The sequence below is a fragment of the Indicator indicator genome, chromosome 2, assembly GCF_027791375.1.
Source record: "Indicator indicator isolate 239-I01 chromosome 2, UM_Iind_1.1, whole genome shotgun sequence".
Taxonomy (NCBI): domain Eukaryota; kingdom Metazoa; phylum Chordata; class Aves; order Piciformes; family Indicatoridae; genus Indicator; species Indicator indicator.
Genome location: NC_072011.1, coordinates 896,130 through 1,011,365, shown reverse-complemented (window position 1 = coordinate 1,011,365; position 115,236 = coordinate 896,130). Strand labels below are relative to the sequence as shown.

Below are 115,236 nucleotides of genomic sequence, written 5' to 3'. Positions count from 1 at the left end.
TCAAATGAGAGGTGGGGGGGGAAAAAAGCAGCCAAGTGGTAAAGGAGAAATGGCATGCAAAGAATTGTGCCCAAAATAGTCTTTTGATTTCCATAATGAGGTGAAGAGGTTTTGGTTGGGTTAGTTTGTTTTTTTGGTTTTTTTTTTTAGCTATTAAAAAACAATCCAGAATAGCTCTAGTTATCTAGAATCCTTTCTAATGCTTTTATTTTTGTCAGTGTTCTAAGGGATGCCTAAGAAAGTTCTGCACCAGGAGGGTGGTGGAACACTGGCACAGGTTGCCCAGGGAGGTGGTTGAGGCTCCATCCCTGGAGATGTGTTCAAGGTGAGGCTGGAGAGGGCTGTGGGCAAGCTGCTCTAGTTGGGGATGTCCCTGCTGAGTGCAGAGGCGTTGGGCTGGATGAGCTTTGCAGATCCCTTCCAACCCAGACCATTCTCTGATTGTATGAAATGCACACCTGATTTCACTCTTATTTCATGCACAAAGTTTAAATGTCTAAAAAACCATTCCCTGTTTCCTCAGCTCAGCTTCAAAACTGAGACAGAGCCATGAGGAAGTCAGAGGTACCCTTGTGACTGCCAGAATAGAACCAGACAATGGGCTGGGCTGGAAGGGACCTCCACAGCTCATCCAGTCCAACCCCTCTGCACTCAGCAGGGACATCCCCAACTAGAGCAGCTTGCCCACAGCCCTCTCCAGCCTCACCTGCAAGATCTCCAGGGATGGAGCCTCAACCACCTCCCTGGGCAACCTGTGCCAGTGTTCCACCACCCTCCTGCTGCACAACTTCTTCCTCACATCCAATCTCAAGCTGCTCTGCTCTCCTTTGAAGCCATTGTCCCTGCTCCTGTCCCTGCAGCCCTTTGCAAACAGTCTCTCTGCAGCCTTCTTGGAGCCCCTTCAGGTCCTGGCAGGCTGCTCTTAGGTGTCCCTGCAGCCTTCTCTTCTCCAGGCTGAACACCCCCAGCTCCCTCAGCCTGTCCTCCTGGCAGAGCTGCTCCAAGCCCCTGAGCATTTTCCTGGCCTCCTCTGGCCCCTCTCCATCCGCTCCATGTCCTTCCTGTGCTGAGGGCTCCAGAGCTGCACACAGCACTGCAGGGGAGGTCTGAGCAGAGCAGAGCAAAGTGTCAGAATCACCTCTCTGGCTCTGCTGGCAATGCTGCTTTGGATGCAGCCCAGGCTGCCCTTGGCCTTCTGTGCTGCAAGCTCACACTGCCTGCTCCTGCCCAGCCATGTGTGTCTGCTCTCTCTGCTGCAGGTGTGTTAAACAGGACTGAGTTTTATTCATGGGCAGTGCACCTCTGTGCTTTAAATCTAAGCAGCATGCAAGGGTGAACCAGAAATAGAAATCTGCTTGCCCTAAAATAACTTCCAGTTGGACTCTTCACTTTCTGTCTCTGCAAAGCAAGGCAGGCAGTTGTGGATTTTGGGGGTTTTTCTTTCTCTTCTTGTGTGTAGATTTTTGTCAACTTCTCAGTGTAAATGCAATAAAATAAGGCCAGTGTAGGGAATAGTGAGGAAAATCAGTTCTCAAGATGCCTTGTTTTTTACTCTGATAAAAGTAGAACAAAACAAGAACTTGTGCAATATCCTGGTGCTATTAGTCTGCTATCAACACAGAATTTGACACTCAAGCTCTTCCTTTGCACAACACACAATTAAGTTGGCAACTAAGGAGGTTCTTCTCCCCTCTGCTCTGCCCTGCTGAGACCACAGCTGCAATCCTGTGTCCAGTTTGGGGCTCCCCAGTTGAAGAGAGACAGAGAGCTGCTGGAGAGAGTCTAAGGGAGAGGCAGGAGGATGCTTAGGGGACTTGAGCATCTCCCCTGGGAAGAGAGCCTGAGAGCCCTGGGGCTGTTTAGTGTGGAGAAGAGAAGGCTGAGAGGGGATCTGATCAATGTCTCTCAAGAGCTGAGGGCTGGGGGTCAAGTGGAGGGGGCCAAGCTCTGCTGGGTGCTGCACAGCAAGAAGCCAAGGAGCACTGGAGACAAAGTGGAAGAGAGAAGGTTTCATCTCAAGAGGAGGAGAAACTTCTTTGGTGTGAGGGTGAGGGAGGCCTGGAGCAGGCTGCCCAGAGAGGTTGTGGAGTCTCCTTCTCTGGAGCCTTTCCAACCCCACCTGGATGCATTGCTGTGTGGCCTGCCCTGGGTGCTGCTGCTCTGGCAGGGGGGTTGGACTGGAGGAGCTCTGGAGGTCCCTTCCAACCTCCTATGTTCTGTGGTACTGTGAAATGCCACAGTTGGATCAAATGTTAGGAGCAATTGGCTGAGTAATGTAGTCACAAAGCAAAGGAAAATTCCTGTGCCAAGGATTCCTGAGTTGGAGCATTAAGGTAAAAAAAGGAAAATCCCTGGGCTCTGGGTTTTCCCTTTCCCACCAGCCCCAAAGGAAAGCCCAGCAGCAAAGCTACTCCAGTGGAGCCTACCTGCCTTCATTTCTAGGAAATGGCATTTGCCTCTGCTTCTTGGCCTTAAGAGCCATGGTTTTGTTTGACCTTCCTTGAAGTGTCACCTTCCCTGGTGGTGGAACTGTGTTTGCAGCTTGTGTTTGTCCTGCACTGTTTCCATAATAAGCAAATGTAAGGATTAACTCTGTAGGGGTTCAGTGGGAGTGTGTTAAAGCTGTGCTGTGTCTCCAGTGTGTCCACAATAAATGGGTTGAGGATTGACATCTGCACTCCCTGTTGTAAATTGTTATCTCCCTGAATCACAGAATCCATTGTCAGGGTTGGAAGGGACCTCTAGGACCATCCAGTTCCAACCCCCTGCCATGGGCAGGGACACCTCACACCACAGCAGGTTGCTCACAGCCACATCCAGCCTGGCTGCAAAAACCTCCAGGGATGAGGCTTCCACCACCTCCCTGGAGTCAGAACTACACTCCCAAAGAATGCTGAGCAAGGCTGGAGGCTGGATTTAAGGGATGGTTAAGATTCTCCTGGAAGATCATCTGCTTCAGGAGTTTGTCATCTGGCTTTAAAGGTGAGTAACATCTTCCACCTGCCACTGTGCTGAAAGGAATCATTTCTGCTTTGTGCTTAGTGAAAGTCAGACTCTTGCAGTGGCCTTGGTTGAAAAGCAGGGGGGGAAACGTTCCAAAGAGTGGGAAAAGGATGCTTAGGGGACTTGAGCATCTCCCCTGGGAAGAGAGTCTGAGAGCCCTGGGGCTGTTTAGTGTGGAGAAGAGAAGGCTGAGAGGGGATCTGATCAATGTCTCTCAAGAGCTGAGGGCTGGGGGTCAAGTGGAGGGGGCCAAGCTCTGCTGGGTGCTGCACAGCAAGAAGCCAAGGAGCACTGGAGACAAAGTGGAAGAGAGGTTTCAGCTCAAGAGGAGGAGAAACTTATTTGATGTGAGGGTGAAGGAGCCCTGGAGCAGGCTGCCCAGAGAGGTTGTGGAGTCTCCTTCTCTGGAGCCTTTCCAGCCCCACCTGGATGCATTGCTGTGTGGCCTGCCCTGGGTGCTGCTGCTCTGGCAGGGGGGTTGGACTGGAGGATCTCTGGAGGTCCCTTCCAACCTCTGATGTTCTGTGGTCTGTGATATAACAAACAAAGGAGGGAATCCCAAAATCCACCCAAGTTCTACCTTTCTGCATCATGCTCACAGAAAGGAAAGCCTGGGAAGAAGCTGTCAGAACGTTCCCTGCTCATCATGCTGCTGTTTGTTCCTGTCTGCACAGCTCTCTCAGCTCCATCTGGGCAGAAACATTTCTCATGCCCTCTAATTCCAGAAGTAGGAAGGGGGTTGAATGCCTCTTGTCTCAGTTCCCTGGGGTCACACTGGCAAAAATTGGGCAGGTTTTTTGTGCTGACTTTTCCTGAAGCAATATTTGATTTTTGGTTTTGTTTTGTTTTGCTGCATTTCCTTAACAGGTAGCCTGGAGTAGGAAGTGCTCTGTGCTCCAGCAAGAATCCTCTACCCCTGATGTCCACCTGGAATGAGGGAAGTAGGTTCAGAGCCAAGTTTCACCCAGTTCAGAGCATGAGCTGAAGCACAGCTTTGGGAGCATGGCTTGGTGTTGCCAGGTACTGTTAACTGCATTCTCCTCAACGTCTCCTTCTGCTTGCTCAGAGCTACATCCAGCCTGGCCTTCAAAACCTCCAGGGATGAGGCTTCCACCACCTCCCTGGAGTCAGAACACCATTCCCAAAGCATGCTGAGCAAGGCTGGTGGCTGGATCCCCTCTCAGCCTTCTCTTCTCCACACTAAACAGCCCCAGGGCTCTCAGTCTCTCTTCCCAGGGGAGATGCTCAAGTCCCCTAAGCATCCTCCTGCCTCTCCCTTGCACTCTCTCCAGCAGCTCTCTGTCTCTCTTGACCTGGGGAGCCCCAAACTGGACACAGGATTGCAGCTGTGGTCTCAGCAGGGCAGAGCACAGCAGAGGGGGAGCAGAACCTCCCTAGTCCCTGCTGGCCACACTTTGCTTGCTGCACCCCAGGACCCCATTGGCTCTCTTGGCCACCAGGGCACATTGCTGTCCCATGCAGAACTTGCTGCCCACCAGCACTCCAAGGTCTTTCTCTGTGGAGCTGCTCTCCAGCAGGGCAGCCTCTAACCTGTCCTGCTGCCTGCTGTTATTCCTCCCCAGATGCAGGACCCTGCACCTGTCCACAACAGTTCCTAATATTTCTGCAGTCCTCTGTGTACTGCACTGTGTGGTTGTAATGATGAAAAACAGTTGCAGAGAAGGTTCATTTGTGTACACTTTCTGTGATGGTCTGATGCAGAAGTCATTCTTGCTGTGTTTAATACAAGAGGGAACTGGGAGTGTGTAGTCTGGAGAAGAGGTGGCTGAGGGAAAACCTCATTGCTCTCTAAAGCTCCCTGAGAGGAGGTGGGAGTGAGGTGGGGGTTGGTCTCTTCTCTCTATTATCAGGTGCTAGAATGAGAGGAAATGACCTGAAATTGTGCTGGGCAGGGTTTGGTTTGGATATTAGGAAAAATTTCTTTGCTGCAAGAGTGGTCAGGGACTGGAGCAGGCTACCCAGGGAGGTGGTGGAGTCCCCACCCCGGAGGTGTTCAAGAAATGTGTGGCCATGGCACCTGGGGGCAGGGTTTGGTGGCCATGGTGGTTTTAGGTTGATGGTTGCACTCCATGATCTTAGAGGTCTTTTCCAACCAAAATAATTCTGTGATTCCTGAAAAACAATATTTATTGGAGAGAAAACAAGAGGAAATGGCCTCAAGTTGCATCACAGGAGGCTTAGACTGGAGAGTAGGAAAAATTATCAGGAACTGGAGCAGGCTGCCCAGAGAGGTTGTGGAGTTTCCTTCTCTGGAGCCTTTCCAATCCCACCTGGATGTGTTCCTGTGTGGAATCCCCTGGGTGATGCTGCTCTGGCCGTGGAGTTGGACTGGAGGATCTCTGGAGCTCCCTTCCATCCCTACCATTCCACGTTTCTTTCAGATTTAGAGATGTGCATAGTTTGGATCTACTTCCAGTGCACTTACTTCTGTTACTGTTTTCTCCTGTGAGAACAGCTGAAGCTTAGCTGCCCTTCTGTGGGGAGAAATCACACTGAAGCTATTTGGATTGTGCATACACAGTTTGCAGAGCTGCTAAGCATCTCTGCCTGGCTTTGCAAGCAGAGAGCTGGCAGCTGCAGGGTGTCCACAGCTACAGAGAGGGATCCTGCTGGGGAAGAACATTCACACAGGGGTAGCAGTGTGCATTTAACAGCTCTCTGTGGAGTCATGGTGCTGCCAGTGGCACTTGAAGAAGCTGTTGGGAGCTGAAGCATTTTGCTGTAATGTGCCCTAAAGCCAAATCTGCAAAGGACGTGGCAAAGCTGTGTTCTGTGGAAGAACATAGTGCCAGCAACAGAACCCACACTGCCTGCCACCACAGAATCACACAACTGCCAGGGCTGGGAGGGACTCCAAGGCTCATCCAGTCCCAACCCCCTGCCATGGGCAGGGACACCTCACACTGCAGCAGGTTGCTCACAGCCACCTCCAGCCTGGCTGCAAAAACCTCCAGGGATGAGGCTTCCACCACCTCCCTGGGCAACCTGTGCCAGTGTCTCACCACCCTCACGGGGAACAACTTCCTAACATCCAATCTGAATCTCCCCACTTCTACCAGCCTAAACTCCCCCTCCCATGGCAGAAGTGGGCTTGAATTCCTGCAGCCAGAGGGTGGAAATCAGCCTCCTTCCTCCTCTTCTGTCACAGATGGGGGTGAGGAATTCAATACTCAGCTCTCACTCTCTGTTTTAAGAGCAAACAGGCAATCTTCTCTTGTGTGTGTGTGTGTGTGTGCCCAGCCCACCTCCTCAGTCCTCTCATCCTGTGGAGCTGAGAACAAGGGCTGCAGGATGCCTGTGGGGCTGTGGAAGGTTGAGCAAGAGAATCATAGAAGGCCTTGGGTTGGAAGGGACCTCCACAGGTCATCCAGTCCAACCCCCCTGCACCCAACAGGGACAGATCCCTGCTTTTCCATGGGAAAGGGGTGGATAATCTGGTTTCAAACGTGGGCAACCTTCTTCCATCTCCACCTTGCAGGGCCAGGGTTAGGCCAAGAAGCCACACCTGATTTCCTTGGGGAGGCTTTGCTGATGTTGGGTTTGGTCAGCCCAGGCAGACCTTCTGGGGGCCTTTCAGAAAGCTGGGGACAGACTTTTGAGCAGGGCCTGTTGGGACAGGACAAGGGGAGATGGTTTGAACTCAAACTGTCAGATTCAGACTGGAGTGAAGGAAGAAATGTTTGACACTGAGGGTGGTAAGATCCTGGCCCAGGCTGCCCAGAGAACTAGGAGCTGCCCCATCCCTGGAACCATTTCATATAAGGTTGTTTGGGACTCTGATGTCCCTGCTGACTGCAGGAGGGTTGGACTGGGTGACCTTGGAGGGTCCCTTCCCATCCAAACCAGTCTGGGACTTTATGCTGAAGCAGGAGAAACATCTAGGAAAGGCACCAGACAAATTTCTGGTCCCTTGGTGTCCTCCTGTGTTTCTCTCCCATGCCCAGCTGGTGAAGCTGTCTTGGTGCCAGCCATGAGAGCAGCAGGCAGGCAGAACAGGGGGCACCAAGAAGCTGAGCATCAAAGTGTGTGCAAGCTGCCAGCACCTGGAGTGTAAGGAATTGGAGAGGTGTGGGGCTGGGCAGCAGCTGAGGCTGTGACTTCCTCAGACCAAGTGCAAACTGTGTTCCCTCAGGCTAGGTGTAACAGATACCCACAAGTGTGCATGCATGGCTGCACTCCTGGGGTTCAAACCCTCCCTCCTTACTGAAAGGGGCTGGGGGAAAAAGCATCAATCCACAGCAGCCTTCTTCAGGCAGGCTAAGGTCATACTACAGTCACTCAAGCTGTCCTCTGGAGAGTGCTGACTTGATGATCCTGGGCTGCAGCAAGAGAAGTGTGGCCAGCAGGGCCAGGGAGGGGATTCTCCCCCTCTGCTCCACTCTGCTGAGACCACACCTGGAGCTCTGTGTCCAGTGCTGGAGTCCCTAGTACAGGAAGGATCTGGAGGTGCTGGAAGGTGTCGAGAGAAGGGCCAGGAGGATGAGGAGAGGGCTGGAGCTGCTCTGCTATGAGGACAGGCTGAGAGAGTTGGGGTTGTGCAGTCTGGAGAAGAGAAGGCTCCTAGGAGACCTTCTTGTGGCCTTCCAGGATCTGAAGGGGGCTGCAAGAAAGCTGGGGAGGGACTTTTGAGGGTGTCAGGTAGGGTGTCTGGGGGGAATGGATCCAAGCTAGAGGAAGGGACATTTACATTAGACATCAGGAAGAAGTTTGCCTGTTTGCTCTTAAAACAGAGAGTGAGAGCTGAGTATTGAATTCCTCACCCCCATCTGTGACAGAAGAGGAGGAAGGAGGCTGATTTCCACCCTCTGCCTGCAAGAATTCAAGCCCACTTCTGCCATGAGAGGGGGAGTTTAGGCTGGTAGAAGTGGGGAGATTCAGATTGGATGTCAGGAAGGAGTTGTTCCCCATGAGGGTGGTGAGACACTGGCACAGGCTGCCCAGGGAGGTGGTGGAAGCCTCATCCCTGGAGGTTTTTGCAGCCAGGCTGGATGTGGCTGTGAGCAACCTGCTGTGGTGTGAGGTGTCCCTGCCCATGACAGGGGGTTGGGACTGGATGAGCCTTGAGGTCCCTTCCAGCCCTGACAGTTGTGTGATTCTATGATTATCTGAGAAGTCTTTTCCAGCCTCAGTAATTCTGTGATCCTGTGACTTTAAAGGTTGGTTTTGACCACTGAAATGCCAACTGTGTTAAACAAAAGCCAGCAGTCTGAATTGCTGGGATTGAATTGTAAGCAGCTGGCTTTGGCTTCTACATCAGGATCTAATAGTTCAAAAACAAAAAAAAAGAGAGAGAGAGACAAAAAAGCTACAGACCAAAACAAAATTCCAAACTAAATCCATCTGTCTGCCTCTGCTCAATGAGAGCTAACTCCCAAGGGTGTCCCTTTGAAGCCCAGATGGAAGTTTCCCCTGCTCAGAGGTTGTGCAACCTGTGCAAACACTTTGTAAAGGCAGATGCCTTCCTGGGGGAGTTACAAATAAACCTTCCTGCGAGCCTTCCTCCCCATTCTCCCTGCCTTCTTCCATTCCTCTGGGGCACAGACGGCGTGCTGAGGTCGCAGGGGAGCAGCTCCTGCTGCTCCCAGGAGGTTGCTGTCGTGCTCCGACTGCTTCTCAGCTGCGTCAGGCAGCGCAGCGATGTGGTTGTGCATCGCTTTGTCTGCCGGCGCCGCGCAAGGAGCTGCTGCTGCCTCTGGCCGCCAGTAGAGACAAAAGCAGGGACTGAGGCTGCGTGGCAGGGCACTGCAGAGCTGCTGAATGCTCCTGCCACCGAGCATGGCCATGCCAGGGCTCTGCTCCAGCCTGGCTGGCCTCAGACGGCCCCCGCCCTGCTGCCGGCCCCCCGTGCTGCCGGCCCCCCTCTGCTGCCTGCCCCCCCCCTGCTGCCTGCCCCCCTCTGCTGCCTGCCCCCCCTGCCTGCCCCCCCTGCTGCCTGCCCCCCCTCTGCTGCCGGCCCCCCCTGCTCCCGGCCTCCCCCCTGCTGCCTGCCCCCCCCCTGCTGCCTGCCCCCCCCCTGCTGCCTGCCCCCCCTCTGCTGCCTGCCCCCCCCCTGCTGCCTGCCCCCCCTCTGCTGCCGGCCCCCCTCTGCTGCCGCCCCCCCCCTGCTGCCGGCCCCCCTCTGCTGCCGGCCTCCCCCCTGCTGCCTGCCCCCCCCCCTGCTGCCTGCCCCCCCTCTGCTGCCTGCCCCCCCTCTGCTGCCGGCCCCCCCCCTGCTGCCTGCCCCCCTCTGCTGCCTGCCCCCCCCTGCTGCCTGCCCCCCCTCTGCTGCCTGCCCCCCCCTTGATGCCTGCCCCCCCCTTGATGCCTGCCCCCCCCCTTGATGCCTGCCCTCCTCTGCTGCCTGCCCCCCCTCTGCTGCCTGCCCCCCCTCTGCTGCCAGTCCCCCCCTGCTGCCAGTCCCCCCCTGCTGCCAGTCCCCCTCTGCTGCCTGCCCCTTTCTGCTGCCTGCCCCCCCTCTGCTGCCTGCCCCCCCTGCTGCCAGTCCCCAGCTCACAGGTGCAGGAAAAGGCAGGGAGGAAAACAGAATCAAGGCACTGTAAGGTTTTAAGGCAATCTCCTCCTGGTGGGCAGCAAGTTCTGCATGGGACAGCAATGTGCCCTGGTGGCCAAGAGAGCCAATGGGGTCCTGGGGTGCAGCAAGCAAAGTGTGGCCAGCAGGGCTAGGGAGGTTCTGCTCCCCCTCTGCTGTGCTCTGCCCTGCTGAGACCACAGCTGCAATCCTGTGTCCAGGTTGGGGCTCCCCAGTTCCAGAGAGACAGAGAGCTGCTGCAGAGAGTGCAAGGGAGAGGCAGGAGGATGCTTAGGGGACTTGAGCATCTCCCCTGGGAAGAGAGCCTGAGAGCCCTGGGGCTGTTTAGTGTGGAGAAGAGAAGGCTGAGAGGGGATCTGATCAATGTCTCTCAAGAGCTGAGGGCTGGGGGTCAAGTGGAGGGGGCCAAGCTCTGCTGGGTGCTGCACAGCAAGAAGCCAAGGAGCACTGGAGACAAAGTGGAAGAGAGAAGGTTTCAGCTCAAGAGGAGGAGAAACTTCTTTGGTGTGAGGGTGAGGGAGCCCTGGAGCAGGCTGCCCAGAGAGGTTGTGGAGTCTCCTTCTCTGGAGCCTTTCCAACCCCACTTGGACACATTGCTGTGTGGCCTGCCCTGGGTGCTGCTTCTCTGGCAGGGGGGTTGGACTGGAGGATCTCTGGAGCTCCCTTCCAACCTCTAACATTCTGTCACTCTGTGATCCTGTAGCCTCCAGTCTCAATCTGCCCTCCTGAGGCTCAGGTAGGTGCACTGGATTCAAGTGTGCTGCTTAACAAGAAGGAAGGAGTTCAAAGACAGGAGTTTGTGGCTGGTACACTGCAGCTGGCATTGCCCCTGGTAATTGCCAGGGCAGTTGTTTGTAGAGTTTCAGTGAGTGTGGGGCTCCTAGAGCTGAGGGATGAATTCATTCTGGTTCACTTGGCTTTGTTTCTGGCCAAACCTTCTACCACTTCATTGCAAGCAAAGCTATGGAGGTGAAGACCTTAAAATCACTGCACTTGTGCTTGCATTAAGGGTGGGGAGACATTGGAACAGGTTGGCCAGGGAGGTTTTGGATGTCCTCTCCCTGGAGGTGTTGGAATGAAGGCTGGATGAGACCTGGAGCAACCTGGGCTGGTGGGAGGTGTCCCTGCCCATGGTGGGAGGATGAGAAGCTCTTTAAGGTCACTTCCATTCCAAACCATTCTGTGAATCTATGAATTTCATCTCCCTTTCAGTGCAGAGACCTCCTGGCTTCTTGCTTCCTCTCCTCTGGTTGGAATGGGCTGAGGATGGTTTCTGGGGCTGTGTGCATGAACTTTTCATACAAGCCAACCCCTAGCCCTGCCCTTTCTGTTCCATTCTCAGCAGCTGCAGCACTGCAGCAGGACATGTGTGTGCCTGGAAGCAAGGAGAAGCAGCCGGTGCTCAGGCTGACAGATGTGATGCTCTAAAACAGGTGAGACCTGGTCTAAAACTCACCCAGTGAGGCTTTGATCTCCGTTTGGACCCTCCTGACACGTGCCTGGTAAGAGGGAACTGAGGGCTGGGCACTGCCACTCTGCAGTGCAATGTTGACAGATCATTTTTTCACACCTGCTGGGTACCTCTGGGCTGAGGCTTGCCCAGCAAGTCACAGCAATGGCAGGATTGTAAATCATGACTTAATCACCCTGGCTTCCCTTAATAGCCCTTGAAAACCAGTTCCACTGCTGCTTGTGTGGTAGCAGCAGCAATTCTTGTTCTGTTGAGAGTAGCCAGCTGGGTAGAAGCACCTCAAGGCATCCTACAGAATCACAGAACAGTCTGGGTTGGAAGGGACCTCCACAGCTCATCCAGTCCAACCCCTCTGCACTCAGCAGGGACATCCCCAACTAGAGCAGCTTGTCCACAGCCCTCTCCAGCCTCACCTGCAAGATCTCCAGGGATGGAGCCTCAACCACCTCCCTGGGCAACCTGTGCCAGTGTTCCACCACCCTCATGGTATTACTTCTGCTAAGGTGAGCTGGTCTGTGGTTTAGGCTGGATATCTCTGCTGATCTGCAGAGTGACAAGCAGATTTCAGTTGGGTTGTTGTCTTTTTTTGCACAGGGTTGTGGTTTCTCTTTCCTCTTGAACTCTTATCCTTTCTGCATTTAAAACAAGGTTGCTGTGGTCTCATTCACAAATGGATAGCTCTGGGGAGATGCCCCAAGACCCAGCTCTGGAGCCCTCAGCACAGGAAGGACATGGAGCTGATGGAGAGGGGCCAGAGGAGGCCAGGAAAATGCTCAGGGGCTTGGAGCAGCTCTGCTAGGAGGACAGGCTGAGGGAGCTGGGGGTGTTCAGCCTGGAGAAGAGAAGGCTGCAGGGACACCTAAGAGCAGCCTGCCAGGACCTGAAGGGGCTCCAAGAAGGCTGCAGAGAGACTGTTTGCAAAGGGCTGCAGGGACAGGAGCAGGGACAATGGCTTCAAAGGAGAGCAGAGCAGCTTGAGATTGGATGTGAGGAAGAAGTTGTGCAGCAGGAGGGTGGTGGAACACTGGCACAGGTTGCCCAGGGAGGTGGTTGAGGCTCCATCCCTGGAGATCTTGCAGGTGAGGCTGGAGAGGGCTGTGGGCAAGCTGCTCTAGTTGGGGATGTCCCTGCTGAGTGCAGAGGGCTTGGACTGGATGAGCTGTGGAGGTCCCTTCCAGCCCAGCCCTTTCTCTGATCCTATGGACAGCAGGAGAGGCCCTCTGGTAAATAGGTGCTGCCTGTGCTCTAGCTGTACCCTCACTGTAAAGAACTTCTTCCCAAGGTCCAATCTAAATCTGCCCTGCTGTAGAATTTTTTCCCTGTGAGGGTGACAGAAGCCTGTTGGAGGCTGCCCAGGGTGGTTGTGGAGTCTCCCTCTCTGCAGATATTCCAATCCCATCTGGCTGTGTTCCTGTGTGAGCTGCTCTAGGTGTCCCTGCTCTGGCAGGGGGTTGGACTGGATGAGCTTTGGAGCTCCCTCCCAGCCCCTGGTATTCATAGAATGAGTTGGCTTGGCAGGGACTCATCTCCTCCCACCCCCCTGCCCTTCTGGGGTTGTGATTGATTCTGTGAGCTGTTGCTGGTGGCTGCCGTTGCTCAGGAACACCCCAGAAGGAAAAGGGAAAGCAAGTGAGGAAGACTCACTGCTTCCTTATCTCCCGGGGCGTGTGGACGTTGCTGGGTAACTGCAGAGCTCTGCGAGTCACCGCGAGTCAGTGGGGCTGCGGTAGCCTGCAGAGAGAGCATCTCCTGTTGCCCATAAATAGCGATGCTGCTCCCAGCCCTGCTGACTCTACAGGGCTAAATTTAGAGGAGATAAGCTTTGCTTCCTCAGGAGCAGCGTTTCGTTAAGGCTGCTCTTTGGCTTTCACGGACACCTGCAGCTCTGCCCTCAGGTGGTGATGGTTGGGGGAGGGGGAGGAGGACCCCATTGAGATGTGGGAAGGAAGGGAGAGAGCCCCTGGCTGTGTGCACTGCCACCTGGAGCTCTGTGTCCAGTGCTGGAGTCCCTAGTACAGGAAAGATCTGGAGGTGCTGGAAGGTGTCCAGAGAAGGGCCAGGAGGATGAGGAGAGGGCTGGAGCTGCTCTGCTCTGGAGACAGACTGAGAGAGTTGGGGTTGTGCAGTCTGGAGAGGAGAAGGCTCCCAGGAGACCTTCTTGTGGCCTTCTAGGATCTGAAGGGGGATACAAGAAAGCTGGGGAGGGACTTTTGAGGGTGTCAGGGAGTGATAAGACTTGGGGGAATGGAGCAAAACTAGGAGTGGGGAGATTCAGATTGGATGTCAGGAAGAAGTTGTTCCTCATGAGGGTGGTGAGACACTGGCACAGGCTGCCCAGGGAGGTGGTGGAAGCCTCATCCCTGGAGGTTTTTGCAGCCAGGCTGGATGTGGCTGTGAGCAACCTGCTGTGGTGTGAGGTGTCCCTGCCCATGGCAGGGGGTTGGGACTGGATGAGCCTTGAGGTCCCTCCCAGCCCTGACAATTCTCTGATGCTACGATTCGATGTTAGGTGATGCTGGGACTCGTACCTGTGTGCAGGGTGTGCCACGCGATGGGGAGGGACTCTAAAGCTGTCTGAAACGAGCTGGGAGGGGATGTGACGTCCTCGGTGCTGAAGCAAAGCCAGCACAGGGATGGGAAACTCAGAGCCTGCTTTCCGCTTCAGGTCACCGCAGGAATTGCACAGGCTGCGAGCTGGAAGCTGCCTGCTAAACTGAGAGACCTTCCAGCCCTTCCTTCTTGGCACAAAGGGGATCCCTCATTGCTATTCACAGTCGGAGCAGCACAGTTCGAGCTGTCTCCTGCTGAGCGTTAGGCAAGTTCCTGTTTCAGGCAGCTGAGGACAGGAGCACATGGCTGGCTCCCACGAATCGCCCTGAAGGCTTTCTCTAACCTGTTCCTGCCTATTTCAAGTTGTTTGCTGCTGCTCCCACCACATCTCAGCAGTGCTTTACGCTTTGTATTCCCCCTCTGCCTTCCCCTCCATCATCCTCACAGCCTGCTTGGGCAGCCTGTCAGCCTTTGCTCCCCTTTGTCCTGAGCTCTGGCCAGGGTGGAGAGAGCTGACTCAATACCTGCCCTCAGTTTAAAGTCTACTTTATACAGGGTGAGATCTGAGCTTTTAACCCCTGCAGTGCCACTGCTCTCTGGGCTGCTCTGCAAGAACACAGCTGCTGCTTTGCACGAGTATTGGGCTAGGAGGTGAGGGGTAGCAGCCTGTGTGGACTGACTCCCCCCCATAGTATCACAGTGTATTAGAAGTTGGAAGGGACCTCAAGAGATCATCAGGTCCAACCCCCCTGCCAGAGCATTATCACTTAAGGTAGTCCACACAGGAATGCATCCAGGTGGGCTTTGAAAGTCTTCAGAGAAGGAGACTCCACAATCCCCGTGGGCACTTAGTTATAGAATCACAGAATTGTCAGGGTTGGAAGGGATCTCAAGGCTCATCCAGTTCCAACCCCCTGCCATGGGCAGGGACACCTCAAACTAGAGCAGGTTGTCCAGAGCCACATTCAGCCTGGCCTTAAAAACCTCCAGGGATGAGGTTTCCACCACCTCCCTGGGCAACCTGTGCCAGTTGATAGTTCCCCTCGTGGGCTGCTGCCCGTGGGAAAGTCATGGACACTGGAAGGGGTTTAGTATTCTCCTACTTGTTGTTTAGGAACTGCTGGAGAAGCCAAACATGCTCCTCAGCCTCTCATTTTGATAAGAACCCAGAGCTGGATGAGGGCTGTAGAGCAGCGTGCCAGGAAGCTGCTCAGCTCCTAACAGCTCTGACTCCAACCTGCCACAGGAGAGGGGCAGGAGGAGTTTGTGGCCCAAAATTTCTTCTCCTCTCTTTCACTTTTACTCTGACTCACAGAATCACAGAATGCCAGGGGCTGGAAGGGACCTCCAAAGCTCATCCAGTCCAACCCCCCTGCCAGAGCAGGGGCACCTACAGCAGCTCACACAGGAACACAGCCAGATGGGCTTGGAATATCTCCAGAGAGGGAGACTCCACAACCCACCTGGGCAGCCTCCAACAGGCTTCTGTCAACCTCACAGGGAAGAAAAAAATCTTCCTCTTGTTTCCATGGAACTTCCTATGGCTCAGCTTCCACCACTGCCCCTTGTGCTGGCATTGGGCATCACCCAGCAGAGCCTGGCTCCAGCCTCTGGGCACTCCCCCTGCACATCTTTAGCAGCAGCAAGGAGCTCACCTCTCAGGCTCCTCCTCTCCAAGCTCCAGAGCCCTCAGCTCCCTCAGCCTCTCCTCCTAAGGAAGATCTTCTACTGCCTTCAGCAGCTTTGGGGCTCTCTGCTGGACTCTTTCAAGCAGTTCCCTGAGGTTCTTCTTGACCTGAGGGGCCCCTCAGCCCCCTTGAGCTGATATTCCAACCCTATCTGGATGTGTTCCTGTGTGACCTGCTCTAGGTGCCCCTGCTCTGGCACGGGGGTTGGACTGGATGAGTTTTGGAGGTCCCTTCCAGCCCCTTCCATCCTGTGATGCTCTTCTTCTGTGTGTTTGTATGGGCAAACACTGTCTGTGCCCACAGAGGCTGCTTTGCTGTCACCTTTCATAGAGAGATGAGCAGCTCCTGCACATCTCTTATGTTATCCAAAGTTTGCTGAGCTTTCTTCTGGGCATTGCCTGTGAGCAGGATCAGCTCTTCCCTTCAGTGCCACATCTGCCAGCCTGGGAAACCTGGCACAGTGGGGGAGATTGCTTTGATGCAGTCTGCTCCTAACAGTTCTGGGGCTGTTACTTATTATCTTCTAAAAATTGTTCATTTGGTCCAAAGAATTTTTCCAGGAATTCAAAATTATATGTGGATTGCTCCATAACTGCCCAGCACATGCATGGGGGATTTCTTTTTGTCTTTTTCTTTTTCCTTTTTTCTCCCTTTTTTCTTAGTTTCTTTTTTAGTTCATTTTTTCTTTTTTCCCTTTTGGTGTTCCTTTTTTACTTTTTCTTTTTTCCTTCTTATTTTATTAATTTTAGGGGTTTTCCTTTTTCTTTTTCCTTTTCCTATTTTTCTTTTTTCCTTTTTATTTTTTTCTTTTGTTCTTTTTTTCTTTATTCCTTTTTAATTTTTCTTTTATTTTTCTTTCTTCATTTTTTCCTTTTTCTTTTCCTTTTTTCTTTTTCCCTTTTTTATTTTTTGCTTTCTACTTTTCTATCTTCTTTTTTTGTTATTCCTTTTTATTTTATTTTATTTTCTATTTTTTCCTTTTTCTTTTTTCCTTTTTTTCCTATTTTCTTTTTTCCTCTTTCTTTTTTCTTTTTTCCTTTTTCTTTTCCTTTTTTCCTTTTTTCTTTTCCCCTTTTTATTTTTTGTTTTTACTTTTCTTTCTTTTTTTGTTATTCTTTTTTCCTTTTTTCTTTTTTGTTTTTCCTTTTTCTATTTTCTTTTTTTATTTTTGCCTTTTTTTCTTTTTCTCTGTGTTTTTTTCTTTTTCTTTTTTATTTTTTCTATTTTTTAAATTTTCTTCTTTTTTTTTTTGTTCTTTTTTACTCTTTTTTTTCTTTTTATCTTCTTTTTTTTTTATGCAGTTTATGTATTTTTTTTCCTACTTCTCCAGTGTTCTAGAATCTTTGCTTTCCTTAACTTTCAAAGCTAATCAGTAGTGGCTCTGAGGTGGCCAAGTCCTTGAGAGAGACTGGATTAGAGTCACTAAACTAAAACCAAAGGCATAGTTTGAAGTCCATGTTCCCTCCTGTTCCCCCCTTCTCCACCCTCCCAGTCAAGTTCTTTATCCTTTATTGGGTTTGGGGATTTTTTTCTTGCTAGCAGGACAAGGAAGGTGATTCTCCCTCTCTACTCTGCTCTGCTGAGACCCCACCTGGACTTCTGCATCCAGTTCTGGTGTCCCTGGAGCTGCTGGAGAGGGTCCAGAGGAGGCCATGAAGATGATCAGAGGGCTGGAGAACCTCCCTGTGGGGACAGGCTGAGGGAGTTGGGATTCTTAAGCTTGGAGAAAAGAAGGCTTCAGGGAGACCTCATGGCATCCTTCCAGTACCTGAAGGGGCTACAAGAAATCCAGTAAGGGACTTCTGACAAGGGCTTGGAGTGATAGGATGAGAGGGAATGGATTGAAGCTTGAGGAGGGCAGATTGAGACTGCAGATGAGGAAGAAATTCTTTGGAGCAAGGGTGGTGAGACACTAGCACAGGTTGCCCAGGGAGGTTGTGGCTGCCTCCTCCCTGGAGGTGTTCAAGGCCAGGCTGGATGAGGCCTTGAGCAGCCTGGGCTGGTGGGAGGTGTCCCTGGCCATGGCAGGGGGTTTGGCACTGGATGATCTTCCAGGTCCCTTCCAACCCAACCCATTCTGTGAATCTCTTGGCTTACTGCTCTTAGCAAGCTGTTCCCAGTGACAAACAATTGGCTTCTACTCCTACCTTCACTACCAAAATTCTTGACTCTTTTTTTATGTCTTTTTGCCCAGACTCCTGATCCTTCCTTTCCAGGATCCTTCTGTCTTGTGGAATTCTGGACACTGAGCCAAGCTACCTTCAGTAAAGTCAGTACAGATTGCACAGGTCAGATGGAAGCACTTTCCCAGATCTACATTTACTCCCTTCCTTCTTCTCTGAAACCTTTCCAGCTTTCATCATCTCACCTCTAAGTTCACTGGGTAAATGTCAAGCACATGATCCATGCACTAGAGCTGAGCAAGGCTCCTAAAGGACTTGACTTGCCCCACTTGTGGCTGCTGAGGTTACCTCATGGCAGGAATGATGTCAATGTGTGCAGTGCAAACAGATCCTATGGCCTGAGTGATGCTAAGGCTTGAAACCACAGCAGTGTGAACAGTGGATGGCACCTCAGCTGAACAGCTGGATGTGGCCTTGGAATGTTGGAATCAGAGAATTGCCAGGGGTGGAAGGGACCTCAAGGAGCATCCAGTTCCACTCCCCCCCCACCCAGGGTGTCCCCAATCAGATCAGGTTACCCACAGCCCTCTCCAGCCTCACCTGCAAGATCTCCAGGGATGGAGCCTCAACCACCTCCCTGGGCAACCTGTGCCAGTGTTCCACCACCCTCCTGCTGCACAACTTCTCCCTCACATCCAATCTCAAGCTGCTCTGCTCTCCTTTGAAGCCATTGTCCCTGCTCCTGTCCCTGCAGCCCTTTGCAAACAGTCTCTCTGCAGCCTTCTTGGAGCCCCTTCAGGTCCTGGCAGGCTGCTCTTAGGTGTCCCTGCAGCCTTCTCTTCTCCAGGCTGAACACCCCCAGCTCTCTCAGCCTGTCCTCCTAGCAGAGCTGCTCCAAGCCCCTGAGCATTTTCATGGCCTCCTCTGGACCTTCTCCATCAGCTCCATGTCCTTCCTGTGCTGAGGGCTCCAGAGCTGCACACAGCACTGTAGGGGAGGTCTCAGCAGAGCAGAGTAAATTACAGGTTGTCTGTTGATGAACTTAGTGCACAAACCAGCTCCAAACCTGCCATGGCAAGAGGCAGCAACATGAACCTTATGAGTGGACCACTCAGCAAAGCTATCAGAGCACAGCTCAGCTGCTGTGAGGGCTCAGAGGAGAACTCTCCAGTGCGTGGTCAGCAGGTGAGGAGATGAGGTCCCAGCTAAAGGTTTTATCATAATATGTTGCTTTTGGCTTATTAGCAGAAGAAAGGAAAGCTTTGAAATGGAATTCTGGCAGCTCATGACTGAGAACAAAGGCCAGGGCAGGTTTGGAGCAGACACTGCAGCCTGTTTGCTGTTGGAAAACACTGATGTGGAACCACAGGACAGTTAAACAAACACCACAGTGGTGGTTGCTTTGTCAGCCCTTCACCGTCACTCTGCTCTGGTGTCTAGGAACTCAGCTTTTTGCCTGGAGCTAGGCAATCAGCTGGCCTCAGCTTGCTAACTACTAATCAAGTACAGGAAGCTTTGTTGGGTGCCTACCAGTGATTAAACTAAACAGGGAATTACTTCTTGGAGCTGAAGTGCTCTAGTCTGTATGTATCTTCTCATTCACCCTCCAGTTCCAGAAGAGTCTCACTGAAGCAGCCACCTCTAAAGTTCTTTTCTTTTCTCTACAGAGAACCACAGGGTTTGAAGTGACCTCTGGAGATCATCTTAGTCCAACCTCCTCTTCCAGGGAAGGATCACCTAGAGTAGGATGCACAGGACAGCATCCAGGTGGGTTTTGAATGAGTCCAGAGATGGAGACTCCATCACCTCTCTGGGCAGCCTGCTCCAGTGCTCTGCCACCCTTAGAGAAGTTTACATGGAACTTACTATGGTCAAACTTGTGCCCATTACCTCTTGTCCTGTCAAGTGTCCTCTGAGGACACTTCTGCTCTACAGAGGCTGTTTTCCTCCTCCAGCTCAAGAATGCAGACCTCCAGAGAACAGAGGTTCAAATGCAGCTGTTCATTCTGGCCACATCTGCAGCACACCCACCCTGCCTGGTGCTAACCCTTCAGCTCAGCTGGTACCAGACAGCCAAGATAAGGTTCAGCTGGTATCAAGCAGCCCATAGAAATCTCTCTTCTCATGCTGCGGGTAAATGTGGCTCCCAGTTCAGGAGGGAGAGGATCTGCTGGAGAGAGTCCAAGGGAGGGCTCCAAGGATGCTGAAGGGACTGGAGCACTGCCTGGGGAGGAGAGGCTGAGAGCCCTGGGGGAGCTTAGTGTGGAGAGGAGAAGGCTGAGAGGGATCTGATCAATGTCTCTCAATAGCTGAGGGCTGGGGGTCAGGAGGGAGGGGACAGGGACAGGCTCTGCTCACTTGCAGCCTGGGATAGGCCAAGGGGCAATGGATGGAAACTGCAGCACAGGAGGTTCCACCTCACATGAGGAACTTCTTGACTGTGAGGGTCCCAGAGCCCTGGAGCAGGCTGCCCAGAGAGGTTGTGGAATCTCCTTGTCTGGAGCCTTTGCAGCCCTGTCTGGATGTGTTCCTGTGTGACCTGTGCTGGATTCTCTGGTCCTGCTCTGGCAGGGGGCTTGGACTGGAAGCTCTCCAGAGGTCCCTTCCAACCCCTGACATCCTGTGAGCTTGTGAAAAGATGATCCATAGGATTGCTTTTACAGCAGCCTGTCCTCTAAAGCACAGGTCCTTCACCACTGTGAATGCTGTAACTGGAACAGCAGTGCTGCCCACAGCAAACAATGCCTTGCTATGAGGCTTCTGTCAAGTTTTCCAGAAGCCACTAAAATTGTTGCTGTTTATTTGTCCCAGTAACAGCCTCAGCAGTTTTGAAGGTCACTCTCTTGTACCTCCTGCTGCAAGACATCTTCTCTGAATCTGCAAGCAAGATCAGGCAAGGTCATTGAGGGCTTTACCCAGCCTAAGGCTTACAGAGTTCCAAGGATGGAGAGGTTTGTTCTGTGCTGTCCTCTAACTTCACAGAATCACAGCAACATTCAGGCTGGAGAAGCCCCTCAGGATCCCAAGCCCAACCATTACCCCTACTCTGCAAGGGGCACCCCTAAACCACAGCCCCAAGCACCACAGCCAAACCACCTTCAAACACAGCCAGCCTTGGGCACTCCACCACCTTCCTGCCCAGCACATTCCAAGCCCTGACCACTCTGCTGCCTAAGGGCCACTCTAAACCTCCCCAGGGGCAGCTTGAGGCTCTGCCCTCTTCTTCTCTCACTAATCACCTGGGAGAACAGAGTTGTCTCTTCCTTTTACCAAATAGTTTCATAGATTCGTAGAATGGTTTGAGTTGGAAGGGAACTTAAAGCTCATCCAGTTCCAACCCCCTGCCATGGGCAGGGACACCTCCCACCAGCCCAGGTTGCTCAAGGCTTCATCCAGCCTGGCCTTGAACACCTCCAAGGAGGGGACATCCACAGACTGAGTCCCTGGGCAACCTGTTCCAGTGTCTCACCACCCTCACTGGAAAGAATTTCTTCATCTCCAGTCTCAATCTGCCCTCCTCAAGCTTCAGTCCATTCTGTCTCATCCTAGAAGCCCTTTCATTTCCTTTATCACAAATATTGGCTGCTGCTACACAGAGCTGCATGCCTGTCAACAGCAGCTTTTCCCAGGGATTTTAGAGCACCTCACCCACTTCAGTTAAACCTTTTTTTTTCTTTCTTTAAGCAGGTTTTCTACTAACCTCTTCCTCCCTGAATGAACACCATCATGCTATTTGTTGTTCCTTTTTTTTATTAAACAGCTGATTGTATTACAAATTGTATTACAAAGTATTGTTGGAGTGAGGCCAGAGGAGGCCACAAAGATGATCCAAGGGCTGGAGCAGCTCTGCTGTGAGGACAGGCTGAGGGAGATGGGGGTCTTCAGTCTGGAGAAGACAAGGCTCTGTGGGACCTTAGAGATGCCTGAAGGGATCCTACAGGCAGGCTGCATGACTTTTCCTGAGGGTCTCTAGAGACAGGACAAGGGGAAATGGTTTCAAGCTGAGGCAGAGCAGGGTTAGCCTGAAGCTGAGGAAGTTCTTCAGTACCAGGGTGGTGAGACTCTGGAACAGGCTGCCCAGGGAGGCTGTGGATGCCTCCTGCCTGGGGGTGCTCAAGGCCAGGCTGGATGAAGCTTTGAGCAGCCAAGAAGTGTCCCTGGCCTTGGCAGGGAAGGTGGAGTAGATGATCTCTAAGGTCCCTTCCAACCTGAGCCATTCTATGGAAAAACTGCTGTGCAGCAGGATTTGGCTTTGCTAATTACCAATCACCATTGGTAATCAAGTGCCCTCAAGAAATCCTGGTGCCTCTTCCACCTCCAGCAAGCTGGGTAAAGTGCATTTATCAGCTGTGTGCTGAAAGCCTATTTGCTTACCCTCCTCAATGACCTTGTCCAAGGACTGCAGTAGAGGCACTGGTTGCCTTCATCTTTGTGCAGCTGCCACTTCCACAGGGCTGTGGAAGAGTATTAGAATTCTCCAGAGGTGCTCTGTGAGCAGGACTTTTATTTTCTAGCCATGGTTTCACTGGCTGTGCTCTGAGCTTACAGGACACTCATGGGTGCCCAGAGGCTGGAGCCAGGCTCTGCTGGGTGATGCCCAATGCCAGCACAAGGGGCAGTGGTGGAAGCTGAGCCATAGGAAGTTCCATGCAAACAGGAAGAATTTTTTCTCTGTGAGGGTGACAGAAGCCTGTTGGAGGCTGCCCCGGGGAAATGTGAAGTCTCCCTCTCTGGAGATATTCCAAGCCCAGCTGGCTGTGTTCCTGTGTGAGCTGCTGTAGGTGCCCCTGCTCTGGCAGGGGGTTGGACTGGATGAGCTTTGGAGGTCCCTTTCAATGCCCTACCATCTGTGATGCTCTGATTCTGGCTGCTTGTATGTCAGTGCCCACAGAGGCTGCTTTGCTATCACCTTTCCTTTTTCCTTTTTTTTCCCTTTGTTGTTGTTTTTTCTTTGTTTGGGGTTTTTCCTTTTTCCTTTTTTTTCCTATTTTTTCTCCTTTTTTTCTTCTTTCTTCCATTTTTTTCTTTTTTTTTCCTTTCTTCCATTTTTTCTTCTTTCTTCCATTTTTTCTTCTTTGTTTTTCTTCTTTCTTCCATTTTTTTTTTCTTTTTTTTATTTTACTTTTCTCTTTTTTTTTCTTTCCCCAGTTTAGGGATTCCCCCTCCCCCCCCCTCCCCTCCCCCCTCGCTTTTCCAGCGTTCTGGAACCTTCACTTTCAGCCCCTAGCATTCTGTGATTCTGTGGCCCTGTGATTCTCTATGTACTGGAGCCACAGGCTAAAATGGAGCTACATACTGAAATGGAAGTCATGCCACAGCAGCTTCTGCCATCTAAAAATCCATTTAAAATTTGGGTTTTAAAGGTAGAATATTTGCCTTAGGTATCCTGGCTGCAGAGCTTTCATTTAATATGTACTCAGCCCTGGTGAGGCCACAGCCTGAGTACTGGGTCCAGTTCTGGGCACCACAGTAAAAGAAAGACATTGAGGTCCTGGAGGGTGAAGAGCAGTGAGGCTGGGAAGGGGTTTGGAGGGCATCACATGAGGAGCTGAGGGAACTGGGGTGTTTAGTCTGGAGAGAAGAAGGCTGAGGGGAGACCTCATTGCTCTCTACAGCTACCTGAGAGGAGGTTGCAATGAGGTGGGGTTGGTCTCTTCTCCCAAGTAACCAGCAATAGGACAAGAGGAGGTCTAGGTTGGATATTAGGAAGAATTGCTTTGCTGCAAGAATGGTCAGGCACTGGAACAGGCTGCCCAGGGAGGTGGTGGACTCACCATCCCTGGAGGTGTTCAAGAAGCTGCAGATGTGGCACTTGGGGACATGGATCAACAGCCATGGTGGTCTTACAGTGATGGTTGGACTCTGATCTTAGAGGTCTTTCCATGATGGTCTGGAAATGCTCTGGAACCCTTCCACATGTTCTTATACTGGAGGCATAAGTGGACATGTGTTAGTCCAGTTTTCAACATATATTCACCAGTGGCCTAGGGAGAAGGAGTAATTTTTTTCCCCACAAAGCTGTCCTACTCCTAAAGTCAGTCTGGATTTAAGGAATACTATCCCCAAACCCTTGACTTCTGCAATCCCTTGTCTCTTTTTCTTCCCAAAGGGACTAATTTTGCCAAATGGACCAAATGTGGAATTTTTAAGAGGCTCTTTTCCTACAGGGTTTATTTAGTGCCTGTATGAAAGGCACTGAGAGGATTCTTCAAAATGCACTTCCACTGAATTATGTGAAGCTCCTCACAGACCTGCAGCTCCCCAGCTGTATAAACATTTGTGCTATTGATAACAGGAATGTTCCACTAATAGAATGGACAATGAGAGAGATGCTGGTTGTTGAGAAAAATAAAAGCATGGGTTGGACAGATTAAAGAGGAAAGAATAAAATCCTTGGACAGATTAAAGAGGAAAGAATAAAATTATTTTGGAAACTCAATTAAAGATACGAAGGGGAGGGAAAAGATAAATAACCAAACCCAAACCCAACTGTTATAGATTTGAATTAGGACCCTGGTTAAAAGTTTATGCAACAAATGTGGCTTTCAGCTATGTGCATCCCACAGAAATTGCCTCCATAAGAAATGCACAGTTTGAAATGTCTTTATGGAATAGTCTTCTTTAAAACATCAACAAAAAAGTCCCTTAAAAAACAAAGAACTGTGCAGCTTAGTATGGGTAAGAAATCAATAGCACATTTCCTTTCTCTGCCCTCTTGACTGCATTTGGGAAGTGTTACACTGTTTTTGCTTTTTTCTTTTTCAGGAGGATGGGTACTCTGACAGCTCAGTCCATTAAAAACACACCCAACTGAAATACACCTTCTCTCTTCCACTTTGTCTCCATTGCTCCTTGGCTTATTGCTGTGCAGCACCCAGCAGAGCTTGGCCCCCTCCACTTGACCCCCAGCCCTCAGCTCCTGAGAGATATTGATCAGATCCCCTCTCAGCCTTCTCTTCTCCACACTAAACAGCCCCAGGGCTCTCAGGCCCTGCTGGCCACACTTTTCTTGCTGCACCCCACGATGCCGTTGGCCCTCTTGGCCTTGGGTCCCTTCCAACCTAAAGCATTCTATGAATCTATGAATTTGACACTGGGTATATCCCAGCTGGACCAACTTGGAGTCAGGTCCAAGTGCAGATGGATGAGGTAAGCTTTTTATGTTGTTGCCTTTCTCTTTTATTCTTGAACAAGAAGGTATTGCCATGCTTTACAGCTGCAGTCTGAAGAGCACAGCAACAGAGCGATGGGATTAGAGTTGCACATGGAAATGCAACTGTGCATATAACGTACTTGAAGAAGAAAGCAGAGCAAGCCGTTTTGCTTCCTTTGCTGATGATCTCCATAAACCAAACAGGTTCAGCTTCTCAGTTTCATTTCACTTGAGTGTAGGAGATGGGGGAATATTAAATGGGTTTTCTTACATCAGCTGAAGCAGAGAAAAACCCATGAGGGCTTTCATTCCTGATGCTGTGGCTCCTCACTGCCATCATTTCAAACAGCATTTGCCAGTTTTGTGTGAGAACACAGGGTGGGGGCGCTTCTTGCCCTTCAAGGTCCACACACACAAGTCACAGAACCTAAATTCTGAAGTTATTTTAATACCTGTGCACTTAAGATGCCTCTTTGCTTCAAGCGTGTCCCCTTTGATTTGTATTTTAGTGCCAAACTCTTCTGAGTGGAGTCAGCTTTTGTCCTTTAATGGCACAAGACAGAAAACGTTTGTTGTGGTTTTGTTTGTTTATTTGTTTTAAAGCCAAATGATGCTGTTTCTTATTCTGGTGTAATAATCTTCCTGAAATTACTGCTTCCTTCTGCACCTTTGGGAGGCTTGCAATCTTGCATTCCATCATCTTAAGCGAGTCACAAAATGTAGGCTAACCGAACACTTCCTAGCCTCGCTGATTGAGTTCTTTTGTGTCCCTAATAGGAAACGTTAATTAGCTTGCCTAGGGGCACTCCTCAGGGACTTTTCGTTAGCTGCTGCCTCCCCTGGCACCGGTGTGACGTTTTCTGGTCCCCTCGGGAGGGGCCGGAGCAGCCGCTTGCCATCACCGAGGGCTTGGGGCTGCCCCTGCGCCTTTTGCTTCTGCTCCACTTAGGAAAAGGGACCCTGTTCCCTTGGCGGGGGCGGGGGAGGCAGGAACGACGACCTCATTCCTATCCACAACTACCTGAACGGAGGTGGAGGTCAATCTCTTCTCCCTCGGGCCAGGTGATGGGACGAAAAATTTCCCAAATTGCACCAGGGTAGGTTTGGGTTGGGTATAAAGAAAAAATTCCTTGCTGCAAGAGTGGTCAGGCACTGGCACAGGGAGGTGGTGGAGCCACCGTCCCCGGAGGTATTCAACAAACGTGTGGACGTGGAACTTCAGGAGGTGGTTTAATAACCATGGTGTGTTAAGTCAGTGGCTGGACTCGACGATCTGGGAGGTCTTTTCCAACCGAAACAATTCTACAATATTGCGTCCTCTTCGCCTCAGAGACCCTACTCCCACCGCTTCCCCTGGGCCGTCTGCCTGCGCTGCAAGAGCTCATCTCTTCCTTTGCCCCTCTCCCTCACGTAAGCGCTGCCGGCCACAAAACACCGCAGGCCAGGTAGAAATGGCGTACGGTACAGCCGAAAGCGGGAAAGGCCCCGCGGTGTCCGGCGCCGGCCCGCGCCCGGCACTGAAGCAGCGGCAAGCGCAAGCCCGGCATGAGGGCCGCCCTTTGACCGCGCGGGCGGGGCGCGAGGGCGGTGCCGCGGGGGCCGCTGGGAGATGTGACGTATTCCTGCCGGCCCCGCCCCGCAGGGTATATAAGGGGCGGCGCTCACGCTCTCGGTCTTTTTCGCTCCGGGTTTGCCATCGCCGAACAGGTGAGGTGTGCTGGGGTGGACCAGGCCGCGGTCGACGGAGGGGCTGGGCTGGAGGGATTGCGTGCCCTAGAGGGCCTAGTAGTCACCGCGTAAGCGGTTATACTGTAAGTTGTGGGGCTGTCATGAAAGCGGGTATGGGAGCGATGGTTGTGGAGGGAATGGGGACAGCAGGAAAGTGCACGTCGGGCAAGTAGCGATGTATCGTGCCTCTCGAGTTGCGTGCCTGAGGAGCGCCTTGGCTATGCCGCTGGGGAACCGGAGGCGCCCGGTCGTCACCCTCCCACCCTGCCGCGTGGGAAACGGTGGAGCCGTGGCGCCGGAACGCGCGGTGTGTGGCGAGAGGCGATGCGGTTCGACGGGGTCCGTCGGCCGCTGGCTAGGCCTGGAGGTGGGGGGAAGGGAAGAGAGATGGGGCACGAGTGAAAAAATGGCCGCTTGCCTTTCCTGCCTGCTGCCAGCTCCACAAAATGGAGGACGCGCCGGGCCGGGCGGGGTGAGTCACACAAAGGAGCGGCCCGGCCCCGCCCTCCGCGCCACCCGTCGGCCCCGCCACGGCCCGGCCGCTGCCCGGCCGCCCGGGGGTAACTCGAGCCCGGTGGTGGCGCGGGCAGGGGGGCGACCTGAGGGGCGAGCCGCAGGGGCCCCAGGTCGGGGCCCTCCCTAAGTCGCTCCGCCTTCCCGTGGTGGGGCGGGGCTGGGGCCTCCATCCCGGCCTGGCCTGCCGGGCCGCCCCGCACGTCAGGCGGCCATCACCGCACGCGGGCGGCTCTTCAGCCGTCTCCCCTCTGGCGCCGCGTGGCGGGGCGTGACTGATGTTTTTCTGGGGGAAACTCTGCAGGTGTCGATTCTCCTTTGCCGAAAGAAAGGACTTTAGCTGATATCCAAAATGGGAAAGGAGAAGACCCACATCAACATCGTTGTCATCGGCCACGTCGATTCTGGCAAGTCCACCACCACCGGCCATCTCATCTACAAATGCGGTGGGATCGACAAGAGGACCATCGAGAAGTTCGAGAAGGAAGCCGCTGAGGTGTGTGGGTCAGCGGCGACAGCAAAACGTTTTGGGGCTTTGGGAATGAAGAAAGAGGTTGGGCGGCCAAAGGAAGTTGCAGGCTGTCGTGTGGCCGCGGGGAGGCGGTTTGGTTGCAGCTGTCCCGGGAGCTGCCCAAGTGCATGAGTGTTGCGTGGCCACAGGGCGGCAGCTGGGCTGTAGTTGTCCCCGAACAAGTGCCCAAGTGTTGCAGCCGCCATTATGTAGTTGCTATAAAGCTCAAATTAATCAAGTGCAGAACAGAGAGGAAAATAAGGCTGCTTTTGTCTAAAATTGCATCTCTCTGGTCTCTTTTAAGTGGAGTTTCCAGGCTTGGTCTTCACATACATGAAGCTGAGGATAAAATTTAACAAGTTGCTCTGATAAGGTTTGCTTGTGAAAACAAGAAAGATGTGGATTTTGGTGTTCAAACCTGTAAAAAAAAGTCTTTATGATACCTTTTTTTCACCCCTGAAACTTAGATTTTAATAAATACATGAGGTGATAAAATGTAGCAGATGTTGGGCTGAGTGGCAGTTTAAAATGGTGGTTATTACTGGGATTGCATTAGTAACAGATTAATAGAGAATACTTCGTAGTGATGATCACTGGGGTTGCATTAGTAACAGATTAATAGAGAATATTTGTTAGTGATTATCACTGAGGTTGCCTTAGTGAGAAATATATAGAGGATACTTGGTAGTGATGATAATTGGGATTGCATTAGTAACAAACTTCTAGAGGATACTTGATAAGTAGAGCTTGAGCACAAGAGGTCTGTCGTAATGATGTGTTAGTGAGATTAACAAGTTGTCAAGAGGGCTAAAAGCTGTCCACAAGTTAAATAACAGAACAGTTGGCACCTCTCACTATTGATTCCAAGAGTATCTTGTTGCTTGTTGTCCAAGCAGGCAGCACTTCTCAGTCTTTGGTCTTTAGCCAGTATGGGATCCTCCTGAAGTAAAAGTACATAGATATATGTTCTTAAAAGACAGGGAAAAACAGGGTTCTTAATTTTGAATTTTAAACCCATAGATGGGCAAAGGTTCCTTCAAATATGCCTGGGTCTTGGACAAGCTGAAAGCTGAGCGTGAGCGTGGTATCACTATTGACATCTCCCTCTGGAAGTTTGAGACAAGCAAATACTACGTCACCATCATTGATGCTCCTGGACACAGAGACTTCATTAAGAACATGATTACTGGAACTTCTCAGGTATGTCAATTGAGCTAAAAAATGATACATCGTTTGTAATAAATGCTTAATATCTGAGGGCTGGGGGTCAAGAAGGAGGGGACAGGCTCTGCTCAGCTGTACCCTGGGATATAGGACAAGGAACAGTGGATACAAACTATAGCACAGGAGGTGCCAACTTGGCATGAGAAGGAACTTTGTCACTGGGAGGGTCCCAGAGCCCTGGAGCAGGCTGCCCAGAGAGGTTGTGGAGTCTCCTTCTCTGGAGACTTTCCAGCCATGCCTGGATGTGTTCCTGTGTGACCTGTGCTGGGTTCTGTGGTCCTGCTCTGGCGGGGGACTTGGACTGGAAGGTTTCTGAGGTCCCTTCCAACCCCTAACACCCTGTGAGCTTGTGAACTAAGGGTTTCTTTGAGTTGGGAGGGTTCCCAGGTACAAACGCTATAGTGAGAGGTTTGGTTTGGTGTTTTTCCTTCCCAACGGCTGATTGTGCTGTCCTGATCATTGCTGCAGATGTACAAACATGATTTTGAGAGGTTTGGTTTGTTTTTTTCCTTCCCAAAGGCTGACTGTGCTGTCCTGATTGTGGCTGCTGGTGTTGGTGAGTTCGAGGCAGGCATTTCCAAGAACGGGCAGACCCGAGAGCATGCCCTTCTGGCCTACACCCTGGGTGTCAAACAGCTGATCGTTGGTGTCAACAAGATGGATTCCACTGAGCCCCCTTACAGCCAGAAGAGATATGAAGAGATTGTCAAAGAAGTCAGCACCTACATCAAGAAGATTGGCTACAACCCAGACACTGTAGCTTTTGTGCCAATTTCTGGTTGGAACGGAGACAACATGCTGGAGCCTAGCTCTAACGTAAGCCTGACATCTGCTGCTGTTAAGAAAGGCAACTAGGAGGAGTATTGGGCTTCAATTATCCAATGTTAACGTGGGTTTTAATAGCCAATGTTTGAAACTGTTGGTTGGAAGCAAATCCTACCACTTCACAAGTCTTACTCTGCAGTGGTGTTGCTAAGGTAAAGCTAAGCTCCATTCTAGCCTTGTACCATTATAGTGGGCAGACAGTTCATGGAGGTGGTGGAAGCCTCATCTCTGGAGGTTTTTGCAGCCAGGCTGGATTGTGGCTCTGAGCAACCTGCTCTGCTGTGAGGTGTCCCTGCCCATGGCAGGGGGGTTGGAACTGAGTGAGCCTTGAGGTACCTTCCATCACTGACAATTCTCTGATTCTATGCCTGGGCTTGTCTTTGTTACAGATGCCCTGGTTCAAGGGATGGAAGGTTACCCGAAAAGATGGCAGTGCCAGTGGAACCACCCTCCTTGAAGCTCTGGACTGCATCCTGCCACCCACTCGTCCCACTGACAAACCTCTGCGTCTGCCTCTCCAGGATGTCTACAAAATTGGTGGTAAGTGTCCTCCAGAGCCTCCTTTGGCAGCAGCAGCTGCTGGAGGCCTTGGCTGTGCTACACCCCCAGGGCACAAAAAGCTTGGCAGGGACTTAAGAGGATTTTTTTTTTTAATTTAAACAGGTAATTTTTCAATTTCTCTTTCTGCATGTCTTCCCACAAATTGTAAATACTTCCATGTGAAGAACTTCCCAAGTAACTGCCTTCTTTTGAGGAGATGATATAAGAATCTCAGTGCTAAACTGAGATTTAGTTAAAAAAAAAAAAACACGCACAAAAGGGACATTAGGACAAGGAGCAATGGATGGAAACTGCAGCACAGGAGGTTCCACCTCAACATGAGGAGGAATTTCTTCACTGGGAGGGTCACGAAGCCCTGGAGCAGGCTTCTCAGAAAGGTTGTGAAGTCTTCTCTGGAGCCTTTGCAGCCCTGTCTGGTTGTGTTCCTGTGTGACCTATGCTGGATTCTATGCTCCTGCTCTGGCAGGGGGCTTGAACTGGAAGCTCTCCAGAGGTCCCTTCCAAGCCCTAACACCTTGTGAGCTTGCTTTCCATGTTTGTGTTAGAATTACTTGCAGAAAGGAAGCAGCAAGTAAATTGCAAGGGACATCTAGAGATCCTTTCCAATCGTGTGATGGAGCTGAGCTATGAGGAACTTGTGGAAAGATGTGGTAATGAGAGAAGGGCAGGTGTGTGGCTGAGGATTGTTTTTGCATTGTCAGGTGCGAAGTGTAGGACTCCTCAGCCTGCTGGGCTTCTTGTCCCTGGTGAGTCCATGGAGCTGATGTCTCTTCTCCTTGGCAGGCATCGGCACAGTGCCGGTGGGCCGTGTGGAAACTGGCGTCCTGAAGCCTGGCATGGTGGTGACCTTCGCCCCTGTCAACGTCACCACTGAAGTCAAGTCTGTGGAGATGCACCATGAGGCCCTGGCTGAGGCCCTGCCTGGGGACAACGTTGGCTTCAACGTGAAGAACGTGTCCGTAAAGGACGTCCGCCGCGGCAACGTGGCTGGGGACAGCAAGAACGACCCTCCCATGGAAGCTGCTGGCTTCACTGCGCAGGTCTGTGGGCAGCTTGGGGGATTGCTGTCAGCCCTGCCCCTGCTGACTGCTTCCCTGCTGCTAACTGGGCTCTTGGGTTCGTTCTGCTAGGTCATCATCCTGAACCACCCTGGGCAGATCAGCGCTGGCTATGCCCCAGTGCTGGACTGCCACACTGCTCACATTGCTTGCAAGTTCGCTGAGCTGAAGGAGAAGATCGATCGTCGTTCTGGCAAGAAGCTGGAGGATGGGCCCAAGTTCCTCAAGTCTGGAGATGCTGCCATCGTGGATATGATCCCTGGCAAGCCCATGTGTGTTGAGAGCTTCTCCGATTATCCTCCTCTTGGTAAGGCATCTCCTGGAACGTGTCAGTCTGGCTCTGGTAAAGATGCTCCTTGGTGTCTGGTATGTTCTGGAAAGCACTGGTGAAAGATGGGACTTCAGTAGGAACTTGGAAGTGGAACCAAAACTTCCATGGTGGGTGGAGTGGAGGAGGGTACTCTGGATAATTCTCTTCCAGTCTCAGGCAGTGGTATTTGCCCACTTAGCCCCTCACAGCAGATAAGCCCCCATGGGTAGGTAGCCCTGCACAAAACCATCAGAGTGCTGGAGCTCCTCCTATGAAGACTGAGAGAGTTGGGGCTGTTCAGTCTGGAGAGGAGAAGGCTCCAAAGAGACATTGTGGCCTTTCAGTATCTGAAGGGGGCTACCAGAAAGCTGAGGAGGGACTTCTAGGGTGTTCAGGGAGTGATAGGACTTGGGAATGGAGCAAACTAGAAATGGGGAGATTCAGATTAGATGTCAGAAGTTCTTCCCCAGGAGGCTGGTGAGACACTGGCACAGGTTGCCCAGGGAGGTGGTGGAAGCCTCATGCCTGGAGGTTTTGAAGGCCAGGCTGGATGTGGCTGTGAGCAACCTGATCTAATGTTGGAACTGGATGATCCTTTAGGTCCCTTCCAGCCTTAACACTTCTGATTCTGTGACTCTCTGTTCCCAGGTCGCTTTGCTGTGCGTGACATGAGGCAGACGGTCGCTGTTGGTGTCATCAAGGCAGTTGACAAGAAGGCTGGCGGAGCTGGCAAGGTCACAAAGTCTGCCCAGAAGGCCCAGAAGGCCAAATGAAAATTCTGTCCATCAGCTGCCACCTCAGTCTTAATCAGTGGTGGAAGAAGGGTCTCAGAACTGGTTGTCTCAATTGGCCATTTAAGTTTAATAGTCAAAGACTGGTTAATGATTACAATGCATCGTAAAAGCTTCAGAAGGAAAGGAATGTTTGTGGACCATTTGTTTCGTGGCAGTTTAAGTTATTAGTCTTTAAAAAGCAAAAAGGCAAAACAAAAAAAGTTGATTAATTTTTTTAAAATGGAAACTTCACCAAAAAAAAGTAATTTCACAAAAACTACAACAAAATCTGTCACAGAATTTGAGACCATTAAAGCAAAAAGTTCAATGCTACGTCTCTGTGTTCTTTGGGTTAATGTAACTAGAGAAATCTTTTAATCCTGGTGGGGTCAGAAAGGAGGAGGATGCTGCTTCAGAACCTGCAAAGCCAAATAGTTCCCAGTTTGTTTCTGAAGAGCAAAATTCAGCTGCAGGTTTAGGTAAAGCTTATCTAAGCCTTAAACAAAATTCTATGGTGCTTGCTCTTCTAAAGCTAGTTTAGAGCTTGGATAGTTAGAAGTGCCAGGTAACATCTGTGGTATTTTGGTGCTTGCTGAAATGCATTTAAGAAAGCTCTGGGAGCAGCAGAAACGGTGTGAACAAAACCACATTTAACCTTCCAACCCAAGAACCAATGTTAGGTTTCCCAGAAGCCTTGCACACAGATTGTTTTTCTAATTGCCAGTAGAAAACAAAGTTATTTTTTGTCTGGGTAGCTGTCATGCAGTACCTTTCACACTTAGCATCTAAATGTTCTCTAATCTACAGCAAAGCACTCAACAGCTAAATCCTGCAGCCCAGATGCTGTTCAGAAGAATGCTGTGGTGCTTGTCAGGGGGTGACCACCACTGCAGCATCTGCCTGGGTTTGCTGTGCAAGAGCAAAGCTTGGAGAGAAACCAGCAGGCAATTTCTATTCAGCTCCTTGAGGATGGTGTTGAGCACTCTCCTGATCCATGGTCTGAACTTAGGGCCCAGGATGTTCTTAGGCTGGCTGCTTGCAGCAGGTGCTGGAGCATTGTGCAGAGCCCTGTGGTAGCAGCACCAGGTGGTGGCACTGGATGCTTGCTGTCTCTTTAGCAATGGAGTTAAAGATTCAGGTCAATCAATTGCAGAGAAATTAGTTCACCAGTCTAAAAGATGATTATTAATTGATAGATGAATCACTCCAGTGAAACATTTGGGGCTGTAGGAAATGCCAGCTGTAATAAAGGGAGCTTCCAGCCCTGGCTTGAGTTGGGAAAGGCAGACAGGCAGTTAATGGATAATCAGGCCTGGCTTGCATGAGGACACAGCTGTTACACTAACCTTTAGCACTGTTTCCCCACAGCATCCCCACCTCTGCTCAGAAAGAGTCCAGGACCTTGGCAGGGTTGTTCCCTGACACCAGTGGTGTTTGTGCTGCCTGTAGCAGCTACCTTCTCTTGGCTTCCTTTCCTTCTTCAGCTGTGTGCTTGCTCTGCAGGGTTCCTCTCTCTACTGCTTGGATATGCTTGACTAACCCTGAGCTGCTTTGACTTCTCTTCATGCTCTGTTTGCTTTGGTTGGATCTTTCGTCCCTTTCTGCTCACCTTCTGTGTCTTAACTGCAGTCAAACCTGGAAGCATTCTCAGCACATCCGGAAGTCCTGAGTACAATGGGAGCGAGGGCTAGAGCGCATTGGGTCTCTGCGGAAGGCTGGAGTTAAGCAAAGGAATCTCTCCCAGTTCTTAAATCCTGCTGCTAAAGGTTTGTAGCTGTCCCCAAGGCCACAGGAAATGCCTCACTTGCCAGTGGAGACAGCTGTAGCACTGCCATGAAGCTCTCAGGTGGTGCCAAACCTTTGCATGCTCTCTGGTGAACCACTGGTTCTTGTCCCAGAGGCTTTGCCCAGGCTGCTTCAGCAAAGCACAAAGCTCTCAGCTGGGTGGCAAAACCAAAAACCAACAGCAGCTTTAGCACCAGGTGCAGCTCTGTCTGTGACACCTTTCTTGGGTGTTGCTGTGTAGGTGCAGGATGTTTGCTTTGACTGGCCAAGAGCTGGTATGCTGAGCCCAGCCTGCTTGCAGTCCCTCTGGGCTCTTTGCAGAACCCTGCCTTCAGCTGCCTCTGCTTTCCCTGCCACGCTTTGGGAGTTAACCTGAAAGAAACTGATGCAAGCTGAAGCCTCCTTAGGGCAAAGTAAGGCTTGACAAAGCCTTGGGCATTGGAAGTTTCTGATGGGAGGCAGCAGCAGCTGAAGGCAGGCAGTGCAGCTCTTCCAGAGGCCATTCTGATCAGCTTTGTGTGGATCACTGAGGTTGCCAAGTGTGGCTGCTGCCCAAGCTGCTGGGAGGATGTTCCATCCTGCTCAGGCACAAGAGTCAGTCCATAGCTTGGGGCAGAAGGGGCTGGGTGTGCTCCTAGCATTAAAACCCTGCAGCCTGGCAGGGTTGCATCTAACAAATACAGACTGCAGGCAGTGACCCTGAAGAGGGAGGCTTTGTAAAGACTAGCAACTAGCTATTGTTGAAAACCTTCAGTTTGTTTGGTTGGGTTTGGGGTTTTTTTTTGTTTGTGTTTGGTTTTTTGTTTGCTTGTTTTTTTGTTTTTTTTTTTTCCCCTCTTCTCTAGAGCAGTTTGGCTTTCTATGCACTAATGTGATGCCATCTCAAGTTCTTTTACTAACCTTTGACAACCTGGGGAAATTGTTTAGACTTTTTGTAAACTAAACTTAAGGAATTAAAGTAACTACTACTTTGGTCAAACTTTTAATAAATGCTAATAGCTGAGAACTGTTTGCCTTCTGGCTGCTTATTTCATTCAGTAACTCTTAACAGCTGTCCTTGACACTTTCCACACTGCCCTGCAGTTGATCACAGCCTGTACAACACAGACCTCCATGACCAGTGGCAGCCTGGGCTGCATCCAAAGCAGCATTGCCAGCAGAGCCAGAGAGGTGATTCTGACACTTTGCTCTGCTCAGACCTCCCCTGCAGTGCTGTGTGCAGCTCTGGAGCCCTCAGCACAGGAAGGACATGGAGCTGATGGAGAGGGGCCAGAGGAGGCCAGGAAAATGCTGAGGGGCTTGGAGCAGCTCTGCTAGGAGGACAGGCTGAGGGAGCTGGGGGTGTTCAGCCTGGAGAAGAGAAGGCTGCAGGGACACCTAAGAGCAGCCTGCCAGGACCTGAAGGGGCTACAAGAATCATAGAATCAGTCAGGGTTGGAAGGGACCACAAGAATCATCCAGTTCCAACCCCTCTACCATGGGCAGGGTTACTTCACACTAGATGAGGCTGGCCAGAGCCTCATCCAGCCTGGCCTTAAACACCTCCCTGGGCAAGCCATTCCAGGCTCTCACCACTCTCATGGGGGAAGAACTTCTTCCTCATGTCCAGCCTGAATCTCCCCACTTCCAGCTTTATTGCATTCCCCCCAGTCCTATCACTCCCTGATATCCTAAAAATTCCCTCCCCAGCTTTCTTGTAGCCCCCTTCAGATACTGGAAGGCCACAAGAAGGTCACTTCGGAGTCTTCATTTCTCCAGTTAGAACAGCCCCAAGTCTGTCCTCATAGGAGAGGTGCTCCAGCCCTCTGATCATCCGCCTGCAGAGAGACTGTTTGCAAAGGGCTTCTGCAGGGACAATGGCTTCAAAGGAGAGCAGAGCAACTTGAGATTGGATGTGAGGAAGAAGTTGTGCAGCAGGAGGGTGGTGGAACACTGGCACAGGTTGCCCAGGGAGGTGGTTGAGGCTCCATCCCTGGAGATGTTCCAGGTGAGGCTGGAGAGGGCTGTGGGCAAGCTGCTCTAGTTGGGGATGTCCCTGCTGAGTGCAGAGGGCTTGGACTGGATGAGCTTTGGAGGTCCCTTCTGGTCCAGCCCATTCTCTGATTCTGTGACCACTAGACCATGTCCCAGAGTGCCACATCTGCTCTTTTGAACCCCTCCAGGGCTAGTTACTCCACCACTCTCTGGCCAGACTCTTTGCAATGCCCTGCTGTTTATAGAGAGTGTGAAAGCACATTGCTATGGTGACATAATTAGCTGAAAAGGCAGCAGCTTGGCTGGAACATTACATCTGTTAAATCTCTTTGGAGTTTTATTGCTGTGAGTGGCAGCAGAGAGCTGGAAAACAGAAACACAATTTCCTTTTTGGTTGGTGTTGCAGGTTTGGGGAGGCTGGAAGTGTCTCAGTTTCAGGCATTGGAATGTGCTGCCCAGGGAAGTGGTTGAGTCCCCAGGCCTGAATGTGTCCCTGGTGAGACCCCCACCTGGAGTACTGCATCCAGTTCCTGAGCTTCTATTACAAGAAAGACCTGGAGGTGCTGGATGGTGTCCAGAGAAGGGCCATGAGGATGAGCAGAGGGCTGGAGCTGCTCTGCTCTGGAGACAGACTGAGAGAGTTGGGGTTGTGCAGTCTGGAGAGGAAGAAGGCTCCCAGGAGACCTTCTTGTGGCCTTCTAGGATCTGAAGGGGGCTCCAAGAAAGCTGGGGAGGGACTTTTGAGGGTGTCAGGGAGTGATAAGACTTGGGGGAATGGAGCAAAACTAGGAGTGGGGAGATTCAGATTGGATGTTAGTGAGAAGTTGTTCCCCATGAGGGTGGTGAGACACTGGCACAGGTTGCCCAGGGAGGTGGTGGAAGCCTCATGCCTGGAGGTTTTTGCAGCCAGGCTGGAGGTGGCTGTGAGCAACCTGCTGTGGTGTGAGGTGTCCCTGCCCATGGCAGGGGGTTGGGACTGGATGAGCCTTGGAGTCCCTCCCAGCCCTGGCAGTTGTGTGATTCTGTGGTGGCAGGCAGTGTGGGTTCTGTTGCTGGCACTATGTTCTTCCACAGAACACAGCTTTGCCACGTCCTTTGCAGATTTTGCTTTAGGGCACATTACAGCAAAATGCTTCAGCTCCCAACAGCTTCTTCAAGTGCCACTGGCAGCACCATGACTCCACAGAGAGCTGTTAAATGCACACTGCTACCCCTGTGTGAATGTTCTTCCCCAGCAGGATCCCTCTCTGTAGCTGTGGACAGACACCCTGCAGCTGCCAGTTCTCTGCTTGCTTGTGAGGTGTCCCTGCCCATGGCAGGGGGTTGGAACTGGATGAGCCTTGAGGTCCCTTCCAGCCCTGACAATTCTATGAGTCTATGATTCTAAAGGTGGTTTGGATGTGGTTCTTGGGGCTATGGTTTAGGGGTGAACCTTGTAGAGTAGGGTTAATGGTTGGGTGTGGTGATCCTGAGGGGCTTTTCCAGCCTGCATGCTTCTGCAGGGACAGAAGCAGGGACAATGGCTTCAAAGTAGAGCAGAGCAGCTTGAGATTGGATGTGAGGAAGAAGTTGTGCAGCAGGAGGGTGGTGGAACACTGGCACAGGTTGCCCAGGGAGGTGGTTGAGGCTCCATCCCTGGAGATCTTGCAGGTGAGGCTGGAGAGGGCTGTGGGCAAGCTGCTCTAGTTGGGGATGTCCCTGCTGAGTGCAGAGGGCTTGGACTGGATGAGCTGTGGAGCCCCTTCCAGCCCAGGGGATTGATTTTGTTGAGAGATGGGGATACAATGAGGCCTCTTCTGCTTGGTGAAATGGAGTAGAGTAATGGTTGGTGACTGCAGCCAAGTAAGTCCTTGCTGGTTTTGTTTCCCTAGTGAGTGTTTCTAGGCTGGAATAAAATGGGCTCTGTTCAGATTGATACCCCAAGGTATTTTTATTGTTCTATCTCAAGCCTGCTTGTGCAAAGCCAGCAACTGGAACAGTTAATGTTACTGAAATTAGAGACAGAAACACTAATTCAGGAGTTGTAGCTGCCTCCATACAGAGAATGTGAGCCATTATAAAGTTGGAAAAGACCTCTCAGATCACCAAGTCCAACGCAGCCAACACCTCCCTGGCCACTAGACCATGGCCCAAAGTGCCATGGCTGCTCCAGGGATGGTGAAAAATCCTGGCAACCTGTGTCAGATCCCTGAGTCTTTATCTAAATAGCTATTCCCAGCTTCAGACTTGGCTGAGGTACAAACCAGGCAGAAACAAATCCAACCTGTGCCTGCAGGGGGATGTCCCTCTGCCTCCTCGGTGCTGAGCAGTTCAGTGGCTCTTTAGGAGCAGCATAGATTCATCTGGATCACAAAAATACAACTGCCCAGGTTTTAACTGATGGTAGTGAAATGTTTATGGGGTGGCTGGAGACGGCTTGGTGGGCAGAGGAGCCTGGGAGGGATGATGAGGTCCCTGCTTCCCCAGCAGCCCCCTCGGGGCTCTGCACAGGACAAGTCCAGACAAGCAAAAGTCTCCTCTGCCAGTCCCTGAGCTGAGTGGGTGCAGGAGCTGTACTTGCTGTGAAGGATACAGGCTGAGCCTGCCTTGATTGTGTTATTTAAGTCTCTCCAGTGCTGGCCAAGCTTGTTTCATGCCCCCTGACCTCACAGCTGCTGGGTAGCTGTGCCATGGGCAGCTGTGGAGGGTGGGAGTGTGAGGGAGGGCTCAGGGAAGGCCACACAATGTGGTCCAGGGAGGTTCTCCTCCCCTTCTACTCTGCCCTGCTGAGACCTCACCTGGAATATTGCATCCAGGTCTGGACTCCCCAGTTCAGCAGGGACAGGGATCTGCTGGAGAGAGTCCAAGGGAGGGCTCCAAGGATGCTGAAGGGACTGGAGCACTGCCTGGGGAAGAGAGGCTGAGAGCCCTGGGGGTGCTTAGTCTGGAGAGGAGAAGGCTGAGAGGGATCTGATCAATGCCTATCAAGAGCTGAAGGCTGGGGGTCAGGAGGGAGGGGACAGGGACAGGGACAGGCTCTGCTCACTTGCAGCCTGGGATAGGCCAAGGGGCAATGGATGGAAACTGCAGCACAGGAGGTTCCACCTCAACATGAGGAGGAACTTCTTGACTGGGAGGGTCCCAGAACCCTGGAGCAGGCTGCCCAGAGAGGTTGTGGAGTCTCCTTGTGTGGAGCCTTTGCAGCCCTGTCTGGATGTGTTCCTGTGTGGCCTGCCCTGGGTGATGCTGCTCTGGCAGGGGGCTTGGACTGGATGATCTCTGGAGGTCCCTCCAGCCTCTAATGTTGATTTTGTGATTCAGTGACATGTCCCTGTGCAACCTCCTCTGGCACAGGGGTTGAAGCAGATGATCTCCACATGTCCCTTCCAGCCCCTACTGCTCTGTCATTGTGTGAGCCTGGGGTCCAGGGAGAAAAAACAAAAGAGCAACCTCCAAGCAGAGCAGCTCAGCTCAGCTCTGCCCTGCCACAGTCTCTTCCTCATAGTGCAGCTGCTGCAGCTCCCTTCTGGGCACCAGACCTTGGGATCTCTATACTCGTGGCAGAGCTGAGAACTGAGATCACAACATGCAACATGTTCTAAATCTGGCAGAGCCCAATGCCCAGTGCCCACCACCCAGCTGGGGCTGCTGCAGGGCAGTGGCAGCGAGCCAGCCTGTGCCCACCTGGCCAAAGGCCTGCAAGCTCTGAGGGGACAAGGACCAAACTTTGCTGGAGCAGCCAGCTCAGCAGTCACAGCCACAGCAAGCTGCCCACTGGTGACTCCACACATCCCTGCAGCTTGGGGCACAAGCCACCACCTGGCCATCGACAGCAAGGTTCAAGCTAATCCACACAGAACTCCAACCAAGGAGACCAGAGCCTGATGCCAGCTCCCTGCACCCCTTGCTGCCCTGTGAGGCACAGAGTGACCATATTCCCCACCTGGCCCTGGCCCTGCTCTCCAGTTCACCACAGCAAGCACAAAGTCACTTGGAATGGCCTCATGTGTTCAGCTGTCCCCAAGGCTGCCTGCAAAGGAGCCTCCTGAGGCTTGTGCTGGGAGCTGCCCCTGATGCCAGGCATGAAGCCCTTCCCCCCATCCGCCTCAGCTCTCCAGCAGCAGCCTGTGCTGAGCCCTGCAGAATTCTCTGCGGGAGCCACTGGCAGCCTGCTCAGGGTGCTGCTGCAGACCCTCTCCTGCAGGGGGGAGGTCCTGACTCTGTGGGGATGCAGCCTGCAAAGCTGAGGGCAAGGCCATGTTTGAGCCTGTTGCAGCTCACAGGCTGAGGCATCACAGGCTGCCTGAGGGTCCAGCCTGAAGCCTGCCAAGAGGCAAAGAAGTGGCAGCCTGCAGCTTTCAGGCTGGAAGCTGTGGCACTGCTGTGCTTCTTGGTGCAGCTGTGAGTCACAGCCTGCTAGAACCACAGAGGGGCAGGGCTTGGGAGTGACCTCCAGAGACCATGGAGTCCAGCCAAGCCCCTGCCAGAGCAGGGTCACCCAGGGCATGTCCAGGCTGGTTTGGAAAGTGTCCAGAGAAGGAAACTCCACAGCCTCTCTGGGCAGCCTGCTCCAGGGCTGCAGCACCCTCACACCAAAGAAGCTTTTCCTTACCTTTCAGGGAACCCTGCTGGGTTCTAGTTTGTACCTGCTGCTGCCCCTTGTCCTGTGCCTGGGCACCACTGAATGGAGCCCAGCGCCATCCTCATGACCTACAGAATCACAGAATGCCAGGGGCTGGAAGGGAGCTCCAAAACTCACCCAGTCCAACCCCCCTAGCAGAGCAGGAGCACCTACAGCAGCTCACACAGGAGCACAGCCAGATGGGCTTGGAATATCTCCAGAGAGGGAGACTCCACAACCCCCCTGGGCAGCCTCCAACAGGCTTCTGTCACCCTCAGAGGGCAGAAAAATTTCTTCTTCCTGTTTTCATGGAACTTCCTATGGCTCACCTCCACCCTTTAGATCAGCACTAGTCAGCACTGACAAGTTCCTCTCTCAGTCTTCTCTTCTGCAGGCTCCAGAGCCCCAGGGCTCTCAGCCTCTCCCCAAAGAGGAGGCTTAAGCCCACACAGCAGTTCAGAAAGGGAAGAGAGCAGAGGATCATTTGGCTTCCCTAAAGCATCCCTGGTGTTACAGCACCAGATCAGGAATCAATCCCTTTTTTCTCTGCCCTTTTGGGAACAGCAGCTGCAGGGGAAGCCTCCCATCACCCACCCTGCACCCACCAGCTCTGATGCAGCCTGGCAGAGGGAGCTCTGCTGGCAGCATGCTGCCAGCTAGGTGCCAGGCTGCAGGCTGTGCCCCACTCTTACACCAGTGGGGATGGCAGCAGGGAGCTCACCTGCCGGAGGTGTGCTCAGGTAGAGGACCTCCTTCGCTTACTGGTGAGCTCCAAGAGGAGGGAAGCAGGCAGAGGAGCATCAGGGAATGTGGGAATGAGGCAGCCTGGGAGTCACACAATGCCTGCCATGGAAGCAGGCAGAGGAGCATCAGGGAATGTGGGAATGAGGCAGCCTGGAAGTCACACCCTGCCTGCCATGAGAGAACCCCGAGGCACACAGAGCTGATGACAGAGCTCCCTGTCCCCTCACCCCTGCCTGCATGCAGTGACTCAGCAGGCAGCTGGCAATGGCAGCAGATTCCTCTGCAGCCCTGGCCCCCAGTAAAGGCAGCAGGCTGCTGCCACCAGAGGGGACACACCTTCCTCAAAGGGGGAACAGAATCCAGCCCAGGAGCTAGCAGGGCTCACTGGAAGAGCTTTAGACCAGCTTGGAAAGGGGAAGGGAACAACCCTAGGCTTGGTAGAAAGAAGCCCGAGGGCAGCACAGCAGTGTGTGAAGGCTGGTGTGCTGGAGAGCTGTCTGTCTGGGTCTGTCTGTCTGGGTCTGTCTGTCTGTCTGCTGTGTCTGTGGAGGTAGGGAAGGGAGAGCCATGTGGCAGCAAAGGCACAAGGGTACTGCTGTCAGGGAGCCTTTGGGGTGGCTTGAGATTAATGCTGGCAAGGATAGAGTTGAGTGTTTCTGGGTAAGAAGCAGGGGGAAGGCCAACAAGGCAGATATCCTGGTGGGAGTCTATCACAAACCATCCCCCCAGGAGGACCAGACAGAGAAAATATTCCTTAGGCATCTGGGAGAAGTCTTTTGGTGCCTGGCCCTTGTTCGTGTGGAGGACTTCAGCTTCCCTGATGTCTGCTGCGAGTGCAACACAGCAGAGAGGCAGCAGCCCCAGAGGTTCCTACACTGTGTAGAGGACAAGTTCCTGACAGCTGATGATAGAGCCAGCTAGGGGAGGCCCCTGCTAGAGCTGCTGATTGTGAAGGGAGAAGGACTTGTGGGTGAGGGAACCACTGGGGCCATCTGGGGCACAGCCATCAGGAAGTGATGGAGTTACAGAATCAGAGAATGGTCCAAGCCAGAAGGGACCTCCACAGCTCATCCAGTCCAAGCCCTCTGCACTCAGCAGGGACATCCTCAACTAGAGCAGCTTGCCCACAGCCCTCTCCAGCCTCACCTGCAAGATCTCCAGGGATGGAGCCTCAACCACCTCCCTGGGCAACCTGTGCCAGTGTTCCACCACCCTCCTGCTGCACAACTTCTTCCTCACATCCAATCTCAAGCTGCTCTGCTCTCCTTTGAAGCCATTGTGCCTGCTCCTGTCCCTGCAGCCCTTTGCAAACAGTCTCTCTGCAGCCCTTGGCCTTGGCCTTCTGTGCTGCAAGCTCACACTGCCTGCTCCTGTCCAGCTTCTCAGCTGGAGAAATGAAGGGGGAGGGTCAGCAAGGGAGGACTACAAGACTGTTGTGAGACTGTGCAAGGAGAAAACTAGAAAGGCCAAAGCCCAACTAGAAACTGATTTGGCCTCAGCTGTTCAAGATGACAGGAAATGGTTCTACAAACACATTAGCAACAAAAGGAGGAGTAAGGAGAAGCTCTGTCCCTTGTTGGATTCCGGAGGGAACACAGTGGTCAGGGATGAGGAAAAAGCTGAGGAACTCAACACCTTCTTTGGCTCGTTCTTTAGTAACCAGAGCAGCTGTTCCCTGGATACCCAGCCCCCTGAGCTGGAAGATCGGGATGGGGAGCAGAATGAAGCCCCCATAGATCCAGTGGAGATGGTTAGTGAGCTGCTGCACCACTTAGGCCATTGGGGCTGGATGGCAAACAGCCAAGGCTTCTCAGGGAGCTGCTGGGAGTGCTCACCAGGTCACTTTCCATCAGTTACCAGCAATCCTGGCTAAGTGGGGAGGTCCCAGGTGGCTGGAGATTGGCAAAGGTGACACACAGGAAGGGTTGGAAGGAGGACCTGGGCAACTACAGACCTGTCAGGGAACTACAGACCTTGGTGCCAGGGAAGGTCATGGAGCAGGTCATCTGAAGTTGGATACTAGTAGAGACTTCTTGACCAAAAGGGTTCTGAAAAGACTGAAAGAGGCTCCCCAGGGAGGTGGCTGAATCCCCATCCCTGAAGATGTTTGAAAGATGCAGAGATGTGGTCCTGAGGGGCATGGTTTAGCACCAGCCTTGGCAGAGTTACACAGTGCTTGATGACCTCAGAGGTTTTTTTCCAAGCAGAACAATTCCATGATTCTAACTTACCCTGCATTAGAGTCCTGTGTGACCTGTGCTGGATTCTCTGGTCCTGCTCTGGCAGGGGGGTTGGACTGGAAGATCTCCAGAGGACCCTTCCAACCCCTAACATCCTGTGAGCCTATGATTAGAGTTCCCACCAGAAAGGTATAGAAAGGTTGGATAGGGAAGTATCTAGAAACAAACCAACCCGCTCCACCCTCCGCAGTTTTCCTGAACAGGTCAGATTGGACCAATTCATTGCAATGCTCCAGCCCACAGCCACGCACAGACAAACCCCTGGGAATAAAGCCGAGTTTATAAACTCCTCATTGCTCTCGGCTTGCTCTTACCACACTCCCGGTGCCAGGAGCGGCAGCCGCCCCTCTGGCCGGACTCTGTGCGGCTGTGCCTGCACACGGTGAGGGTCTCCTTCAACAGAGCAATGCCAGGGCCACCCCCACACAGCAGCTCTTTAACTGCCCGGCCTCAGCTGGGCTCCCACAGGCAGGTCCTGGCCCCACCGCCACAGCCAAGTTTCGCTTGTGGCCGCCCCGGCGAGAGGCAGGAGGGGACTCAGCCGCCGCCCGCCCGGCCCCGCCGCATCTTGTGCTTGTCGCGGCCCCTTCCCGACGCCACCGAAGGACATCTCCCCGAGCCACGGGACACAGGGACACGCCTCGCTGTCGTCCCAAGCTCCGAGCCGCCTCCGTGCTGCTCGTTCTGCCCCGCTGGCGGGTGGGGCCCCCTGGTAACGGGGAAACGAGCGGAGGCCATTGGTGGGCGGCGGGAGCAGCCCGGCCCGGCCCGGCCCGGCCCATCCCATCCCATCGCAGCCCATCCCATGCCATCTCAGCCCAGCCCAGTCCAGCCCAGCCCTGCTGTCGCGGTCGGAACTCTCTCGAACGCGAACAGTCGGGCAGAAGCGGGGTCTCGGTTCGTCGGCGGGGGCAGCGGCGTGGGCGAGGAAGTTCCCTGAGAAGAGAGGTGGGAAAATGCCCCCGGCGGTGGTGGCGCCTTCGCCGCCCCGCGGCGGAGAGGGGGCGGAAGGCGTAAATGGTGCCAGCGGCAGAGGGGAGCGGGGCGGCCCGACGGCCCCTGGCCGCAGTGCGGGCGGCGGAGGCGCAGGCGGCAGCAGCCCGGGCGGCAGCAGCCCGGGCGGCACCGCGACCTTCCAGGAGCCGCGGAGGAACGGAGGCCCCGCAGGGCGCGGCAGCCCGTCGCGGCGAGCTTCCGCCGGCAGGGACTCGTCGTGGGTCCCGGCAGCGAACGAGGGAGAGGCGCCTCTGGCGGCGGAGAGGGGAGCGGCGCTGCCTGACGGGACGGCCGCTGCCTTCCCCGTGGCCGCCCGGCGCTCTCCGGAGACTCTCCGTGAGGCGCTGCCGGAGATCAGCCCGGACCGCCGGGAGGTGTCGGAGGCGTCGGGGCTGGCGGAAGAGGTCGTGACGATCCTGGTCGAAGCCTTCCGCAACCAGAAGGAGAGATTCACATCCATCGAGCTCCCAGAAGCCGGCATCTCCTGCCAGAGCCTCCAGGTGGGTTGCAGGGTCGCCGAGGGAGGGTCGGACCGGGCTCCGGGCTGCTGCGTTGGTGGCGGCAGGTGGAGCCCGGCAGCCCCGCCGGCTTCGCGGGGCTCGTGTCCTGCCACACCAGCTGCCAGCCAGCCCTTCCCTACGAGGAAAGCCGTTCCCGGTTGCTGCGTTAATTGCCAGCAGTCCTTTAGGGAATCGCTGAGTGAGTGCCAGAAGGGACGCGCGGTCAGGAAGCGCCGCTGCCCGAGCGGGATTGGCAGTAAAGCCGCAGCAAGCCTCTGCCGGGCACGCCGTGAGCCCAGTGCCAGGGGAGGGGCGGTGGGGGTGGCAGTGCACGGAAGGCCTTCTGCCCGTTTCTAGCTCCTAGGCTTCCCCCTAAGCAGGTGCAGTAGCAGTACCTTCATTTCTCTGGTGGCAGCTCCAGCTGAAAGAAAGTCAGACGTGGGGACAACTTAAAACCCCAAACAACAAACTCCTCAAAACCAAACCCATTTTCAGGCACAGTACTGATTTGCTTCGGGTGACCCTGCTCTAGCAGGGGGGCTGGATCATCTTCAGAGGTCCCTCCCATTTTGTCATTCTGTGGTGCAATTTTTCTTCCTCACAGCTGATTCCTGAGGGCAGAAGGATGACTAATACCCGGCTCTGTGTGTTACTCAGAACACAGAAGCACAGAATGTGAGGTTGGAGGGGACCCCCGGGGACCATCCAGTCCAACCTTTCTAGGTGGCAGTGTCGTTGAAATGAGCTGGCCCAGCACCCTGGCAAACTGAGTCTTAAACCTGAGCAGTGTAGGGGAATCCACTGCTTCCCTTGGGAGATGATTCCAGTGTCTGACTGTTCTCTTGGGGAAACATGTCCTTCTGGAGTCCAATGGGAATCTCCCCAACAGTAACTTGTCCCCATCACCCCTGGTCTTTTCCATGGGACTCCTTGTACAAAGGGAGTCTCCATCCTGCTGGCAGCTGCTCTTTATGCACCGGTCCATGGCAATAAGGCCTCCTCTAGCCCTTCTCTTCTGCAGGCTGAACACGCCCAGCTCTCTCAGCCTTTCCTCACCTGGCAGGGCTGCCGGTGCTCTGACCATTCTCCTGGCCCTTCCTTGGACACTCTCCAGCCTGTCTGCATCTTTTCCTGTACAGCAGGCACCAGAACCGCAGGCAGGACTGCAGGTGGTGTCTGACAGGTGCTGAGTAGGTCGGGACAAGGACTTCCTTAGCTCTGCTGCTGCTGCCCTTCCTGATGCAACCCAGCATCCTGTTGGCTTGCTTTGCCCCTGCAGCACACTGTGTACTCATGCTGAGCTTCTTATCCACCAAGACCCCCCAGGTGCCTTTTCACAGGGCACCTGCTTTCCAGCCAGGGGCATCCCAGTCTGAGCTGCACTCCTGGGTTGTGTATTCCTAGGTGCAAGACCCTACACCTGTCCCTGTTGAGGTTCATAAGGTTCTTGCTAGCCCACCCACTCAGCCTGTCCAGGGCTGCCTGGAGGGTGGCTGTCCCTCCTGGAGTGTCCCAAGCAGTCTTAGATAAAACCATGACTAGTGTAAAGCCTAAAGAGAATATCCCCCAAGCTGCAGGCTGGCTGCTCTGTTCTTGTACTCTGCAGATATCTGAACCAAAGAAGTTTGAGGTCCTGCTTGAGATGCCTGTGGAAGATCTTGTGCTGTCTCCAAGGGATGACTCTGGAGTGTTTTTTGATCTAAAGTTCAGAGGAGTTCCAAAAGAAGATTATTTGTTGGAGTTTGTAGACGAAGAAGGCAAATTATCATCCCGCAAAATGCTGAACACACTCAAAGGAATTATTAAAGGAAAAGTAAAAACTAAAAGATTTTGTGAACAAACCAGAGAAAAGATCCCAGGTAAGTCCTGGCTGAGCAAGCTTCACCCAGCAGTGCTAACAGTGCAGCTCTTGCCTTGTTCACAAACTGATCTCTCCTGCCAGCAGGAGAGATCCCTGTGGCAAGGGAGCTGTAAGCGGAGGCCCTCCTGTGCCCGTCTCAAGCTTGCTCTTGTGCTGAGAGCCACCACACAGAGATGGGAGCTGAGCATAGGATGTGATGAATCCTTTGCTCCTCTCCCTGTGTGGAAATAAGGAATCTTAGGAGGTCTGGCCCCTGCCTGCTGCTCAGTGTGTGTGTTTGGAATCTTTCAGCTGTGTACAAAGAGCCAAGCACTGAGCTGGGAGCCAGAGGAAGAGCTTTCATTTGTACCTAGGGCTGTTCTAGTGACTCAGTGTTTGATGTCAGGCTGTACAGAAATCAGCTTTCAGGCTGCTCCTCTTCTCCTAAGCCCCCAGAAACCTTGAGGCCCAGTCTCTTTGGTCTCCTTGTCTCCAAAGAGTGAAGCAGGTAGCTGCAGAGCATCAGTGTATCTCTGCCCCTGCAGCCACAGAACATCAAGCAAAGAGCAGTTCCAGAAGAGCTTCCTGTTTCAGACAGCTCCTCCAGAGGCCTTCCTCCCGTTTTATTTAAAATCAACAGCCTGGAGGTAGAGAGGCAGTGACTGAGCCTAGGGATGTACTCTTGATTATTTTTAAATTCCCCTAAAATAAACACCTCAACATTCTTGAAACAAGAAAGTTTCTAATGTGTGAATGTAGAAACAAATCAATTTCTTTTCTGTTGTTAGGTGTGGAGGTAACTGTGCAAAGGAGGGAGCCTAGAAGCCCTGCAATAACTCTTCTGATCAGAACTCCTCAAGTAGAAATCTCAGTGGACATCATCTTGACTTTGCAAGCTGAGGAGAAGGTTTCACTGCCTGAGGAAAACTGGCTGCACAGCAATGTCAAGAAAAGCATCAGAGAGAAACCACTTCATTTAGTACCCATGTTAAATACAGGCAGGTTATCAAGTGTCCTCTCTACAGCTTGATCACTTACAGGCTCAGTAAAGAGGGGATCCAGATTCAGTTCAGTTTTCTTTTTCTATCGGCACACCCATCTTAATAACAGCAAAGAAATTGCTCCTGCTCTGCTGGGCTGCCTCTTCCTGGGAAAGCTCAATGCAAGGAGCAGCAACCAGACAGGCAAGGGAGGCAGGCCAGGGTTAGATAAGGAGAGCAGAAGGTGATGGTGGTTTAAAAAGAGAGGCTTTGTCAATTCAATCCTTGCTCGTAGAGACATTACCTTTGGTGTAGTCACCTTCCCCCAGACAAACTCACAAGCCCATGGCTTGGACAAAGAAAGTTCCAAACTCTGTTTTCAAAGAGTTGCAACCACTGGAACAGGCTCCCCAGGGAGGTGGCTGAATCCCCATCCCTGGAGGTGCTTCCAAGTCAGAGAGATGTGGTGCTGAGGAGCCTTGGTAGAGTCAGAGAACAGTTGGACTTGATGCTCTTGAAGGCCTTTTCCAACCAAACCCACTCCATGACTCTGTTCTGTGGTTCTGCTTGGACAAAGAAACTGAAACCCATGGTGAGGATTTTTGAATCCAAGCCCAGAATGGTGAAGCAGGAAGGTTGGTGAAGCAGGAATTCCAAGGCAGGAATTCCAAGGCAGAAATTCCAAGGCAGTAGACTGCTGTGAGCAGTTTCATTCCCCAAATCCTGTTCAACAAATGCAGCAATGTCTAGACTTAAGATGTTAAAGGAAATCCAAACAGCCTTACCTAGACCTTAAAGCATCCAACAACTTCATTCTGTCCTCTGTTAGGAACATTCCAGTTGTGTTTGGGTAGGCAGCTGAGACAGAGCTAACCAATGGAAGCCACTGAGTTAGGCTTCATTTGTTTTAGTTCCAGGCATTTAACTGCTGTGTAACAATTTACCAACCTTCTACTCCAGGAGATTACTGGCAGCTCTCTTTCTCCCACATTGAGAAGCTGATGATGGAGAAGCATGGCAAGAAAAGGAGCTGTTGTGGACCTGGAGTAAAGTGCTGCAGGTCAGTGTTCCACATCACTATTTTCCTTTAAGCTTGGGTGAGGCAGGCCAAGCACTGCACAGGACTGCTGCAGGTGCACATTTCAGAGTGTTAAACACAGAGAGCTCTCTGCCAGTTTGCTGATGATAGCAACCTGGGATCTGGAGTGCTGCCCTTCAGAGAGGCCTGGGCAGGCTGGAGAGTTGGGCAGAGGGGAAGCTGGTCAAGTTCAACAAGGGCAAGTGTAGAGTCCTGTAGGTGGGGAGGAGTAAGAGTGACAGGAGGAGAGGAAATGGCCTCAAGTTGCATCAGGAGAGGTTTGGATTGAACAGCAGAAGCAACTGGACTGAAAGGGTTCTCAAAGACTGGAACAGGCTCCCCAGGGAGGTGGTTGAATCCCTGTCCCTGGTGCTGGGGTGCTGAGGGCCATGGTTTAGCAGCAGCCTTGGCAGAGTTAGAGAATGGTTGGACTCGATTACCCTGAAGGTCTCTTCCAACCAAACTGCTTCTTTGACTCAGCCAATGCCAGTTAGCACCAGAAGAGAGCTGCTGCTGTCATAAATCACCTGTGCTGGAAGAGCTAAAGTGCAGACTGAGAACTGCCATGAGGAGGCTCAGGGGAGACCTCATTTCTCTCTGCAGCTCCCTGAAGGGAGGCTGCAGCCAGGTGGGGCTTGGTCTCTTCTCCCAGGCACCCAGGGACACAAGGAGACGACACACTCTCAAGCTGCACCAGGGGAGGTTTGGGCTGGATCTTAGGCAGAAATTCTTCCCAGACAGAGAGATTTGGCCATTGGGATGTGCTTCCCAGGGAGGTGGTGGAATCACCATCCCTGGAAGAGCCTGGCTGAGGCACTTGGTGCCATGGTTTGGTTGGTTAGATGGTGCTGGGTGATAGATTGGACTGGATGAGCTCAGAGGTCTTTCCAACCTGGCTGATTCTGTGATTCTCTAACTGTCTAGAAGGTCCTTACTGCATTCTTGTTTCTTTCACAGGCAAGAGTGTCTTGAGCATCTGAAGTATTTCCTAGAGAAGCTTAAATTGGAGTTTCCAGCAGAGCTGAAAGAGTTCTCTTGGCTGCATGTCCAAACTGCCTTCTTCCACTCCTGTGCCAAGTTCCCCAACGACTCAGCCTGGCGCAATGACCGCCTGGGGCTTGGCTATCGCAGGGTCCTGGAAGGCTTACAGCAGTTCCTGAGAGCTTCTAGCCTGCCACACTTCTTTGTTCCCACCTACAACTTGCTTAGCCAGGAGCAGCAACAGAGCAGTGCTTTCCTTGATGGAAAAATACAAGCTGAATTGGAGAAGAGATTCTAAATACTACTTCTAGTGTGAGGTGGCCCTGCCCATGGCAGGGGGGTTGGAAGGAGATGATCTTTGTGGTTCCTTCCAACCCTGACTGATTTTATGATTCTATGATTTCCTTAGAGGCCTTCAAAGCACCTGTTAGAGCAGCCCTCTGCTGCAGCTGTGCTGTGCTGGCTCTCATTTTGCACCGTTCGTATTGGCATTGCTCTCAATTTGGCTCTTTCATTAAATTGGTTTTCATTGCAACTCACAGGTCTCCTCCTCTCCTTTTGCTGATCCCCCTGCTCATCTGGGCAGGGCTCAGCAGGTGACACACAGACTGCTGGAGCTTAGCCCTGGCTATGGAGGAGGAAGAATCTTGATGGGAAAGGCTCTCAAACCCAGAATGCAGCATGGGGAGTGCTGTGCTGCCATGTGGAATGGCCTCATGTGTTCAGCTGTCCCCAGGGCTGCCTGCAAAGGAGCCTCCTGAGGCTTGTGCTGGGAGCTGCCCCTGATGCCAGGCATGAAGCCCTTCCCCCCATCCGCCTCAGCTCTCCAGCAGCAGCCTGTGCTGAGCCCTGCAGAATTCTCTGCGGGAGCCACTGGCAGCCTGCTCAGGGTGCTGCTGCAGACCCTCTCCTGCAGGGGGGAGGTCCTGACTCTGTGGGGATGCAGCCTGCAAAGCTGTGGGCAAGGCCATGTTTGAGCCTGTTGCAGCTCACAGGCTGAGGCATCACAGGCTGCCTGAGGGTCCAGCCTGAAGCCTGCCAAGAGGCAAAGAAGTGGCAGCCTGCAGCTTTCAGGCTGGAAGCTGTGGCACTGCTGTGCTTCTTGGTGCAGCTGTGAGTCACAGCCTGCTAGAACCACAGAGGGGCAGGGCTTGGGAGTGACCTCCAGAGACCATGGAGTCCAGCCAAGCCCCTGCCAGAGCAGGGTCACCCAGGGCATGTCCAGGCTGGTTTGGAAAGTGTCCAGAGAAGGAAACTCCACAGCCTCTCTGGGCAGCCTGCTCCAGGGCTGCAGCACCCTCACACCAAAGAAGCTTTTCCTTACCTTTCAGGGAACCCTGCTGGGTTCTAGTTTGTACCTGCTGCTGCCCCTTGTCCTGTGCCTGGGCACCACTGAATGGAGCCCAACTCCATCCTCATGACCTGTAGGTCAGCACTGACAAAAATCCTCTCTCAGTCTTATCCAGGCTAAAGAGCCCCAGGTCTCAGCCTCTCCTCAAAGAGAGATGCTCCAATTCGCTCTTCATCCTTGTGGCCCTGAGGAAAGGCCATGAGGAAGCTCCAGGCACCATGTGTGGTGACTACAGAGTCAGAGAGCCTCTGATGGGCATCCACAGCTCTCCTCCCTCATAGCAATGTGCAGGACTTAGCCTGCAGAGCAGTTTGGAAAGGGAGAAGAGGCTCATTCTCTGTCCCTGAAACCCAAGAGGCAGAGCTGATGCTAGGAGAGCTCCCTGAATCCTCACCCTTGCCTGCATGCAGTGACTCAGGAGACAGCTGGCAATGGCAGCAGGATCCTGCCTGGCCCCCAAGAACTGCCACACCTGCCCAGCTACTCTGCTCTGCAAGGGGAAACAGGGAAGTGTGGAGAAGGCACCCAGAGGGGAGGAGCTGCTGGGGTTCAATCAGCCTAGAGCCTGCAGCACAGCTTCTGCAAGCAACAATAAAAGCCAGGTCCAGCCTTGCATGGCTGACTCAGTGCTGAGGGCAGTGGAAGACTCTGACCTGCAGGCTGGACCTGTGTCTGCGGGAGGTCTGCTGCCTCCTGGGGACCCTGGTTAGTGATGAGGAGAAAGCTTCCTCCCCTGGCACAGCCCTCAGCCTGCTGTGATGAATCACAGAGTAATTTTCAGGGTTGGAAGAGACCTCAAGGTTCATCCAGTTCCAAACCCCGCCACTGCCATGGGCAGGGACACCTCACACCACAGCAGGTTGCTCACAGCCTTCAAAACCTCCAGGGATGAGGCTTCCACCACCTCCCTGGGCAACCTGTGCCAGTGTCTCACCACCCTCACAGGGAACAACTTCTTCCTAACATCCAATCTGAATCTCCCCACTTCTGGTTTTGCTCCATTCCCCCTCTCCCCACTCCCCAGAAGCTGCCTGCTGCTGGGAGCCACCTCCTGGGCTCAGCCCTGTGCAGCAGCCTCAGGAGCAGGCTGGGAGGGGCTGCACCCTGTGCCAGCTCACCAAGCTGCTCTTCCACCAGAGTGAACCAGCTGTGCCCAGGTGAGTCTGGCAGGGATCAGCTGATCCCCAAGGCCACAGGTCTGGAACTGGAATGTTGGTTTCCAGCTTTTCCTGGAGGGCACCAAGTCCTGCCTGGAGGGGGCCTACAGCAGCAAGGACTCCTTTCTGCTGCTGCAGCAAGCTTGCCTTCTGCTGCACAGCCAGCTGTGCTGCCAGCCTCCTGAAAGCCCTTTCTTGCCTCAGAAGTAGTGCCGGGGGGAAGAGGAGGCTGCAGCAGCTCTGTCTGGCCAGCTCAGTGCCTCTGGCAAGGGGCCTTGGAACAGAGACACCAAGGGCCAGCAGCTGTGCCTCTTTGTGTGCCTTCAGCTTGAGGAGGGTCTCATCTTGCTGCTGGAGGTCCTCCACAACCTGTTTCTGCAAGAAGTGACCAAAGTCTGGCACCCAGTTTGAGCCCATGGCCTTCAGCTGGTGACTCCCCCTGCCCAGCTCCCAGTGGAGCTCTGGCAGAGCTTTGTGCAAGGTGAGCTGCTGAGGGACATTTGAAACCCTCCCAGCCAGCACCAGGAGCTGCCATGAGCTTTATGTGCCACTGTTTCACCACTGGTTTTCTCCAGCCCAGCCCATTTGGGGCCAGGAGAGGGAATCTGGGGGAGTCCCTGTGTGCTGGGGTTGGTGTTGATCCCCCTGTCCACCCTTGCACCCAGGACTGCTCTTGCTGAAGCCCAATTGCAGCATCCTGCTCCTGCTGGTGTGCAGTGATGAGGTGCAGGCCACGTGTCTGAAACTGTCTTGTTAAAGCCAACAGCTGGTGGCAGGATGCTCTCAGGCAGGCAGATGTGCCTCAAAGAACTGCCATCTGTGCCCACTCTCCTGGGGCAGCCATGGGCATGACAGGGTCACTGCTAACGAAAGGAATCTTGCCCTGACTCCTTTCTTGGGGCAGGAAAGGACCTCCTCAGCCAGAGCAAAGGTGACAGAGAAGTGCAGGAGCAGGGCTTCCACAGGACAGCTCTCTCTGGATGGTTTAGAGCTGGACTCAATGATTCCAAGGATCTTCTCCAAGGATTTCATTGCACAGACCTTGTTCCCAAGCCTCATTGTCCAGCTGCTTCAGAGGGTAGCCACAAGTGAGACCAGCATCAGAGACTGCTGCCTGAGCCAGGCAGGCAAAGCTTCAGCTGAGTGCTTCTGGGTGGCACCAGACAAATGGACTGCCCAAAGTGCCTCCTGATCAGGTGGAAGTTCTAGGGCTGCAAAGGCTCCACACAAGGAGACTCCACAACCTCTCTGGGCAGCCTGCTCCAGGGTTCTGGGACCCTCCCAGTCAAGAAGATCATCCTCCTGTTGAGCTGGAACCTCCTGTGCTGCAGTTTCCATCCATTGCCCCTTGGCCTATCCCAGGCTGCAAGTGAGCAGAGCCTGTCCCTGTCCCCTCCCTCCTGCCCCCCAGCCCTCAGCTATTGAGAGACATTGATCAGATCCCTCTCAGCCTTCTCCTCTCCAGACTAAGCACCCCCAGGGCTCTCAGCCTCTCCTCCCCAGGCAGTGCTCCAGTCCCTTCAGCATCCTTGGAGCCCTCCCTTGCACTCTCTCCAGCTGATCCCTGTCCCTCCTGAACTGGGGAGCCCAGAGCTGGATGCAATATTCCAGGTGTGGTCTCACTAGGGCAGAGTAGAGGGAGAGGAGAACCTCCCTGGCTCTGCTGGACACACTCCTCTGAATGCCCCCCAGGACCCCATTGGCCTTCTTGCCCCCCAGGGCACATTGCTGTCCCATGCAGAACTTGCTGCCCACCAGCACTCCCAGCTCCTTCTCCTTGGGGCTGCTCTCCAGCAGATCCCCTCCCAACCTGTCCTGGTGCCAAGCCTGTACCCCACATTGCTCAGTGGGACTGAGGGCAGGTCAGTGTTGTCCACCACAGTGCTGGGGCAGGCTTTGACAGCCCCCACCTTTCTCAGCACCCTCCCTAGGCCCCAAGTGTGGCTCCAGCTGCCTTCAGGAGTTCACTCCCACCCCAGCTGTCTGAGCTGTGACCCAGGGCAACTACCAAGGCTCTGCTGAAAGCTGAGGGACACCCAAGCTTCAAGGTAAGCTTTATTTGCCAGGAGATGCTCTCCCAGGGCTTACATCACACATTCTCTCACCCAAGCTTAGCCATGTGTGTGGCACATGTTTCCAGAGCCAAGGGGCTGCTGCTGGCTGCCATCAGACCAAAGGGGCAGAGCCTGGCAGTCACTGCCCAGCAAGGGACACTGAAGGCACTGGAAGGCACTTTCCAGCTCCAATTCTCTTGTGCTGCCTGGGCCCAGCAGGGGAACACTCCTCAGGCAGCTCAGCCAGCAGCTCACTCTCCTTCCCAAGATGCTTGCAGCAGCTGCTGACTGTCTGACATCCTCCCAGGAGCAGCACTGCCAAAGCAATTCCCCTCCTTCATTTGGGTGGCAACATCAGGGCTGCAGTTAGGCTCCTGAGCACGCACTTAATGTTTGCACTTTGCTCATCTTCGTGGAGCTCAGGGCCCCTGCCAGGGGATACAAGTGCCACTGCCCTGGCTGCAGCTGGCACCTCTGCCACAGGTAACCTTGCAGGAGGGGTTTTAGCCAAGGTGCTCCAGGGCCTCTTCAGGAAGCTCTGCTGACATTTGCCTGGGGGAAGCTGCCTTTCTCCAAGCACATTTCCCCTTGCAAGCGATTGGCAGCCCCAGGGGAAGCTTTGGGCTGTGCCTTGTGGTGCTGAGCCTTGACAAACCTCAGCAGGTTGACCACAGCAGCTGGAGTGACTCCAGGGATGCGGCTGAGAGCCCCAATCTGCATAGGAAACACCAAGGGGTTATCCAGGAGCACAGCTGCAGCTGGGGAGAAAGGGGAGACAAACCTCTGGGCACTCCTGAGCCTCCTCCTCCTGCCCCTTGGGAAGCCACAGAGGGGATTGCAGTGCTGCTTAGCCCTGCTGGGGGAACATCTGCACTGGGACCTGTGCTGGTTAATGTTTGGACCAATGACAGAGAGTGAGAGTAAAAGCACCATCGGCAGTGTGCAGGTGGCACCAGGCTGAGTGGTGCTGTTGATACCCCAGAGGGACAGGATGGGATCCAGAGGGACCTGGACAGGCTGCAGAGGTGGTGCCCAGGTGAACCTCATGAGGTTCAACCAGAGCAAGTGCAGGGTTCTGCACCTGGGCTGAACAATCCTCACTGGCAAGACAGACTGGGGGAGGAGGGGAGAGAAAGCAGCCCTGAGGAAAAGGACTTGGGGTGCTGGTGGGGGAGAAGCTGGCCAGGAGCAGGCAGTGTGAGCTTGCAACACAGAAGGCAAATCACAGCCTGGGCTGCATCCAAAGCAGCATTGCCAGCAGAGCCAGAGAGGTGATTCTGACACTTTGCTCTGCTCTGCTCAGACCTCACCTGCAGTGCTGTGTGCAGCTCTGGAGCCCTCAGCACGGGAAGGACATGGAGCTGATGGAGAGGGGCCAGAGGAGGCCAGGAAAACGCTCAGGGGCTTGGAGCAGCTCTGCTAGGAGGACAGGCTGAGGGAGCTGGGGGTGTTCAGCCTGGAGAAGAGAATGCTGCAGGGACACCTAAGAGCAGCCTGCCAGGACCTGAAGGGGCTCCAAGAAGGCTGCAGAGAGACTGTTTGCAAAGGGCTGCAGGGACAGGAGCAGGGACAATGGCTTCAAAGGAGAGCAGAGCAGCTTGAGATTGGATGTGAGGGAGAAGTTGTGCAGCAGGAGGGTGGTGGAACACTGGCACAGGTTGCCCAGGGAGGTGGTTGAGGCTCCATCCCTGGAGATCTTGCAGGTGAGGCTGGAGAGGGCTGTGGGCAAGCTGCTCTAGTTGGGGATGTCCCTGCTTGAGTGCAGGGGGTTGGACTGGATGAGCTGTGGAGGTCCCTTCCAGCCCAGCCCATTCCATGGTCTCACCGTCCGGGGCCGGCTGGCATCCAGCTTCTCTCGCACCTCCGCCGAGAGGGAGGCATCAATGGCAAAGTAATCCAAGTCCTCTGGCAGCTGCAGGCCTTCATCACGAAGTACTTCTTCTATTTCCTGCTGCTGGTTGGCCACACACCACTCATAAGCAGCTGTGATGGCAGATCAGGGAAGAAGGTGATCAGATATAGAGGGTTGGACTGGATGACCTCCAGAGGTCCCTTCCAACCCAGACCATTCTATGATGTACCTGAAAGAGCAGAGCACTTCCAGGAAACTTCTGGGAACAGAATGACCACTGAGGTGGTCAGAAGCTCCTAAGGAAGTTTTCAGCCTCACAGATTAAAGGAGCCTAACCCACATAGAATCATAGAATTATTAGGGCTGGAAGGGACCTCAAGGCTCATCCAGTTCCAACCCTCCTGCCATGGGCAGGGACACCTCAGACCAGAGCAGGGTTGCTCAGAGCCACATCCAGCCTGGCTGCAAAAACCTCCAGGGATAGGGAAGAAGTCCACTCTTTAATTCATTGCAGCAAGTGAAGACAGAGGGGTTGGCTTTCCCTCTCATCCCACCAAAGGATGTCTGCCTGACAGAGCAGCAAGGAGGAGAAAGCCAGGAAGGAACAGGAGGAACTGCTCTCACCCCACAGAGTGGAGCACAGGGGAGCACACAGGGCTGTAGCATTTGGGAAAATGTTTGTCTCACCTCCCTGAGTAGCAACAGGAAACACCAATGGAGCAGCTCAGCCCTTACCCAGCAAAAGGCAGATCCCAGCACTGAGAGCTCCCAGCCCTGACACTCTACCTTCTATTTTCAGTCTCTCTGCCAGTTCTCTCCACTGAGCAAGCTTTGCCAGGGGCTCTGGGACAGCCCTTGCCAGCACATCCATGTTGACCTCTTGGTATTGAAGGATGTCAAAGGCACTGCAGGAAACAAGAGAAAGTTTTTTTATGGCAGGAAGGAGTCACTTGTGGCAGACAGATTCACAGCTGTGCCCTGCTCAAACTTGCAAACACCTCAGCGCAGGACAACTGCAGAGCCAAGCTCACCTCCCACCTCTCAGAACACAGGGGAGATCTTCAAATCTTGAAGAGCTGCTCTGCTATGAGGACAGGCTGAGAGAGTTGGGGTTGTGCAGTCTGGAGAAGAGAAGGCTCCCAGGAGACCTTCTTGTGGCCTTCCAGGATCTGAAGGGGGCTCCAAGAAAGCTGGGGAGGGACTTTTGAGGGTGTCAGGGAGTGATAGGACTGGGGGGAATGGAGCAAAACTAGAAGTGGGGAGATTCAGATTGGATGTCAGGAAGAAGTTGTTCCCCATGAGGGTGGTGAGACACTGGCACAGGCTGCCCAAGGAGGTGGTGGAAGCCTCATCCCTGGAGGTTTTTGCAGCCAGGCTGGATGTGGCTGTGAGCTCTGGTGTGAGGTGTCCCTGCCCATGGCAGGGGGGTTGGGACTGGATGGTCCTTGAGGTCCCTTCCAAACCTGACAATTCTGTGATTCTATGACTCTAAGAGGAGCTCTTCATGAAAGATGAAGATCAAGACAGAGGGGACAGGTAAGGACTTCACAGGGAACCTTTCACACAGACCGAGACAGCCAGGTCTGAGTCACTTAAGCCAAATGTGAAATACAGGATGGGTAAGGGGAGCTGTGTCCAAGGACAGCTACCATCTGCCATCAGTCTTCAGCAAGCACTTGGTGACACTCTCAGTAAGGACAGCAATGACTGACTGGGCCACTGGAGTACCTCCTGGCTTGGGGTGCCTATGCCAGCAGCAGGCAAGGTGGCACAGCAAAACCACCAATTTCACCCTGATTCTATAGGCAGACACCAGCTGTCTGCTGCCCAAGGTGACAGAGCTGGAATGCTGCAGTACTCTCTGACATCTTGGAGCTGCTCTCCACAACTCCCTGAAAGGAGGCTGGAGTGAGGTGGGGCTGGGGCTCTTCTTCCAAGGATGAGAGGAAATGGCCTCAAGTTGTACCAGGGGAGGTTCAGGTTGGAGATTAGGAAACATTTATTTCCTGAAAGAGTGGTCAGGCACTGGAACAGGATGCCCAGGGAGGTGGTGGAGTTCCCCTCCCTGGAGGTGTGCAAAAAATGTGGCCATGGCACTTGGGGACACAGTTTACTGGGCACAGTGGTGTTGGGTTGATGGCTGGGCCTTTTCCAACCTTAACAATTCCGTGTTTCTACTGATGGCTTCAGGAGAGACAGATAGACACTGTGAAACCACTGGCCAGATGTGCTAATGCAGGTGTAGATGAAAGCAGAGAGCTTCAGAGCTGTAACCTTTACCTGGCAGGTGACCTTCGACTGCTACTGATGGGAACTTCTGGTATCAAGTGAGACCACTTGGAGATGCTGAACTGAAGGGACTTCAGGGTTGCAATTCCATCCTCTAAGGCAGTTCTCATCTTCACTGCTTGTTCATATCGCTGCTGGGACACACACCCAGCCTCCTCGAAGCCTGCAGAGACCATGGAGCATCAGCCACAGGACGAGCAAGGCCAAGTGCCAGGTGCTGCCCTTGGGGCACAACAACCCCAAGCAAGGCTGCAGGCTTGGGGCAGTGTGGCTGGAAAGCTGCTGGCAGAAAGGGAGCTGGGGGTGCTGATGGCCAAGCAGCTGAAGAGGAGGCAGCAGTGTGCCCAGGTGGCCAAGAAAGCCAAAGGCATCCTGGCTGGGATCAGCAATGCTGTGTCCAGCAGGAGCAGGGAGGGGATTGTCCCTCGGGACTCAGCTCTGGGGAGGCCACACCTGGAGTGTTGTGTCCAGTTTGGGACACCTGAATGCAAGAGAGATGTGGAGGTGCTGGAGCCAGGGCAGAGGAGGGCAAGGAAGCTGTGAAGGGCCTGGAGAAGAAATGTGCTGGAGAGAGACTGAAGGAGCTGGGGCTGGTTAGTGTGAAAGAGAGGAGACCTCCTGGCTGCCTGCAGCTCCCTGCAAGGAGGTTGTGGAGAGGTTGGTGCTGGTCTCTTCTGCCAGGTGATTAGTGCCAGAAGAAGAGGGAAGAGCCTCAAGCTGCCCCTGGGGAGGTTTAGAGTGGCCCTTAGGCAGCAGAGTGGTCAGGGCTTGGAATGTGCTGGGCACGGAGGTGGTGGAGTGCCCAAGGCTGGCTGTGTTTGAAGGTGGTTTGGCTGTGGTGCTTGGGGCTGTGGTTTAGGGGTGCCCCTTGTAGAGTAGGGTTAATGGTTGGGCTTGGAGATCCTGAGGGGCTTTTCCTGCCTGAATGTTGCTGTGATTCTGTGCCTGTGCCCCCAGGAAGGGCTGTAGCAGGCAGGGCAGTACCTCTGGGGGTGAGCCTGGCGTCGGCATTGTCCGGCCGCAGGGACATGCGGAACTCCACGCGGCTGCTGAACATCCGGTAGGGCTCACTGGTGCCCAGCGTGGTCAGGTCATCAATCAGGACCCCAAGGTAGCCCTGGGTGCGACTGACCAGGAAAGGAGGCTTGCCCTGCACCCGCAGGCAGGCATTGATCCCAGCAATCACCCCCTGGGCAGGCAGAGAGCAAGACACAGCCCCTGGGTTGGTCTCTTCCCGGGCAAACATCAGCACAGCTGCCTCCAGCACCCAGGTGTCACAGTGCAGCCTGCAGAGGAGTCTGGGATAGGCATCTGGGCAGCTTCTTGCTTGCCACCCCACTGCCTTAGGGGCTCCTTGGCCCCTGCTGGCAGGACTGGAGCCAATTCCCACTGCACAGCCCGGACCACTGCTTCCAGTGCCTTTTGCTACTGCAACCTCAGCTACAGCAACTGTAGGTACCTAAAGTTAAAACACCTGTGCAGGGCTGGAATGGAGGTGAGCAACCAAGGTCAGAACTCCTCTTGTCAGTTGTGCAGGCTGCCCAGAGGGGTTGTGGAGTCTCCTTTTTTGGAGACTTTCAAGAGCCATCTGGATGCATTCCTGTGTGGCCTGCCCTAGGTGAGCCTGCTCTGGCAGGGGGGTGGGACTGGATGATCTCTGGAGGTCCCTTCCCACCCCTACCATTCTATGATGTCAGTAGCAGAGCTGGGTGCCAAGGGCTAATGGCCAGGCAATATTCCCTTCCCAAGAGCTGGGTGGGGACACACAAAGGGATTGACTCACCTGGGCTGCAGCTTCCTCATAGCCTGTGGTGCCATTCACTTGGCCTGCAAAGAAGAGGCTCTGCACCAGGCGAGACTCCAGGGAGGCAGTCAGCTGTCGGGGATCCAGAAAGTCATACTGCACCCCATAGCCTGTGACAAGCAACCAGAGAGGTCTTTGGGAGGGATTTCACAGGCCCCTGCCTGTCAGCAATCTCTCAGGTGGGGCAGAATGACTCAGGCTGTCCACTCTCATTTATGATTGAAAAAAAATCACCAAGCTAAAAATGATCCCCCAAGATAAAAAACATCCACCAGGGAAAAAATAACACCAAGGAAAAAAAAATTCAGCAAGGAACAGCAAGGAAGGGAAAATCAGCAAGGAAGGGAAAATCAGCAAGGAAGGGAAAATCAGCAAGGAAGGGAAAATCAGCAAGGAAGCGAAAATCAGCAAGGAAGGGAAAATCAGCAAGGAAGGGAAAATCAGCAAGGAAGGGAAAATCAGCAAGGAAGGGAAAGTCACCAAGGGAAAAAACATCACTAAGGAGAAAAAAAAAATCACCAAGGGAAAAAAAAAAGATCACCGAAGAATGAAAAATCACCAAGGAAAAACCTCCCTGCATCCAAGGATGATGTTTAGTTTCCCCCTCCCATTGTTTTGCTACCCTCTAAACAAAAGCAGCACTTTGGCAGCTGGTAACCAGTGTGACCAAAAGGTTGAAAACCATTCTCCCCCTCACCTGGCTGCAACATCTTGGCTCTTTCCAAGCCTGGTATGGAGTTGATCACCTGCTCCTGGAGCTCAGGTGGCAGTGTCATGGACAAGCCCTGGGGGTAGATGACATTGGAGTCCAAGCCTTCAGGCTCCAGCCACACCTGGTGCTCTCGGTTGGGGAAGCGCAGAACCTTCGACTCCAGGGAGGGGCAGTACCTGCAGCAGGAGAGAGCCCTGAGGAGCACTACCTGCCAGGCAGGAGAAGTGACTCCCCAGCAGGAAAGCAGGAGACAGAGTTTCAGACAGTCCACACCAGCCAGGCTCCTGCATGCAGACACATCCTTACCTTGGGCCCCTGGTGGTCTCCCTGACGTGGTTGTTCAGGTGGAGGTTATCCTGGACAATCTGCTGGGCTCTCAGGGTAGTGCGGGTCAGGTAACAGGACAGCTGAGCTTCTGGCTGGAGGAGAACAGAACTTTACATCAACCCACCCACAGCACTGGGCTGTTCCTGAACACAGACAGCTGAAGAGTCTCTGAGGGCTTTCCTGTGACAGTTGGGTCACTGCCTGACTGAACAGGGATCTGCTGGAGAGAGCCCAAGGGAGGGCTACAAGGATGCTGAACGGCCTGGAGCACTGTCTGGTGAGAAGAGGCTGAGAGCCCTGGGGCTTGTTAGTCTGGAGAGGAGAAGAATGAGAAGGAATCTGATCCCACCCTCTGAGGGTATCCAGTCCAACCCCCCTGCCAGAGTAGGACTATAGAATACAGCACAGGTCACACAGGAACACATCCAGACAGGGCTGCAAAGGCTCCAGAGAAAGAGACTCTACAACCTCTCTGGGCAGCCTGCTCCAGGGCTCTGGGACCCTCCCAGTCAAGAAGTTCCTCCTCCTGTTGAGCTGGAACCTCCTGTGCTGCAGTTTCCATCCATTGCCCCTTGTCCTACAAACAGTGCTGCATTTCACACCAATCAGACTGTAAAAGTAAAGAGTTTGGCTCTCAGGTTGAAAGGGAAGAGCAGAAAGCTGCTTGCTTTTACAAGGAAACAAGTCATGTTTACCATGAGAGTGGTCGGACCCTGGAATGGGTTGTCCAGGGAGGTGGTGGAGGCCCCATCCCTGGAGGTGTTTAAGGCCAGGCTAGATGAGGCTCTGGCCAGTGTGAGGTGTCCCTGGCCATGGCAGGGGGGTTGGAACTAGATGATCCTTGTGGTCCCTTCTAACCCTGACTGATTCTATGATTCTAAGGCACCCAGAGCCCCCAGAAACATAGAATCACAGAATTGTCAGGTTTGGAAGGGACCTCAAGGACCATCCAGTCCCAGCCCCCTGCCATGGGCAGGGACACCTCACTCTAGAGCGGGTTGCTCACAGCCACATCCAGCCTGGCTGCAAAAACCTCCAGGCATGAGGCTTCCACCACCTCCCTGGGCAACCTGTGCCAGTGTCTCACCACCCTCATGGGGAAGAACTTATTAACATCCAATCTCAATCTCCCCACTTCTAGTTTTTGCTCCATTCCCCCCAGTCCTATCATTCCCTGACATTCTCAAAAGTCCCTCCCCAGCTTTCTTGTAGCCCCCTTCAGATCCTGGAAGGCCAGAAGAAGGTCTCCTGGGAGCCTTCTCTTCTCCAGACTGCACAACCCCAACTCTCTCAGCCTGTCCCCATAACATGCACCTCCAGTATGAAGACAGCCCAGCTCCCTTGCCCAGCTGGAGACTTCCCCAGCCCAGCTCCCCAGACCCACCTTGATCCACACAGCCTTGCTGAGGAAGCTGAAGGGCACCGGGGGGTTGTCAGCCACTCGCTCCTCCAGCCCCCTGAAGTCGATGGTGTCCTTGACAAGGCGAGGGGGGGTGCCAGTCTTCAGCCTGCCCATGGCAAACCCCAGCTGCTCCAGGGTGTGAGCCAGGCCCACGGCAGGCTGCTCCCCCAGGCGCCCGGCCGCCTGCCTCTCCAGCCCCAGCACGACTGCGCCCCTCAGGAAGGTGCCGGTGGTCAGGACAACGCTGCCAGCCCGCACCGAGCTCCCATCCCCTGCAACAGCAGGGAGGGCACCGGCCTCAGCGGGGCAGCAGCCTGCAACCGGGGGGCCCCTGGGCCCCTCTGCTCCAGGATGTGGAGTTGCTGGAAAGTGTCCAGAGAAGGGCAGCGAAGCTGGGGAGGGGGCTGGGGCACAGGGCTGGGGAGGGGTCTGAAGCACAGGGCTGGGGAGGGGGCTGGAGCACAGGGCTGGGGAGGGGGCTGGGGCACAAGGCTGGGGAGGGGGCTGGAGCACAGGGCTGGGGAGGGGGCTGGAGCACAGGGCTGGGGAGGGGGCTGGGGCACAAGGCTGGGGAGGGGGCTGGAGCACAGGGCTGGGGAGGGGGCTGGGGCACAAGGCTGGGGAAGGGGCTGGAGCACAGGGCTGGGGAAGGGGCTGGAGCACAGGGCTGGGGAGGGGGTTGGAGCACAAGCCCTGTGAGGAGTGACTGAGGGAGCTGGGGGTGTTAGGTGTTTAAGAAAAGCCTGGATGAGGCACTTAGTGCCACAGTTTAGTTGATTAGACGGTGCTGGGTGATTGGTTGGACTTGATCTTGGAGGTCTCTTCCAACCTGGTTGATTCTGTGATTCAGTTTAGCCTGGAGGAGGCTCAGGGGAGACCTCATTGCTGTCTACAGCTACCTGAAGGGAGGTTGTAGTTAGGTGGGGGTTGGTCTCATCTCCCAGGCAATCAGGGACAGAACTAGAGGACACAGTCTCAAGCTGTGCAGGGGGAAGTTTAGGCTTGGTTTTAGAGAGAAATTCTTCCCAGAAAGAGAGATTGGCCATTGGAATGTGCTGCCCAGGGAGGTGGTGGGGTCAGCGTCCCTGGAGGTGTTTAAACAAAGCCTGGATGAGGCACTTGGTGCCATAGTCTAATAGGGTTGGGTGATTGGTTGGACTTGATGATCTTGGAGGTCTCTTCCAACCTGGCTGATTCTGTGATACTCCTCTGATGGTGCTTACTGAGGGCTCCTCCAGCTGCCATTGGTTCTCAAAAACAGCCTTTCAAGAAGCAAAGCTCCAACAAGCAGCATGGCCTCAGCCCTGAATTATTCTTATTCACAGCATCACAGAACGTTAGGGGTTGGAAGGGACCTCCAGAGATCATCCAGTCCAACCCCCCTGCCAGAGCATTCCTAAACATGTGGCAGGTGACACCAAACTGGGTGGGAGTGTTGATCTGAGTGTTGATCTGCTGGAGGGTAGGAAGGTTCTTCACAGGGATCTGGAGAGGCTGGAGAGATGGGCTGAGGTCAACTATAGTGTGCTCAGATGTGATTGTGACCCTGTACTTGGCACTGGTGAGGCTGTACCTTGATTACTGGGTTCAGTTTTGGGTCCCTCACTACAAGAAGGACACTGAGGGGCTAGAGCTGGTCCAGAGAAGGGCAACAAAGCTGGGGAAGGGTCTGGAGAACAGGGCTGGTGAGGAGCAGCTGAGGGAGCTGGGGATGTTTAGTGTGGGGAAGAGGAGGATGAGGGGAAACCTCATTGCTCTCTACAGCTCCCTGAAAGGAAGCTGGAGGTGGGGGTTGGTGTCCTTAGTATCAAGTTACAGAGAGGAAATGGCCTCAAGTTGCAGCAGGGAAGTTTAGTTTGGATATTAGGAAAAGTTTCTCTTCCGAAAGAGTGGTCAGGGCTTGGAACAGGCTGCCCAGGGAGGTGGTGGAGTCACCACCCCTGGAGGTGTTCAAGAAACCTGTGGCCATGGCACTTTGGGACATGGTTTAATGGCCGTGGTGATGGGTTGCTGGTTGGAGTTGATGATCTTAGAAGTCTTTTCCAACAGAAACAATGATTCTGTTAACCCCAACACAGGAAACCCACTCTTGGGAAAAATTCCTACCCCGGCCTTTCTTTTGGCAAGCTTGTTTGCTGCAACAACAAAGCAGGACTCTGCCAGGCACAGGCCACCAGTGCCTTGCCATGCTGACAGCAGCTTGTGCCACTTACCAAACCAACCCTCAAACTGCAGCCTGAGATTCAGCATCAGTGGTCTCAAGAGCCACTGGAGAATCGATCTTATGGAGAATAAATCTGATGAGAAGCGACTGAAGGAGCTGGGGCTGGTTAGTATGAAAGTGAGGAGGCTGAGGGGAGACCTCCTGGCTGTCTGCAGCTCCCTGCAAGGAGGTTGTGGAGAGGTTGGTGCTGGTCTCTTCTGCCAGGTGATTAGTGCCAGAAGAAGAGGGAAGAGCCTCAAGCTGCCACTGGGGAGGTTTAGAGTGGCCCTTAGGCAGCAGAGTGGTCAGGGCTTGGAATGTGCTGGGCAGGGAGGTGGTGGAGTGCCCAAGGCTGGCTGTGTTTGAAGGTGGTTTGGCTGTGGTGCTTGGGGCTGTGGTTTAGGGGTGCCCCTTGTAGAGTAGAGTTAATGGTTGGGCTTGGGGATCCTGAGGGGCTTCTCCAGCCTGAATGCTTCTGTTTATGTGATTTTCTGTGAAATGAATGAACCCTCCCAACACCCAATACCTATCCAGGTGATGCTTGCCATTGTGTGACACATACTAACAGAGTTTAGCTCCTCCCTGGCCTAACCAGACTTGGCTGATCCCACTTTCTCCCTGATGCATCAGAGAGGTTCAGCCCAAAGGCTGCTCTTGGTGTAGAGCAACTGAAGCTGCTCAGTGAATGAGCAAAACATACCCAGGATGACTCCAATGACTTGGCACTTCCCAGCACAGTCTGCTTCTGGCTCTGCCAAGAGGAGATCCTCCACAGATGCCTCACGGACTGTCAGCAGCGGTGTGTTGAGGATTTCTTTCTGTCAGGAAAGGAGGTACTGCTAAAATCTAGGAAGTTATGAGACACAATGGGCAGCCCCAAGCCCTGCTGACTTCCACACCATCTGCTGCTCTCTTCCCTTTGCCATTCCTGCCAGGTCATAGCATCAGAGAATTGTCAGGGTTGGAAGGGACCTCAAGGACCATGCAGTTCCAATCCCACTGCCATGGGCAGGGACACCTCACACCACAGCAGGTTGCTCACAGCCACATCCAGCCTGGCTGCAAAAACCTCCAGGGATGAGGCTTCCACCACTTCCCTGGGCAACCTGTGCCAGTGTCTCACCACCCTCATGGGGAAGAACTTCTTCCTGACATCCAATCTGAATCTCCCCACTTCTAGTTTTGCTCCATTCCCCCTAGTCCTATCATTCCCTGACACCCTCAAAAGTCCCTCCCCAACTTTTTTGTAGCCCCCTTCAGATACTGGAAGGCCACATTAAGGTCTCCTGGGAGCCTTCTCCTCTCCAGACTGCACAACCTCAACTGTCTCAATCTGTCTCCAAGGGAGAGGAACTCCAGCCCTCTGATTGTGTTGTCCAGGGCTGCCTACCCACGGGGACTTATCTACTGTGGGAAAAATGGTCAAATACCAGTGCCTGAGACTTGGGCAGAGTCCTCCCGATACCTTCCTCTCCACCATGAAAGCGGCAGCCGGCCCTCCGGCCGGACTCTGTGCGGCTGTGCCTGCACACGGTGAGGATCTCTTTCAACAGGGCAATTCCAGGGCCAGCCCCACACAGCAGCTCTTTAACTGCCCGGCCTCAGCTGGGCTCCCACAGGCAGGTCCTACCCCCGCGCCGCAGCCAAAGTTCGCTTGTGGCCGCCCCGTCCCCGCCACTCTCACCTGCATCATCTCCTTGTAGAGGCCGCGATCGATTTGGGCGCGGAGGCCCCAGACAGCAGGGCCCTTGCAGCGGTTCAGCACTTTGTAGTGCACCCCGGAGCGGTCGCAAAGCCGCCCGCACAGTCCGTCCAGCGCGTCCACCTCCCGCATGAGATGCCCCTTCCCGATGCCGCCGAAGGAAGGGTTGCAGGACATCTCTCCTAGGCACGGCACACAGGGACACCTCTCACCACCGCCGCCGCAATCTCCCGCGACTTCCACGGCTTGGCGCCAGCACCCATAGCGGGCAGAACTGAGGCGGGACCGGCTCCCCGCGGCAACTTCCTCTCCCCGAGCCTGACCACGACCCAGGCACCCCGCAGGCCTTACCGATGGTGCTGATCCTGTGCGTGAGCAGCAGCGTGCGAGCCCCGCCGCGAGCGGCCGCCGCTGCCGCCTCCGTCCCTGCATGGCCCCCGCCGACCACCACCACCTCGTACCGCTGGGCCTCCGCCGCCACCTCGCTGCCCGCCCGGCAGTGCCTGAGCGGCGGAGCCGAGGGGAGCGCCAAGCGGCGCCAGCTGCTCCGCACCAACATGCCGGTAGCGCCAAGCCGCCCCGCAGCCGGCTGATGCCTACGACCGGAAGCGGAAGCCCGGGGCGGGACGGGGCAGAACGGGGCGGGGAGGGGTAGTGGAGAGGGTGGGGCGGGGCAGAACGAAGCGGGGCGGGGCAGGGCAGGGCAGGGAGGAGCCGCCGCAGCTGCGCCTCTGTTGGTCGGGAGTGGCTGGTGAGGTATGACCGGCGTCGGTGCTGCTCATCCTGTTCTCGCCCCGCCGGCAGGTGGGGCTGCTGGGGAGCGGGAAAAGGCGCCGAAGTGATTGGAGAGTGGCGGGCGGACGCGTTCCGGGATGGCCTGGACCAGCCCATCCCGGCTGTTACTGTCAGAGCTTTCCCGCGCACGGACCGCCAAGCAGGGCCAGGTAGAGACGGGCAGCGCAGCTGTCTCGGTTCTCCCCGAGCGGGGCGGTCGTTTCGGTTCCTCGACGGGGACGCGCTGCCTAGAAGAGGAACTTATCTGAAGGGAGAGGCGGGAAATCTCCTCCGGTGGTGCCGCGTTCCTGCGGAGGCGGAGCGGAAGCAATGGACGGTGCCGGCGGCAGAACGGAGCGTGGCAGGCGTAGGACACGGCCCGCAACCCCGCGGGGACGGGGAGCAGCGAGGGCCGTAGCCCGCAGCCCCTCACAGGTCTGCAGCAGCCCGGGCGGGGCCGCGACACTCCAGGCGCCGCAGAAGGACGGAGCCACTGCCCAGCGCTCCCGCCCAGCGCGGCCAGCTTCCACCGTCAGGAGCCTGCCGGCGGGCCCGGCAACAAACGGCGGAAGGGCGCCTCCAGCCTCTCGGGGCAGGGCACCATCCACCAGAGCCCCCGCGGCACAGAGGCGAGCGGCGGTGCCCGACGGGGCGGCCGCTGCCGCCGTGGCCGCTCCCCGCTCTCTGTCGGCAGCGGGAGCCCTACGCCTCCGGCAGGTGCTGTCGAGGCTCACCCTAGGCCGCCAGGACGTGTCGGAGGCGTCGGGATTGGTGAACCGGGTCATCTTAAAGCTGACCGAGGCCATCCGCAGCCAGGGCGGCAGCTTCAGCTCCATCGAGCAGCTGGGTGCCGGCAGCTACTATGAGCACGTCAAGGTGGGTTGCAGGGTCGTCGAGCGAAGGTCGGACCGGGCTCCGGGCTGCTGCGTTGGTGGCGGCAGGTGGAGCCCGGCAGCCCCGCCGGCTTCGCGGGGCTCGTGTCCTGCCACACCAGCTGCCAGCCAGCCCTTCCCTACGAGGAAAGCCGTTCCCGGTTGCTGCGTTAATTGCCAGCAGTCCTTTAGGGAATCGCTGAGTGAGTGCCAGAAGGGACGCGCGGTCAGGAAGCGCCGCTGCCCGAGCGGGATTGGCAGTAAAGCCGCAGCAAGCTCTGCCGGGCACGCCGTGAGCCCAGTGCCAGGGGAGGGGCGGTGGAGGTGGCAGTGCACGGAAGGCCTTCTGCCCGTTTCTAGCTCCTAGGCTTCCCCCAAAGCAGGTGCAGTAGCAGTACCTTCATTTCTCTGGTGGCAGCTCCAGCTGAAAGAAAGTCAGACGTGGGGACAACTTAAAACCCCAAACAACAAACTCCTCAAAACCAAACTCATTTTCAGGCACAGTACTGATTTGCTTCGGGTGACCCTGCTCTAGCGGGGGGGGCTGGATCATCTTCAGAGGTCCCTCCCATTTTGTCATTCTGTGGTGCAATTTTTCTTCCTCACAGCTGATTCCTATGTGCAAAAGGATGACTAATATCTGTATTCTTTACTAAGAAAAGCTCCAGAGCCATAAAACTCTTAAAAATTAATAGGTTGTAAAGCTGGGAAGTGAACTGCTAGCAGTAAATTGCTCTTCTCCACTCGAGCACACAGCCATCTTTCAATACAGATCCACAAGGAAAAAACCATCATGAGTCTAAAAGCGTAAAGAGAATAACACCCAAGCTGCAGGCTGACTGTTGTGTTCTTGTACTCTGCAGATATCTGAACCAAATGAGTTTGATATCATGCTCGTCGTACCTATAGAGAGGCTTCAGCTGGAGGCCAGTGATGACACTGGAGCCTTTTACTACCTAAAGTTCAAAAGAAGCCCTAAAGAAAAGTCTTTGACCAAGTTTTTAGACGAAGATGAAAAATTATCAGCCTCCAAAATGCTTGATGCATTAAGAGAAATTATTAAACGAGAAGTTAGAAACATCCCAGGTAAGTCCTGGCTGAGCAAGCTTCACCCAGCAGTGCTAACAGTGCAGCTCTTGCCTTGTTCACAAACTGATCTCTCCTGCCAGCAGGAGAGATCCCTGTGGCAAGGGAGCTGTAAGCGGAGGCCCTCCTGTGCCCGTCTCAAGCTTGCTCTTGTGCTGAGAGCCACCACACAGAGATGGGAGCTGAGCATAGGATGTGATGAATCCTTTGCTCCTCTCCCTGTGTGGAAATAAGGAATCTTAGGAGGTCTGGCCCCTGCCTGCTGCTCAGTGTGTGTGTTTGGAATCTTTCAGCTGTGTACAAAGAGCCAAGCACTGAGCTGGGAGCCAGAGGAAGAGCTTTCATTTGTACCTAGGGCTGTTCTAGTGACTCAGTGTTTGATGTCAGGCTGTACAGAAATCAGCTTTCAGGCTGCTCCTCTTCTCCTAAGCCCCCAGAAACCTTGAGGCCCAGTCTCTTTGGTCTCCTTGTCTCCAAAGAGTGAAGCAGGTAGCTGCAGAGCATCAGTGTATCTCTGCCCCTGCAGCCACAGAACATCAAGCAAAGAGCAGTTCCAGAAGAGCTTCCTGTTTCAGACAGCTCCTCCAGAGGCCTTCCTCCCGTTTTATTTAAAATCAACAGCCTGGAGGTAGAGAGGCAGTGACTGAGCCTAGGGATGTACTCTTGATTATTTTTAAATTCCCCTAAAATAAAAACTCCAACAAAAAGTTTCTAATGTGTAAATGTAGAAACAAATAATTTTCTTTTCTGTTGTTAGATGCGGATGTAACTGTGAAAAGGAAGAAGCCTGGAAGCCCTGCAATAACTCTTCTGATCAGAAATCCTCCAGCAGACATCTCAGTGGACGTCATCTTGACTTTGAAAGTTAAGCAGAGTTGGCCATCCAGCACAGAGGAAGGCCTCAAAATCGAGCAGTGGCTGGGAAGGAAAGTCAGGAGAGACTACAGACTTGAACCACTTTATTTAGTAGCCAAACAAAACAAAAAAGAGAAGGTTCAAAGAGGTACGTTGAATACAGGCAGCTTATGAAGTAGCTTTTCTAATAACAAGGGCTGTAAAGAGGGGATCCAGAGTCTGTTCAGAATTCTGCCTTCCAGGTACAGATCTAGGGGGGATTTAATCTACAGACTTAGAGGGGATTTAATAAATGTCTATCAATAGTTGAGGGCTGGGGGTCAGGAGGGAGGGGACAGCCTCTGCTCACTTGTTCTCTGTGATGTACAAGGGGCAATGGATGGAAACTGCAGCACAGGAGGTTCCACCTCAACATGAGGAGGAACTTCTTGACTGGGAGGGTCACAGAGCACTGGAGTAGTCTGCCCAGAGAGGTTGTGGAGTCTCCTTGTCTGGAGCCTTTGCAGCCCTGTCTGTACGCATTCCTGTGTGACCTGTGCTGGATTGTATGGTCCTGCTCTGGCAGGGGGCTTGAACTTGATGATCTCTTTGGGTGCCTTCCAACCCCTGACATCCTGTGACCTATACATTACCCTGGGTATGTCCAGATTAAAGGTGTGTGAAATACCTCTTAAAGACATCAGATTTGTGACAAGGCTTGCCCTGTACTTAAACCTAAAGTCCAAACTGCTCTGCCAGTCATACACTGCCAGGTATACACTGACTACTGGAACAGGCTGCCCAGGGGGGTTGTGGAGTCTCCCTCTCTGGAGATATTCAAACTGCACCTGGATGTGTTCCTGTGTGAGCTGCTCTAGGTGCTCCTGCCCTGGCAGGGGGGTTGGACTGGATGAGCTTTGGAGCTCCCTTTCAGGCCCTGGCATTCTGTGGCCACTCCTGAGTCTGACATCTACGAGGTCAGACACGTGGACAGGGAGTTCTCCTGTGCTGAACTTTAACAGCCATATTCACTCCTTTGATTTCTAAGAGAAAAACAGATTTCCAAAAAGGCAGGGAAACAGCCCTGTAGGTGAGACTGCATACACAGGTTAGATGCTTCTGGAATAAGAAAACTCCGTACTTCTCTAGCAAGATGCACTATTTCTCACTGAGCCCTGCTCTGGTTACTACAGGCATTCCTTTTTTTCTCTAGAGCACTGTCACACCAAGCCCTTAATGTGTAGAAATACCGCAGCTCCTCATGGTGTTATGAGAAATGAAGATGTAATCAAACAGAGCTCAGGCAAACTAAATTAGTTCTGGGTTTTTTTTTTTCTTTTTCTTCTCAGCAAACCCATCTTAATAACAGCAAAGAAATTGTTCCTGCTCTGCTGGGCTGCCTCTTCCTGGGAAAGCTCAATGCAAAGAGCAGCAACCAAACAGGCAAGGGAAACAGGTCTGGATTACCTAAGGAGACCAGAAGTTGTTGGTGGTTTAAAAACAGAGGCTTTGTCAATCCTTGCTTGTAGAAACAGGTGGCTGAAGCCCCATCCCTGGAGGCATTTCAAAGAGGCAGAAATGTGGTGCTGAGGGACATGGTTTGGCACCAGCCTTGGTAGAGTCACAGAACAGTTGGACGTGATGCTCTTGAAGGCCTTTTCCAACCAAACCTCTACTCTATGACTGTACAAGCAGCATCACAGAAAGAAAGAAACTGAAACCAATGGTGAAGATTTTTTAATTCAAGCCCAGAATGATGAGGTAGCAAGGCAGGTGAGGCAGGATTTCCAAGGCAGGAATTCCGAGGCAGAAATTCCAAGGCAGTAGACTGCTGTGAGCAGTTTCATTCCCCAAATCCTGTTCAACAAATGCAGCAATGTCTAGACTTAAGATGTTAAAGGAAATCCAAACAGCCTTACCTAGACCTTAAAGCATCCAACAACTTCATTCTGTCCTCTGTTAGGAACATTCCAGTTGTGTTTGGGTAGGCAGCTGAGACAGAGCTAACCAATGGAAGCCACTGAGTTAGGCTTCATTTGTTTTAGTTCCAGGCATTTAACTGCTGTGTAACAATTTACCAACCTTCTACTCAACTCCAGGAAATTACTGGCGACTCTCTTTCTCCCACATTGAGAAGGCCATGATGAACAACCATGGCAACACAAAGACCTGTTGTGAATCTGATGGAGTAAAGTGCTGCAGGTCAGTGTTCCACATCACTATTTTCCTTTAAGCTTGGGTGAGGCAGGCCAAGCACTGCACAGGACTGCTGCAGGTGCACATTTCAGAGTGTTAAACACAGAGAGCTCTCTGCCAGTTTGCTGATGATAGCAACCTGGGATCTGGAGTGCTGCCCTTCAGAGAGGCCTGGGCAGGCTGGAGAGTTGGGCAGAGGAGAAGCTGGTCAAGTTCAACACTGTAGCTGGGAGGGTATCACCCCCTGCACCAGTACAGCTGAGGGGTTGATCTGCTTTAAAGCAGCTCTGCAGAGCACCCAGATGTACTGGTGAATAGCAAGTTCACCATGAGCCAGCAACGTGCCCTCATGGTCCAGAAGGCCACTGGGCTCCTGGGGTACATCAAGAGTGTGGCCAGCAGGTAGAGAGACATTCTTCCCCTCCCTCTATCCTGCACTGGTGAGGCCACACCTTGAGCACTGGATTCAGTTTTGGGCCACTCACTATAAGAAAGACAGTGAGGGGCTGGGGAGTGTCCATAGAAGGGCAATGAAGCTGGTGAAGGGTGTGGAGAACAGGGCTGGTGGGGAATGGCAGAGGGAAGTGGGGGTGTTTAGCCTGGAGGATGCTGAGAGGAGACCTCACTCTACTTCTCCCTGAAAGGAGGATAGAGCAAGATGGGGGTCTTATCCCTAGTATTGAGAGAAAGAATGAGAGCAAATGGCTTCAAGGTGTGCCAGGGGAAATGGAGGTTGAATATTAGGAGAAACTTCTTCCCTGAAAGGGTTCTCAAGGACTGGAACAGGCTCCTGAGGGAGGTGGTTGAATCCCCATCCGTGGAGGTGTTTAAAAGACAAGAGATGTGGTGCTGAGGGCCATGGTTTGGCACCAGCCTTGGCAGAGTTAGAGAATGGTTGGACTCAATCACCTTGAAGATCTTTTCCAACCAAAGATTCTGTGCTTCCTGAAAATGTTAATTCAATTAGCATAAGAGCATCCTGAGCTGCATCCAAAGCAGCGCTGCCAGCAGAGCCAGAGAGGTGATTCTGACACTTTGCTCTGCTCTGCTCAGACCTCCCCTAGAGTACTGTGTACAGGTCTGGAGCCCTCAATAAAGGAAGGACATGGAGCTTAGAGGGTCCAGAGGAGGCCAGGAAAATGCTCAGGGGGTGGAGCAGCTCTGCTAGGAGGACAGGCTGAGGGAGCTGGGGGTGTTCAGCCTGGAGAAGAGAAGGCTGCAGGGACACCTAAGAGCAGCCTGCCAGGACCTGAAGGGGCTCCAAGAAGGCTGCAGAGAGACTGTTGGGGATGTCCCTGCTGACTGCAGAGGGCTTAGACTGGATGAGCTTTGGAGATCCCTTCTGGCCCAGACCATTATTTTATGATTCTACTGCTATCATCAACAATGTGCACTTAAACATGTAAAACAGATTTAGAATGATGTAGGAGGTACCTAATAAATTCTTATTTCTGTAACAGGAAAGCTTGTCTTAAGCTTCTGAAGGAGCTTCTAGAGAAACTTAAACTGAAATATCCAGAAAGGCTGGAAAAAATCTGTTCCTATTATGTCAAAACTGCTTTTTTCCACTCATGTGTCATGTGGCCAAAGGACACACACTGGCCTGTGGGAGGCTTGGAGCACTGCTTTCAGAGGTCCCTGAAACATTTTCTGGATTGCTTGGAAAGGTCTCACCTGCCACACTTTTTTGTTCCCCAATACAACTTGCTTGGCCCAGAGGATAAAGGCAGCAGTGAGTTCCTTTTGAGACAAATAAACCTTGAATGGAACAATGGATTCCCAATATTTCAGGACACGTCCTAGGAACACAGCTTACAGGAACTGTCTATTCCTGCACATTTGCTTATTTAAAACTGGAATTTCTGCATCTTAAGTTATTCCTCAGCAGCCTGATACTACAGAACAAAACAACAATCCGAAACTACTCAACCAAGAACACTAGGACAAAGCTGCATAAAAGGAAAAGTTTGCTGAGAAGGGAGGCTCCTGCTTTTTTCCTCTTCCTGCTTCTCCTCATGCCTGGAGGGACTGGCTCACTACCACCCTGCTCCTGAGGACTGCTCTTCCTTTTATTGTGACTGCTTTGCAGTTGCTGGGTCAGGTGTAACTTTGCATATTTATATTGGCATTGGTATAATTTTCTATTATATTAAATGTATTTCCTGTTACTAGTATGGTGCAAGTGGTAACTACGCAGGATTTGGGAAGCACTGCGCTGGAACTAAAGACATTTTCTGCTTTTCCTTAAAGCAGCCATGGGAAGTCCATCATTTTAGCCTACAGTTTGAAGGCAAAATAACCTACAGACTTCACTAATGTCCAGAGTTCCCTTAAATTTGTGAGCAAATAAAAGAGGGAAGGCCAAGAAGAACATGCAGAGCATCATTTTACTTAAAATATTCTCACCTTACCACATTCAGTTTACTAGTTTGTCATCTTCTCCTGTGACACCTGAGACAAGGTCTGACCAAGCAGCAAATGGAAGAACAGCTCCTGCCCAGATGGCTTCCAAAGAATGAAAACATTCCCCATTATCATTAGCAGTCTGTCTGATAGAACCTGACATCTAGATGGAAATCAGCTTTCAAGGAAAGAAATAAAAGCAGACCTTCAAACACATTTTTTCTTTATGACTTTGTTAACATCACTCCAGTAAACTCATTGAGAAGAACAAGAGTAGAAACTCTTTTCCCCCCCACCAGTTAGCCACAAACAAACTTCCTGTGCTCTCCTCCATGAGGAGGAAGAGGGAAGTGCAGACGTCTCTCACAAAAGGCTTGAGACAAAAGTCTTAACGAAAGTAACTTTCAAAGTTGAAGCTTTAAAAGCAAAACCAAAACAAAAAACAACAAAAAACCAACCAACCAAACAAACAAAAAAAAACCCCAAAACACCACCAAAAGTCCAAACCAACCAAAACCCCCAACCTGCTTCAGCAAACACCAGTTACTGTAAAACACACAGGAGTTCTCAAATGATTTAAGTTATCCTTGGATATACTTCTGCATGCCAGCAGCAGATGGGGCAGCTCAGTGCCAAGCTACAGTATTTTTAAAGCACGCTGGACAAACATTGCTTACATTCACTAATCCAGTGCTCTGAAAACAAAAGGAAAAAATCATCATTTTTACCTTCTTAATATTGCACTTCATTAAAAAAAGAAAAAAAAAAAAGACAACAACCAAATCCTTAATGCTTATTTTTAACCAGCAGGCAATAGCTGTAGAAGTTGCACATACGACACAAAGCAAAATAATGAAATTAAATTTGTCCTAAGTGAAAATAGCATCAAAGCACAAAACCAGTTTTCTAGATAAAGTCAATCCACTTTTCTTCTCTAAACCCCTTTCTTAAAGATGTTAGGATCTGAAGAACAGGTCTTAGGAGGAGTGGCTGAGGGAGCTGGGAGTGTTTAGCCTGGAGAAAAGGACGCTAAGGGGAGACCTCATTGCTCTCTACAACTTCCTGAGAGGAGGCTAGAGTGAGCTGAGGGTTGGTCTCTTCTCCCTAGTGACAAGTGATGAGAGGAAATGGCCTCAAGTTGCACCAGGGAAGGTTTAATTTGGAGATTAGAAAAAACATCTTGACTAAGAGGGTTCTCAAAGACTGGAACAGGCTCCCGAGGGAAGTGGCTGAATCTCCATCTCTGGGAGTGTTTCAAAGAGGCAGAGATGTGGTGCTGAGGGACATGGTTTAGCACCAGCCTTGGCAGAGAATGGCAGCACTTGATCTTGAAGGTGATTTTCTATGATTTTCTTTAAAGGGGAGAGGTACAGAAAACAATCAGCCAACAAAAGAAACTCCTAAACTCCAGCCCATGGATTCTAACACTGAAGTCACTTACTTTGTTTCTCTAACTTCAAGGAATTACAGTTGATGTGGTGACTTTCTCTGAGGTCTTCGTACACCCTTTTCAGTTTCTTTTCTGATTTGAAATTGTTTGTATCTTTCTGCCATTGCAACAAGCTGGTGGGGAACTACCTGGGAAGCAAGCAGCACAGGAACAAGGTCAGTTGTTAGTAGCTCTTAGCTTTTAGGCTCTGCTTTACAATAATGCTATCAATTTGCATGTTCCCAAACTTGATCTTGTTATGTATCTGGTTCCTGTCACTTTGCAGATTGTCTTTTCTGTCGAGAGAAATCTCTTTTTTCTCAGGGAGGTGGTGGAGTCGCCATCCCTGGAGGTGTTCTGGAAGCATGTAGGTGTGGTGCTTCAGCATATATTTACTGGTCAGGGTAGCTGGGTGACAGTTGGACTCAAGCTTAGGGATTTTCCAACCTTAATGATTCTAGCATTGTACTGAAACATACTGAAAAATAATTGGCAGTGTTCCTGGACTGTCAATGACATGTATGCTGGTATCACCACATCTGGGGGCAACATCTAACCAGCTCAGGCAGAGATCCATCTTTCAGTGACTACAAAGTTACACTACAATGATGGATACTAAATGGCTTTTCTAAGTTTTGACAGACTCTGAAGAGAAACTGTGGTACTTAAAATGATACAAAAGTTAACTTTGGCAATGATACAGCAGTGGGAGGAGTGTCTGACACCCAGGCAGGCTGCGCTGCCATTCAGAGACTCACACAGGCTGGAGGGAGGGTTGGGTGAGGGGGAACATCATGAAGTTCAACAAGGGCAGGTGTAGAGTCCTGCACTTAGGCAGGAATAAACCCCTGCACCAGTACAGGTAAGGGGTTGAGCTCTACAGAGAAGGACCTGGGAGAGCTGGTGAACAAGCGCATCATCAGCCAGCAATGTGTCCACTTAGCCATGAAGGCCAATGGTATCCTGGGCTGCATTAAGAAAGTGTGGCCAGCAGGTTGAGGGAGGTTCTCTTAAGAATCATAGAATTAGTCAGGGTTGGAAGGGACCACAAGGATCATCTAGTTCCAACCCCCCTGCCATGGGGAGTTTCCCCTCTACTCTGCCCTAGAGAGGCCTCATCTGGAGTATTGTGTTCAGTTCTGGGCTCCCCAGTTCAAGAGAGACAGGGAAATGTTGGAAAGAGTCTTAACAGAGGACAGTAAGGGGACTGGAGCAGCTTTCTCAAGAGAAGAGCCTGAGAGACCTGGGGCTCTTTAACTGGTAGGAGACTGAAAGGGGATCTTATCAATGCTGGGTCAAGAGGATGGAGCTGGGTTCTTTTCAGTGGTGTCCAGTGATAGGATAAGGGGCAATGGGCACAAACCAGAGCACAGAATGTCCCATCCAAATGTTTCCTTAGACTTTTCCTTAAACTTCTTTCCCATGAGGGTTCTGGAGCACTGGAGCAGGTTGCCCAGAGAGGTTGTGGAGTCGTCTTCTCTGGAGACTTTCTAAACCTGCCTGGGCACATTTCCTGTGCAACCTGCTTTAGCAGGTGCATTGGACTAGATGATCTCTGGAAGTCTCTTCCAACCCCTACCTTTCTGTGATTCTGTAAACAAAGTATTGCCACAGGAAGGGTTCTCAAGTGGACAAAACAAAGCTAAAAGACAAGAAGGGCAGGAGAAAGCAGTCAGGTATCCCACCACTGGGAGGTCACAAAAGCATCCTGCATCCTACCAGGAGTTCTGGTTATATGTGTTTGTGTATATGAAAGTTAGTTCTTCTTTGGACTTGGAAGGCTTTGATTCAAGTTGCCAATCTTCTCTGGGACTGAACAGTAAAGCAAAATGCAGCTAAGGATACCCAAGGACAAGAGGGATTTAAGAACCCCCCCCTTTTTTTTTTTTTTTTTTTTTTTTTTTTTTTTTTTTTTTACTTAAGACAGTAAAAACTCTCCCTGAGAAAGGTCTAAGCAGGCTGAAACCTTCATGAACCATTTCAGGTGGTAACCCAGAACCAATATAAATCTTACCCAGTAAGATGTATTCTTACTTGATTTGCTCTTTCCAGAATTTCAATCAGCTCAGACGCAACCCTCCAATCATGCTCAGTGACGAGTGTTAGTGCCACCCCAGTACGTCTGAACAAGGAACGAGACAACTGTGACACAACTGCTGCCAGGCTTTGCCTGCCGACCTAACACAATGTGAGCTGTACTACAGACAGTAATTTTGAACTGGTAGAAAAGGCTGGCTTGAGTATTTAGTATACTCTTGAGTAGTGAGTATATGATGCATGACAGAAAACATCTTCTCATAAAGATCATAGTATGGCAGTGCAGCCCAAGTGGAGTGAAGGCACAACCGATTTAGACTTGTGAGCACTAAACCTAGCATAAAGACAACATACTTAAGCAGGAAGAGAAACACATTCCCATCACTATGAAAATAAACACAATCACAAGAAAAAAAAAATCATACTCATGTTAAGCTGGGAAAGCAACACTCAGAAGTCCTAATACCAAACTACACCACTGTAACAGGCTGAAAATTTTGAATTTAGATACATTTTTTTCTGCACAGGTTGTCTAGGAACTAAACAACTCAAGAAGAGACAAACAAGGAAGTAACATTACATAACAGCTGCACATAAGCTGTTTTGAACTGGTATTTCATCTCCACACTTCAACTGCTTTTCAAATATCCCTCATTCCCATCCACTTGAATGAAGTATCAGGAAAGTAGAAAACTTTGTTTGCCTTAAATTTAACAGCAAAGCAATTTCAAAACATAAAGTATTGCTTTATTACCTGAATCATACTCTGATAGTATATATATATAAATTACCTTGCTGTTATGGAGGTGTTCAAGAAATGTGTGGCCATGGCACTTTGGGACATGGTTTAATGGCTATGGTGGTGGTAGGCTGATGGTTGGACTGGATGATTCTAGAGGTCTTTTCCAACCAAAACCATGCTACGATTCTGTCAATATTATCACACTGCAATTTATGTACTCTAGAGGGTGCTGGTCTTCTAAATGATGAAAACACTTTTGCCCTATTGCAGTAAACTGGCACTATAATTATTTTTTGAGCATAGAGTCTTATCAATGGGACTGATCGTTAGTTCCCAGTTCACTGTCCAGACATGCCTGGAAACCAGCATTCGAACAGAACTGATTCCTGTGCAGAGATGATGTTATTTGTACTGAAATCAGAATAAAAGAATGCTCTGAACTGGAAAGTTTAAAACATGTAGGCATGGCCCTTCAGGACGTGGTTTAATGGCCACGGGTTGATGGTTGGACTGGATGATCTTAGAGGTCTCTTCCAAGCAAAATAATTCTGACTCCATGATAGTTTCTGGAGCCTTCACTCCCAACTCCACATCCCCTGCAGCATTAGCATGTGACAAAAGAAACACCTCTGACAAGATATCAAACACTGCCAGGAGATAACTGCTTTCTTGTCAGCACTTACCCAGCTCTTCCAGTACGACCTATTCTGTGCACATACTCTTCAATGTTGCGAGGGAAGTCAAAGTTAAAGATGTGAGTTATATCATGCACGTCGAGGCCACGGGATGCTAAGTCAGTAGCCACCAGGATTCTGACTCTGCCTATGAGAAGTACAACACAGAGGGAATGGAATAAATAGGAATGGAATAAATAGAAAGCATACTCCAGCCTCTTCGTTTTCTAGTGCATAGTGCACTTCACACAAAGGAACAATACACTTGTTCCATGTCACAGAGTCAGCTTCAAATATGAGATATTCAGTAAGCACTCAAAATGTCATTTTACTATTGTTTCACAAGTAGAAAAATAGGGTGCAGAAGCAAGAAAAAAATCTTGGATGATGCAAAGGGTCTGAAAAGAACAGAAATTTCAACAACTATATTCTCAATTGGCTCCCTTATCACAGGGCTACTTCACTGGAGACTTCCAAAACCCACCTGGATGCATTCCTGTGTAGCCTACCCTAGGTAATCCTTGGCAGGAGGCTTAGACTAGATCTGTAGAAGTCTCTTCCAATCCCCACCATTCTATGGTTCTACAGCTGCTCTGTTTTATTAACACATGATCACATAAACCCAAAGCATAACCCTCCTGGAATCAAGGGCAGAATTCCTTTGTTGAAAGCACCATCATTTGACATTTACTGTTTTGTAGATCAACACAATATTCACTTTTCCAGAGAGATACCAAAAATAAAGCCTTACTTTACATTATTTAACTCTTAGACACTCCAAATTTTATTAGAGAGCTGTCTGTTCATGTTTGATTTTTTTTTTTTAATTTGAATCATAAAATGATTTGGGTTGGAAGGGACCTTGAAGACCCTGCCATGTAACAAATAAACATAATTCAGAACTCTTGAATATTTTCATTTCTATGGTACTGAAGAGACATGGCATTCACAAAGTTCTGGGCATGAACAGCTTTAAAAACCTGAACTAACCAAACCAGTTCTTTGGTGCAAACATACCTTTCTTGAAGTCATCTAAAGCCTGTTCTCGATCATACTGTTCCCTGTTCCCATGAAGTGACTGCACTGGAATTCCTTGGAGACCAAAGTTGCTTGCTATGTCATCAACTCTAGGATGAAATAAAACAATGGTTCTTAAAATTAAGGAAAAAAAAAAGCCAAAGAAGCACAGAATCTAAAAGACAATAACATGAGAACACAAACTAAATCATAGAATCAGAACTGTTAGGGTCAGAAGGGACCTCAAGGATCATCCAGTTCCAAGCCCCCCGCTATGGGCAGGGACACCTCACACTACATCAGGTTGTTCAGAGCCACATCCAGCCTGGACTTAAAAACCTCCAGAGATGAGGCTTCCACCACCTCTCTGGGCAATCTGTTCCAGCGTCTCACCACCCTCATGGGGAAGAACTTCTTCCTAACATCCAATCTGAATCTCCCCACTTCTAGTTTTGCTCCATTCTCCCTAGTCCCATCACTCCCTCACACCCTAAATGTGTGCCTAAGGATAAAACTCTGCCTAGGTCAGCTGGTATTTGTTACAAGCCAGCATGAAAACAGTACTATTCCCCATATATGTATTTATTTATACATAAGGCAAATAACAGATGATTTCTTTTGTGTTGCTCACTTGAAAAGCTCAACTGTGGTACAATGACCACCCCAATCTTGTATGCACCAGCTGCATATGGAAATTAATCTGATGTACTGTTTATGTGTCCCCAGGAATCTCAACATCTGCTTTAATTATGTGAGATTTATATCTGTTACCACCAGTAATGATATTAAAAGGAATGAATGAATGAATAAATAAATATACTACTGCTGTTATGATACTAAAAGGGATACAAGCTAAAAAGTCAGTCTGGAGTAATGAATGACTGAATAAGTAAATATACTACTACTGTTATGATATTGAAGGGGTACAATCTACCAGTCAGCCTGGAAGAATGAATAAAGAAATAAATATACTACTACAGTTAGCACATTGTTGACCAGAGCTGTAACACTTCCTAATTTATATGAACTAAGAAACTATCCAGTATTTGTTAGAAGAAAAGGAAGAGAAGTAATAAATGGGAAGTTACTACTTACGTATTTTTTTTCCCCACAAAAATGATGACCTTATCTTTTGGCTTCATAGAATCAACAAAGTGTTGCATCAAAGCTCTCTTTTCCCCCTCAAGGACAACAAGAACTTTCTGTTCTACTGTGTTTACTGCCTGTTAAACAACAAAAAAGAGATGCTGAGGAGAAAAACTAGAATACATTATGGGAATTAACAGGAAAAAAAAAATTATAAACCTAGCAACATGATACAATGAAAAGCTATTTTACAATCAAAATGTACATCAGTTTGGAGTACAAACAATTCAGATTATTTGTTGTTTCCTAGCTGCTTTAGGAAAACAGAAAAATGTCTTTCTTTCATCTGTTTGCCACATCATGCACTTGCAGAGATTCAGAAGGGACAGATCACAGAATGTTAGGGACTGGAAAGGACCTTGAGAGATCAGTTGGTTAGCGAGGTGAAATAAATAATCAGTGAAAATCAGATTGAAGCACTTCCATCTGACTGCATTTTATGTTAATCTAGGTCCAGTTGCTTGAAAGGACAAGCTTTTCAAGAAGATTCTGTAAGCCATTTGAAACTATCAAATCTGCCTAATTCTTCCCACAGCAGAAGCTCCACTAGATTTGAAGGTTGCCACAGCAAGCCTGAGGTATAGTACATAAGCACTACAAAGGTCTAGACATTCTCATTGGAACTGCATGATGGTCTTGCAGCAAGGGTTGCACAAACAAACCAACAAACCAACCAAGTACACAAAGATTCTCTCAGCACATGGGAACCCTTTCCCCTCCCTACCCAGAGGTCACCTCTTCAGTTAAGAGAAGCTCCTTGAAGAGGTGAATACATCAAACGAGCTACAGTATGAGTTGAGATCTCTCAAATTCTGATCCTCTGTCTTTGGCAAGTAATGGCCTTTGACAAAAGCATAGGTTCTGAACAGATAAAAAGCACTTTTTCCTCCTATTTCTGTGTAAGTGTATTGATTGCTACATTTCTTCATTCCCTATCACTAAAAATAGGAACTGAAAACATCATAATTCAAGGAACCAGACTGAAAGCAATTTCTGGACCTGAGTGCAGAGACCTTGGAAGAACTGTTTCTATAAATTCTGCTGGTACTGAAGCCAACTACATCTAGTTGCACAAGCATGGCAAGTATGCAACTATATCTGCATACCAGAAGCTTTGGGTTTTAAAGACAGTTCTTATTCTAAAAGAAGTGCTCCTGTCCTAGGCATGGGCTCTCCAAGAGCTTACTGGAGAGTTTCTACTCTCGTTGAGAAAGCAGCAGTTAAGAAACACAGAGATCCAGGTATGAATCTGAACACAGAAGGAAAAACAAGGAAGGAACAAATACTTCCTGAATGAAAGTGAAAGCTGCATGAACAAGGGTTCAGGCAAGAACCTGTGGTACAACAAAGTGCAAGGTACAACACTTTGTTGCTTGTGACACCTTCTGAAGATTTAGACCTTTAATATCTTGTTACAGAAACATTTTTTTTCTTTAGTTCTTTCTAAACTTTAAATAAAGCTTCAAAAGGACAATACAGAGCTGGTTTTAGAAAGTTTGGAAAGATTTTAAAGCTACATGCATTTACTTATATATAGAACTGTTGAGGTTGGAAGAGATTTTTGAGCTCATCCAGTCCACCACTTGCCTAGAGCTCACAATCCCACCACTGCTGCTAAGCCACTACCACTAAACCATGTCCCTCAGCATCACGAGTTTTTTTAAATGCCTCTACCACCTCCCTGGGCAGCCTGTTCCAATGCCTGAGAACGCTTTCTGTGACGAAATTTTCCCTAATATCCAACCTGAACCTCCCCTGGCACTACTTGAGGCCATTTCTTCTTGTCCTGCCACTTCTTGCACGTGAGAAGAGACTGACCCCTACCTCGCTCCAACTTCGTTTGAGGGAGTTGTAGAGGGTGGTGAAGTCTCCCCTCCGCAAAAATACAGTGGCAAGCAAAATATTTCCTGGTTTTACTGCAGGTTCTTCTCCAAAATAAAAAAAATCCCAAACCAACAACAAAACAAGAGTGAACAGAACAACTTACTGCTAAGTCAAGAGTCCCAACATACACAATCATTGGGTTTTTCAAATAGGATTTTGCTAGGCGACGAACACCATCAGGCCATGTAGCACTAAAAGAGGAAGTGAAGAGGAAAACACACATGAGAAGAGAGTGCAAAACCTTTTGCAATTCCTTAGTTGCATCAGTCTTTTGGGTTGTCCTATACACCAGTGAAATGCTTGAGCATGCAAGAACAGGAGTGAGCTTATATAACATTCAGAATTAATTTTAAGAAGTTGTTAGTAGAGAGCCCTCAAGCTTTAAGGATAACTGTTAAAAGCAGTTAAGGAGCTTTCCTAATGAAGCAAACAGTGAATAGTGTAGAATAGTCTGAGTTGGAAGGGACCTCCAGAGGTCACCCAGTCCAACCCCCTCTGCAGTCAGCAGGGACATCCTCCACTAGATCAGGTTGCCCAGAGCCCTGTTGAGCCTCACCTTGAGCCTCACCTCATCTCCAGGGATGAGGCCTCAACCACCTCCTTGGGCAACCTATTCCAGTGTTCCACTATCCTCATGGTGCAGAATTTGTTCCTAAATTTAGCAGTTCAATGATGCCTAATGAGTTTCTAGTCTGGTTTTATCCCAAAGCAATAGGTCTAACGTAAAATACACATATTCAAGCAACTGTATTTGATATCTATTGTTAAGCCCTACAAAAATTGCATAATTTCACAATTAATCCAGACAGACAGACTAGCACAAATACTGATGAGAAGGCTGGGATACATCTTTGGTCCCAGATGGAGCAGTGACAGTTGGCATTTGAAACTGATCGAACAAAATCTAGCACTCTGAGGACACCTTCCTTTTTGGGGTAAGAAATCTGTTGGTTTTATACTGGATCACCAGAAAAGTGATATGAAGTCAAAATAAAATTGTCAGAAGACTCATTAGGAGTGACCAGACAGAATTAGAAAGCAAACTGGTGCTATTCCCATTGAAGCTAGTGAAAGTTGTAATAAACTGACACATTTGTTTTGAAGGGAGCCTGTTCAACACCCTGATGTTTGCAGGGTTCAGGCACTGTTATGCTGACACACCTTGTCATGGTCGTTTGTCTGTCAGGCCGCACATCTATTAGGATCTTCATTATCTGAGGTTCAAATCCCATATCCAACATTCTGTCAGCCTCATCTAAAACCTGACCAGAACAAGGTTATTTAGTATGTCTTGTTCCTTCTGGGTTTCATCAAGACATTACACGGTAGATTCTTTCAGTGATAATTTTAATAGCAGAATCCACTCCATAACATACTGCAAAACCTGTCACAAGTTTTGTTTCACCCTCTCAATTTCCTGGAAACTTTGTTGGTTAGTAATATATTTGTGGGTAGAATGAAAAAAAATCCCCAGTACCTTTAAGAGCACTGAAAGTCAGTGAAGAAGAAACAGCAGTTTGTTTTTAACAGTTTGGTGGTACCTGGAACTAAGAACAGAATTCAAACAAACAAACAAAACAAAAGAAAAGGCAAAACAAAACCAAACCAACAAAGCCAAATGGCAAAACAAAGCCAAACCAACAAAAAACAAACCAAACCCACAAGCAACCAACCAAAAAATCCAAAGAAAGAAAACAAAACCAACCATTGAAGCTTAAATTCACACTAAGACAACCATTTCCCAGCTGGTGCACTACTCATTCCATATCAGCTACTTGCCAAATAAGTTATGCTCTTCAAATTAATGAAGTTATTCATCTGAAGATCATTCAGTCTGCCAGGAGTGGCAATGACAATATCCACTCCTTTGGTCACCAGGTTTATCTGTCCTTTTCGGTCTCCACCACCATATATGCAAACACTGAAAAAGAAAACGATTTACAGGAGCAGTGTATTAAAGTTCAGCTGATGTCAATCTTTTTTTTTTTTTTTTTTTTTTAAAACAAAATGCCATCCTGTTGCTTCACTTGAAAAAGAATCATCTGGAACTACCAAGTGTGACTTACAATAACACTGAAAGATACTCCCTCAAAAGTTGAGCAATAGCTTTCTGCTGAAATTAATCATGAATGGAAGGAAAGTACCTGTTAAGCTACATGTTTTGGGTTGTCCTGAAAATGCTCACACCAAAATAGAGGAATGCATGAAAGGATGAATGATTTTCTAAACAGTACCATCAAAATTCAGAAGTGTCACTGTTAAAACAGTCAGCACGCTTCAAAGAATGGTTTAGGCTGGAAGGGACTTTAAAGATCATCCAGTTCCAACTCCCCTGCCATGGGCAGGGACATTTCCCTGGTTGCTCAAGGCTACAGTACAGAGAATTCCAACTACATAAGAAACAGATTTTTTTTTTCCACCATCAGAGCAGTCAAAACAGGCATTCTACAAATGGAGAAAATACCAACTCTGCATTTATTACCTTCCCCTGCTCTCTTTGCAAGTGCAATTGTTTTAGTAGGCAAATAAAGCCACAAGTGGTAGGAAAACCAACCAACCAAAGATGACTTAACAAGAAAGAAGAAAGATTACCTTTTAATTCCTTTGTACGCATACTTGGAACACTCTGCCTCTACTTGAAGTGCCAGCTCTCGGGTGGGAGCAAGGACTAACATCCCTGGACCTCCACGCTCATTTTGGGATCTGCAATAGAGCATCTTCAGAATGTGGGTGTGTAAGGCTAGAAAAGTCAACCACACCTGACAGACTAATTCTATACTGCTCTAGATTGGCTCAGTACACTGCTACCAACAGAATCCGGGGTGACAGACTTAGCACTCGTCCCACTGGGTTTGTATTCTCTCCCACTCCTCCCCCCAATTTATGACTTATTACCTTCTTTACTACAAAGCCATCACCTAGGAAGTGGAGGCAGGAGGAAGTCTCCACAGGTAAACAAGTCAGATTTACAAGCAGTCCTTACACTGGTTGTGAAGTCAAGTGAATGAATCCAGGCAGTAAGTACGCCAGCGTCTTCCCGGTACCGGTCTGTGCTATGCCAATAAGATCAATTCCTTGCAATATGATCGGCCATGCCTGGGACTAACAGAAACCAAGAGTTAAATGTGGTTTTTTTCTCTTAAGCTTCAGTTAAGGAGTCATCAAAGCTGAAGAAATACCTGAATTGGTGTAGGCTTTTGAAACCCAACTTTTCTTATATTAGCCATGATGTCAGGATAGTGCTCAAAGACATCTTCGAATGTACAAACAGGGTTGGGAATGCAGCGCTTCTCACCTTCTTTTAAGTCATCACAAACTATATTATTATTTTCTTTCCTGTACAGAATTAAACAAGGGCAGTTGCTATAAAGTCTCATTATCTGTAAATCACAGCTAGCACAAAAAACTGCCTTTCTGGTTTTGTTTTCATTTTCTTTCAGATTCGTGGAACAACAACAACAAAAACCAAGTTCAAGCCCTTGAATAAGACTCAAATGAAGTTCAAGTCCTTGAATGAAATTATTCTTCTAATTTTTAAGAAAGCCTTACTACAGAAACAGTGCTCCTGCAGGCAGCAATTACCATTCTTTCTTAAGAAGGACTAATTTGAAGTTACAGATGGTTATTAACATAATTGCAGTCCTGTCATATCAGAATTCAATTATCCTCTGTAACAAATTAAGTAACCGTGACAATTTTTTTAATCTAAAGACAGCCCCAAAACTCAGAGAAATGGATTAGACTTTTTTTGTCAGAATCCTGCGTTCTGACAAAAACTTTCCCAACATTTTTCAGCTCTGTGGATGCTCTAGAAATACAAAACATAACGGCTTAGGGAAAAGAAAAAAGAATTGGTCAGTTAGACAAACTCCAAAAAAAGCCCACCCAAACGAAAAAACCCCAGAACACAGCAATGCACACAAAAAGAACAGCCTACATTCAAAACTGAGGTTTTAGGGTATTTACATACAGAAGTAATTTATCTTCATTCCAGTTCTCTACTCTTTTGAAGATTCCAATTACCAAAAAGTTTTACTTCAAGCAGGGCATGGGATAGGAAGAGAATTCTAGACTGGAAGAGGCCTCCATCAATCTAGTCAAACCCCCCTGCCTAAGCAGGATTACCTAGGGCAGGCCACACAGGAACACATCCAGATGGGTCTTGAAAGTCTCCAGAGAAAGAGACTCCACAACCTCTCTGAGCAGCCTGCTTCAGGATTCCAGCACCCTCACAAGAAAATAAATTTTACCTCATGATGATGTTGAACTTCCTGTGTGTGTCGGTGTGAGCTGAAATTCCCCCCCCCATCAACAATAACCAGGCTAGCCCAGTCTGGAAGCAAATGAAAAGCTGTATTTACAAGCAGAGTCTAAAATCTACCATGAAATGCAATGAATATGTACAAATATACAAAAATTCACAACATTCACAAATATATACAATCAACAGAAAAAGCACAATCGATCTCCCTTTGCTTCCCCCCAAGGGGACCCTCCCAAAGGGGGCCTCCCTCTCCCAGGAGCTTCCCCCCAGACCCCCCTGGACAGAGAAGCAGAGTTAGTTAAGCAGAAAGTTGTTAACTTAGCTGCCAAGGTCAGTACGTGTTATCTTCAGCCAGAAGAGAAGAAGAAACAGCAGCCAGACAGCCCAGCAACTGCCCCCACTGCCGAACGCAGAATGTGCAGAGTGCCTACTTTGTTTTGGGTAATAGTTCTTAAACATTTCTATCTATCCAATGGAAGTGTTTAGAACAATCGTTATTTTGCTTTCTTACACCCAATAGTGACTTATTTACATTCTTTCACTTTCTCTGTTCTGAACTTTGCAAGGAAAAATTAAAAAGACAGTTTCAAACCATCACAGTCCACCCCTTCTAAACAATTCCATTGGCTGCTACTATCATTTATCTAATCTAAAATAATATCTACAACAATAGGTGAATAAAGATCATAGTCCATTCCGGCTATCTCAGATGTAGATGATTCAAAAGAGTCAAATCACAGGAAAAACAGCAAACAGCTTGTTTCCTCGCAGATGGAGAGAAGAAAGGAACAGGGACTCTCAGGTGACTCAGGGCTCTCAGGGTTCGTGCACCATAGATCTCATGAACTCTCCTCTTGGGCGCGATGCTGTATCTGCGCAACACTCTGAATTTAACCTCTCTCAGCCAAAGTTAGATTTCTTTGTGGAATACACTGAATTTCACCATTTTCTTGCATCACCCAATAGGTGTGACCAGGACCTTCAGCAGAAACCACCCCTCGGACAGGTTTGGCCTCTCCTGAAGGAGAAAATACCCAAACAGTTTTGCCTAACAGATTCTTTTCTCTGATAACAGGAACTCTATCACCTTCTTCCTTTCGCAACAAATCTGATTGGGCAGGTCCAGCTCGATTCACTGAACCTCTACTATTCACCAACCAGGTTGCTTGTGCTAAATGTTTCTCCCAGTTCTTCAAAGATCCACCCCCCATGGCTTTGAGAGTGGTTTTCAGCAAACCGTTGTAGCGTTCGATCTTCCCTGCAGCTGGTGCATAGTAGGGGATGTGGAATATCCACTCCATGCCCTGCTCTTTGGCCCAGTTTTTTACAAGATTGTTCTTGAAATGAGTTCCATTGTCCGACTCAATCCTCTCTGGAGTTCCATGTCTCCACAGGATTTGTCTCTCCGGGCCAAGAATGGTGTTACGTGCAGTTGCATGAGGAACTGGATAAGTTTCCAGCCATCCAGTGCTTGCCTCTACCATAGTCAGCACATACTGCTTACCAGATGGAGAACGAGGTAGAGTGATGTAGTCAATCTGCCAGGCTTCACCATACTTGTACTTGGACCATCGGTCACCGTACCACAAGGGCTTGATCCGCTTTGCCTGCTTAATAGCAGCACAAATGTCACAGTCATGGATGACTTGTGTGATAGCATCCATGGAAATGTCAATGGATCTGTCACGAGCCCATCGGTAGGTTGCATCTCTGCCTTGATGTCCTGACGAGTCATGGGCCCACCGAGCTAAGAACAGCTCACCTCGGTGTTTCCAGTCAAGATCAGGATCAAGATCAGAGTTTGTGTCCACCTGGGAAACTCTTGCAGCTAGATCTGCCTGATGGTTGTGTTGTTGTTCCTCAGTAGCTTTGCTCTTAGGAATGTGAGCATCGATGTGTCTCACTTTCACTGGGATTCTCTCAATGCGAGCAGCAATGTCTTGCCACAGATCTGCAGCCCAGATTGGCTTTCCTTTCCTCTGCCAGCCATTCTTCTTCCAGTCTTTCAGCCAACCCCACAAGGCATTGGCTACCATCCACGAGTCGGTGTAGAGATAAAGCTTTGGCCATCTCTCACGTTCAGCTACGTTAAGAGCTAGCTGGACAGCTTTTACCTCTGCAAATTGACTGGATTCTCCTTCTCCATCTCTCGCTTCTGCAACTCTGCGCGTTGGACTCCGCACTGCAGATTTCCATCTCCGCTTGTTCCCAACAAGACGACAGGAACCGTCTGTGAACAAAGCATATCTCTTTTCATCATCAGATAGATCACTGTAAGGAGGAGCTTCCTCTGCACGAGTTACTCTCTCCTCTGGAGGTTTTGCACAGCTTGTGCCTTCTGGCCAGTTTGTGATCACCTCCACCAAACCAGGCCTTTCGAGATTTCCCATTCGAGCTCTCTGTGTTATTAGAGCCATCCACTTAGACCAGGTAGCATCTGTTGCATGATGTGGTGAAGAACCTTTGCCTTTGAACATCCAATTCAGAACTGGCAATCTAGGAGCTAGAAGAAGTTGTGACTCAGTTCCAATCACTTCAGAAGCAGCTTTCACTCCTTCATAAGCAGCTAAAATCTCTTTCTCTGTTGGAGTGTAGTTTGCCTCTGAGCCTTTGTAGCCACGACCCCAGAAACCAAGAGGACGTCCTCGTGTCTCCCCTGGAGCTCTTTGCCATAAGCACCAGGTTGGACCATTGTCACTCGCGGCCGTGTACAGAATGTTCTTAATGTCTGGACCAGTTCGGACAGGTCCCAGACCCATGGCTTGGACTACCTCTCGCTTGATCTGGTCAAAGGCTGCTTGTTGCTCAGGACCCCATTGGAAATTGTTTCTCTTTCGAGTCACATCATATAGAGGTTTCACAATCTGACTGTATCCAGGAATGTGCAGTCTCCAAAATCCCACTATGCCTAAGAATCGCAGAGTTTCTTTCTTGTTGATGGGATTTGCCATGGTGGAGACTCTGTTTATCACATCCATTGGGATGTGACGGCGACCATCTTGCCACCGCACTCCCAGGAACTGGATTTCTCTGGCAGGTCCTTTCACCTTGTCTCGCTTGATAGCGAAACCAGCTTGCAAGAGAATGTCAAGGATTTTGTTACCTTTCTCGAAGGCTTCTTTAGCAGTCTCACCCCAGACGATGATGTCATCGATGAACTGAATGTGTTCTGGAGCTCCACCTTTCTCCAAAGCATCATGGATCACTGCATGGCAGATGGTTGAACTGTGAATCCACCCCTGGGGCAAACGATTGAATGTGTACTGAATGCCTCTCCAGGTGAAAGCAAACTGAGGCCTGCATTCCTCTGCTATGGGAATAGAGAAGAAAGCATTAGCAATGTCTATGGTAGCATACCATTTGGCCTGCTTGGATTCCAGCTCATATTGGAGTTCCATCATGTCTGGCACAGCTGCACTCATGGGTGGAGTTACTTCATTCAAGGCACGGAAATCAACTGTCAGACGCCACTCTCCATTCTGCTTTCTCACAGGCCAGATTGGACTGTTGAAAGGTGAATGAGTTTTGCTGATGACCTTCTGACTCTCCAACTGACGAATCAAGTTTTGAATGGGCACCAAAGAGTCACGGTTGGTTCTGTATTGTCTGTGATGCACAGTTTGAGAAGCAACCGGCAGCTTTACATCCTCTATCTCATGTTGTCCCACAACTGCAGATTCATCTGAAAGCTCAGGTCTAATGGACAACTTCAATTTTCCTCCATCAATTTCTACAGTTGCTATTCCAAAAGCCCATTTGTAACCCTTAGGGTCTTTAAAACGCCCTTCTCTCAGAAAATCAATTCCCAAAATACAAGGTGCATTAGGACCTGTTACAATAGTATGTTTCTTCCACTGCTTCCCAGTTAAACTTATATCAACCTCTATCTTAAACAACTCTTGAGATCCACCAGTGACTCCCTGAATAGTTATAGATTCTCCCCCTTGATAATTTGATGGTATTATGGTGCACTGAGCTCCTGTGTCAACCAAGGCCCTGTACTTCTGAAATTTTGAAGTGCCAGGCCACTGGATGTACACATCCCAATAGATTCTGTTATCTCCATTATCCCTTACCTCCCCCTGGCAGAAGGCAGGGCACCCCTAATTGTGGGGATTACCTCCACATGTACAGCTGGCACAACGTCCAGCACCAGAATTAGGATCACTGTTGGAGCTATCAGAGTTGTTCTGGGAAACTGAGGAAGCGACAGCTACCCTCCTGGTATTGCTACCTCGGGATCTGCCCCTCTGCAGCTCCCGTAACCTCTTGAAAAGATCAGAAGTTGGTTGACCATCCCATCTGTTCATGTTCTCACCAAACTGATCACGCAGAGTTATCCAGATACTGCCACGTGATTGCCTCTGCTGTCTGTTTTGGTTTGGCCTGTTTTGGAATGGCCTTCTTGGAGCACGTCTGTTCCTAACAGCTGAAACTTGTATCCATCTGGAGGAAGAGGAATCAGAATCATCCCCCTTCATCAAGTTGGATATGGAGGTTTTAAATTCCTCCTTCAGCTCTTTCATGCAATTCTCAATCTTTCCAGACAAAGTTTCAATGGCTGAAACCAAAGAAGTACGTGCGAGACTATCCTCCAATTGCCTCATTTGGTCAGTGAAATGGCCAACAGTGGGAGGCACTCCACCATAATTTCTTGCCACAATCCTGCTTGCCAGAATAGTAGCATAATTAGGAGGAGCAAGCTTAATGAGCTTTTTGGCAAGGCCTGTTCCAACAGGAATTTCATCAGGATTCAGAGTCTTATGATCTCCGTATATTATTTCTCTCACAGCAAACTCTCTCAGACGCTTGATTCCCTCATCTATTGTGGTCCAGGGTTTAGGGTTCCATGGTAAATCATCTCTGCTGGGGTACCTCAGCGAGACTGCCAGTAGGAGGCGTGCCCACAGAGAAGCTTTACCAATGCACTTGCCTAGATGCCTGTCTATGCCTGTATCCTTTGAGAGCATCCCCAACTGAGAGGCCGACTTGTCGCCTACCACCAATGCTGGGGCTCCCATATCAAAACACCTGGCTAGCCAAGACAGGACTGGCTCGTTATCTCCTCTGATGTAATCCTTCCTCACATGTCTAATTTCCTGTCTGGGTGCATTAGCTGACTGTATGTCATCCTCATCATCATCATCATCATCATCCTGAGGTCGCTGTCCCCATAATCCTATTTTAATCCTCCGTTGAATTTCCTTGAGTTCAGAGGCACTGCCTGCAGTTGCTAATTCAGCAGGGTCTACATCTCCATCATCCATGTGGGGTCTCAAGAGGTCTGCCAGAGTTTTAAGGCTAACCTTCTCTTCCTCACCAGAAGGATCTTTCTTAACAGAGGGACCCTGAGTAGAAGGACCCTCATCTCCATCTGCACCATCTCCTGCAGCATCTGCATCTCCTCCTGCAGCTCCTTTACGCTTTCTGCTTACAGTGGCCACCAAATTTACTGGATTGGCTTTCACATTCACAGCAGAGTTGGAGGGAGTAGAGGAATTTTGTGCAGGGTTAGCAGGAGCAGAGGGAGTCTGTGCAGGGTTGGTAGGAGGTGTGCTTTGAGATCCTGCAGCCACTGCTGCGTCCATCTGGGCAGCAGAGGGAGGAGGAGGAGGAGACTGTGCCTCGTTAATGGCGTCTGCCTGCACAGCTATGTCTGTCTGCGCAGCCATTTCTCTCTGTGTAACTATGTCTGCCTGGACAACCATTTCTCTCTGTGTAACCATGTCTGTCTGCACAACCATTTCTCTCTGTGTAACCATGTCTGCCTGCACAACCATTTCTCTCTGTGTAACCATGTCTGCCTGCACAACCATTTCTCTCTGTGTAACCATGTCTGCCTGCACAACCATTTCTCTCTGTGTAACTATGTCTGTCTGCACAACCATTTCTCTCTGTGTAACCATGTCTGCCTGCACAACCATTTCTCTCTGTGTAACTATGTCTGCCTGCACAGCCATTTCTCTCTGTGTAACTATGTCTGCCTGCACAGCCATTTCTCTCTGTGTAACTATGTCTGCCTGCACAGCCATTTCTCTCTGTGTAACTATGTCTGCCTGCACAACCATTTCTCTCTGTGTAACTATGTCTGTCTGCGCATCCATTTCTCTCTGTGCAACTGTGTCTGTTTGTGTACCCCTGTCTGCCCATGTACCCCTCTCTGCCTGTGTAATCGAGTCTGTCTGTGTCGCCGAGTCTGTCTGTGTAACTATGTCTGCCTGTGTACCCGAGTCTGTTATCTCAGATTCTGGCAAAGGTCCCGCAGCTACTGCTGCTGGCTCTGAGTCAAAACTATCGGCAGCTTTCTCACAAACCTGAACTGTGATTTCCTGGTCACCGTAATCAGAAACCAATTCCGAACCTCTCTGAGCTTTTCTATGTTTCCTCTTACATCTACGCAGGTCGGAAGAGTGAGTAGCCTTACGTCTTTCTTGACACAGTGCTATCAGCAGCCATATGATTATTCCAAGAAACAACAAAATTAAGGCTAGCACAAGGTATCTAGGGTACCACTGGTTCCAAAGACCCTCTGTAGTTGTAAGAGGAGTAACAAACTCAAATGTGTCTGCTAGCAGATTCATAGTTGAGTTACCATATCTTCTAAGCCCAATAAGACCACAACAGAATTCAACAGCATTCAGTAACTTATTCTTAACCCAAAGAAACGACTTATATGCCACATATCTCACAATCTTGTCTATCGTGCAGGAAACAGCCCATCTGTAGACAATCACACTGATAATAGATAAAATAGAATGACTCAGAACCCAAAACAGCTTCATTTTGCTTCCTAATCTGAGCAGAAATAAATCACAAGCAATCGAGCCCCACGTTGGGCACCAAAAATAAAAAGTGTGTCAGTGTGAGCTGAAATTCCCCCCCCCACCAACAATAACCAGGCTAGCCCAGTCTGGAAGCAAATGAAAAGCTGTATTTACAAGCAGAGTCTAAAATCTACCATGAAATGCAATGAATATGTACAAATATACAAAAATTCACAACATTCACAAATATATACAGTCAACAGAAAAAGCACAATCGATCTCCCTTTGCTTCCCCCCAAGGGGACCCTCCCAAAGGGGGCCTCCCTCTCCCAGGAGCTTCCCCCCCCGACCCCCCTGGACAGAGAAGCAGAGTTTAGTTAGAGCAGAAAGTTGTTAACTTAGCTGCCAAGGTCAGTGTGTTATCTTCAGCCAGAAGAGAAGAAGAAACAGCAGCCAGACAGCCCAGCAACTGCCCCCACTGCCGAACGCAGAATGTGCAGAGTGCCTACTTTGTTTTGGGTAATAGTTCTTAAACATTTCTATCTATCCAATGGAAGTGTTTAGAACAATCGTTATTTTGCTTTCTTACACCCAGTAGTGACTTATTTACATTCTTTCACTTTCTCTGTTCTGAACTTTGCAAGGAAAAATTAAAAAGACAGTTTCAAACCACCACACTGTGTTCCAGTTTGTATCCACTGCGTTTCATCCTATCACAGGACACCACTGAAAAGAGCCTGGCCCCTTCTTGACATCAACCTTTCAGTTATTTATAAACATTAATAAGATATCCTCTCAGTCTTGTCTTCTCCAGAATAACAGCCCCAGCTCTCCCAGCCTTTTCTTAGAAGAGAGCTGTTTCAGTCCCACAATGGGTAAATTCAGCCTCTCCATGTTTACAAAATATTTTTTCCCCCAATTATTGTTATTTTTTCCTTGAAGCAAACATATTGGATGAAAAAAAGCATCCCTTTATCATGCAAATGCTATTCCTCAGTGTATATTCAGAACCCACAAGAAAGCTGGGGAGGGACTTTTTAGGATATCAGGTAGTGATAGGACTAGGGGGAATGGAATAAAGCTGGAAGTGGGGAGATTCAGGCTGGACGTGAGGAAGAAGTTCTTCACCATGAGAGTGGTGAGAGCCTGGAATGGGTTGTCCAGGGAGGTGGTTGAGGCCCATCCCTGGAGCTGTTTAAGGCCAGGCTGGATGAGGCTCTGGCCAGCCTCATCTAGTGTGGGGTGTCCCTGCCCATGGCAGGGGGGTTGGAACTAGATGATCCTTGTGGTCCCTTCCAACCCTGACTGATTCTATGACTCTAATATTCTCTTGCTCCTGGTAATGTTTCTCTGGTGAGCATACAAGGGGAAAAACAGACCCCATGCAAAAAGAAAAGGAATAAAAGTTAATGTTTCAAGAATGTTCACCAGTTTCATTACAACTACTGGAAAGGGTTAAGATTGTTACCAGGGCTGAACAGAATCACTTGAAACAGATGATCTGCTTTTCTAGCAAAGTAATAATGTAGATAGCCGGATCAAAATGAATGGATAGTCAGCTGAGGCATGTACTCACCAGGATGTGGTTGTGGAGACAAAATAGATAGGAAGACAATATGACGAGAAGCTGAAGTTTGTTTTGAGGATATTTGACTAACACATGAGAATTGCAGCCAAGAGGTATTGACCATGTGAACAACCCTATTTGGAAAGACCTAGGACATGTAAGCATGCTGTGCTGTGAAATGCAAAGAGCTAAAAGCCAAAGATCTGTCCTGATTTTTTCCCCTTCTGAAAGCCAACTAGATCCAACACCTACAGGGATGCAGTGAATCCTCAAAAGTTAGTTTTCCAAGCAACTAGGAATACCTCATCTACTAGTTACTGTTACTTTAGGAAAACATTCCTTAGAAGACTTAAGTTATTACAAGACCCTAGTATCAATGCTCCTATCTCCCTCTTTCTGGGCTTTACAGAGTTATTTTTTGCCAAGTAGATGATTCTTACCGCCACACTTCCACTTCTTCTGGTGACATAGATGCAGTCCTTGGTGATTCTTTATAGAAGTTCTTCTCAATGGGAGGCAAGCCTTAACCAGAAAAAGTAAACCTGAGTCAGCAAGAAATGCTACAGATTAAGAAATGCTACAAAGGCTAAGCTTTAACAGATTAAGGGAAAATCTGCTAAAGTTTAAGATGGAAGTTTCCAACCACAGAGAGGGCCACCATCCATCAAGAGTGGCAGATGACTGCTGTTGTTCACATGAAAGAAGAAGGCTGAGACTAACGCATAAGTATCTGCAAAAGAACCACTTCCCCATACTTCAGGTTCTAAAGTGATTTCTACTGATATATTACAAATATATGCTAATACATTTAACAATTCTGTGGCCACAAATGAGGCAAGAATACTTTCAAAAGGTGAAGACAAAACACCAACTGAGTAGCTAGTTTAAGTCTTCACACAGCAACTACAGTCTCCTGCATGGCCATGCTGACACGGTGACTCCGCTGCGAGTACTTCACTACCTCAGTCATCTCAAAAGCAAAAAATTAAAAACATTTAAGCATTCCATAGACTGATCATATAAAGACAAGTACCACACAAACAAACTTTTAAAACTAACCTGCCCACTTCATAGCTTCGTATTTAGCTCTGTTTTCTCGAAGAGAGGCCCAGTTAATCCCTGGTTTCTTTGGATTATTTTCAGGCTTGACAACATCCAAGGTTCTTCCTGTGAAGTTAACACCAAAATGCTTCTGCTTGATGGAATCTACTGCAAGGTGGGGAAGAACCCCCACTCAAAAGAAACTTTATTTTATTTTTCTCTATTAAGGCTTTTTAAGTGATCTTCAGTAGACATGATGCATATAAATTAAAAAATTCTTAAGTCTTAGCCTGAAACATGGCTAAAACCTGTACAAATCCATTTCCGAGTAAAAAAAAAAAATTATTTCAACTTCTTTAACTACTTAAACCAAAGGCAGGTTCAGCTATGTTGTTCCTCCAGCTACAGATAAGGGCTTTTGTGCAGCAGGCTTCTGAAAAACTTGTGAACCTAGTAATGATATGCAGACAGAGAGCTTCACTTTTAACAGATGAAAGAACAAGGTTTACTTCTAAAGCATCCAATGACACCACAACAAAGTCTTAGTGTAGTTATAACCTATAATATTTTTTTGACAAGTTAAAATTTCTTAAGAAAGATTTTAGACTGAAAATAAAAATGGCAACACAGTTATGTATTAGTGGGAAAGCAGGAAACAGTTATACACCCTAAGGAAGTGCTAACTATTGCCAGCCTCTTGAAACATACTCATCCACCTTCTGGAACACTTCTAAAAATCAAAACTCTACTACTCCATTACTTATTCTAATGTTGAAACACAACTCTCAGATCCCTTCTTCCTAGTCAGTGCCTCTGATCACAACTACAGATGTTGTTTGCCTCTGCAGGAAGCAGAACAGTACATAAATACCAATAACTTCAGTAGCATTTCGACAGGAAAGGATTACTTACACATCCATATAAGAAAGCATAAAAAAACCTAGTAAAGGGAGGTGTGATGTGCAAGAGCAAAGCTTAAATGTAACTTCCCATGAAAGCAGTAAGAAGTCAGTGCTGACCACGCTACCATGAGTACCTTTGCCCTACAGACTACATTTACAGAAATCATAGCAACATTCAGGCTGGAAAAGCCCCTCAGGATCCCCAACCCAACCATTAACCCTACTCTCCAAGGGGCACCCCTAAACCACAGCCCCAAGCACCACAGCCAAACCACCTTCAAACACAGCCAGCCTTGGGCACTCCACCACCTCCCTGCCCAGAAGACCACTCTGCTGCCTAAGGGCCACTCTAAACCTCCCCAGGGGCAGCTTGAGGCTCTGCCCTCTTCTTCTTCATTAATATGACCTGGGAGAAGAGACCAGCACCAACCTCTCCACAACCTCCTTTCAAGGAGCTGCAGACAGCCAGGAGGTCTCCCCTCAGCCTCCTCTCTTTTACACAAACCATCCCTAACTCCTTCAGTCTCTCTCCAGCACATTTCTTCTCCAGGCCCTTCCCAGCTTCCTTGCCTTCCTCTGCCCTGGCTCCAGCACCTCCACATCTCTCTTGCATTCAGGTGCCCCAAACTGGACACAACACTCCAGGTGTGGCCTCCCCAGAGCTGAGTCCCAGGGGACAATCCCCTCCCTGCTCCTGCTGGACACAGCATTGCTGATCCCAGCCAGGATGCCTTTGGCTTTCTTGGCCACCTGGGCACACTGCTGCCTCCTCTTCAGCTGCTTGCCCATCAGCACCCCCAGCTCCCTTTTCTGCCAGCAGCTTTCCAGCCACACTGCCCCAAGCCTGCAGCCTTGCTTGGGGTTGTTGTGCCCCAAGGGCAGGACCTGGCACTAGGCTTTGTTGAAGCTCCCCCTGGTCACTGCAGGCCATGGATCCAATCTATCCAAGTCCCCCTGCAGAGCCTCCCTCCCCTGGTGCAGATCCACACTGACCCTAACTCAGTGTCATCTGAGAACTCACTGCTGACACACTCTGGGTCTTCATCAAGGTCACCAATAAAGAGGTGAAAGAGAAGTGGTCCCAACACTGAACCCTGAAAGCTTCGTGCATTTTATTACTGCATAGATACTACACTAAATCATGAACTTTACTTGAATTTTGGTAATACAAGTAACTAAATAGTAAATCATTGTGCACTCATTAAAATGATTCAAAACACAAAGGAACAGATCTTCACAGAAGTCTGGCAGCTTGAGGACAGCAAACTGTTCACAGCTCTGAAGGGAGGATGTCTAGATATTTTAAGGAGGTATGCTATTGCTCAAGAACAAGGTGAAAGTTAATCCACTTTAGTAAAATAACATAAAAACACCCCAGCAAACCACTAAATATATTGAAAGATACTTTTTTTCCCCAAAACAAACATTTCTTACCTTTTTCAGTTCCACTTCTAATGTAGTTTTGCCCAGATCTTGTAACAGCATCATCAATCAACATCTTGGCTTTGTTCTGCACAGCAGTGCTGCCAAAAATCTTCACTTCAGCTTCCCAGGCTCCCTTTGTAACCTATATTCATAAAACCTTACTGAGTTTTTATATTACTGCAAAGACAAATATATAGACCTACATACTGACAGCAAGCTTTGATTATCTTTTTTTCCCTGAATTTTAACTTCTCTTCCCAGGAAAGGGTCCTTTAGTTCCCTTTCTAAAAGAAGGGGAAATAAATGCATACTTATAGGCAAAGAAAAAATCAGTAAGCTTTTTCTGCTTTCACATATCAGTCAAATTATACCCTCAATCCCACTTCCTTTTGTCAATTCTTGTAGAACAGTAGGATTAGTTCAGCTATTGGAACACCCTTCAAGTTGCTACAGTAACTCTGGTTTGCATGGAAGCAAACCCAACTATGTTCCCAACAGAGCCCAGGCTTGGATGACACACAGAAGTGGTACCTTTATTCTAGAACCTGTAGATTCTTCCAGTTCTCTTATTTTAGCTCCACCCCGACCTGTTATAAAGACACACGGCAGATACTAAAGAGACTTAGGCCTAACCAAAAAGTACACACTAACTTTTAAGTTACCAGTGGTCCTATGACCTTTATAGAATGGTTTGGGTTGCAATGGACCTCCAGAGACCATCCGGTCCAAACCCTCTGTAGTGAGCAGGGGCATCCTCCACTACATGAGGTTGCCCAGAGCCATGAGTGTATGCATCCATAAATAAAAGACCTTGTCACACGAAAACGCTGGAAAATGCAAAGAACCAACCAGAGCCTGGGGAAGAGAGAAGGCACCTCGTTTGAAGAGATGCAGCAGCAAAACCAGTTCAAGAGCCACCCTTCCCCCCAACTGCCTAAAGAAGGGATTCAGTTCACTGACAGCCTGCTGGCTATAAGAAAAAGACATCCACCCAACTACTTTAGGGAAGAAAACTCAGCTTCCCTAGCATCTGGGAGAGCTCCACTACTCAAGCAGTACCCTACAAAAACATCCTGCCCTCCTCAGGGAAGAAAGATGTAGCAGTTAGGGCCCTTCCCCAGCCAGGGAGACAGGAGGCAGCGATGAAACTCCTCAGGGTGCAGAGGCCCAAGAGAACAAACCTCTCCGCAGCCGCGTGCCCTCCTCCTCTTTCCCCACCCGCTGATTAGCCCCGTTATTACCTATGAGAGCTCCGACCAAGGCGTTATCGAGGTGGAAGCAGAGGGGTACTGCGGCGTCCTGACCTTGGCGGGCGGCAGCTCGGGGTGACGGCTGCCGCACCACCAGCCCCGGGCCGCCGGAGCCGTTAGCGCCTCGAGGCTTCCACTCATCCCACCGCCACTCAGCGTTCCGTCCTTCCCTACCGCTCTTTACAGAGACCCAGCTCTGCGAAGAGATTACCGGCGGCTGGCGCAGACGCCCGGCGGTGACGGGCACAGAAGACGGCGGCCGGGCCGGCACGCCGCCACCGTCGTCGCTGCTGGCATCCCAGTCGGACATGGCGCCGCCGCACCTCAGCCTGCGCGGCCCATTCGGAGGGACTCAGCGCGCCTGGCTGAGGGGCGCGCTGATTGGCCAGGACGGGCAGCTCTCTGAGCAGTGATTGGCTGGATCGGCGAGTCCGCGCTGAAGGAGGGGAATGTGTGGTGTACCTCGGCTGAGCTCGGGCTGAGTCCGTGCCCTGGCCACCCTCCGGTGCGGGGGCCGGCGCTACGCTGGCTTTGAGGGCCGTCCGGTCCTGAGTTCTGCTTTCTGCCTTCTCCTCCCTGCCTCTGCTCTCCTAGCTTCGGGGCAGCCCCGGGTGGGCTCCACAGCGGAGGAGGAGGAGGAGGCGGAGTTTTAGGACGGGAGGAACGAGAAGTGGGTCCCGAAGGTGTGGGAAGCCCCCTGAAGTGTGTAGGGGCAGGCTGGAGAGTAGGGATGGAGCTGAGTGATTTTGCTGTGTGTTACAGGCCTGTGACATGCTGGTACATTGCACGCTGAAGATTTTAGGAGTCAACACATTTAGCATCAAATCTATATTTTAAATGAGTAAATGTGTCATCAATTATTATTTTAGTATGACTGAAGGTACTGAAGCTGATACAGTATTGGAAACCAAAGCACAGCATAGCTGAGGTCGGAAGGGACCTCTGAAGGTCACCTTGCCCAACCTCCCCAGGTGAAATAGGCATCACCCACACTACTTCAGGGACGAAAACTCAGCTCCCCTGGTAGTGGGAGAGCCCCACTCTTCAACCAGTACCCAGCAAGCACCAGTTGCCTAGGGTTGTGCCCAGGTGACACATCTTTTATTTCCTGCGATGGTGACTCCAAAACCTGTCTGGGCAACTTGTGCCAGGGACTGGTCACCCTCACAGGGAATAAAGAGAAGAGAAGAGCTGACACCTTCCCCTTCCCTTCAATTACACAGCAAATTCTCTAATGATACCAAACTGGGGGGTGGCTGAGACCCCTCAGGCTGTGCTGGCATCCAACCAGAGCTGGACAGGCTGAGAGCTGGCTGCAGGCAAACCTCTTGGAGATCAGGAAGGACAAGGTCAGGGTCCTGCATCTGGGGAGGAACAACCCCAGGCACCAGGACAGGTTAGAGGCTGCCCTGCTGGAGACCAGCTCCGTGCAGAAAGAGCTTGGAGTGCTGGTGGGCAGCAAGTTCTGCATGGGACAGCAATGTGCCCTGGTGGCCAAGAGAGCCAATGGGGTCCTGGGGTGCAGCAAGCAAAGTGTGGCCAGCAGGGCTAGGGAGGTTCTGCTCCCTCTCTGCTCTGCCCTGCTGAGACCACAGCTGCAATCCTGTGTCCAGTTTGGGGCTCCCCAGGTCAAGAGAGACAGAGAGCTGCTGGAGAGAGTGCAAGGGAGAGCCAGGAGGATGCTTAGGGGACTTGAGCATCTCCCCTGGGAAGAGAGCCTGAGAGCCCTGGGGCTGTTTAGTGTGGAGAAGAGAAGGCTGAGAGGGGATCTGATCAATGTCTCTCAAGAGCTGAGGGCTGGGGGTCAAGTGGAGGGGGCCAGGCTCTGCTGGGTGCTGCACAGCAAGAAGCCAAGGAGCACTGGAGACAAAGTGGAAGAGAGAAGGTTTCAGCTCAAGAGGAGAAGAAACTTCTTTCCAGTGAGGGTGCAGCCAGCTTTAGGACCATGACAGCACATCCTGTGCAGAAGAAAACTTCTAGAGGGCACCTGGTATAAGACAGCACAGGGCACAAGCATCTGAGTGAGCTCCTAATGTATAAACATTGGTCAAAATGCAGTCTAAAGGAAAGAGCTTTTTCTGTGGTTCTGTGATATGGTTTAGGGGTGAACTTTGTAGAATAGGGTTCATGTTTGGCATTCATGAGCCCAAGGGTCTTTTCCAACCTGAATGATTCTGTGATACAGATGGCTGAGATGGAAAATCTGTCCTTCTGGAGACTGCATCTTTAACTTCCAATATCTAACGTTATGTTTATCAGAGAGAGAGAGGTCATAACTTGGAAGTATCTTGGTCTGATTTTGAAGCCTGGATGGAGACAAGGACTTCACCACTAGAACAGGCTCTCTGTTTTCAATACTTTACTAAAATGCTAAAGCATATCATCAGCAGAACTGCAGGAGGAATGAAGTGGGGGAAGAAGGTGGCTGTAGGTCTGGTGCAATAGCACTCTAGAGCAACTTTCATCATTTAATACAGAAGAAAGGGCTTCACCTGAGCCTCAAGTTAAACTGAGAAAGCAGGTGGGGCTTCCCTGAGCAATCCTGCTCCTCACACAGCCCCCTGATTACTGACCACGAATCAGTTAACCCATATCAATTAATGATACCTTCCAATCTCATTTCATAGAGGTGCTGGAACATTTGAAGTCTGAGTAAACTGCAAACAGCTACCACAAACTGAACATATCAGACTGTTTTGTGCACATTTGATTCTAGCAAACTTCCTTGGTGGTGCTTTGGTCCATTTAATAAATAATTACAAGGCCTTGAGAGGAAACCAATGAGCAAACTGAGAGCAGTCTCAAGGAGAAGGACTTGAGGATGTTGCTCAACATGAACTGGCAGTGTGCTGGGCTGCATCAAAAGCAGTGTGAGCAGCAGGATGGGGAAGGTGATTCTGCCCCTCTGCTCTGCCCTGCTGAGACCCCACCTGGAGTAGTGTGTCCAGGTATGGTGCCCCAGCACAAGAAGGACATCAAACCGTTGGAGCAGGTTCAGAGGAGGGCCACAAAGATGATCAGAGGACTGGAGAACCTCCCCTGTGGAGACAGACTGATGGAGTTGGGGCTTTCAGCCTGGAGAAGAAAAGGCTCCAGGGAGACCTTAGAGCTGCCTTCCAGTACCTGAGGTGGGGCCTGCAAAAAAGCCAGGAAGGGACTTTTGACAAGGCCTGGGAGTGACAGAACAAGAGGTAATGTGTTAAAGTTTGATGATGGCAGATTTAGACTGGAGATTAGGAAGAATTTTTTTACTTTGAGGGTGGTGAGACACTGGAATTGCCCAGAGAGGTTGTGGATCCTCCCTCCCTGGAGGTGTTCAAGGCCAGGCTGGATGAAGCCTTGAGTCAGCTTGGGTTGGGGGGAGGTGTCTCTGCCCATGGATTGAAACTAGATAATCTTTAGGGTCCTTTCCAACCCAAACTATTCTATGAAATTGAAATACAGTTTTTTTCCTTGCTTGCTATGGGGTTCAGACCACACAAACTTTTATGAAGGGGAATAAAAAAAAAACCCAAACCACCCAAAACAAAACACAAACCCAAACCAAGAAGCATGATACTTTTCAAATACTTTTTTATTAACAACAATATGGATTCAACTTTCTCAAGGAGTTACAATTAACATTGTAATGGACTGGGTGATGATGTTGCAATGTCAGTGGAAGCAGCCTTTGTGCTTTCTAAGCCTCTTACCCCACTGCCTTTGGGTTTTTTTTTTTCTCTCTTTCCAAGAAATCAAAAACACTTCCAAATAGCAGATGATGCTGGATATGTCTGGAATTGCCTCCTCTGTGGCCACAACAGCTGAATGAATGGCCACACTTTGCATCCAGATGAATGAACAGGCAAATATTAACAAGCTTCCACCGACACTGCAGGGGACGATTCTTATTTCAAACCCCAATTAAACATTTTATTTTATATTTATTTAGTTTTATTTTTTGTTTTATTTTAGTTTTTTTTTCCTTTCTTTCATTTTGTTTTCTTTCATTTTCTTTTCTTTTTCATTTTCTGTTTCATTTTACTTTTTGTTTTGCTTTATTTTCTTTTGTTTTGTTTTCTTCCATTTTCTTTTATTTTATTTTCAGATGGTGACAGCACTTTGTGTGATGTTGTAACCATTTGAATTAAGTCAATTAACACACTTGGAGGGAGGGGAGAGGGCAAAAATAATATCGATAAAATAAATAAAGTGAAGCAGAAATATCAGGGGCAAGTTCTTTACTGACCTTGTGTTTCATTCAAACCTAACGAATCCGAAAAAGGATTGCAGGACAATAGGAGTCAGGACAAAAGTTGGCCCAGAGAGGCAAGTTCATTCCTGGTACAGGTGGGCTCAGTTCCTCTAAGGTGAGTGGAACTGAGCCTGGTTAACCCAATGGAGCCTGAACTTCACCCAGCTGGGCAGTGAGTTCATTGAAGTCAGCGAAGCCATCCAAGGATGAATTTAGCCTCAAGTGTTTAAACCCTTTTGGGTTTTATTTTATTTTTTTTCCATTCCTTTGCTGTTATATTTTCTTTTCCTGCTTACTCCTCTTTCCTGAGTGTTCTCCTTTTCTCTGTACTTTAAAAAACAAATGTCCCTTTCTTTCTCTTCTTCCCTTTTTACATCAGTACTTTGTGCGTTGTTTTGTTTTCACATAGTCAATGTGACATGGGTAAATTCAGCTAAGTATTAAGTTTCCTCAGGAAATAACTGGAATATTACCATTTTCATTTTAAACAGATGCCCAACAAAAGAAGGATTCAAATCTTCCAATTCAAGAAAACGTTCTTGAATTCTCTAGAATGAACGAATGAATTCCACAGAATTTTTCCTTGAGCTCCTCTCCGATGAGGACAGACTGAGAGAGTTGGGGTTGTTTGGTTTGGAGAAGAAAAGGCTCTGAGGAGACCTTATTGTGGCCTTCCAGTATCTGAAGGGGGCTACAAGAAAACTGGAGAGGGACCTTTTAGGGTGTCAGGGAGTGACAGGACTAGGGAGAACGAATTCAAGATAGAGGAGGGGAGATTCAGATCAGACATCAGGAAGAAGTTGTTCCCCATGAGGGTGGTGAGACACTGGCACAGGTTGCCCAGGGAGGTGGTAGAAGCCTCATCCCTGGAGGTTTTTGCAGCCAGACTGGATGTGGCTCTGAGCAACCTACTCTAGTGTAAGGTGTCCCTGCCCATGGCAGGGGGTTGGAACTGGATGAGCCTTGAGGTCCCTTCCAACCCTGACACTTGTGTGATTGCAGGTCCCAATCCAGACATACTGCTGCACATCAGATGTTCTACTATACATCAGCAATGCAGCATGATTGGACTTATTCCAGAAGAGCAGGTGAGTTACTCATCTCACCAACCACTAAGGAGAGCAGTTGCTCTGAGTGGGATCCTCTCCAAACCACATGGAACAACAGTGGGAACTGTGAAAAAAAGTGTATGACCTTTGCAGTCTTCAACCCTAGGCTTCACATTTAAAGAAAAAGGATAGAGAGCCATATAAGCCAGGAGCAAATGCACATTTTTAAACAAATAATCATCAAAACTATTCTTTTTTTTTTTTTTTTCAGTTCTGTCTTCAATCAGGTACAAGAAACATACTGATTTAGAAAACAGTTATTTGGATAAGGCTTAATTCCTGAAGCTCTTTAACTAAGTTCAAACATTCTCCCTTTCAACAATCCTTGAGTGGATCATAAATCAGAAAAAAAAAAAAATAAAATAAACCAGATTGTCCTTTGCTCCTACTCATGAACAGTTCTTACCAGCTGTCAGAAGCTGGACTTCATTCGGCAGCTCAGGTCAAGACTTGAAAAGCCAGAGAGGTCCTTCTGTTGTGGGACCAATGAATGACTGCCAGTCATGACACTATCTTTGAAACAAACTCTTCATGAGGAAATAGGAGCAAAGCTTTAAAAATCAAAAAAACCCCACTTCTCCTCTCCAGGATTTCATATAGTCACTACTCTATTTTTTTCTATCAATATTATGTAAAAAAAAAAAAAATCCTATATGATAAGACTTGCAGCTACAAAAATAATAATGGTAAGCATAAAAGGAAAGGGAAAAAAAAATAAACTATGAGGATTTTACAGCATAATTTGAAAAGATCCCATCCTCTGGATTTATTAGTACTTTAAGACATGAACATTCTCATACATAATTTATAGGACTCATTCTTCTGTGCACAAACTCATATTAAATAAATTAACTTAAAATTAGAAGGACTCAAGCATGTCATTTAAGGCAAAAAATACCAAGTTTCCTGTGAGATAAATCATCAGCAAAACCCAAGGCCCTGCTGCTGCATGGGGCCAAGGCTCAGTTCTCCCACTGTCACCTTCCAGGCTCAATGGGGGGTGGGGGTGCAACTTTCTGCTGGTGCAGATGAAAGGTGGAAGAGTGGTGTCCAATTGATGATGCCTTGATTTTTCTGAGCTCCTGAAGGAGGGGAAGGGATTCTCGTGGCTGACACATGCTCCATCTCTTGCTCAGCTGAACCTAAGGGCAGGTTTCTGCTCATGCCAGCAGGAGGTTTCATGTGAAAAAGGCAAGAAAGGCACCACAAAACCCTTAGAAAAAAAAGAAAGAGGAGCCTAAAAAAAAAAAAAAACAAAAACAACAAACCCCACAAACCAAAAACCCCACCCCTTGTGAAATTTTGGGTAGTACTTCAAACTTGCAGAGCTGTCTGGACAGACTGCAGACATTCAGATAAGTTAGCAGGGAAAAGAACCGAGATGTGGAAAATCCCCTCTTGATCCTCCCCAAAAAGGACTGCAGGAATCAGGCTCTTGCTGCGAGCAGACTGCACACCAAAGCAGGGGAGACGCTGGCTGTGGGAGGCGCTATGGCAAACCCCTGGTGAGGGAAACTGTGCCCCCAGGGTGCCTCTGAGGATCGAGCAGCTGGAGTCTGCTCGGCTGCTGAGCCGCGGGGAACACAGCGAGCGGCACCACCGTGGGCCCCCCATACAAGGACACAATTGCACACACACTCTACACTTTGCATGGACTTTCACATCGTGAGGGTGTCAGGTAACATCCAGGAACACTCCTGCAAAGGAAATGAGGGGGAAGCAGAAATTACAATGGTTTCGTAGTTGAAGAATCTTCCACGATACAACCTGCAGCATTCAGCCGTGGGTAAGACTGGAGTGATGCTTTTGATGGACACAGTTTGAGTGCCCAGCAGGTCTGGGCCTTGAGGAAAACACTGCCCTGAGTGAGCTGGCACTGGCACCCCCACTTACATTCAGTGTTCCTGCTGCTAGAGGGGAGCTGAGCCCATCTTGGGTTGTCTACAAGCCAGTGGTGCAGGCAGGGTGTAAGCCTGGGGGGCAGGCAATGCACCCTTCAGCTGAGATGGGTGAAAGCCTGGGCAGGCTCCTGGGGGTTGTCCCAGCAGCAAAGCCTCGCTGAGGATGTGCAGAGAGGGCACTGCCAGCACCCCTGAAGCCCCAGCAGAAGGGAAGTGCAGGTCAGGGTAGGAACAAAAGAGGATGTATCAAGCAAGAGTGCTCAGTCTGATGGAGGCTTTGGCCTGGAGAACTCAGCTATGAGGAGTCTGTTAGGCTAGTAGGAGGAAGGAGTCTGGAGGTCCTTTCCTGGGAAGTTCACAAGAAATGAGTGCAGCTGTGACACAGTGTTGAGCATTAAGAAGGTGACCACTTTCCCCTCTCTCCTCCCTTTTCATTTCAAAAGCAAGCAAACAGAAACAAACCAACCCCTTCCCCTGTGACTTCAGGGCTGGGTTTTTTCAGTTAAGGTGCCTCTTCCTTACTTCTATTTCCATTTCTGATTGCCTACATGGCATTTTTTATTTGGAAATAGAACTTAGTATCTGCCCTGACAGGCTAGATTTAAAAAAATAAGTATATATTTTTGCCTTCCTTGATTTATTTTCTGGAATCATTTCCCTTCCTAAATCCATAATTGTGTATATATATATATATATATATATATTTTCTTTTTTCTCTTCATCAATTGGGTTGTCTGTCTTCCCTCTTCTGTCCTTTTCAGTTTTCATTCTGTGTTTCAGTTCCTCATTTTCCCTTCCTTCCCAGCCTTTTGAAGTGCTCTCATGGTATCTCAGGTTGGGACTGCAAGGAAAATTGCCAAAATTCCCATAGAAGGAAATATTGCTTCTGCAACCTGGTCTAGTGGAAGGTGTCCCTGCCCATGACAGGGGAGTTGGAAGCAGATGACCTTTAAGGTCCCTTCCAACCTAAACCCTTCTATGAATCTATGAATATTGCTTCCTTCCTCTACCCTACCACTGCCAAAACGTTTCAGATTCACAAGGTAGCTCCTCAGTGAGACTGGAGGAGGAGAGATTCCCCCTGAATTTTCAGTGCAGTCAGCCAAGCTACGCACTTCTGAGGCCACAAACTGCTGGTGGCAAAAGAATGTCGTCGTCACTAGGAACGAGGTGGCAGTGGGGTGCCAGGTTCTCCTGCCACGGCACTGAGTCCCCAGGAACCGGAAGGACATGAACATCCTGGTGGTCAGAGCTGAGGAGCTGATCTGTGCCACACCTTGCCACTGGCAGCCAATTCCAATCCCCTGTTACTGGTTCCCTTGGTACCTTGCTAGCAGCTGTAGATACGTTTTTGTTGCTGTTGTAAACATAAACTATCACCTAGCCCAGGACATTATATAGAGAGAGTTCAGAAGCAAAGTGCTTTAAACCTTAAAATTGGTATTCTTTGTTGGTTTCTCTTTTTACTTCGGCCCTGTAGAAAAAGGGCAACTAGGTCTAAAATGCTTCAGATTGTTGTTTTCTGGGTTTTTTTGGGTACATCCTGCAGCATTAGCTTTGTAGGCAGCTCAGGCTTTACACCTACTGTACCACAACAGAAGGTTTGCTGCGCTGTAGGTGTAAGGCTGAGCGTCAACCATCACTTCAAACATGCATTGTCATGCAGCTGGGAGATGTGGGGCTGGTTCAACTGCTTTGCAGATCCGTCTTGGGGGGGGTTTGGTGGTGTCCTCTGGTTTCAAAGGTTTTGGGAGCAGTTCATGCTATGCTGTGTGTGAGCAGAGGAACGACCCAGCCAGTGAAGACAGCCCCCGAGCTGTTATTTCAGTTTGACGTGGAGCAGACTGAGCGCTTCTGTACCGTCCCCTGGCTTGCAGATGTTTTGAGATGATCTTGATATTCCAGTCCTTAGAGAGTCAGCAGAGAGAGTTGTTTCCACCAGCGGGTGGGAGGTGGCTTCAGCAGTCTCTGTCCCTGCCTCCAACTCTTCATCAGTTATAAACAATTTCGACTCCCTCCACTTGGAGTAGATGTCTTGGCTGCCTCTGGAACTGCTGGAGTCACTGCCAGCCCCCTGTACATTCAGTTCTTCGGTCGACTGTATGAGGTTTTGCACAGACAAAGACTTTCCTAAGTCCATCTGCACCACAGGTTTAACTGAGAGCAAAGGTTCCCCTCCTGCATCCAGGCTTTTCCTCCAGGCCAGCTCCTTGGCGGCAGCCGGCTGGGTGACTTGTCCACTGTCCTTGGAGGCAACAAGGCAAGCGGTGACGTCGGAAACGTTCTCCTGGGTGGTCACAGGAATGATGTGAACTGGCTCAGGCCTGCTGATGTGCTTCATGGATGAGAAAGGTGGTATCTGTAAGGTGGATGGAGCTGCTGGCTTGCTGGCCTGGTTCATTTGGTTTGCTGCACTGCTAACCGCCGCAGGTCCATCGTTTGGCACTTGCGTCGCTTGACTATGCATAGCTGGACCGAAAGCATAGTAAGCCTGAGTGCTGAACTCATTTGGTGTCAGGATGAGCTGCAGGCCACGAGGCAGGTTGGCACTAGCTGATCTGGAGACACAGCCACTGGTTTGTGCAGAGTGAGCCAAGTCCTTGCTGTCTGATGGGCTCTGGTAGTCGGAGGTCTGCTCGCAGTCGAAAGCTGGCATCTGGAGGGAGGCCAACGTTAGCGCCGAGGCAGAGCCCTTCCGCAGGACCTGCTGGTAAATATCTAACAGACAGTCCAGCTTGGACTCAATGGATTGTACCTGCAGGGGGAGAGGAGAGGACAGTCATACAATCACAGAATTGTCAGGGTTGGAAGGGACCTCAAGAGTCATCCAGCTCCAACCACTCTGCCGTGGGCAGGGACACCTCACACTAGAGCAGGTTGCTCACAGCCACATCCAGCCTGGCTGCAAAAACCTCCAGGGATGAGGCTTCCACCACCTCCCTGGGCAGCCTGTGCCAGTGTCTCACCAACCTCATGGGGAACAACTTCTTCCTAATATCCAATCTGAATCTCCCCACTTCTAGTTTTGCTCCATCCCCCCCAGTCCTATCACTCCCTGACACCCTATAAGTCCCTCCCCAGATTTCTTGTAGCTCCCTTCAGATACTGGAAGGCCAGAAGAAGGTCTCCTCAGAACCTTCTCTTCTCCAGACTGAGCAACCCCAACCCTCTCAGTCTGTCCTCATAGGAGAGAAGCTCCAGCCTTCTGCTCATCAATGCCACATGCTTAACTTAAAACACTTGGAACTCAAATAAAGGCAAATCTGGCCAGCAGATCTGGAGAGGTGATTCTGCCTCTCTACTCTGCTCTGGTGAGACCTCACCTGGAGTACTGTGTCCAGCTACGGGTTCCCCAGAACAAGAGGGACATGAACCTGATGGAGCAGGTCCAGAGGAGGCCCACAAAGATGATCAGAGCTGGAGCACCTCTCCTACAAAGATGGGCAGAAAGGATTGGGGCTGTTCAGCTTTGAGAAGAGAAGGCTCTGGGGAGACCTTACAGCTGCATTTCAGTATCTGCAGGGGACCTCCAGGAAGGCTGGGGAGGGACTATTCAGAAAGGCTTGGACAAGGGGCAATGGTTTGAAACTGGAGCAGGGTAGGTTTAGGTTGGACCTAAGGAAGAAGTTCTTCACAATGAGAGTGGTGAAACACCAGAACAGGCTTCCAGGGGATGAGGTTGAGACCCTGTACCTGGAGACATTCAAGATCAGACTGGATGTGTACCCTGAGCAGCCTGATCTAGTTGGAGGTGTCCCTGCTGAATGCAGAGGGGTTGGACAAGATGCCCTTTGAGGGTCCCTTCCAACCCAATGCAATCTGTGAACCCATGACTGCTGAAGGGAAAAATGGAAGAAGGTTGGTATATGCTCCTGGCCACTGCAATACAATGCCAAAAGCCAGGGGAATTTTTCATAACCAAGGTGATAAAAGGGGAAAAAATAGGAACCTGTAATTGCTCCTCACTTCTCTGTACATGGAAGACAGTTAAGGTAATACAATTTCAGCATGCAAATGAAGCAGGTATTAGAAAAAAAACCAAACCCATTTGACCTGTTGAGCCTTGGAAGCTAGCAATGAAATCCACAAAAGGTGTGAGCACCAGAGCAAGGCACAGCAACACAGAGAAGTACACTACCTGCTTCTCCACCTTGACCACACGCCCTAACATGCTGAGGTCATCAGCTGCCTCATTCTCTGCAGGGTTCTTCTCTCTGCTTCTTTTGTCTGCTGTGATCTGTCCTTTCCCAAGAATCTGGTCAACACTGCAAGAGAAATAAGCTGCTGTGATTCCCCCAAACGGTGATGGTCTGGAAGTGTTTGCTTATAGCCAAGAATTAAAAATGAATCACAGACCTACTGACCACAGCCCTTCTAATCCACCCACCAGAGCACATTGCTGGCTCATGGGCAACCTCCCACCCACCAGGACCCCCAGGGCCTTTTCCCCTTCCCTGCTCTCCAGCAGCTCAGTCCCCAACCCATCCTGCTCCATGAAGTTGTTCTTTCCCAGGTGCAAGACTCTGCCCTTGTTGAACAGAGAGGTTCTCCTCCCCCTCTACTCTGCTCTGCTGAGGCCACATCTGGAATCTTGTGTCCAGTTCTGGGCCTCTCAGCTCAAGAAGGACCTCAGGGAACTGCTTGAGAGAGTCCAGCAGAGAGCCCCAAAGCTGCTGAAGGCAGTGGAAGATCTTCCTTAGGAGGAGAGGCTGAGGGAGCTGAGGGCTCTGGAGCTTGGAGAGGAGGAGCCTGAGAGGTGAGCTCCTTGCTGGTGCTAAAGCTGTGCAGGGGGAGTGCCCAGAGGCTGGAGCCAGGCTCTGCTGGGTGATGCCCAATGCCAGCACAAGGGGCAGTGGTGGAAGCTGAGCCATAGGAAGTTCCATGGAAACAGGAGGAAGAATTTTTTGCCTGTGAGGGTGACAGAAGCCTGTTGGAGGCTGCCCAGGGGGGTTGTGGAGTCTCCCTCTCTGCAGATATTCCAACCCCATCTGGCTGTGTTCCTGTGTGAGCTGCTGTAGGTGCCCCTGCTCTGGCAGGGGGGTTGGACTGGATGAGCTTTGGAGCTCCCTTCCAGCCCCTGGCATTCTGTGACTCTGTGACACATCACCAATCATTGACTGACACAACACCAAGTGCTCATGCAGAGCAGGAGCTCTTCTTTCCTTACCGTGACTGGAGACTCTTAATCCTGCAGAGCATGTCCAGGTGACCTGCTGAGTACTGCTCAATGACATCTTTCACATCATATGGGCGAAGGGTTTCCTTAAACTTCCTCTTTGCAACATGGAATTTCATAATTCTTTGGGAAAAGAGCATTGCACAGATTAATCCTCAAGAGCTGTGAAACAATACCACAGAGCACTGGAGCAGGCTGCCCAGACAGGTTGTGGAGTCTCCTCTGCACACATTCAAAACCCACATCCAAAACATCAAGACACTTCACACTAGATCAGGTTGTTCCAACCCCCCTGCCATGGGCAGGGACACCTCACACCACAGCAGGTTGCTCACAGCCACATCCAGCCTGGCTGCAAAAACCTCCAGGGATGAGGCTTCCACCACCTCCCTGGGCAACCTGTGCCAGTGTCTCACCACCCTCATGGGGAACAACTTCTTCCTGACATCCAATCTGAATCTCCCCACTTCTAATTTTGCTCCATCAGGCCAAGGAGCCGAGATCTTTCCTCAGGCTCCTCTTCTGAAGACTAAACACATACAGTTCCAGCAAGTCCCATGCTGGTAGCTTCCAGTTAAAAATTAGATTGCTTGTCAGTGGCACTGGGCTTGAGTTGCCATTCTGATGATAGAAATGACCCTTGGGAAAGGGCTGTTAGGAGCAGTCCCTCTCTTCGACACTTCAGGACTGACCTCCATGCAGTTTTAAATAAGGGCAGGTGCTGCACTTTCCTCTCTTCCATTGCCAGCCACTTCTACAGACTAAAGGCTTTTGGTGTCTTTTGCAAGCCAAAGGCTTCTGAAACTGTGATGTGGAGTCCTTTCCTTTTCTGTTCTTTTAGCTGCCAAATGATGCCAGAATGTTCTGTTCTTAGCAATGTGACAGCACAGACAATCTCTCCTGGAATCCAGCTCTTCATTCAGGTTACAGAGCATAAAAGAGGTAGATGACAAACAAGAAAGGATCATTCTTCTGCTAGGATTCTCTCTGGGTTGGGTGGTCACCATTTTTTTTTTTTCCACTTCATGCTTTTTGGATGAAGTGAAAATACAAAAGTATATTAGAAAAGCAGAGCTGAAGGATGAAGAGCAGATCTGGAGACAACTGAATTCACCACCACTGAGTGATTTTACAAGAGAAAAGGCAGAAGACTATTTTTATTAACAGCCAAGAAAAGCTTCTTAATCAGGATGCACAGAAATCTTCCTTACTGCTTGGCAGCTATAGAGGAGGATTTTGGGCTTATCGAAGTGGTTTGTTTGCAATGCTCAGCAGCCAAAGGAAGGACTGAAAGCATGAGGGCTATGCCAGTGAGCTATGACTATCACTTCTGAGTTAGGGACCAGCTCATGTGATGCCATCTTAATTAACTTCAGCAAGGAACAGGCCCATGTTGCTTATTTATTCAGAGAATCACAGAATTGTCAGGGCTGGAAAGGACCTCAAGGCTCGTCCAGTTCCAACCCCCCTGCCACAGGCAGGGACACCTCACACCACAGCAGGCTGCTCACAGCCGCATCCAGCCTGGCTGCAAAAACCTCCAGGGATGAGGCTTCCACCACCTCCCTGGGCAACCTGTGCCAGTGGTTTGGGTTGGAAGGGAGAGGAGGAGCCTGAGAGGTGAGCTCCTTGCTGGTGCTAAAGCTGTGCAGGGGGAGTGCCCAGAGGCTGGAGCCAGGCTCTGCTGGGTGATGCCCAATGCCAGCACAAGGGGCAGTGGTGGAAGCTGAGCCACAGGAATTTCCATGGGAACAGGAGGAAGAAATTTTTTATCCCCTGTGAGGGTGACAGAACCCTAGAACAGGCTCCCCAGAAAGATAGGTTGGACTGGATGATCTTTGAGGTCTCTTCCAACCAGATGTTTTCTGTGACTCTGTGGTTGAACCTCCATCCCTGG

At 50.4% G+C, this 115,236-nt stretch overlaps 6 protein-coding genes across 11 annotated transcripts in view; 3 read left to right on the top strand and 3 right to left on the bottom strand.

Moving 5' to 3' along the window:
- Positions 1 to 26,220: 26,220 nt before the first annotated feature.
- On the top strand, positions 26,221 to 32,388 carry EEF1A1 (eukaryotic translation elongation factor 1 alpha 1). 2 transcript variants are annotated; one of them, XM_054399259.1, is made up of 8 exons: positions 26,221 to 26,245; positions 27,084 to 27,275; positions 28,311 to 28,490; positions 29,034 to 29,330; positions 29,729 to 29,879; positions 30,684 to 30,940; positions 31,031 to 31,265; positions 31,917 to 32,388. In XM_054399259.1, the coding sequence occupies exons 2-8, from the start codon at positions 27,132 to 27,134 to the stop codon at positions 32,039 to 32,041; spliced, it is 1,389 nt and encodes a 462-aa protein (XP_054255234.1). In that variant the 5' UTR covers positions 26,221 to 26,245; positions 27,084 to 27,131; the 3' UTR covers positions 32,042 to 32,388. The 2 variants fall into 2 exon arrangements, with proteins under 2 accessions (XP_054255234.1, XP_054255235.1); XM_054399260.1 differs by lacking the exon at positions 26,221 to 26,245 and adding an exon at positions 26,293 to 26,349.
- Positions 32,389 to 44,340: 11,952 nt separating this feature from the next.
- Positions 44,341 to 50,282, top strand: LOC128975834 (cyclic GMP-AMP synthase-like). Its single transcript, XM_054392894.1, has 5 exons — positions 44,341 to 44,880; positions 46,487 to 46,739; positions 47,509 to 47,718; positions 48,661 to 48,760; positions 49,736 to 50,282. Exons 1-5 carry the CDS (start codon positions 44,341 to 44,343, stop codon positions 50,055 to 50,057), a joined length of 1,425 nt encoding a protein of 474 aa, XP_054248869.1. The 3' UTR covers positions 50,058 to 50,282.
- Positions 50,283 to 54,349: 4,067 nt separating this feature from the next.
- Positions 54,350 to 67,171, bottom strand: MTO1 (mitochondrial tRNA translation optimization 1). The gene is given in 13 exon segments (XM_054393308.1): positions 54,350 to 54,890; positions 54,892 to 55,035; positions 56,147 to 56,304; positions 56,960 to 57,078; positions 58,454 to 58,625; positions 59,447 to 59,651; positions 60,246 to 60,376; positions 60,964 to 61,154; positions 61,285 to 61,397; positions 62,690 to 62,979; positions 65,611 to 65,728; positions 66,595 to 66,794; positions 66,964 to 67,171. Coding segments are annotated over 13 exon segments (2,115 nt in total). The 3' UTR covers positions 54,350 to 54,824.
- Positions 67,172 to 67,716: 545 nt separating this feature from the next.
- Positions 67,717 to 74,177, top strand: LOC128975823 (cyclic GMP-AMP synthase-like). Its single transcript, XM_054392883.1, has 5 exons — positions 67,717 to 68,262; positions 69,122 to 69,344; positions 70,102 to 70,347; positions 72,278 to 72,380; positions 73,835 to 74,177. Exons 1-5 carry the CDS (start codon positions 67,717 to 67,719, stop codon positions 74,175 to 74,177), a joined length of 1,461 nt encoding a protein of 486 aa, XP_054248858.1.
- Positions 74,178 to 76,241: 2,064 nt separating this feature from the next.
- Positions 76,242 to 101,055, bottom strand: DDX43 (DEAD-box helicase 43). The gene is made up of 16 exons (XM_054392871.1): positions 100,911 to 101,055; positions 100,201 to 100,256; positions 99,679 to 99,811; positions 97,361 to 97,468; positions 96,742 to 96,823; positions 86,886 to 87,042; positions 86,690 to 86,808; positions 86,299 to 86,409; positions 85,486 to 85,627; positions 84,868 to 84,968; positions 83,810 to 83,897; positions 81,772 to 81,899; positions 80,677 to 80,786; positions 79,669 to 79,807; positions 78,241 to 78,328; positions 76,242 to 76,355 (listed from the first exon to the last, which is right to left on the bottom strand). Exons 3-16 carry the CDS (start codon positions 99,740 to 99,742, stop codon positions 76,242 to 76,244), a joined length of 1,551 nt encoding a protein of 516 aa, XP_054248846.1. The 5' UTR covers positions 99,743 to 99,811; positions 100,201 to 100,256; positions 100,911 to 101,055.
- Positions 101,056 to 109,982: 8,927 nt separating this feature from the next.
- KCNQ5 (potassium voltage-gated channel subfamily Q member 5) overlaps positions 109,983 to 115,236 on the bottom strand; it is a 272,790-nt gene continuing 267,536 nt past the window's right edge. For all 5 annotated transcript variants that reach the window (XM_054393509.1, XM_054393477.1, XM_054393501.1 and 2 more), the window contains 3 exons: positions 113,331 to 113,462; positions 112,302 to 112,428; positions 109,983 to 110,918 (listed from right to left, as the gene is read on the bottom strand). In XM_054393509.1, the coding sequence (XP_054249484.1) occupies positions 109,983 to 110,918; positions 112,302 to 112,428; positions 113,331 to 113,462 (1,195 nt within the window). The remainder of the gene's footprint in view (positions 110,919 to 112,301; positions 112,429 to 113,330; positions 113,463 to 115,236) is intronic.

Excerpts from the sequence above, each read along its gene's own strand:
- EEF1A1 (XM_054399259.1), top strand. The coding sequence starts at position 27,132 with ATGGGAAAGGAGAAGACCCACATCAACATCGTTGTCATCGGCCACGTC. Across the intron at positions 30,941-31,030 it reads CTGCTGGCTTCACTGCGCAG|GTCATCATCCTGAACCACCC; the intron begins GTCTGTGGGCAG and ends TCGTTCTGCTAG. Across the intron at positions 31,266-31,916 it reads CTCCGATTATCCTCCTCTTG|GTCGCTTTGCTGTGCGTGAC; the intron begins GTAAGGCATCTC and ends CTCTGTTCCCAG.
- LOC128975834 (XM_054392894.1), top strand. The coding sequence starts at position 44,341 with ATGCCCCCGGCGGTGGTGGCGCCTTCGCCGCCCCGCGGCGGAGAGGGG. Across the intron at positions 44,881-46,486 it reads TCTCCTGCCAGAGCCTCCAG|ATATCTGAACCAAAGAAGTT; the intron begins GTGGGTTGCAGG and ends TGTACTCTGCAG. Across the intron at positions 47,719-48,660 it reads AGTACCCATGTTAAATACAG|GAGATTACTGGCAGCTCTCT; the intron begins GCAGGTTATCAA and ends CTTCTACTCCAG.
- LOC128975823 (XM_054392883.1), top strand. The coding sequence starts at position 67,717 with ATGGACGGTGCCGGCGGCAGAACGGAGCGTGGCAGGCGTAGGACACGG. Across the intron at positions 69,345-70,101 it reads AGAAGTTAGAAACATCCCAG|ATGCGGATGTAACTGTGAAA; the intron begins GTAAGTCCTGGC and ends TTCTGTTGTTAG. Across the intron at positions 72,381-73,834 it reads GATGGAGTAAAGTGCTGCAG|GAAAGCTTGTCTTAAGCTTC; the intron begins GTCAGTGTTCCA and ends TTTCTGTAACAG.
- DDX43 (XM_054392871.1), bottom strand. The coding sequence starts at position 99,742 with ATGTTGATTGATGATGCTGTTACAAGATCTGGGCAAAACTACATTAGA. Across the intron at positions 97,469-99,678 it reads TAGAAGTGGAACTGAAAAAG|GAAGAACCTTGGATGTTGTC; the intron begins GTAAGAAATGTT and ends TTAACTTCACAG. Across the intron at positions 86,410-86,689 it reads CACTTGACTTCACAACCAGT|ATCCCAAAATGAGCGTGGAG; the intron begins GTAAGGACTGCT and ends GCTCTATTGCAG.